The sequence below is a fragment of the Panthera onca genome, chromosome A3 (genome assembly GCF_046562875.1).
Source record: "Panthera onca isolate mPanOnc1 chromosome A3, mPanOnc1 haplotype 2, whole genome shotgun sequence".
Lineage (NCBI taxonomy): Eukaryota > Metazoa > Chordata > Mammalia > Carnivora > Felidae > Panthera > Panthera onca.
The window spans coordinates 92,448,545-92,592,723 of NC_138341.1; the positions used below are offsets into that span (position 1 = coordinate 92,448,545).

General features: G+C 43.9%; 3 protein-coding genes across 5 annotated transcripts; 2 read left to right on the top strand and 1 right to left on the bottom strand.

The window, feature by feature from the left end:
• The first annotated feature begins 13,711 nt into the window (after window positions 1-13,711).
• CD93 (CD93 molecule) lies at window positions 13,712-47,718 on the top strand. Of its 3 annotated transcripts, none has more exons than XM_078444303.2 (2): window positions 13,712-15,987; window positions 17,740-20,899. In XM_078444303.2, the coding sequence occupies exons 1-2, from the start codon at window positions 14,075-14,077 to the stop codon at window positions 17,945-17,947; spliced, it is 2,121 nt and encodes a 706-aa protein (XP_078300429.2). In that variant the 5' UTR covers window positions 13,712-14,074; the 3' UTR covers window positions 17,948-20,899. The 3 variants fall into 3 exon arrangements, with proteins under 3 accessions (XP_078300429.2, XP_060466874.3, XP_060466876.3); XM_060610891.3 differs by lacking the exon at window positions 17,740-20,899 and adding an exon at window positions 43,509-47,718 and having other exon boundaries at window positions 13,713-15,987; XM_060610893.3 differs by having other exon boundaries at window positions 13,715-15,987; window positions 16,237-17,853.
• Window positions 47,719-52,643: 4,925 nt separating this feature from the next.
• Window positions 52,644-56,723, top strand: THBD (thrombomodulin). The gene has a single exon (XM_060610877.3). It carries the CDS (start codon window positions 52,783-52,785, stop codon window positions 54,802-54,804), a length of 2,022 nt encoding a protein of 673 aa, XP_060466860.3. The 5' UTR covers window positions 52,644-52,782; the 3' UTR covers window positions 54,805-56,723.
• A 10,717-nt stretch (window positions 56,724-67,440) lies between these two features.
• SSTR4 (somatostatin receptor 4) lies at window positions 67,441-70,242 on the bottom strand. Its single transcript, XM_060646495.3, has 2 exons — window positions 69,577-70,242; window positions 67,441-69,380 (listed from the first exon to the last, which is right to left on the bottom strand). The coding sequence occupies exon 2, from the start codon at window positions 69,294-69,296 to the stop codon at window positions 68,133-68,135; it is 1,164 nt and encodes a 387-aa protein (XP_060502478.1). The 5' UTR covers window positions 69,297-69,380; window positions 69,577-70,242; the 3' UTR covers window positions 67,441-68,132.
• Window positions 70,243-144,179: the final 73,937 nt, after the last annotated feature.

Sequence of the window (144,179 nt, forward strand, 5' to 3'; positions counted from 1 at the left end):
GTGTATTGTTAGTAGGGATGTGTGTATAGGAGTGTGTGTGTGTGTGTGTGTGTAGATATGTGTGAATATGTGTTTATGTATATATAGGAGTGCGTGTATATGTGTAGGTGTGTGTAGGTATGCATATAGGAATGTGTGTTTGTGTGTATAAGTGTGTATATAGGAGTGCATATTTGTGTGTGTATAGATATATGTATAAGTACATGATATACGTGTGTATAGATACATGTGTCTGTGTTTGTAAGCATGTGTATAAGAGTATATGTATGTGAATATGTGTAAGTGTGTATAGGAGTGTGTGGATATGTGTGTCTAAGTGCACATACATGTGTATATAGGAGTCTATGTGTAGGTGTGCATGCATGTATGTGTGTAGATGTGTGTAGATATATGTACAGGAGTGTGTGTAGGCATGTGTGTAAGTGTGTGTGTGTGTGTACATGCATGTTTGTGGGTATGTATAGGAGTTTGCAAGTGTATATAAGGGTGTATAGGTGTGAGTTGGTGCGCATGCATGTATGTATATAGAAGCATGTGGGGGCATGCGTGTAAGTGTGGATAGGTGTGTGTTGGTGTACATATATGTACAAATGTGTAGGCATGTGTGTGTTATCAGGCCAGTGTACATAGGTTGCAGATGCCCTGTGGGAGGAGCCGGCAGCCCCTGGTGCTACAGCTGGAGAAAACAGAGATGGAAAAAGAAAGGGGAAAAGTACCAGACCTAACCAGGCCATTTAGGATTTTGGTTTTTCTCCTGAAAGCAGTGGGAAGCCTCAGCAGCATCTCATTGAGGAGTATGTGGTGGAGGACGGGGAAGAAGAGACCACATTTACATATTAAAGTGGTTTCACCTTCCAGTGTGAGTGTGAGAGGCTGGAACTGAAGCAGGTGTCCCACCAGGAGTCCTGCACAAAGGTCCCCATGAATGATGGTGGAGATGCAGCACAGGAAGAGACTGGGCAGAGAGAAGAAGGGCAATTCTGGATTGATGACAGATTATCCATAAAAGGTTGGGGGGACAGAAGGTAAGGACGCCCCATACACATCCTGTATAACTAACTGCATGCTTCATGGGGCCAGGCAAAGAGTGAGTGTGACTTTGATTTTGGTGATTTGGAGCAGTCCAAGTGAGAAGTAAGGAGTTGGATCAGTCATGGTGATGTTTGGATACCTGAGGTAATTCAGGGGAGACCAAGACATCAGGAGACAGGGGACCAGGAGATCAGCCACCAGGGGAAGAAACCTGAGGGTATGCGGACTGCCTGATGTCCTTGACATCAAAGGAATGACAGAAGGTTGAGAAACTGAGGACTGACATGAGCCATGTGGTCACCCACGGAAGCCAGAGGGGACTTTTGTGAGAGCAGCTTCAGGACATCAAAGAGGCTGTAAAGAGAGAAGCGGGAGAGACAGGAAAGCAGAGGTGACACGTACAACCATAAGGAGCGTGGCAGTGGCAGGAGGTGAGAAGGACATTGGTCGGGGCAGGGATGCGCTGTCCTGCAGGCACATTCTCGTAATGCGTTCCAGGCAGGTGCAAAGACCTGGTGAAGCCAGCCTCGCTTGTTGACTCAGCCTTTCCAGGCAGAGCAGGGCATCCCCTGGAGCCAAAATGTCTACTGCCCTTCTGTGTCTTTGTGAATCAGTTTGCTGTGTTACAGGGAGAAGAAATCAACAGTAAACTTCATTCAGAACAGGTCACTCATGTCCTTTATGACTCTACATAGATCTATTGAACGATGCAGTGTCCTAGTAAAGCAATCTACTGTCATTCTGCACCTCCACCACCTCTAACTTGAATTAGAGTTGAATGGAAACACATTTCTTTCACTGAATTCTATGGAACCAGCTGTTTTCGCCATGTGACAACCTAACTCTTGTAAGTTGGTCACCATTTAAAATTATAATTTGTTTGAGGGACACAGAGATGAATCACTAACACACCAAAATCACTTATGCCTTTTCAACATAAGAGATAAAAGAAACAACACACACTTGCTGAATCCCTCAGGTGAAGTGCCGCAGACCCTGGGCATTCTGACTTTACTTTTTGTAGGGAATCATGGGGAGCTGCCGCTGCTCTGTGTGATGTGACATCATCATGTTTCATCCCAGTATCCAATCCTGCTTCTGGTGTAGTTCAGAAGCGGCTTCTGAACGTTGGAAACTGTAGCAACCTGGGTTCTTCTTGCCTTCCTTTCTGCCACCCACTTCATTCCCATGTGAAACAGGGAGGTGATGGCAGGTGTAGAAGCCAGGTCTCTGGGAAGCTCAGCCGTGTGTTCCATGGCCCCCTTTGTTCCATCTACCTCTCCCTGATGTCACTAGACCTCAAGATGAGGGGAGGCTATTGAAGCATGGACAAACAGACAAAAGCCTTCTCTCCAAACATTACTTTGCTGGCTGTTCCATGGCATTCCATCTGGAATATCTTCAGGTATAAGCAGCTACATCTCTCACTATCAGCTCCTGGCAAGGGATGCCTACTTTTCCACCAGAAAGAGCCCAAATAGAAGACTTTTTTCTCTTCCAATATGGGTGGGGGGAATAGTTTGACCCCTTGAACTTTTTGGGGGGGATTTGATTTGGCAAACAGACCAAAGCTCTGAAGACTTGGGAAAAACTTGAAAAGCTTCTGGGTCATCTCTTGTCCCACAAGGTAATATATTTAGAACTCAAAAGTCTGGAATTAATGCTTTTGGCTGCAAGTGATAGCCAACATATAAGTTGTTCACACAATGAAGTATGCTAATAATTTCATTTAAGAAGTCTCAGGTAGGGTGATTTCAGGCTTAGCTAATGTAGCAATTCATTGAGGCCTCTGAGGTCCCAGGTTCCTTGTTCTCTCTTGTCCCAAGCATGCCTGCTTTTCCTGATCCCCAGCAGCTTTGTACACCAGCATCAGAGGATAAGAGGACAGGATGACTGTTGCTCACTTCCCTGTTTGAGGACAAGCACCTAGCACTCTCCCTCACACCACGTGGTCAGCCTGGGTCTCATGTCTGGCCAGACTCAGGTGTTGGCCAGAGGGATGGACATGTCATCATTGGTTCAGACTTGTCCAGGTTCATGTGCTGGATAAAGGAATCTCCCAGCATCTCCTGAAGCTTATGGCCAATGGATACACAACTGATTTCCTCTCTGGAAAATTAAGAGGGAGCATCTGTTGAAGAGGCATCAAGGAGTCATAAGCTGTTGTAATTAGAAAGATTCCCTACATCCTACTTCATATAGAGGGAGGGACCCACAGAATTCTGGATAGACCCCCTGTAACTTTCAGCTGAAGAATGATCATAGCTTTAGGTGGAAGACAGGTGGGCTACAGAGATGCTATTTAGTGGATTTGAGGTCCCAGGGCTACTGGATCCATCACAGCAGCACCCATGAGCATGGTGTGGCTGCTGATGGCCACGTTGGACTGAGGCCAGTGTTGTTACACACTCTGATTTGTCATAAGAAGCTAGAAACCCAGATCTTTGTGTAAAACCTTACACTTCTTAAATATTGATAATTAACTCAATTTTTTTTCAATATATGAAATTTATTGTCAAATTGGTTTCCATACAACACCAGTGCTCATCCCGAAATGTGCCCTCCTCAATACCCATCACCCACCCTCCCCTCCCCCCCCCCCCATCAACCCTCAGTTTGTTCTCAGTTTTTAAGAGTCTCTTATGCTTTGGCTCTCTCCCACTCTAACCTCTTTTTTTTTCCTTCCCCTCCCCCATGTGTTTCTGTTAAGTTTCTCAGGATCCACATAAGAGTGAAAACATATGGTATCTGTCTTTCTCTCTAAGGCTTATTTCACTTAGCATCACACTCTCCAGTTCCATCCACATTGCTACAAAGGGCCATATTTCGTTCTTTCTCATTGCCATGTAGTACTCCATTGTGCATATAAACCACAATTTCTTTATCCATTCATCAGTTGATGGACATTTAGGCTTTTTCCACAATTTGGCTATTGTTGAGAGTGCTGCTATAAACATTGGGGTACAAGTGCCCCTATGCATCAGTACTCCTGTATCCCTTGGGTAAATTCCCAGCAGTGCTATTGCTGGGTCAGAGGGTAGGTCTATTTTTAATTTTCTGAGGAACCTCCACACTGTTTTCCAGAGTGGCTGCACCAATTTGCATTCCCACCAACAGTGCAAGAGGGTTCCCGTTTCTCCACATCCTCTCCAGCATCTATAGTCTCCTGATTTGTTCATTTTGTCACTCTGACTGGCGTGAGGTGATATATGAGTGTGGTTTTGATTTGTATTTCCCTGATAAGGAACGATGTTGAGCATCTTTTCACGTGCCTGTTGGCCATCCGGATGTCTTCTTTAGAGAAGTGTCTATTCATGTTTTCTGCCCATTTCTTCACTGGGTTATTCGTTTTTCAGGTGTGGAGTTTGGTGAGCTCTTTATAGATTTTGGATACTAGCCCTTTGTCTGATATTTCATTTGCAAATATCTTTTCCCATTCCGTTGGTTGCCTTTTCGTTTTGTTGGTTGTTTCCTTTGCTGTGCAGAAGCTTTTTATCTTCATAAGGTCCCAGTAATTCATTTTTGCTTTTAATTCCCTTGCCTTTGGGGATGTGTTGAGTAAGAGATTGCTACGGCTGAATTAACTCAAATTTTTAAGAACACTGTGTGATTCTAATAAAAAATGTGCAAGAGTTAGACCTAGTCTAGGACTGGCATTCCTCATACTGATAAAGAGGCTCACATCTAGAAGTTATGAGGCTTTGCCATTACTGATTGTCACTGACCAGGGGTGGCACCCCTGGATTGAGAGACACCAAATATTACAGCAGAAGCCCAAGAGCTCTGTTACATTCTCCCAGGACTGAGGATCAGGCCACTTTCTAACTTTTATCTTCTAGAAAGGACTGGAAAAGGGAGATGACATAAACCAGGATGCTTTTAGGAAATAAGACAGAATGCATCCTGCCAACAGGAATATTTCCCTTGCCGTGTTGGAGAAAGGTAGGGTGCGGACCATGTGATTCATAGTTTCAGATGGAAACTAGACACAATCCAGAATGTTTATGGGAAAAGCAATGGGGTGATAAAACTTAGCCACCATTGAATAAAATTAGACAAATGAGCACAAGCATGGACAGCTAATTCCACTTTATGGGTAGCTGCAGTTGCAGAATCCTCCAGAAACTGGGACACAGGGCCTCTGTGTATTGTGGACCATCTCTACTTTGACTCATGTCAGTTCTAACAAGATTCGGTGCTGGTACTGGGGGGTCAGTCATGCCTTCTGGTCCAGGACAATCCAGTCATGGTTGGATGCCTGACTCATACGGACTTTTCTTTGTCATTGTGCCCTGGGTACCCACCCACACCCACACTCTCACCATGTCACATATCTTGCTGTCAACACCTACCTGTTAGCTGGAGACACTCTGGCCCCTGGGGCTGTGGGACACCTGTATCCCTACCCTGTCCTGACTGCCCAGCTTTCCTCTCCTTACACCCCTCTTCCTAAGCAGATGCTAAGGAAAACACAGCAGCTCATAAAAAGGTCAACTATTTATTTTTTTTTAAAGGATATTGAAAAAGCAACCTGGTTTATTTTCAAAACAACTTAATGGAACTAAATTACTCCACCATTTTTTACGATATGAAAACAGGAGTCTTCTTCATTTGCCCAGTAAATGCTGTGACAGAGGCAATGAATGCGGGCTGATCTCCTCCAGGGTCTGCCCTCTCCTGCCCTCACCTCCTCCTATTGTGTGGAAAAGGGTCAGAGTGACACAGTAGCCTTTTGTAGATGGAAAAATAAGGGCACAGAAGAGCTGAGTCACTCCCCTGAAGTCACAGAGCTTGGACCAGGCAGCAGAGGAGAATTCACAGTGTATCTCTATCTAGACCCCAGGGGCTCTGACTTCTCATCCTATGCTACAGGAAGACAGGAGAGGGGGGTGTCTAGTTTACATTTCCATGGAATAGTCTGGGCCAATCAGGAAGATCAGATTCTAGGGAGCCCTCAGGGCACTCAGGGAGCCCTGTACACTCTGGCTGCAGTTCTTGACTTGTGGATCTGAATGCTTCCCAGCCAGCAGGCGAGCTCCCAGCTCATTTCCAGGAGAGCCTGGCTCTGCTCCAGAAGTCAGGAGTCCACGCACGAGCCTTCTGATGGCGCTGTTTGAGCGGCAGTTACAATCGAATGGCCCTGCTGCCTCCTCTGTCTCCACCTGGCCAGCAGGGCCTGGGCCTTTGAAGCATCAGTGTCCTTGCAGAGAAGCAGCCTCCAAGCACCCATATGGGGTCAGCAGGTCCTAGGTGCCAACAGCAACTTGTAACCCCAGTGGCGAGGGTGATTGATTGGCATAACAGTGCACCACTGAAGGAAAATACAGTGTGGTAACTTCTGGACAATTCAATCCCACGGCAGGCAGGAAAAATTTGCTGGGCACATGTTGAGATCTCAGGTCATTGTGCTGTCTTTGAATACAGACACACTGCCCCATGCACTACACACATCTGCCTGGGGTCCTGGGTTAAAGACACCTATGGCCATGGTCTGTCTGCACTGGCTGGCTCCTCTCCCATTCATCCCCCCAGGCCCCTGCAGCAGGCAGTCGGACCTCCTTGGGTCCCGTTCTGGGCTATTGGGCATTGTGCTACCCCTGGGGTATTCGTGGTGGCTGTTTCCAGAACCAACTAGAGCAGAAATAACCGTAATCATAAAATTGTCACGTAGTGAATGTGAGACTCTATTCACAGGGCTAATGATGGCAATTGTTGGTGAAGCGCTGACTTCCAAAACCTTTACTATGTCATCTCATTTAATCCACATGCTTCCGGCTGTGTGACATCATTTACATATTAGGAAACTGAGGTCCAGAGAGGAAACATATTTGCAAAAGTCACATGACTAGGAAGTGTCATATTTGCCAGCAATCACAACTACAGAAAGGGGGAATTATCATTCCTGTTTGTAGTTGAAGTGAGTTTGAGGATGCCAACTGAGGCCAGGCAGCAGCCCTGACCTAGAAAGATGGGGCCTGTCTTTTCTGTGTGCTCCTGGAGCAGGACACTCATCTCCTCTGCAGCCCAGGCTCCCAGTTGCAAATGGTTTAGCACCCACTCAGCATGTCCTGGACCTACCTGGTATCTGGCCTGTTCTTGATGGATGCTTGAGACATCTGCTTCTCTACGTCTAGTCTATACTTCTCAGGAACCCCCAAGACTGCCCACTCAGCTTCCTGAAAGCAGTAAAATTATATCTATTCAACCTGTGAGACCTCCTTGCAAACAACTGTAGTGTTACTGTTCTCATTTACCGAGAATCAAAACTTGGTGTGTGAGGCCAAAGAGGTCATTTGTATTTCTATGAAATTATATTGTCTAAATAGGGCTAACTTGTTATGACAGCTTATTGGAATCGCTGAGAATATTGTAAATGCCAAAGAGATCCTGAAAATTGCCCAGCTTAGCCATGGAAGCATGATTTACAACCTTGTATTTCAAGCACAGAGTTGCTGCTGGAGATGAAAAGAAAAAAAGATCCTGCCGAAAAGCATTATTCCTCTTTGTGATTTATCTCTTTCCAAATCCTGACAAGCGGCCTTTTCTTATCAAAGCCAGTTGTCAGGAGGTGAACACCAGTTAACCTTAAAAACAACATTCAGCCCAGTCAAGTTTTCTATAAATATTGTGCATGATAAATCACGTTAGGAGACTATTTACAAAATGTGGAAAAATCAATAATGCTCTAAGGAAGAATGTTTAATCAGCCAAGGAGCCAAACAAGACTTGAAGGCAGGGAAGTCTTTGAAAAAGAAAAGCTCCAAGTCTCCACCAAATGTAATGGGGCCTTTTTGTCCCTTTCATTTTTTCTTCAGTGGGGACTGGCCGGAGGTGTGGAGCCTGCCTCTTCTCTGTTTCCTTGCATTCACAGTAACAGTGACTCTTGACTCCTGAAGATCTGCTCTGCCCCAGCCTCCACAGGAAGTGCTAACAGCTATTGTCTCCTTGAATTTAATGCTCACAACATGATGGTATCTTGATTCTTATTTTCCCCTTTTTCAGATGAGGAAATCAAATCTCTGGACGTGAAGAGGTTGGGTCCAATCCCAAAGCCAGCAAATGGCCAGATTGAGGCTCCAGCTCTTGTAAAAGGAGAGTCTGGGCCGTCTCAGCTCCTCAGTCTCCTGGTGTGATGGTAGCTCACCTCCTGCCAGGTGCTGTTCTGAGTGCTTTGAGGTATGAGCTCATTTAATAATCCTCACAAAGACCTAGGAAAATGACACTGCATTGTCTCCAATTGCATTTGAGAAAACAGTCACAGATTGTTTTACTACACAATGAATAACAGAGTGGTTCAGCAGCTTGCCTAAGGTCACACAGTTACTAAGTGACCCAGTGGGATTTGAACCAAGGATGGATGTGTTCTATCCCTTCAATGCAAAAAATCCACAAGCTGCCCCTTGGGACGCCTGAGCATACTTGCACCCTGGGTGGGTGAGTGCAGTGGCTCACTCTTCTGTCTAATGCCGTAACTTTCAGAAATGATCATGTCACGATCACTATTAGTGAGTTTTCTTTATCTGTTTTTTCATTTTAAAATCATGTACTTTAGGGGCGCCTGGGTGTCTCAGTTGGTTAAGCAACCGACTTCAGCTCAAGTGATGATCTCGTGGTTTGTGAGTTCAAGCCCTGCATTGGGCTCTGTGCTGACAGCTTGGAGCCTGGAGTCTGTTTCGGATTCTGTGACTCCCTCTCTCTGTCCCTCCCCCACTCATGCTCTGTTTCTCTTTCTTCAAAAATAAGCAAACATTTAAAAAAAATTTAAACCATTTATTTTAAAAGGTGAAGCTTCAGTTGAAAAGAAAAAAAAAATACTCAGATTCAATTAACTATCTCTGTTCCCCTGGTTTAAGCTTTCAATCACAAATAACCCAAGTGGCCACAGACAGTGATGGAATACAAGTGGCTTGAGCTCTGTGTCTTTCTCTCTACAGACTCTGTGCTGTTACTGTTTGTTGGGAATCTGCTAGAGGAGCTGGAGACTGAGCCGGCTGAACAATTCCCTGCCACTGTGAACTTGCTCCACAGGTCTGTGGAAGGTGTGGTCCATGTGGGGTGGAGTCCTGCTTTGCCACTGAGAATTTCCCAAATAAGCTTCCACAGAAAATACAATGTTTATTAAAAGTTATGTAATTACAAGGTGCTGCACTGAAGCTTGCATATACATTATTAAACAGGGGTGCCTGGGAGGCTCAGTCGGTTAAGTGTCTGACTCTTGGTTTTGGCTCAGGTCATGATCTCGCGGTTTGTGAGTTCAAGCCCCGTGTGGGGCTCCATGATGACAGCATGGAGTCTGCTTGGAATTGTCTCTCTCCCTCTCTATCTCTGCCCCTCCCCAACTCATACTTTACTGCCCTTCTCTCTTTTTCAAAGTAACTAAATAAGCTTTAAAAAATAAAATAACAGTAACCACCACAATTGTTTAGAATGTAGAGCAACAGAGGTGTGTGTGTGTGTGTGTGTGTGTGTGTGTGTGTGTGTGTGTGTGTTTGGGGAGCAGAATTTTATCACTGATCTTGTTTAGAATTGGTGGGAATTGGCAAAAGTAAAAAGACAATAAAAACAAAACCATCATTGAATCAGTTTTAGTACTTTACTATTTGAAATTCCCTGCAGACCCTGTGAAGTGCACTGCTCCCTGGCAGCCACCTCAGGCCCCCCACTTACCTGGGTCACCTCTAGAAGGTGTCCTTCACTCAGCAAGAGAATTGCTGATGAGAGCCTGTGGCCGGCCAGCCTGTCCCTCTCTACCAAGGACTGTCCTCTTGTCCTCTGTCTTACCTGTCTGGTGCAAAATCAAATAGTACCGAAACCCATGTCCCTTCCTCCTCCCTGTGCAGAAAACAGAGCCTGGCACATAGTAGGTGCTGACATACATTTCCTGAGTGAAGATACAAAAGGGGGACAATGAACTGACATACATATTGGGGATACCTGCTGTGTATGTCAGGGAAAATGCAGTGTACCTTTTGGACACACCTTCATTCAATTTTTAGTTTAGAGAATAAAGAAAAAGAGACATCAGATGCCTGAATGACCTACAAACCGATCACTGTGCTCCAGAATAATTGAGATTAAACTATCCCCATATTAGAGACTGGAATGGATCCATTCCGAACACTGTATGAAGTACATTTTAGGACAATTTAAAAAGAAAGCGCAGAGTACTCATTAAGAGTCCAGAATAAAAGTAGACAGTTTGGGGTCATGGCTCAGTGCTTACACCATGCTATTAGGTTTACATTTATTCTAGAACATGTAAAGTGGCTTGTATTCAAAGATCTGCCAAGGAAAGCTCTCTGGTCTTCCAACTGCTGATTCCTGTTTTTTAATTATCAATCTTCAGAGAGACTTAATAAAATCTACATTTTAAATAAAATGTGATAAATTGTCATCCATGGAGGGATTCCATATGTGATGTTCAGAATTTCCTCCAAGTTGGTATCCAAACAATCCTCAATCCTTTGTGAACTTAGCTAAGTTCTATCTAGTAAAAGTAAGCTCTCCTTCTTCTGCTGAGCTCACAGGCACAAGCACTGTGCTCCCAACCCCACCATGCTGATGCTCCTGCCACATCCTTATGGAGTATACAGCAGGGAGAGGACAGTAGGACATCTGGAGCTAGAGACCTCAGGCCATGGGGTGCCAGCAGAGTTAACTCAGCCAAGTTCAGGAGGCAGAGACTGAAGGATCAAGGATCAGAGGGAAATTCAGAAGATGTGAGGTACAGGGGGAGAGGAGATAACAGAGAAACTGTTCTGCATTCAACATTCAGTGGGTCAGTATGAGGCCAAATGCACTCTTGTGGTTTAGACAGATGGTTTGGTTCCTTGTGCCACATAGTGAGGGCTCAGCAGTGGACTCCGTCCCTGCTTTCTTGCTAGTCTGCTTTCTTCCCAGCTCCAGAGGAGGGAATGATACATAACTACATGAGTTCACTGTTGTTGACACTAGAGTAAAAAAGATATCCAAAGGCCCTGTTCCCATGTCATTTGCAGATGAGGGGGGTCAAGAGTGAGGCTTAGATAACCAGGTTACTGGAGATAATAAAGTAGAATCCACAAGCCTAAGAGAAGGCAGCTTTCTGCACTGAACATGGTCTTTCTCACAGTTGGTGCTTTACAATTCTCCCTGGGTTAATGAATAGATAAACTGAGCACATGGCCTTTCTTCACTTTCTTCTTTATGATGTCAACACTTGGCTAAGTGAAGAGTAGTTGATTTGAAAGTTCCCATGTGAAAGATGAAGAACTGCCAGCAAAAGAATACCCTGACAAAGATCTGGGGGTCTGACTGGTTAATAAGTTCTAAGTCACTGATTCAACCCACATCCTTAAGCACCAACCAAGCAATGTGTTGGATGAGTCCTGCAGGATCACAACAGTTAGCTGAGGAATCTAGCTCTGTGCTATACAGACAGTAAGTAGTCTGAACCTGGCTACTTCCCAGTCTTCCCAAGGGGGTGAATGCAGAGTCCTGAGGAGGCAGGGAGACTCTAAGCCCCAAGAGGCAGCCTCCCTCCAATTGTTCTCTGGCCCAGGTCCCATTTTTCTGCCTCCAGTAGACACAGCCTTCTAGGACCCCCAACCCTTGGTAGTATAAGCAGAGAGCCATGAAGTCCTACTGGGTACCTCCCATGTCCTCTATTCCTACTCCATCCATTGCCAAGAACAGAGTGTTCTGGATCCTTATCACTAAATCTGCTATCCCTAATCCAGGGGAACCAGCCCAGGTCAAGTGACTGTCATATGCGCCTGGAAATCGGCAGTTGCCTGCTGAGTGATTCCCCCACATTGCTGGGGTCCATCAACCTGTTCCCCAATCTTCTACATGCAGGTCTTAACAAGTTGGCCCCTGGGTGTTTCCCCATGGATTTCAGAACAAAACTCCAAATTTTCATTGTTTGGACTCACAGAGCTTCTCCTTGACTGGGTCCTCCTTTCCATTTTTCAGGCTTTGGTCTTACAGCCCTTCTTTCACTCCCTTGTAAAGGGTACAACCCTCATATCACAGGGCCTTTGTTCGTGCTGTTACCCCAGATGGAAATCATTCCCCTTCTTTGCTATTCTTCCTTTTGATTCCAGCTTCACTGCCATTCTCCATCAGAGGAGACTGTCACACTTCCCACTTCCCACTTCCCAACCAAGTCAGTATCTCGGCTGACACCCTCATCTTCTCCCTGTGTACGTGTCATAGCTACAACTGTTCAACATGTTCATAGCTATCTAATATAACAGACTTCAAGGGTCATGAAGGTAGGAGTTCCCTCCTGTAATCCCTGTGCCCAGCCCAGTGCATGCTGGAGGCTTAAATAACATTGGCTAGGTGGCTGGATAGGTGAGTGGGTGTATAGATGGATGGATGGATGGATGGATGGTTGGATATATGAGTGGGTGGTTAGATGGACGGGTGAATGGATGGACGGATGGATAGGTGAGTGGGTAGATAGATGGCATCAAAGAACACAGGAGTATCCTATGGGTTCTGGGAGAGAATCTCTGGACTATCTCAAATATCTTATTAAAATAAGAACATAAGGAACACCTCTGATGAGTGTCCAAGAGTCTGAGATGGGCATTGCATGCCTTGGGGAGGCGAAAGCCAGCAAGTTCATTATCTTCACAACACCCTAAACTCAGATCTCTGTGGAGGGCCGATGTAGCAGACACTGGTGCCATGCCCATAGCCCCTTGGCAGCTCCCTGCAATTCTCTTCAGTGTTCCCTCTGGCCAGCTAGGTTATTCCTGTCAGCCCAGAGTGCCAAGAACTTGTTGCCTCCAGTGAGGAAAGGGGCTGGAGGAGAGCTGCCACAGCCCCCTCTCCTTGGCTCAGAAAACTGATGCAGGTGTTCCAGAGACCATGGTGCAGGAGCCCCAGTGTCACCTATGCACTCAGGCACCCTGTGTTGGTGCCCCCCATTCCCTGCCTGACCTGCCCTCTCAAATGAATGACTTGTCCCCAGTCCTTGAGTCAGGGTCTATTTCTAGGGGAAGTGCCCCAACCAAAGACAGCGCCAGTGAGTAACACATCTGCAGGAAGAACTGCAGGAGGAACACCCTTTGTTTTCTTCAAGGGCCTTTGATGAGCTGCTGAGCGGAAGGGGCCTGCCGTGACCAGGATTCTCAGAACTCTGGCCCTTCCTGGTAACCCTGAGCTGGGAGACAGGAGTGCCAGTCCAGGGCCATGAGGCCAGAAGCATTTTCTTTTTTTCTTTCTGATGCCTTTTTGTGACACTGCCACCTCACAACACAATATATGCACCACAAAACCCTGAAAACTGCCAAATTTCACCCTATTTATTTTAATGTTCTTTAGGAGCTTGGCATTGTGTTAGACACTCTGTGATTCCCACGGCCCGGTTCCTATTTAAAAACTGCCCATCTATTTAAAGTTCATGATGGGGGGATAAAAGAAAAAAGACTTCCAAAGCCAAAGGGAACATGAGATAGGCAGAAGAAAAATCCAGTTTGCTTCTAAAAAAGGCTGAAAATTATAACCATCCGTGGCCTCATGTCTCAAGTCTGAGAATTTTTTTTTTCTCTTCTGGCTGTTTGCAAACCAAAGTGGAATTTTATTATGGGTTACTAAGTGAGCTTTTTCAAGTTCTTAGTCCCCAAAAGTCTCCACTCACTCTGTAGCATGCCATTTAAGTTCCTCCTGCAGATGGGGAAGACAAGGGAGCCCAAATAAAACAGAAGGGTGTCTCCCAGCTGCAACGGTCTGCCCCCACGCCTCTGCATTTCCCCAGCGATTAGCCAGGGACCCAACACAGCCGCCTGACCTCTTTTACGAACAACAAAACCGTGATGAAGGCAACAGGAGTCAGAAAACTATTCACTGCAGGAAGCCCCAGTATCCGGTGAGAAATAAGAAGTACAACAGTACAGGATGCGCCTTGGGTCAGGGGGATGTGAAAAGCCCTCGGTCTTTGTGTTCTTCCCTGTGCCAGAACGTCTGCGTCGGAGCCCTCAGTTCTCCTCTCAGCTCAGCTGCTGTCACTGCACGGCTGCCAGCCTCCCGCTGAAGGGGACACGGGGCCATAATGGCCACCTCTGCCGGCCTGCTGCTGCCGCTGCTGCTCCTGGGCCAGCCCTGGGCGGGGGCTGGAGCTCCCGGGGAAGCTGTGGTGTGCGCGGGGAATGCCTGCTACACAGCCCACTGGGGCAAGCTGAGTGCGGCCGAGGCCCAGAGTCACTGCAGCAAGAATGGGGGAAACCTGGCCACCGTGAAGAGTGAAGAGGAGGCTTGGAACATCCAGCGAGCCCTGGCCCAGCTCTTGGAGTTGGAGGAGGCCCTAGAAGCTCGGATGGGCAAGTTCTGGATCGGGCTCCAGCGCGAAAAGGCAAAGTGCTTAGACTCCAGCTTGCCGCTGAAAGGCTTCAGCTGGGTGGGTGGCGGGGAAGACACACTTTACACCAACTGGAACAGGGAGGTCAGGAGCTCCTGCGTCTCTAGGCGCTGTGTATCCCTGCTGCTCTATCTGTCTCTGCCGTCTCATGCCAGCCACCTCTCCAAATGGTCTGAGGGCCCCTGTGGGACCCCAAACTCTCCTGGAAGCAACATCGAGGGCTTTGTGTGCAAGTTCAGTTTCAAAGGCATGTGCCAGCCTCTGGCTCTGGGGGGCCCAGGCCGGGTGGAATACAGGACCCCGTTCCAGGCCACCAGCTCCTCCCTGGACACTGTGCCCTTCGCCTCTGTGGCTAACGTGGCCTGTGGGGATGGGGACGAGGGTCGGGAGCATTACTTCCTGTGTAAGGAGAAGGCCTCAGATGTGTTCGACTGGGGCAGCTCAGGCCCCCTCTGTGTTAGCCCCAAGTATGGCTGCAGCTTCAACAACGGGGGCTGCCAGCAAGACTGTTTCGAGGGTGGTGATGGCTCCTTCCGCTGTGGCTGTCGGCCGGGATTCAGGCTGCTGGATGACCTAGTGACCTGTGCCTCCCGGAACCCTTGCAGCTCCAGTCCCTGCAAAGGGGCAGCCACCTGTGTCCTGGGACCCCACAGGAAGAACTACACGTGTCTCTGCCCCCAAGGCTACCAGCTGGACTCAAGTCAGCAGGACTGTGTGGATGTGGACGAGTGCCAGGACTCCCCCTGCCCACAAGAGTGTGTCAACACCCCTGGGGGCTTCCACTGTGAGTGCTGGGTGGGCTACGAGCCCCGTGGCCCTGGGGAGGAGGCCTGTCAGGATGTGGACGAGTGTGCCTCTGGTCACTCGCCCTGCTCCCAGGACTGCACTAACACGGATGGCTCGTTCCACTGCTTCTGCAAGGAGGGCTATGTCCTGGCTGGGGAGGATGGCACCCAGTGCCTGGATGTGGACGAGTGTGAGGGCCCGGAGCATGGCCTTTGTGAGGGCTTGTGCCTCAATACACAGGGGTCCTTCCACTGCAGCTGCCTGCCGGGCTGGGAGCTGGGCCCGGATGGGGTCTCATGTACCGCAGGGTCCACGTCTCTGGCACCACAGACTGGGCCTCCCCAGGGAGAGGATATGGGAGATAGAGAGGGGAATCTTGTGTATTCTTCCACAATATCCAGGCCCAACGGGGACTCCGAGGGCACCTCCAAGGAGCCACCCACCATGAAGAGACCCTCCCTCCCATCTGAGGCTCCCACCACCCTGACTGCGCCTGACATGCTGGCTCCCAGTGGGCCCCCTGGTGAATGGATGGAGCCCATCACCCATCACCCCAAGGCTACCACAGATCGTGGGGAGAATATGGATGAGGCCAAACAAAGTGACAACGGCACCGATGGGCAAAAGCTGCTTTTGTTCTATATCCTGGGCACAGTGGTAGCCATCTTACTCTTACTAGCTCTGGCTCTTGGACTTCTGGTCTATCGCAAGCGGAAAGCAAAGAGGGAGGAGGAGAAGGAGAAAAAGCCCCAGAACGCTGCTGACAGCTACTCCTGGGCTCCAGAGCGGGCTGAGAACAGGGCCTTGGAGAATCAGTACAGGTAAAGGAGGCCTCAGATCACCTACAGGGGGCAGGAGGGTGGGCCGGTGCAGGGAGGCGGGAGGGCAAGGACCACCATACAAAGCAGGCGGAGCACAAGGGGCAGGCGCTGTCTAAACCCTTTGGCCCAGAGGCACTCACTGAGGCTCTTTCCCTGCCTGGTACGTGGACCACGCGGGTTTCTCCCAGGGTCTAGATGTGCAAGGCGGGTCAAAGCGGCTTCCAATACTGTCATCATTGTTTCTCATAGTCCAACGCCAGGGACGGACTGCTGAAAGGTGAGGCAGCCCCAGGGACACTGACAGTCGGCCATCACCATCCTCAGAGCTTTCCACACCCCATCGGAAGGGGCGACCCACATCCTTCCCAAAGACTGGACTGGAATCTTAGCAAACAGTTGTAAACATTCTTAAAAGCCTAGCACCTTGGAATATACAGGTATTTTCTACTTGTGCGTGGTAATCCTGAAGTAGAAGCAATGGGTTGGCATGTGATTTCTGGAATTTTGTGGATGTTAACAATTCTTACTCACTTTCCCTTTGCAAATTCAAATGTGACCAATTTCACATTTCTCACTGATTCTGGATGAGTGAGTTACAAATCAGGTGCTAATGGGGCTCCTTCTAAACTGCTTCCCTGCTCACTTGAACATCTAAGGAGAAAAGGCTGTCTGCTAATGCTAATTAGGGTTGAAATGATTTGTTCCTCTTGGTATAACAGAGACTAAATCATTGTTTAATGATGTAAAAAGCTTTTCTTTTCTTTTTTTGTCAAAAGGAACATATTGAGGACTGGAAACATTTCTTTACATTTGCATTCATGTATTTTCCCATCACAAGCCCTGATAAGCTTGACCTTGTTGAAATCCTCCAGAATGAGCATAGTACCCTGGACTGCTCAAGTAGCAAGGATGCTGGAAGTTTACAAATTGCATCTCCTAGTTCTTAACATTGCTAATAGTTTTGGGTTTCTTTGCAAGTGAAGTCTGGAAAGTGTGGGAGAAGGATGAAGTGAGTTGAAAGTGTTTTTGAAAGCCAGTAATCCAAAGAGCTGGAGAGAGAGGCCTGGGGTTTGTTTCACAAATACTTGAATCAATCCATCTAAATGCACTTGTGTTAATACACACTATTGATGAGGTGAACACCCACAAGGAGAAAAGTCAGAGTCGTCTCTCCTATGCCACCTGCCTTCCCTGCATTGTGCTCTGGATTTAAATGCTCTGATTGTAGATGGATGAAGCCCCTAGAAGTCTCTCATTCTGACTGTTAACACTGTATGAGGGAGATGAGATGCTGAGCTTTGAAAGCTGGCATCATAAAGCATTTTAACACAGCTCACAGTTGGTATTGCTTCCTGAGGGTGTGATTCCTGATTTGTGGCTATAGCTTGCAACCAGGTCAGGGACCAGACAGGAGGGACGCTGGCCCTGTGCTGCTTAAAGAACATTTGTCATATTTTTCTCTTGTTCTTAAAAAAGCGGGGGAGAAGAGAAGGAGAGAGAAAAAGAATAATTCAAATCTTTTGCAACCATAAAAACTGCCTGAAGCAATTTTAATTTATATCCTCCTTTTTAAATGCTTGCTTGTGAAGATTTCCCCTCCTGAGGTAGTGGTGGAGAGCACTGTCTCCTCATGTGGTTCTGCCTGGGTCACTGGAAAGTAGCCGTGGGATTCACCGATGATCAGAGCTTTTTTTTTTTTTTTTTATTTTGTATTAGAGGAGTTTTAATTTTTTTAATATAATTTATTGTCAGATTGGTTTCCATACAACACCCAGCGCTCATCCCAACAAGCGCCCTCCTCTCTGCCCACAACTGCTTGAGTAGCACCAGGAGGACTCAGGTCACCTGCAGGCTTGTTGCTGTCACCACGCAGAACAGATTAGGAATGTGTTTCCTTCCGGGGATTCCCAAGTCTGCCTCTCAAAACCAGGGTGCCCTATTGTTTCTGGCTTTGCCTTAGAAACACATCTGTTCCAGAGGAGGACACCTGGGGCAGGAAGAGCTGCCAGGTGAACAGCCGGCCCCCAGAGTTAAGTAAATATCCTTTTGCCAATATTGAAATGTAAATTCTATAGTTCAGATTTTTTTCTTTTTTTTTTTTTGGAAAAAGAGTAACTGAAGGAGTGAGTATACAGAAAGATGAAGGTTTTGGAGGACTTAGCAAGGTGTTTGGAACTTTGCTTTTTAAAGACATCTAATATTATTTAGATTTCAGTTGAAATACTGGTGTGTAACACTCAGGAGACAAAGGCTTATATCCACTGGCCCCAGGACCCTTGGCTGTCTGTTGTGTGGGAACCAACCACGCCACTACTCAGAGCTGGCCAGAGACATTGCTGACAATATGTTCACTTACTTGAACTAACTGCAAATTCAACAGCTTTGCCTCCAGGCTTTTACAGTTCTACCCTTATCACTAGGGGAAAGAAGACCTTCCTATTTAGGCTTCCCCTAAGTCCCTCTGAGGGCCTGTGGGACCTTGTACTGGCTGAGGTCCTCAAACATGCTCTCTCATTTTTACAGAGTCTGACTTCTTCTACTGCCCAGCCCCATTTTTGACTTTTGTGTTCAAATCCCTCTGTGCGTGGGAATGTGAAGCCCTATCCCTGATGACAGGCAGACTGTAGATACCCACTGTGAAACACACAAGGGGAGAAATGGACTGATAAATAATTCCCCAAATCCCCTCTAGCAGAATCAGTCCGTTCGTGAGCAGATGAGCCCTACCTTCTCTCCCGGAAGCTCCAACCAGTGGCCAAGATCCCTGAATTGGATGATCTTATCTAATGAAAACCACTGGCCTCAAACAAATACTGTTCTCCCCTTTGATTCTGCTGCCATTTTGTATGAGGGATGTGAACTACTGTTTGGGGAGATGGGGACCCAGCAGTGGATGAACCACTGGCCACATGGCCATTGACAAACTAGTTGTCGGCAAACTGTCCATTTATATATACAGAAGCTCCCCGGGTGGCTCGGCCATGACACGGCCTGAGAAACGGAGGGGTTGGAGCATGGGAGAGGTAGACTCTGCTGTGCACAGACTCCTCCAACTGTGTGCCTGGGCTGGGCTGGGGCAGACTGAGGGCTGTTCTGTCCCTGACCTGCAGAGCAGCAGAATGGCCAGGGTGATGGAGAAAGGGTGACAGGTCCATTTGGCAACAGGCTTAAAGACAATGGATACTTTTGCCCAAATAGAATTTCCCATAGTTCAATAATTCTAGGATGCTCTTGGACAATTTATATTAGGAAGAAACTCACCCTCTCCCCTCTCTCCATCTCCCAAGGCAGATAATTGAAAGGGAGAATGACTCCTAAAACATGCAGCCCACTATGTTCATTCCCGAACTTAGAGATAATCACTGCTCTTTTTTCTTGTTCATTTGAACATGTGATGCTGGACAAGCCTCGCTCCAGAATCTGAGGAGTGTAAAAAGCAAAGGTGGGGCAATTATCTGAAAATGCCTTTGAAAGAGTTGGACCCAGTGAGGTCTTTTGTAGGATGCACCCACCCCTGCTCAACATCATGACCTTGAGGCAAAAGATGGCCTTGCAGGTGTCCCTTTGGTTCACCCACATGCCTGATCATCATAATTGTGGCATCTGGCACCACACATCCACATCGTGTTTTCCCTTCAGCATCAAGTGGGTGACTTAAGTGGGTTCTGCCTTAAGAATGGGAGGGATGCAGGCTAACATCCTGTCCGTGATTAGACAAAAAGGTGGAATAAAAAGTTAAACATGTATGTGAGCGTTGTATGTGCACAGTACAGGAAGAATTAAGTTGGAAATGAATCTTTGTCCCTGAAACACACACATGTGTGTTACTATTCTTATGTTTCAGTCAGGAGCCCCTGTTTGAACTCATTCTGGTGGCACCTGCACTTTTATCACTGAACGTTACCTTTGGAAAATATAGATGTGATCATTAGCTGATTTTATTCCAACCCTCTTTCCCATAAACGTTTCTGTGAAAACTGAGAACAGATGAGTTTTGATTCCCAAAAATGTACTACATTCAAAGTAACACATTTTTAAAAGCAAATATAGGACAGCCTTTTCCTATTATTTTTCTCCTTAGCTTCTCCATTGTCTAAATCAGGAAAACAGGAAAGCATGGCTTTCTAGCAGCTGCAAAATGGTGTAATGTCCCCTCCATGTTTCCATCACCTTAAACAATAGATTAGCATGGGAATCCGAGATATGATCCTTGAAAACATCTGTCCCTGTCTGGCTGCAAAACCTACTGCTTATAGCCATGTGGTTTGTGGCATTTGTCAACCAAAACAAACAAACAAAAAAGCCGATAATCAGAATTCTCCACATATTCTGTAATCAAATACCATATTCTGTTCCAGATTCTCAAAACTAATACATGCTGAAGTGCTTTTTTAAAAAGTGAATTGTGTTTTGACCTGTTCTTGGGGATCATGCGCATCTACTCTAGGAAGAAACTCTAGAATATCTTTCTCACATTGTTCCTCTTTATCTGTAAGGGGGCAAGCATTTCCTTTCCACAAATCTTGCCCAACATTCTTCTGGACTGGGTTCTTGGTGCACATTTGACTGAAGCTTGAATTAGGTTGTTTGCAAGGCCTTGTTCTATGACACTCAATGGGACTGTAAATGTCAGTCATCACTTCACAAATGCTAGATGAGAATTTAGTATTTTTAAATCTGTGTATTTGAAATTTGTTCCACTAATTCTGCCATCGTGGGATTTCTGTGCAGGGCGTCTTTCTGTCCTGGGCCCGACTGTTTCCCAGGCGGGGGGAGGGCAGGCTTGGCTGATGCACAGGGCCTCGGAACTCTGAGAAACCAAGGGCCATATCGAGTCTGCCTCGACAAGCAGCAAGCCTGCCGTCCTTTGTGTTTTATGTCACATGCCTAACCTAATAAACTCTGGACTGCAGTTGTTGTCACCTTGTTTCAATCTATTTCATAACAACTCAAGATACACTGCAGGACTTACATTCATGGCCATTAAGCATATCTGTTTCCCTTCTCAAAGAGCTGCTAAAAAAATGTACTTTGGCTGCTCCACTTTTGCATCTCTACCTACTGGTTGTGATACTGACCCCAAAGCAGCTAGGTTGGGGCAAGGCCCTGTCCACAGGAACAGGGACATTCAGACGGATGGGGCCACAGTGTGTCCTGGGTCCTAGCTGCTGAACCCAGCCAGGCCGGACTCCATGCTTCCAGATATTTTCTTCTGACCTGGAGTCTACTGCCCCATGCCTCTCTGCCTGTTTAATTCCCCACATCATTTTAACTGCACAGGGGACACCTGGTGCAGGATTAAACATGTACAACTGGTGTGATGTGAGCACACCATTCCCTAATTAGCATAGGAGCATTTGTCACCACTTTGTCAGCAAAGCCTTTTCAGTTTGTTTAACTCATTGGACAGGCAAACCTGATCCCCTCCAGCTTGGCTGCACGAATCTCACTGTGGCTGGATGCCAGGGCAGCAGGTGTTCAGATCTGAGCCTGCCTGCCTCTTGGATGGTGCTGGGTAAGAACAAGGCTTGGATAGGATCCTGCTGTCCTGAAGATGGACAGGACACGTGCGATGACCATTCGTTTCTTAGAGTTAAAGAAAGCTGATCCTGTTAGCAGTCCAGTGAGTGACAAAATACATTTGGAAATTATATCTTAACATAAACAACCATCGCTGCTCCCCAATACACACACACACACACACACACACACACACACACACACCACAATTTCAACATTGTTCTCTTTCATACAGAAAAACCCAAGGCTGGTGTTTCCTAATTTAGGAAAAGCCCATGAACAAAAATGCCAAATTTAACGTCTCTTGGTGACTTTTGCTATCTGCTAACTAAAATAACAAATATTAGATAAATATTTCAAATATGAATCATTTACAAGGAAATTCAATTTATACAGAGTTATATTTATTGCACAACAAAGTCCATTTGTAACAGATGACATGTAGATTAAAATACAAGACTCACATATGTATCATGCACACACCAGGGAGTTTAACATGGATGGATGAACATATCAAGTTCTCAACCTACTCTTAAATTTATTCAGTAAGAGGGGACAGAGCACAGGAAATAAACCCGCATACTCTAAGTCTCCATTAGCCCTTCACAGCTTCCTTATACCCCCAGGCCATCCTTTGTGGAGGAAATGATGGACAGGTAAGTGGTGAAAAGTGAGCAAAGGAGAGCAAAGAAATGAAAGAGCCAGGATAACCCATGAGGCCAGCAACCACTCCCAGGGAGCCTGAATTGACAGGATGCTCTTCACGGGGCTGCACATACATGTCCTCACCTGAGCCTCTGGGTCCCCACAACTGCAGCACCTTGAGCTGCTGCCCAACCCCAAATTCTAGTTTGGGGGTTTTTTTTTTTTAATTTTTTTTTTCAACTTTTTTAAATTTATTTTTGGGACAGAGAGAGACAGAGCATGAACCGGGGAGGGGCAGAGAGAGAGAGGGAGACACAGAATCGGAAACAGGCTCCAGGCTCCGAGCCATCAGCCCAGAGCCTGACGCGGGGCTCGAACTCACGGACCGCGAGATCGTGACCTGGCTGAAGTCGGACGCTCAACCGACTGCGCCACCCAGGCGCCCCTAGTTTGGGGGTTTTTATTTGAAATCTGTCACCATTGACTTGGATGTTGATCTTCTCTTCTGGTTGAAACTGGTCCATAGAATTCAACTGCGTGGTTAGAAAGAAAGAAGGAAGGAAGGAAGGAAGGAAAGAGAGAGAGACAGACAGAAAGAAGGAGAGGGAAGAAAGGAGGAAGAAATGGAGGGAAGGAATGAAGGAGAAAGAAAGGAAGGAATGCAAGAAGGGAAGGAAGGAATAGAAGAAACAGAGATTTAAAAAAAGGAGAGAGCAGAGAGATGGGAGGGAGAGAGAGAGAGAGAGGGAAAGAGAGAACAGCAAGGTAAAGGATGACTCAGCAAGGTTATTGGGTCACCATTCACACATCTCCACTTCAATTTGAGATATTTGGGGGCCATTTGTCCTCACTGCCATCTGTAACCTCCTTGACCACACTCACAGAAGGCATAGCTCTGTTTCGCCGAGTTTGGATGAAGACCAATGCCCTTTGTATCATGATCCTGCCAGCTCTTCCTGCGAAGCACTGCTTATCTCTCCCACTTCACGTTTTATGCCTGTCCACATAATTCATATCATAATGTTAAGCTGATTGATGACTTGTGTGCTGTAGAAATCCTTCTATGTTCAAATAACAAATGAAAATAATAAAATTTGTGAGGTAGAGCAAATAATTGTGCCTTTTACCCTGTTTCACCAGGGTCTTCCTTTCCCAAAAACATTATGTCACAAATCAAGTGTTTCACTTTCTTGTCAAAGCTATCATCTGCCCTCCCAAGCAGATGACCTGGGCATCCTGGTCTGCCTTCTCTGGTCACAGTGTGGGCACCCCAAGCTGATGACCCCTGGACGTACCAGCCTGCCTCCTCTGGTCACAGCATGGGCACCCCAAGCAGATGACCTCTGGGCATCCTGGCCTGCCTTCTCTGGTCACAGCGTGGGCACTGAGTGCAGGTTCTGCATGTTGACCACATCAGGCTCTTCCATTGACTTTGTCCCTGTCATCTTCTCTCATGGTGGTGTGACTTTGCTGACCTTTCTACCGGTTTTGCTTTCTACTTAAAACTGTGTGGTTAAGTGATTGATATGTATTTGTCAGATGCTTTACCAATATGAAGTATACCTTTCTTAACAAGTTCATATCAATTATATTTTGTCTATCACAACTGATATACCTGATTAATTGGTTACATTTGTTGAATACTTTTTCATTTTTAAAAAATTAAAAACAAATGTTCAGCTTCTTTGTGTCTCCTTTGTTTGTCTCTTGTAAAAACAAAGCTGGATTTCCCCCTCATTTTATCCAATCAAAAATCTTTGTCTTTTAATGGGAGATTTAACCTATTCACAGTTACTGAGATTACTAGTAAATTTGCAGCAGCTTATTTTGTTTATTCTATTTTTAATGTGTTTTTGGTGCTTCTATTCTCTTTCTCTCTCTCTTTTTCTCTCTTTTTAATCAATTATTGGCTTGATTGACATTTCTTTGTCTATTTTCTACCTTAATAGTATGGAAATTTGTAAGGACTGATTGTATTCTTCAAATGATTCATCTCAATTTTTGCCTCATATACTTAAACCTGTATTTCTCCATTGATATCTAATGTTAATTAATAGCTATATCCTTCTCCCTGAAAAAAGAAATGACAAGAATCGTAGCAATCTGTGATTTCTTCTCTCTTCTTCTCAAACTACACTAACCTCCAACACTATCACCCACCTTCACTGCATCTGAATTTTACTGTTTGATTTCTATACATTTTTATGATCAACACCTATTTAGATGCTACGAATTGTACATGATCTCCTTCTCCACTCCCCCTCCCCTAATTCCAAGTGCTCTTGGATTTCACAGGAGTGGAGCTAAATACCAAGTGTTCTGGTTGGTTGTTTTTTGTCTTTTACTGAGGGGGCCATTGAAGACTAGATTTGCTGCAACCTTGTGCTACTGGAAATACTTCTTTTCCCGACTGAATGATGGCTTACCTGGATAATGATTTCTGTAATTTACAGATTTTCCTTGATTTACAATGGGGTTTCATGCCAGTAAAGCTATTGTAAGTTGAAAATATTGTAAGTTAAAAATGCATTTAATATGCCTGACCTCCTGCCGCCCCCCAACATCATGCCTTAGCCTAGCCTACCTTAAACATGTTTGGAATACTTACATTAGCCTACAGTTGAGCCAAATCAACTAACCCAAGGCTTATGTTATAATAAAGTGCTGACTATCACATATAATTTATGGAGTACTGCACTAAAAATGAAAAGCAGAATGGTTGTCAGTGGACAATTTGTTGACCCTGGTGATGGTGTGGCTGAGTGGGAGCTACCCCTGCCCAGCATCATGAGAGAGGATTGTAACTCATATCACTAGCCTGGGAAAAGATCAAAATATGAAATTCAAAGTGTGGTTTATACCGAATATGTATTGCTTTCACACTGTCATAAAGCCTAAAACCTAGGTGGAGTGATGGTAAGTTGGGGACTGCCTGTAAACTATCATCCTCAGGAACGCTGTAGATACGGAGCCCTTGCATTCTCGCAGGCTGTTCCTGGTGTGAAGGCTGATGTCATACGATTATTTTCCTTCACAAGCAATTTGTTTTCTTTTCTATTCTACTGCTGAATGCTTTTATTATTTTCTCACTTCCTTTTGTGTTCTGAGGTTTCATGTCAGGTGTACAGATGTGGTCCTTCTTCCCATCCTGCCTGTGCTAGAACATTCCCATCTCGGGAGGGTGCTTTATTCTGGCACTTTGTGAACTTGAACATGTGTGTGTTGGGGTGCTGAAGGGGTGCTAAATCCCACAAGGGATGTTGAAGCCCACAGAGCTGGCCTCAGCCCAGAGTTTCTGAGTCAGCACGTTGGGGATGAAGCCCGAGAATTTACATTTCTGACAGGTTTCCAGGTGAAGCTGCTGCTGTTTCCTGGAGAACCTCTGCTTTATTCAGTTTAGGGCAATTTTCTTCTCTTACTATTGTGAGCATGTCTCTTGTCTTTTCTCTTGACTCTCTTATTCTGGAAACAATTTGTAGGTGGTTCTCTTTTCTGTGTCTCCTGACTTTTCTTCCATACTTTCCACCTTTCTGTTCTGTCTCAGTGGGTTATGCTCCTTCTCTCCAGCCTCCCAGGGATGCTTGCTCGGCCTGTTTTTTTTCAATGCACTGGATGCCTTCTAACATAGCTTATAATTTCCTTTCATAATTACGATGCATTATTTATCATCCATATTTATATATATGCAAGCTCCAGAAGGCCAGTGGTCTTTGACACACCCCAGGCATCTAGACCAGGGCCTGGCATACAGTGGTGCTCAATAAGTGTTGAATGGTGAGAGAGCAGGGCATTGGAGCAGTATAACAGGCAGGGTGAGCCAATGCTACCCCTGGGTGGTCCTGTTTGCACCCTTGACATCTGTGACCTCTCTCTCCCCTACCAGCAGGCAGAGACCATCAACTGTCCCTTCACAGTCTGCTCAGCCTGACCGTGTCTGTCTCAGGATTCTGCCTATACTCAAGCCTTCACTACAGTTCCCCTGGACTGTCACCTTAATGTCCATCTGGCCTCCAGGCTCCTTTCACTCCAACTCCCAAAAGCAGAGCTGGATACAAGGATTCCAAAGCAAGTACTTTCCTTAGAAGTATGAGGAACATTGGTAGAGTCATGTAACCATGGAAGTTCTAGGAAATGTATTAAACCCAGAGGGGTCATTCCACCTGCAGGACAAGGGAACCAGGGTATTCATACACCGATTCCTGTCTGTAATGGGGAGGCGGCTGCCCTGAGGGGTGGTGGTGAGTAATTGCTGGCACTTCCAGACTACCAAACATATGGGCAGAAGGGCTGAGGAAGCCATCAGGTACAGGGATGGGGCACAGGCAGATGGGACTTGACCCGCACACAGTGAAAAGCCTAAGGGCTACAGGTTAAGCACTGGAAGCATCTTCACCTGTCCCTTACATCCAGCTGAGACACCCCTTCCTTCTTCCACAAGTCATAGACTGATTTTCTCAGGAGGAATCAGGACTCTAAGAAAGGGGTTCTCTTTCTGGATTGTTCTATCTAATGTCCTCAATCACTTAATTCTCAAGTGCTGGCTCAGTGGCTATGGCCTCCTAAGAGATTATAAGGTGCTAGAGGGAAGGGACTGCATCTTTATTGTGCCTCACACAGTGCTTCACACATAGTTGAATAATAAATATTCTTTAAATTAAAGACCAACTGGATATATTATTTCATGTGACATGTTATTAAAACCACATAGGGGAAACCATTCATTTAACTTTTACTACTTACTGGATGTGAAAATAGTATTTATTGATTGAGAAACAGGCCCTATTACTATTCTCACTTTAGATAGGGAAGTGAGAAACCTGCCCATGGTCACACAGATTCCAGCTGATGAAGTAGGGATGGAAGCTGGTGGTGTCAGTCTTGATCACTAGGTTTCACTGCCTTCAATTAACATGAATGGGAGCTATAATTGAAAAAGTGTCAACCAGCAACAAGCTAGACTTGTTGTCCTCTCAACCTATTCAAGATAAGAAAGGTGGAGCATGAAGCAATTGTGGGTAGTTTTAATAATATTTTATGTCTAAATGAACATACTTAAGCTTGTGCATTCCCCTGACACACACATACAGAGACACACAGACACACACTGACACACACACAAGTACTGGGACTGGAATCTCTACAAAGCTGCCTGCCATCCCCAGAGAGATCGTGCCACCTGCAACTCACCATGATCTGAGGGCAGATCCCACGACCACACCCTCACTGATCCCCAGAGTGGTCATCCATCTTCTATCTGGATCAAAATGATGTGTTTGTGTATGGCAAAGGAGGAGGAGGGAACAAAGCATGTGCAAATCACCCTGTAGTTGTGCCTTGCCTTCAAAGGCTACTTCTCCACTGAGGCTGTCATGTAAGCCCATGGGAATGCAGCAATCTTTTCAAAACTATAGACTAGTTTCTTAAAAACCTGAATATACATGTATGATGTAGCAGTCTCCTCTTAGATATTTACTCAAGGGAAATGGAACCATCATCTATACAAACTCTTGACCACAGATACTCACAGGAGGTTTATTTATGGAGGCTCAACCTGCAAACTACCTAAAAATTCATCATCAGGTGAATGGATAAAGATTGAGCTTTTTACCATACAGTGAAATATTCTGAAGAAGACGAAAAGGAAGAGGAAGAAGGAGGAGGAGAAGGAGGAGGAAGGAAGGGAAGGAGGAAGAGGTGAAGGAGAAGAAGGAGAAGAGGAGGAAGACTTTTGTTATACACAACAATGACATGGGTAAATTTCAAAAGTATTATGTTTTGCAGAGTAAACCAGACACATGAGACTATAACTCACATGATTCCATTTCTATGAAATTCTAGACTGGGTAACACTATTCTATCATGCTAGAAAGTAGATCAATGGTTATATGACAGTGGAATGAGAACTGATCACAAAGGACCTTGAGGGAACTTCACGGGAAAAAAAAAAATTCTGTTTTGATTGGGTGGTGGTTACATGAGTGTTTGTATTTATCAAAACTCATCAAACCATACCTATAAAATGGGTACATTTTATTGTATATAAATTACACCTCATTAAGTTTATTTTATTTTTTATATTTCTTAAGTTTTTTATTTTAACTCCAATATAGTTAACATACAGTGTTATATTAGTTTCAGGTGCACAATATAATGATCCAGCAATTCGAGACATTAGTCAGAGCTCATCATGAAAAGTGTGCTCTTAATCGCCTTCTCCTATTTCATCCATCTCCCCAGCTCCTCCCCTCTGGAAACCATCATTAAGTTGACTTTAAACTCTTGGTTAGTGATGTTATAGATAAAAATAAAAGTTTATAAGTTGTGATCTGTATTTTTTATGGAACAGGGAACCATGATTGAGTTGGGCTTCATTATTGCAGAGGTAATAAAAAATGAATGACTCTGAAGTTAGCCTTGAACTGTATGAATTGTCTCCAATGCTGGTTACTTGTCTATATCTTGCACTCAGCTTTAATGATTGGGGAGGTACCTCTTCTGTGACCAGTCTTCTCTCTACCTCTCTCCAAGGTAGCACAAGAAATATTAATCCCCTTCATTTTGCTGACCTCCATCAAAACATTCAATAATACCATGAAGAAAATATCTTGTCTGCTCCACACCCACTTTCCTCTCCCATATAAGGAATATGGACTTCCCATTATTGGGTTATTTCTTTTATCACCACCCCCCTTCTTCACTTCTGTAAATCATCTAACTACACATTTCCTTCTTTGAGATGGCCAGTCAAACCCTACCCTTTGGCTTTAAGCCGAGTACTTTTAGGGAAGCAGCTTTTTAATACGGAAACAACTTTTATGTTATTAAAATTCATAAGTAAAAACAACTTTAGAAAAGCTCTTGGTTACTGCAGATGCCAAGTTGGAAGTGAAACCAGTGTCAGCCGGAAAGTCATGGCCTTTCATTAAGATACTTTTTTGCATTGCACAGAGGAGACCAGATGCCCAGAATGACTTCTTTAATGCTCACAGAGACTAGATTTGATGCTTAATGGTCTGTGGCTGAAATTAAGTGTTGTTTGTTAACTTTAGATACATGATGAATGGTCTTCACCATGAGGCATTTATCCTTTTTGAGCACAGAAAAAAATAGTTCATTTGGGCCTTGTTATTTCAAAATTTGGAGTCAGAAGGTCTAGAATCAACTCATGAGTTAGTTGAACAAACAAGAAAACAAACCATAAATAAATAAATAAATAAATAAGTAAATAAATAAATATTCATTGGGGAAATGAGTTTGATGAGAGATTTTCAGCTAAGCTGTTTAGCCTAACTAAAAATTCACCTTTTAAGACACTTATCTCAATGCTTATATGCTATTTTGTAAAACAGATATGAATTACAAATAATTCTTACATGAATGGAAATGAATCAGTATCTGTTCTGGGTATTTTATTCTGGTTCCACTTGTATGTGAAGCAAACTCACAATATTTAGCAGTGAATTTGACTGCACGTAATAAAGCCGGGCTGACATTATGCTTATTTCTCTCACTTGATAAAGAGTTCAGAGGCGGGGACTCTAGGGCTCCTGCTCTCAGGGGTCTTCCAATCTTTTTGGTCCTTCATCACCAACCTGTGGCTTTCATCTTCATGTTTATGGCATGGCCCACCAAGGCAGTCCCTTTTTCTTTTCTTGTTTTAAATTTTGAAGTAAGATCTACCTGCTGAGAAAGGTACCAATCCAGACTATACAATCTGATGAGTTTTGATGAATGCATACACCCTATCATCATCTCTCCAATCAAGACACAGAACATGCCATTACCTGGCACACATTCCAAGCTCCCTCCAGTCGTTTCTTACCCCAGAAACAAACACCCTCCTTTCTATCACAATGCATTACTTTTGCTTCAAGAAAATCATATTGATGGAATCAGTTTACTAGGTTTAGGCCTATCATTTTGTTGTTTGTTTTCTGCCTCTCTTGCCTGTTTTTTTTTTTTTTTTCTTTTCTTGTTTTATTTTGGGTTAATCAAGTATTCTTTTTTTTAATTACTAGACATTTTTTTGAGCAGTTTTAGGGTTATGGAAGAATTGAGCTGAAAATACAAAGAGTTCCCGTATAATCTTTCAACACCTAACCCAACACTTTCCCTGTTATTAACATTCTGCATTGATGTGGGACATTTGGTACACTTGATATGCCAATATTGACACATTGTTATTACCCAGAGTCCACAGTTAACATTTCACTTTTTCTGTTGCATATTCTATGGGCTTTGAAAAATGTGTGATGACATGTATTCATCATTACAGTGTCATGCAGAGTATTCACTGCCCTAAAAAAACCCTGTGCTCCACCTGTTCACCTCTCCCTCTTTCCTTCCCTCTGAAGCCCTGGCAAAAATTGATCTTTTACTGTCTCAACAGTTTGGCTTTTCCTAGAAAGTCATATAGATATAATCATATAGTACATAGATTTTTAAGATTGGCTTAGCAATATGGCTATGCTATGGCTTAGTATTTAAAGTTCCTCCATGTCTTTCATGGATTGATAGCTCATTTCTTTTTAATATAGAATAATACTCCATTGTCAGTATGTAGTACAGTTTATCTGTTCACCTTAGGACATACTGGTTGTTTCCAAGTTTTACATTATCAATAAAATATAAACTTTTGTGTGCAGGTGTTTGTGTGGACATAAGTTTTCAAACCATTTGGTGGGTAAAAAACCTAGGAGTGTGCTTACTGGGTCAGATGATAAGAGTATGTTTAGTTTTATAAGAAACAGCCCAACTGCTTTTCAAAGAAACTGTTTCATCTTGCTTTTCCACTAGCAATGGATGAGATCTCCTGTTGCTCCACATCCTTGCCAGCATGTGGTATTGTTAGTGCTCTGGATTTTGGCTAATCTAATAGGTGTGTAGTGGTATCTTATTGTTGTTTTAGTTTGCATTTCCTTGATGACATGATGTGGAACGTCTTTTCAGACACTTACTTGTTATCTGTGTATCTTCTCTGATGAAGTGTCTGTTCAGGTCTTTTGCCCATTTAAAAAAATGGATTATTTATAGTCTTATTGTTGAGTTTTAAAAGTTTTCTGTATATTTTGGGTAACATTTCTTTTTCAGATATTTGTTTTGATGATATTTCCCAGGCTGTGGCTTGTCTTTCCACCCATTAAGAGAAGTTTTAAATTTTCAGTATATTTTACTAGTGCATTTTTATTTTTCTGTTGGGTGTCAGGAGTTCAGCTGAGCTGGAAAAAGAGAGAGAGAGAGAATCTGTCAGGTGTTGGAGTAGCTGATTAAAACAACAATAAGGCAAAATGAAAGAGGGGTGCCTGGATGGTTCAGTTGGTTAAGTGTCAACTCTTGATTTTGGCTCAGGTAATGGTCTCATTGCTTGTGGTTTCAAGCACCACATGGGGCTCTGTGCTGGCAGCATGGAACCTGCTTGGTATTCTCTCTCTTCCTCTCTCTGTGCCCCTCTCCTTCCTGAGCTTTCTCTCTCTCTCTCAAAATAAATAAACATTTAAAAAAATTTAAAAACTAAGTAAGCAATGAAGACTTTAATCACTTACTAAGACAGTATATGCAAGTATCTAAAACGGGAGAAAGTGCTGAACCCCTGTTCCATTTTCTCCCATGGGGTTGCATGGGTAAGGGGTCAGCTAAATCAACACAAGCATGGGAGTGGTCTCACTGTGGAGGAAGCCCTGAACAAAAGGCTCCAGAAGTTTTATGGGTTATGAGGAGGTAGAGTCAGAGAAGGGGAAGGCTAGGAGTGGACTGAGTCAGAGTGGGGAAAAGTCTTCAAGATTCTCCTTGGCTCCCAGCCTTGCCCATAAGGAAACCTCAGCCAAGGTACAGGAAAAAGACCTCTGTCCAGGCCCTCAGATAAACAGACCTAGGAATGAAGGCATCCAGGGCTAGGAATGCAAATATGTAGGGAGCAGCTCCATCCAGGGGGTCCTGAGTCCTGACTGCACCCCCATTCAGAGACTGCAGTGCACTGGCCATGCCTCAAGTCCATTGTGGGAGGGCAGCTTCGCCCATGACACCCATTAGCTAAAGTCTTTGCAATTACCTATAGTCAAGCTTGAAAATTTCAGCCTGTAGACGGACTTCCCGTGGGTATTTACAGATATACCTGAATATTATTATTTTATTGTTGCTTTAGAAATTATACCTAATCACAGTCTATTTAGAATTAATACTGTACCACCTTGTATGAAATAACAAGGACTTAAAACAGTATAATTCTATTATGCCTGTCTTTTGTATTTTTTTGGTCATGTGTTTTATATCTACAGAACTTATAAATCCTACAATACAATGTCATAGTCTTTGCTTTAAATTGTCAGTTGTTTTTGAGGGAGTTGAGTAAATGTTATCTTTTATAATTATTCACATATTTACCATTTTGGATGTCATCCCAATTTTCATGAGGTGTCATTTCCTGTCACCTGAGAGCTTCCTTTAGCACTATTACAGTGCACATCTGCCAGCACTGGATTATCTTAGTTTTCTTTTATTTGAAAATGTATTTACTTCTTCTCCATCCTTGAAGAATATTTTATCTGGGCATAATATTTTGTGTTGACAGTAGCTTTATTGTTTGTTTAACTACTTTAATGATATTGTCTCATTGTCTTCTGGTTTTCATTGTTTCTGATAAGAGATCAGTTTGTTTTTCTCTAGCTACTTTCAAGATATTCCCCCTATTGTTCCTTTTCATCAATTTGGCCATAAGAGACATAATTATGGTTTTCTCTGTACTTACCTGCTTGGGGCTCACTAAAATTCTTGGAACTAAAATTTTAACAAAATTTGGGAAATTTGGGAAATACTTCATCAAATACTTTATTGTTACATTCTTTCTCTGTCTTCTCTGCATCTAAGACTCCAATTTCTTATTATTGAAGCTTTATTTATTCTTTCTGAATCTATGTATCTTTCTATTCTTCATAGTGATTGATTTCTACTGAGTTATATTCAAATTCATAAGTTTACTGACTTATCTCCCTACCATTTCCTATATCATAATGTAAAGTTTTCATTTCAGATATTGTAATTTTCAGTACTAGATTTTCCTTTTTTAGCTTTCATTTATTTGCTGAGATTTATTGTTTACTCAATATGATTATCTTTTCCTTAACTCTTTGAATATGCTTATAATAGTTTCTTTATAGTTTTTATCTGTTAATTACACTTTTTGACTCATTTTAACACCTGTTTCATTGATAGCTTTCTCTCTTTTTTTAATTATGAGTCATTTTTTCCTGTTTCTTTTTACATCTAGTATTTTAAATTTTATGGCAGACTTTGACATACCTTGGAGGCTCTCGTTTGTATAATTTCCCTCTGTTCTGTGAATTTGACTTTTATTCTACCAGGCTGTTAAATTCTTGGTTGATTACACAGAACTTGTGAAGACTTGGTTTTATGCTTTATTAGGGTATGTATATTTTGTGTTTTCTCCCCTTAATCCTAGAGTAAATTCCTTAGTTCTGGGATATAATCTTTACTTCTAAAGTATGGCTTTTTGAGGGATTTCAGTGAAAAGCCCAGGTGTTTACCAAGCCCTCCTAACTTGGTGATACTTAAACTTTAAACTCTGCCTCCCCTGTGGTGGTCAGTGGAAGACATATATGCTCAGCCTTTTCATTCATCTGTCTGTTAATTTCCACTGGGCTTCTTGGATTCTCCTTCCTGCATGTATTTCATGGGGTTAGTCAAAGCTTTAAGTGGAGCTTATATTTAGATGATCTGGGACTCTTCCCTGTGGCTTCCTGTTTTCCAAAATTACCATCTTAATATCCAGCTGTGTAAACCCTGAAATCCATCTTTTGACACTTCCAGCCAATAACACAAGACTGCCTACAAGTGTTTTAGTTACCCCACGTTCTGTGAATTGGGGGTATGTTCAGGGAAAGTATGAATAACATGGATATCATCCAAAGTAATTTCCTTCTTCAAAGGGTTAAATCCCTGCAGCTTCTGCCTGGTTTTGGTCATGTCCCAGTGCCTTCAAATGGCTGTTTTTCATATTTTGTCCAGAAGTATTATTACTAGTGTTTTGTTTTGTTTTCCCAAAACCAGATCCTAAGCTTGTCATTTTTGAAGAACCCTCCAAGTCACTCATCACGTGTTTTTATGCTCAGTTGGCTAGAATTGGACAACATGACCTTCTCTAGCCCAAGCACTGGAAGGGACATTAAAGTGTAGGGCTTGTGGATCGGGAAAGGAGGGTGTCATAAAGTGTCTGCCACACTGCCATTTAAAACATTCTCTAATTCAATTTTTTTCACATTTTCAGACTCACTTTTTCTCTCCCAACAAGACAAACACATCCTCCTATATCCCATCTAAATAAATGAAGTTTGACACAATAATTTTGGATTAAAACTGAAGATTTGCCCAGGAGTTTTGTATGACCTTGATGTATAGATTATTGAAGATGATCACACATCCCCGTAAGCTTTAAGATTTGAGGACCATGGATCTTCATAACAATTCCTTGCCAACAAGGTCTGGATAGGAATTTAATAGCAGTATAATTGCTGACAGTAGCATAAGCAGCAACATCTATTTTCTCTGTAACAAATGCCTGACACTTTCCCATACACCTGCCTGGTTCCACTGCCCATCCTGGATGTCCATGAGGCAGACCCAGGAGTTCAGAGTAACCTTGATTGTGTCACCTGTATTGTGTCATCTAACCCTAGGATGTGGCTTTTATCTTTACTTTGAAAGGGAAGGGAAACCGAGACTCAGAGTTCCTAGCTATCATGAAAACAGAGCGAATAGTAGTAATGATTATTTGGGCCCATCCTATATGCTTGGTATTGTGCTAAATGTCTTCATTATGCACTAGACACTATGAATTATGCTCGATTTATAGGTAGAGAAATTAAAGCTTAATGACATTTAAGCAATTTGTCCATTGTCACAGCTATCAGAACCAAGATTTAAACTGAAGCCTATCTGATTCCCCATAACTTTGCTCTTAAAGCCATGTCACTCCCTAGATGTTGGTGAAAGACTATAACAAGGAAACACAATTCTGGTTATTTTACTAGGCACAGTATAAATTGTATCATTCAAAGAGATGAACTTTGTTTACCCTGGATCAATAAAAAGGAAAGCAGGGAGTTTTATTTTACTCTGATTGAAACCTATTAAGAGCTAGTTTAGGACAGAGTAGATACCAAACTGTGTGGAAGGGGCCTGGTGGAGGTAAGAATGGGGGAGGGTACATGTGGTGTGTGTGTGTGTGTGTGTGTGTGTGTGTGTGTGTGCAGACATGCGCACATCTCAGAACATTGGCTGCAAAACAAGTACAGATTGAAACATACCAATCAATGGATCTTTAAATTCATGCCAGTTGCTAAATGAAATGGAACCTTGCATCAAAGGCAGGTACCGAGAGCTCAGTAAGCTCACTGGTCTCCCTCTGCCAATGTGCTTATCTGTCTCTCTGGTTGAATGGGACTTCCCATGCTGTCTCTTCCTTGCACATCCCCTTCCTCAGCTTTGGCCTTGCCAGCACCATCTCCTTCTGCCACCTGGATCCCTGTGAGAGTCTCCCAGTAACCATTGGTATCCAAGACCTCAGCAGCCCTTCTCATCTCCAGAAGCGTCCTAGGACTTGGACTATTGGTAAGTGGGTGCCAAAGGATGGAAGGGTAAGAAGTTTATAAACACTGTATAATGTAGCTGAGAAAGCCATTAAGAATCTTCTCCTAGGCAGGTTCTGAGACACATTGCTGAAGGTGGTTTTCATCCTCACTGCACAGAGGAGGAAACTGTGGCACAGAGAGGGGCCTTGCTCCAAGAGTCAGCTCTAGAAAGGGACTGGAGAGGGTCTGCACCAGACTTCACTAAGGCCTAGGTCTGGCTCTGTCCCTGTCCCTGCCCACGATGAAGACACCAGGCAGCTCACCTCCAGAATTTGCTTGTTTAATCTGCTCATTTGCTTGCACTGAAATGAAGGAGTGTTGGGGGAGGGCCGTGAGAGGATCCAGTAATATTCTAAGAGTTCGATAAAACAGAAGTCCTCAGAGCTCTAGATTCTGTACTTCTTTAAATCCTCCCTGAATGTTTGTGGCTCCTGTGGGCATTATATTCTGAAGTTTACTAAAACCATCATGTATTTAATTTCTGAAAAAAATCAGAGAAGGTTTTGCAGTGGCATGAGACATTGACTAGTAAAACCAGTTGCAAGCTAACCCTCATGCACTGTTGTTGGGAAGGCAAACTAGTGCAGCCACTGTGGGAAACGGTATGGCAGTTCCTTTAAAAATTAAAAATAGAATCACCATATGATCCAATAATTCTACTACTTGGTATTTGCCCAAAGAGAATGAAAACACGAATTCAAAAAGATATAGGTACCCTCATGTTTATTGCAACATTATTAATAATAATCAAGATAAGGAAGTAACTCAAGTGTCCGCTGATAGATGAATGGATAAAGAAGATGTGATATTTACAGATGGAGTTTTATTCAGCCATAAAAAAATAATGAGATCTTACCATTTCTAACAACACAATGGACCTAGAGGGTATTATGCTAAATGAAATAAGTCAGATAAATTCTATGTGATTTCATTTATATGTGTAATCTAAAGAACAAAACAAAGAAGTAAACAAATAAAAAGCAGAAACAGACCCATAAATACAGAGAACTGTATGATGGTTTCCAGCAGGGAGGGAGTTGGTTGGTTGGATGGGCGAAATGGGTGAAGGAGGTGGGAGATACAAGCTTCCAGTTATAGAATGAAAAAGTCACAGAGATGAAATGTATAGCACAGGGAATGTACTAAGTGGTACACTGAAGGTACTTAATAGCACTATATGGTGACAGGGGGTAGCTACACTGTGGTGAGCATAGCATGACATATAGAATTGTCAAATCACTATTTTATACACCTAAAACTAATGTAATTTAGTGTGTCAGCTAAATAAAAAAACGAAGACAAAAAATCTTCTCTTAGACAGAAAATAATCACTTGAGGGGTGCCTGGGTGGCTTGGTTGGTTAAGCGTCCGACTTCGGCTCAGGTCATGATCTCACGGTCCGTGAGTTCGAGCCCCGCGTCAGGCTCTGTGCTGACAGCTCAGAGCCTGGAGCCTGTTTCAGATTCTGTGTTTCCCTCTCTCTCTGCCCCTCCCCTGTTCATGCTCTGTCTCTCTCTGTCTCAAAAATAAATAAACGTTAAAAAAATTTAAAAAAAAAGAAAATAATCACTTGATAGATGGTTAAGATTTCCTACTATACATAAAATATTGTAATAGGGATATTAGATTTAGTTGTAGCCTGCAGAGAGCTTACAAATCAGTTGAGAAGCAGATGTACCAAAAAGAGCAATAAAAATAATAGACTTATTATTTTTTAAATGTTGGAGCTTGAGCTAGGCTTTTAAGCTCAAGTATTTGAATACATAAGGACCAGAACAGGCTGAGATGAACAGAAGTAATTATTCATTCAAACAAGTGATATCTATTCTAAGCCTAAAATGTGTGATGGCCATCATGCTCTACATCTAAGCATAAGTAAATAACATGGACATGATGCCCACCCTATGGAGCAGATAGAGAGAAGATAAGTAAACAAAATAAATATGTGATTACCACCTATGTGTGTGTGCATGCACATGTGTGTACACAAGTATGTGTATGTATGTATATTTACATGCTTTCAAACATTAACTGAGGAATAAAATAAATATATTTGAAGGATGAGATAAGGGAAATGGCAGGTGGTGGAAATAAAAAGGGTGAAGCAGTGGTGGCTTGGGCATGGTGCTGATAAGGAGTAAGAAAGGCACAGACATACAAAGTGGGAGATCGAAGACAGCTACAATGAGGAGCAGCTGGCACAGCCGCCCAGGGCAATGTGGGTCAGACCGCTCAGGAGCTGAGTGGAGGGAAGTGGCTAGGGTGTAGAGATGGAAGATGGGAGGGGAAAGCTTCCAGGAAGTTCCTTAGGAATACTAAAGAAAGAGTTTACATGGAAGGAAGGCTCATGAAGGGGAAGAGTGAAACAGCCTTGGAAGAGCACATAGGAGCTGATTAGAAGGAACCTCAAAGCTGCTGCAACTTCCCAGAGGGATGACAGTATGGGTGTCATCCTGCTGGGTGGATGAACCGGGGCCTTCACAAGGCTCTTCTTGTGGCTGTTCTTAAACTATTCCCTGACTTAAAGAAGAATGAAATCACAGAACAGCCGCTGTGGTTGCTATTACAGGTGTCACACAGATGGACATCCACCTAGTGCCTAAAGCAAATGCTTACTGCATATTCAAGATTGTTATTTGTCAATGGAGCAAAGTGAGTCTCCCTCAAGTTAGTGAAAAATGTTTAATGGAAAGAGGGTATACTCCCCTAGCAATGCCATTTTTCTGACATTTTGTTATGAAAATGTTCTAACATGTAAGTGAGCATCTATACACCCACCCAGATTCTACCACTAATATTGCACTGTAATTATTTTATCACATGCCTACCCATCTATACACCTATTGGTACATCTTATTTTGGGTGAATTTTAAAGTAAATTGCAGACATCAGTACACTTCATCCTAAACACTTTAGCACATGCCACTAACTAGAGTCCAATAATTGTTTATGGTTATGTTTTTCTTATGAGGTAAAATTTACATACAATTAAATGTATACATTTTAGGCATACCATTCTGTGACTTTTGACAAATATGGACACCTTCATAACTCACATCCTTATCAAAGTAAGGAACATGACCATCACCCCAGAAAGTTTCCTCACCCTGCTTCTCGGTCAATTGTGACCACACACCCAGCCCCAGGCTCTCACTAGAGGCAACTGCTACTCTAAATTTTTTTCCCCACCATTGATTAGTTTTTTAGAAAACTTTGTGAAAAATGGAATCAGAGCTTACTCTTGTATGTAAATCTGTTTTCATTCAGTACAATGCTTTTTAGATTCATCCCTACTGTTGTGTGTTTATTCCTCCTAATTGCTCAATAGAATTCCATTGAATGGACATACCACAATTCATGTATCCATGTATCCTTTTAACTACTGAGGAACACCTGGGCTGTTTCTAATTTGATGCTGCATTTCACAAGACTGTCTTGCCAGAGCCTTGACACGTCAGAGACAAACTCATCCTGTGGATAAGGGTATACTGCACTTCCTTTTAAAGGGTTAGAAAATGTCAGTGGCAAAATATAGAAAAAAACAACATAGTTGTTCTTACAAGAACTATGTTCTTACAACATAGTTGATGGTGACATTTTTATTACCAGGCACCCTGCTGGGTGACATTCCTGTTAACAGAAATTTTCTTTCCGTCTATTAGATTGCTAAAGCAAATAAAATCTCTCCATAAATGAAGGACTGTTATTCTTTGCAGTGCTTTCCTGCTTCTGATCACTTATTTTTGCCATAAACATTGCTCAAGTTCAACAGCACTGCTCTGTACCAACTCTGAAACTGGAGGAAAAACTGACATAGCCTTTTACCATGTTTCAGGTTTTCCAGTGGTTTAAGGTATGTGCCTTTTTAGAAGACAAGATGGTATTTCCATCTTTCAATGGTTTGGCTAGGGGAGGTGACTGTCTTAAAAGTAAAATTAATTGCTGAGAGAAGGGAATTGAAAGTGAGCAATAAAGAATGTGCTGGTCACTGTGGAAGCCACAGACAACTATGTGGGGTCAGACCACCCACACTGATGTCATTGAGTGAGTAGACATCGAAGCTTTAGATCTTGAATCCAGCTCTGGCTTCTGGAGAGGCATAGGGCAAACCAAGTCTGTGAAGAGAACAGCTCACAGAACCTTTTTATTTCCATTTGTCTTTCTTCTCCTACTTCAAATTCTCTTGCTTATCATTAAATTAAGAAAAAAAAAAGGAATATGTGGTATTATAAGTAAATTGAACCTTTTAAACTCAGGTTTGGCGGCCTTGCCAACCAATTTGAGAGACACAGATTTGCTGCTAAATCCAGGTGCATCTAATTCAGATGACAGACAAAAGATGTGTGGATGTGGATTTCTGACACTCTGCTGTGGTAAGTGAGGTGCCACAATTACACCTGGCCAAGAAATCCTCTTTGAGGATTTATGACATTGTACTTCTCATTCATCTGCCCCAGGAATCAGCATACTATTTTGTAATTTTAAGTGTGAAATTTAAAAAATTGAATGAAATTCAGAAATGAATTTTTTTTGGAATGATACTTTTAAGTAATAAAGTTAGGGTCAGAAAGATGAATGGTGTTTTTAATTCATGTCATTTATAAGCCCCTGAAGATTTCATGAAACATGGTCCAGATAATATCTTTGATGTATTTGACCTATGTAAAAATCAGAAATGTTAGGGTTATTATGTCATTTCAACAAAATGATTTTTTCCTTGGTTTTATTATTAACCCTTTATTATCTTTGGATCTACAGCCTCAGTCTGGTGGGCCCAATTGTAATCACAAATTCCTTAAAATATGGAAGAGGGAGATAGAAAAGTCAAAGAAAGAGATACAACAACCAAAGCAAAGGTTGAAGAGAGAGATTGGCAGGTACTAAGCTGTTGGCTTTGAAGACAGAGTGGACCATGGGACAGGAAATGCAGACAACCTCCAAAAGCTGGAATATTCTCCCCTAGATTCTCCAGAAGGAACATGGCCTTACCATACCTTGATTTTGAACTTCTTACATCCAGAAGGAACTGTTAAGATAATAAATGTGTATTGTTTTAAACTACTAATTCATGGTAGTTGGCTACTGTAGCAATAGGAAACTAACATATTCCCTTGCATACTAAGATTATAACTAAATTATAGATATTTCCAAGTTTTTTTTTTAATGTAGCTTTGTTCTGTAAAATAGTATCACCAAAAAGTGATTTCTAAAAGTGCATGAAAAACAGTGTCTGAACTAGTATATGTCTGCAGGACAGTGACCTTGGCTCCCATTTGCCAACCTTGTATGAACTAATTCATGGGACAGAAGCACCTGTGCAGCAGACCAGATTGAGCTAATTAAGTAACCAAAGATGGAAAGGGCTTGTTTCTGCCTTGGATGTGGTGAGTTCAGAACATGGAGGGGGATGTTAAGCCTAGGCTCACAACTTACTGGAAACTACATGACTGAGGGTTCCAAGTACCTGATGGGGATCAGTCAAGGCAAGGCCAACTCTGTATGGGAGCCATGGGGAATCTTTGTGGCCTTGAACTGAAAGAACTGAACAGTATTTCTCTCTCTTTGCAGTTCAAAGCCTCCAGTCATTTTAATTCATCCTTCCCCAACTCCAACTTCTTAAACACCCTGGCTTCTCCTTTCTCCTTTTTTCCTTCTGAGTGTAACCTCTTTTTCACCCACCAGATTTGTGCAGCAGTGATAAATACATCCATAATGGGGCAAAATTTAGAGCTGGGGTCCCCTCTCTGCCACTGCCCCTTACATTTGAATAAGTACTACTTCAGTTGTTGGGTTTTTACCTTTCTGTCTGCATATCTTCTTTGAATTAGAGAAAACTCTTATAAGTAAGGTCTATGTCATCTGGGATTTTTCTTTTTTAATGTGTTTAAGGCAGGGATCAGCAAACTATGAACTGTAGGCCCAATCTGGCCTGCTGCCTGTTTTCATAAGGCCCATGAGCTAAAAATGGTTTTTACATGTTTTAATAGTTAGGCAAAAATCAAAAGAAGAAAAATATTTCATGACATGAGAACGTTGTAAAAAAATTCAAGGTATACAAATAAAGTTTTATTGGGACACAACACTTTCATTCATTTACATATTGCCTATGGCTGCTTTCATCTATGATGGCAGAGACAAGATGACCGGCAACACCTAAAATATTGACTATCTACCCTTCTTTGTTGACCCCTGGTTTAAGGGATATGACCTAATGAACATATAGAAGATACTATTAAATGATGTATTTGACTAAAAATAGGGGTCAGGCCTTGAAATTTAAAGAAATTAGATCAGATAAATGGCAATCCAGGAAGCTATACTTTAATTTATTCAAATTTATACCAACTAGGCATGTGACTGGTTGCATGTAACAGAAATCCAATTATAGTGGTGGTGGAATCAGAAGATTGATTTATCTCCCCTAACAAGAATTCCAGGGGTTGATTGTTCATGAGTGGGGCTATGAGTTCTTAATGCTTTTAGCATCTTGGATTTCTTCAATCTTTCTGCTTTTATCCCAATGCATGACTTTCAGCCTCATGATAGTGATGCCTGCTGTACCTTCTTCTTTGTGGCTAAATTCTACTAATTCCAACTTGATTGGCTTAAAAGTTTATCTCTACTATTTAATTACAATAAGATTTGGGTTAGATGTGGCCTTGGAGCCAAGAACTGTGGTTTCAGGGTCTATGGATGTGTTGGCAGAGCCAGGATCCAGAGTGGAAAGCACAGGAGATGAGGTGGGATGGTGAGGATGTGCTCAGAGCCTTAGAGGCCACTTTCATTCATATCTCATACACCATGAGCCCGTGGTTCTCATGGGTATACATCAGAATCCCCAGAAATACATGCTCAAATCCAGATGGTTGGGCTCAACCCCTGGAGTTTCCGATTCAGGAGGACTGGGCTGGGCCCAGAATCTGCTTTGCTGACAAGTCCCATGGTGATGAATGGTGTTTACAGCGAGAAGACATAATTTTGATGTTAATGGTCTTAGGAGCACCTTTCCGCACACCTAGAGAGGATCATTGAAACTCTAATGGAGGGCAGGGCAAGGAGCTTCTCATCTCAATGAGGCCATTCAGTTGCCTTCCTGGTTCCTCCTCAGGCACAACCATGCTGGGGGACTTGTGTGTACCAACCCCCAGGATCTTGTCAAAGGCAGATTCTGATTCAGAAGCCATGGGGAGGAGTCAGAGACATTTCTCTAACAAACTTCCAGGTGAGAATGCTTGTCTGGGGATCACATGTTGAGGGACAAGCCTGCAGGAGTCTACTGTCTCCCTCCTCTTCCTCAGCCTGCATCACAGCAGGGCCACCCTGTTTCCAACCCAAGCTATCTTCCGCCCTGCTAGAGGCAGCAATGCCCAAATATTCTGGGGGTAGGGTGTCCACATCTTTGTCAGTTCTACTGAGCCCAGGAGAATATCTCATTCGAATGATGTTTTCAACTACTTGGAAAGATTCTGGGCCACTTTCTCAGAATTAGGAAGTCAAATATTTTTTTTTTCAATTATTATTTTCCCCCAGATTCAGAGATTGCTTTATTCCCAACAAAATAAGTACTTTTAGATTACAAGATAAAATATGAAAATGATGTCCAAGCTCAGAACTACAGGCAAAAGAACAGAAAGTGCACACATTGTGAGAAAATAGAGAATTACAGAATGTTTCTGTGGCATATTTCAAGTTCTGCATTTACTTTATTTTCAGCTGTGTGCATTTATCTGCTTGCTGTAGAACCAGTTGGAGTTTTTAATTTGCACCATGAATAATGCTGCCAGAACTTTCCCTTGCATCTGTTGGCTCCAAGGTTCTTCAGTAGCCAGCTGGTCACCAGAAGTGACCATAAAAGCAACAACCAGTTCCAAGGAAAATCATTTCTTCCGTGGAATAAGACAAGGAAGGGTGCCATGGTTCCTCATGTTCTGGAGAGCCCTTTGAGGGACTCTGGAAAGATGGATTTTACTAAATGTCCCAGAAACCCCTTCCGAAGAAGAAGAAACCCTGATGAGGAGTCCTTGCCAGTGCTCCTCTGGAATCTGGCTTCAGAATTATTCTCACTCTGGAAAGTATTCACAAGGACTTGGGTGTGGACTGAATGCTTCCCCATCTCCCCATGGGTGGGCTGGCTCTGGATGCAGGTGAGCAGGACCTGAAGCTCCCTCAGTGGGGATCCACTCCCTTTCCTCTCCCTCAAAAGCTTGAGGAAGCCTCAAATACCTGCAGGCCTGTGGGTAGAAGTGGAATTTCTGAGTAACAGACTCAAATGTTGGCCACCTTGAGCCCAGAGTAAAGCTCCCTCCTTACAGTGGACTGTGGACTGTGACTCCTTTACTCCTCAGAGGGCCTGTGTTCCCAAGTTCAAGATGTTCCGAGTCAAATCACCCAAAGTTGTCAAACCATCCTGCAGGACTGCAGCCACCAAAGGTGTGTAGTAGCTAGTCTGCAACCCTGACTGACCAGATATTGATGGAAATAAGCTAACTAGCATCTAGGAGTTACTAAAAGAATTCAGGTCTACATTATTCAATAACAATCTGACTAGATAATGGGGGGAGGGTCAAATTTTGATTGTTCCCATGACTAAATTTTAGGAAGATTTATTGCATAGCAGTAAATAGCATATTGATTATATTGGACAGTGCTATGCTTATGCTACAATGCCAGTGTTGAGTAGTTACAACAGAGACAAAAGGGCCAGCAAAGCCTGACACATTTACTACCTGGCCTTTTACAGAGGAAGTTTGCCCTGCACAAAATTCTTCCCATACCTGGGTCTTAACTGGTGCTCTGATTGTCTCACCTGCCACAACTGAAAGCAAGAAGCCACAAGATGTAGCAACTAAATAGTAAATTGGTAGTTATGTTGTGGGTGCATTAGGATAGGGCTCTACTACATAGCCTGGTTGAATCTCTGTGATAGAAATCTGTTCACTTGTGAAATCATTGTTTGGGGAAGCATGTGTACTGAGATCTGGGATGCAAAAACCTAAGTTCTTCCTAAGTCCACAAGGGCAACTCTCCTGTGATGCTGCTAAAGACACTTTCATTAAATGCTTCAAAAGCAGTGAGCTAAGAGTGACTCAAAATACATTCTATTTTGCATAAGACTTCAAAACTTAGGTGGCATATTATTAACAAATTACTTTCAAAGCCACTAGCTTTCAATTGCCAAAAAGTAATTTTGCCTTCTTTATAAAGAATTGGAGGGGTGCCTGGGTGGCTCAGTCAGTTAGGCATCCGACTTTGGCTCCAGTCATGATCTCATGGTTCATGAGTTCGAACCCCGCATCAGGCTCTGTGCTGACAGTTCAGAGCCTGAAGCCTGCTTCAGATTCTGTATCTCCCTTTCTCTCTGTCCCTTTCCTGCTTGTATTGTCTCCCTCTCTCAAGAATAAACATTAAGAAAAAAAAAAAAGAATTGGAACCCATTACTTATGAAGAACATGTGTTTGTTGTAAAAAATATAGAGGAAAGTGAAAATCATTTGTTATGCTTCAACACAGATAACTTTATTAATATATACACATGTAAACTATATATTATGTGTAGTTTTTTTTCTAAATCAGATCATCTATTTCCATAGCTTCCCATCCAATGGATATATCTGTTATAATTCATTAACTGTTCTTTGTATGTTAACAAAATATTCAGGTTTCCAATTTTTGAAAAGATTATGTGTAGTTAGTTTTATGACAGATGAATGTTTTTGTTGCTGGATTTCTTACATTTAACACATTTAAAGTACATATTAAAATATAATTTTGTTACATAGCATTAAAATATATAAGTTCTCTTTTCTTAATTTCATAAGTAAGGTATGTTTTCCACACATGCTTCACTTTTAAGCCCTCATCCTGCATGTGGCTGAGCCAAGAACGTATCCCACAGGAAATGTTTGCCAGACGTCAAAGCATATTTGACGTTTTTCAAATAACGCTTTTGGATTTCTTGGCTCCCTTGTGAAGAGTATCTTCAAGGACAGAGCATTCCTTTCAAATATGTATTGTGTTTTCAATAAAAACATAATCTGCTGTGAATAAATATTACATAAAAAAATAAAGGGAGAGTCTAAAATGGCATACATACACCTTGACGAAACATAGTTCTGGAAATTTCTATTTGACTAACCAAGATAGTTTTGCATTTTTTTTTTTACCTCAGTTGTTCTTAATTCAGGGGTTCCATAAATTTAATAAAAAATATTGCATCCTTATTTTCACTAATCTCTACCTGAAACTTAGCGTATACTTCCATTCTTGGGGGAGAAAAAGTTATCAGCACTGAAATCACAGATACTTCACACCACACCATGGTTATTATTATAGATCTCTCAACATCTTGTTTGCACTGATCACGACTTTGAGATTATGATATTTATGTGATACACCATAAAGGTCTTGTGATTTTAAAATCCATAAAGAAGTATGTGTATTTAATTTCATGTATTTGTTTCTTTTTTATATTCTTCTAACTATATTTCAATATGATTGGTACTCTTTGTAATTCTGTGTATCATCTCACATACAAAAATTAACTCAAAGTGGATAAGAGATCTAAATGTAAGAGCTAAACTAGAAAACTCTTAGGAGAAAACACAGGTGTAAATCTGATTCATAAATAAAGGATGACTTTTCATCTATTTAGAACTTAACATTTTTTATTTCAACATTGTGTGGTTTTCGGAGCAGCATTGACCCCTCAACAATTCAGGTTTGAACTATATAGGTCCACCTATATGGGAGTTTAGTGCAGGACTGTGAATGTATTTTCCTTATGATTTTGTTAATAATTGTTTTTCTCCAGCTTACTTTATTGTAAGAACACACTATATAATACGGGTAACATACAAAATATGAGTTAATCAACTGTTATCAGTAAGGCTTATTTTCAACAGTAGTTAATTAGCAGTTAAGGCTTTGGGAAGACAAAAGTTAGATGCAAAGTTTGGGGGCATGGTAGTGGGGGAGTGACAGCCCTAACCCCTGCATTGTTCAAGGATCAACAGTATACAATTTACACTTCTTTTGTTAAATTTATTCCTAAGTATTTTATTCTTTTTGATGCTATTGTAAATGGAATTGATTTCTTGATTTTGTTTTCAGTTTGTGCATTGTTACTATATAGTAATACAATTGATTTTTGTATATTGATACTGTATCCTGTAACTGCTAAACTCATTTATTAGTGCTTATAGTTTTTAAATATTTTCCTTAGGACTTTCTATGTACAAACAAGAGAATGTCATTAATGAATGTATATAATGTTATTCCTTTTTTTTCTGATCTGGATGCCTTTTATTTCATTTCCAGCCTTAACTGCTCTGGTGAGAATCTGCAGGACACTTGATAGCAGTGGCAAGAGCTGACATCTTTTTCTGTTTCTGATCTTCAGAGGAAAGTTTTTAGTATTTGATGATTAAGTATCATGTCTGCTGTAGTTTTTTTGTAGATGAAACACAATTTTACTAACAAAAAAATGAGCCAAGAAAAGATTGTCCATTTTTACCTTGCTTCTTGAAGAAAGCCTGGGTAAGAGTCAAAATTTAGTAAAATATTTGCTCTGCCATACTGACATGATATTGTTTATTGAATAACATTTGCTTATCAGGCATTTATTTTCCAAGCTTAGACCCATATATTGCTGCTTAGGCACAGAGTCTTAATTTTTATGGCTGCATTTTAGTATTGTTATGGCTTATAAATATTATGTTTTTACCTTTGTAATTTCTTTCTTCCCAATATCTAAATTATTATAATTAACATCAAGGTTAAAAATAAGATTGATGTATCTATTAGTCAAGTACTAATGATGGTTATATAATTTTAGCACTCCTCTTTTAACAAAAATTAATGTTTTTATTTATTTTTGAGAGAGAGAGAGTGAGAGAGAGAGAGTGCACTCTCTGGGGAGGGGCAGAGACACAGAATCTGAAGTGGGCTCCAGGCTCTGAACTGTCAGCACAGAGTCCAATGTAGGGCTCGAACCCACGAGCCATGAGATCATGACCTGAGCTGAAGTCAGGTGCGCAACTGACTGAGACACCCAGGTGCCCCATTTTTAATTTTTATTCATTTTTGAGAGAGAGAGGGAGACAGAGAGACAGAGAGACAGACAGAGCTAGTGAGGGAGAGGCAGAGAGAGAAGGAGACAAAGAATCCGCAGCAGGCCCCAGGTTCTGAGCTGTCATCACAGATCCTGACCAGGGCTCCAACCTATGAACTGTGAGATCATGACTTGAGCTGACTGAACCACTCAGGCACCCCTTAATACTTCTATTAATGTTCCCCCTTATAGATTTTGATTGCAGTTTTGACCACCATTACCTTGAAAACAATTGTGAAACAGCATCCTTTGAACCTAAGAAAGGGACACTAATGTTCTTCCAGCAATGGATGGTACATTCAGGTGACATTATCTGACTGTATACAGCAACACCATCTAAAAGAAATTTTGCTAATGATCAAATATTCTCTCTCTGTAATGCCCAATCTGGTAGTCACTAGCCTATGGTGCACTTGACATAGGACTGGTGACACTGAGAAATAAACTTTTAACTTTAATTTTAATGAGTTTAAGTTAACTAACCACAGGTGATTAGTGCCTATCATATTGGATAGTGTATGCGACTTTTATCTGCCTTGTCCCCAAGTTTTTCCAACATCATTTTCCATCCAAAGGTCCTGGAACTTTCATCACCAGCAACAATTAGTAGTCAGTCACGTATCTCCACAGTCTTGATGTTCTTAGCACCTGGAATTGTGCCCTCTAGCAGGTGGTTTTTCAGTAAGTGATCATGTTGGAACTAGAAAGTTCTTTTCAAGTCTTTTAAGAGAAAAGCTGCCTCCCACACTTGAAAAAGATCTTTGGCTAGGATATGTCTGGGGCAACACATTGCCCTTGGACCCCCTCCTGCATCTGGACTCCTCTCCACTTCTGTTCTAACAACATTCACCAGTAGTAACAGCTGTATTTGTTGAATAGCTGCTATGTTACAAGGAAGGTAACACCCCCTGTTAATAAATTTTCTAATTTCCATGACAACCTTGTAAATTAGATATTATACCTCCAGTTTGGGAAGAGAAAACCAGAGATTTAAATAACTTAAATTCCAACAATGGGTAAGTGACAAAATCAGGGCTCTGATGTACTGCACATTCTAATTCTTTCATCCTAAACCGAGCTAGAGAATCTTACTTTCACCACTGACTAGCTGTGTGGCCTTGGGAAGTCACCTATTCTCCCTGACCTTCAGTTTCCACATCTGGAAAATGAGTTATTGATAATGGATGCCTCCAGCCAGATGGGGAGTAAGCCTGAGGCTTACTAACAGCCCTCTTGGTACACTGGGGCACGGGTCATGCTTCTTGGGCTATCTTCAATTCCTTCCTTATTCCTCCTGGTCTGTGAACTTATTTTTGTCCTTGATTTTATTTTCACAATTGCTTATTGTTATTATTGGTAAAAATGCTCAGCTGAATTGCATTTTACCCAGTAGACATTTAGTGAGTCTCTGCTATGGTCAGGAACCATGCAGGGTGTCGAACACAATCAGTGCTGAATTCAAATTATTGAAACCCGAGTATATCCTTTTTCTAGCTAAAATTTGTTGAGAATTTGCCATGGTTCAGCCATTCTGACTGCTTTACATGTGTAACTCATTCAATCCTCAGAATAACACTTTGAAGGGGTGACTATTAGGATTCCTCATCACACAGTTGAAGAAACTGAGGCACAGAGAGGCTGGGCTACTTGCTAAATATGACACAACTTATAAATGATGGAGCTGGGACTCAAATCCAGCCATGGTGGCTGCATAGCCCACACTCCTTACCCTGAGGCTCTGAGGTCCCCCACCTTTGCGTTTGCAGGTTAACATGAGAAAGTCACACTGGAGGCAGGGCACAGAGAAATATCTATAACAGGTGCTCAAAAAACTCCTGAACACTGTCTGCAAACAAAACATGCTGTAGGTGGATGAGGATACAAAGATGTGTAAAAGCTATGCTCCACTCTCAAGAAAGTAGATTATAAATCTAGCAAACAGCATGATTAAAAACACATGATTACTTGTAAAACAGGGAAGGTGTGATAAGTGGTAAATTGCCAATAGAAAGTCCTATGAACTTCAAAGAGAGATCAGTTCTGGTTTGGTTACTCAGAAACACTTGTGATGGGGGCAGCATGCCACCTGTGCCTTAACAGAAGGGTCAGATCTCAGTAGATAGAAAAGAAACATAGGTGAGAACATTCCTGGTAGACAAAAAGACAGGAGCCATAGATTGGAGATGATACAGGATGAGGCATTTCTCTGACAGTCAGCAGGAACTCCTCTTCCTGAGACCTTCAGCATCCACAAGAACCATTGAATTTGACAAAAGGGTGGGTTGTAAAGAGATAGGTGAAGGCCATGGGCAGAACTGTGAGGACTGGCCAACCTCCTGGGGCAGGAAAGGCAAAGGATCCACTCTTCTGGCAAGCAGAGGAGAGAAGAAGCAGAAGCGCAGGTTTCTTAGAAGTCGTGGGAGGGGAGACTTGAAAACAGCCAGGGCTCAAGAGTGAAAACAACAGAGACATCAAGAAAAAATGAAGAGGGAAAATAAGTTTTTGGCTTCAGTATTTAGAAGATAATGGGTATTCTTAAAGAGAGCTGTTCCAATGAAACAGTGAAATGGGCCTGGGCTAGTAAGTCCTCAGTGAGGGTGGCAGGGCCAGGGGTCAGCCAAGGAGAGGGAACTGAGTGTGTCATCCCCATGGAGACATAGGCAGTGGTCCATCCCTTTGCACAGGAGGTACAGAAAGGAAGGACAGAAGTTTAAAACATGCATAAAAGCCTCAAAGTGATGGCTCAAGGAGACCTGAATAGGACTCCCCACTAGAGATGGCCATGGTGAATGAATCAGTTAGAACTCATCCAAGAAGTGAGCCAGCATGCTGAGCGGCAGGGCCCTATCCTTGCATGCCCCTCAACTCTGGCGAGAGCTGGCAGGCTTGAAAATCTTAGTAAAGTTTGAGCAAAGGGTGTAACTGGTCCTGTCTCTTCTCTAGCCTCATGCATCCGGACGGTTGCTCCCACTTCCTGAGATCTTTCAGCTGGGACCTGGTGGTTGGGAAAGGCCAAAGGGATCTGCCCAGATGTGAAGGCCCCACTCCCAGAGCAGGCTGTCCCTGAGGCAGCCCTACTCCAGCTCAGGCAGGGGGCAGGCCATGGGGGTAAGTCCAGACACCTGGCTCAGCCCAGGCAGCTGGTGGGATATCAGGCCAGCACCTGTCTGCTCTCACTGGGAGACAACCCAGCTCTTCAAATCTGCTGGTCTTTTCTTCTTCTTCCCAGAGGAGTAGAGGCGCCCATTCCGGGAAGCTTCAGACCTCAGTCTCCAAGCTGTGCTCCTCCCCCACCCAGCTCTCAGGAGGCACTGCTTGTCCGAGCTCTCTTGAATGCCGGGCAGTGTAGGGAAGGACCCTCATCCCTTTCATGCTGGGAGTGTCATGTACCTCATCCCTTTCATGCTGGGAGTGTCCACGCCCCACCCCCTGGGTAACTATCTGTCAGTACAGTCTGGAGGTAGGAGTGGGCAGGTGCTTGTCTTAGCTAGTGAAGACGCTACACTGCACTTCTCTCTTACAAGGTCTGGGCTCTGCCCAACCAAAGAGGCAAGATACCCAGCTAAGCGACAGAATTTGCTTGGGACTCCCTGGGAGCCAAGTTTCCTGCCCTAGGCTTAAGGCAGTTAAGGCCCCCACACCCTTAACTTTTTTCCGCCCAAGTTTAGAGAGCTCCAACTTTGGGGCCTTTGTTTAGAGTTCAACAGCGCCGCCCCCTGGTGCTTTGTTGTGAGTGACCATAGCGGAGACGGCACAGGGTTAAAAAAAAAAAAAGTTTGTCACTCCGTTAAGTTTTGGAACCACCCCCGGCATTCTTGGTACGTGAATAAGCGGAAAAGGTCGTGAAAGTGACAGATTCTCATCTCCTCCTCGCTGCTCTCCCCACCCTGCCCGTCCGCACGACCGCTCTTCTGCAACGCAAGTGGCATTTATATGCACCTTTATGTCACTCTGACATCTCAGCCAAATGCAAAAGTCCTTAACAGTCCCAAGTAGGATCCTCTTGGAGCCAGCAGCGTCTTCCCGCGAGGGCTCCCGTGTGCCCCTTTTGGGGTGCGAGATAGGCTATCCCTTTGTGAAGCTGGACAAAAACAGACCAAACAGGCTAGCGCGCTTCCCAACTCGCCTGCCCCTATAGGGTGCGGCAGGAATTCGCCTGCCGCTGCTTCTGAAGGGTGACAAGACCTTGGAACCCTGACAGTATCCTCGCGACTTTCCCACGCGACGAGATGAGATCCAGCCAGGCAGCTCGCGCTCAGGGACCCGTGGGTCCTGGCATGTGCGCGGGGGTGCTTGTGTTACCCCAGTCTTCCCCCTCTGCCTATCCTCGCACCAGCCACACCCTCTGTCCTCTGGGGCCGAGCGCACCCGTCTCCTGCTCTAGGCGCCCGGGGCGGAGTCCAGTTCTCTTCTACCGATCGTGTCTTCAGGGATGTCCACGCTCTTGGCAGTTCCTCCCGAAATCCTCTTCTTGGCGGGCACCTCCCTCTAGAGCCTTACAGGTCCAGGGCATTACTTCCCCCCACCCCTCATTCAAAACCCTCCTCCCCCGTCTCCATTTCCCAAGGTTCTGCAATCCAGGCTTCCTTTGAAATCGGTAGTAACAATACATTTATAAGAAAAAGAAACAGGAGCAAGAGATTAGGAGGGGCTGCGGATTAAGACCCCCCCCTCCCCCCAGAACTGCGAGCTTGAGGGCCCTAGTGGCGGCGGCTGACACGGAGTGTAGCTGACAGAGGTGCTGTCTTCCCGTGGCGCCTGCGCCTGGCGGTCCAGTCCGGGGACCTCCCAGCTCCCCCGCCGGGTTTACTCATCTCCGCGAGGTGATCCCAGGAGCGAGGGCGGGCACAAGTCTCCCGAAGAACCCAGTAATCCGAGAATGCCGCATCAGCCCTTCCCACTAGGCACTTCCTTCCTTTTCCCGAACGTTCAGGAGGGAGGGCCGCGCACTTATAAACCCGGGCCCCGGTCCGCCGGCATGTCAGAGGCTGCCTCTGCAGGGCTGCGCGCCGCGGCTGGACGCGTCTGGGCTGGGACCAACGCAAGCGGCTGTCGCCAGCAGCGCCCTGCGCCTCTCAGCCCGAATCGGACTTGGGCCCCGTCGCGGCGCTTGCGCTCTCCCCGGCGCCTGCACAAGGCGTGCCGGGACAGCATGCTTCGGGTCCTGCTCCTCGGTGTTCTGGCCCCCGCTGGCCTGGGGCTCTCCGCACCTCCAGGGCCGCAGCCACGCGGCAGCCAGTGCGTGGAGCACGACTGCTTCGCGCTCTTCCCCGGCCCCGCGACCTTCCCCGCCGCCAGCCAGGCCTGCGAGCAGCTGGGGGGCCACCTGATGACCGTGCGTTCCTCAGTGGCGGCTGATGTCATTTCCCTGCTACTGAGCGGCGACAGCGGCGACAGCCCGCGCCTCTGGATCGGCTTGCAGCTCCAGCACGGCTGCCACGACCCCGAGCAACTCGGGCCCTTGCGCGGCTTCCAGTGGGTTACAGGAGACAACCGCACCAGCTACAGCAGGTGGGCGCGGCTCCACGTCGACAGGGCGCCTCTCTGCGGTCCCCTGTGCGTCGCAGTCTCGGAGGCCGGGGCCCTAGCATCCGGCGAGCCGGCCTGGGAGGAGCAGCAGTGCGACGCGGAGGCCGACGGTTTCTTCTGCGAGTTCCACTTCGCAGCCTCCTGCAGGCCCCTGCTCGTGGACTCTGGCGCGGTGGCGGCCGCCGGTGTAGCGATCACCTATAGCACCCCGTTCCGGGCCCTTGGCGCTGACTTCCAGGCGCTGCCGGTGGGTAGCTCCGCCGCTGTAGAGCCCTTCGGAGTGGAGCTGGAGTGCATGGCGCCGCGGGGAGAGGCCGAGGCGCGCTGGGGCCGGGAAGCGCCTGGCGCCTGGGAATGCAGCGTGGAGAACGGCGGCTGCGAGCACACTTGCAACCGGAGCGCCGGGACGTCGCACTGCCTCTGCCCAGCTGACGCCGCCCTGCAGGCGGACGGGCGCTCCTGCGCCGCCACGCCTGAGGAGCAGTCCTGCTACGAACTTTGCGAGCATTTCTGCATTCCCAGCCCGGACGTGCCTGGTTCCTACTCGTGCATGTGTGAGACCGGCTACCAGCTGGCTGCAGACCAGCACCGGTGCGAGGACGTGGACGACTGTATCCAGGTGCCCAGTCCCTGCCCGCAACTCTGTGTTAATACGCAGGGCGCCTTCACTTGCCACTGCTACCCGGGCTACGACATGGTGGACGGCGAATGCTTGGAGCCCGTGGACCCGTGCTTCGGGAGTAACTGCGAGTACCAGTGCCAGTCCGTGGGCCAAAATGACTATCGCTGCATCTGCGCCGAGGGCTTCGTACCTAGCCCTCAGGCCCCGCACAGGTGCCAGATGTTCTGCAACCAGACTACATGCCCAGCTGACTGCGACCCCAACAACCCGGATTCCTGCCAGTGCCCTGATGGCTACATCCTGGACGATGGCTACATTTGCACGGACATCGATGAGTGTGAGAATGGAGACTGCCCCTATGCGTGCCGCAACCTCCCTGGCACGTACGAGTGCATCTGCGGGCCTGACTCGTCCTTTGCCGGCCAGGTTGCCACTGACTGTGACCCCACCAAGATGAACGGTGACAATGACAGTGACAGTGACAGTGACAGTGGCTCTGGGGAGCCCCCCGTCAGCCAGACTCCTAGCACCACCTCCATCCCCTCGCAGGTAGGGCCCCTGCATTCTGGAGTGCTCATCGGCATCTCCATCGCCAGCCTATCTCTGGTTGTAGCTCTTTTGGCGCTCTTGTGCCAGCTGCGCAAGAAGCAAGGCACCACGCGGGCAGAGCTGGAGTACAAGTGTGGGTCCCCAGCCAAGGAGGTGGTGCTGCAGCAAGTGCGAACCGAGCGGACGCCTCAGAAGCTCTGAGGGGCTGCCTCCCTGGACCCCGGTGTTGGCTAGGCCTTCCCTCCCTCCTGTGCCTCTCCCCTGCCCCAGCCTTACTCCTTGGCCACCTAACCCAAAGCACTTTAACTGGCATCGGAACTGGAGAATACCCTCCCCGCCCCTTTTGCCGATTCTGCACACTGCTGGGGAGGGGTAGGGGTTGGAAGGAGTATGTGCTCCAGCCACTTCCACACGTCATTGGACAACTGGGCAGAGATGGCAATGAAGACACAGACTATAGAGTGTCCCATGCCCTCGCCAAGGGGCACAGGAGGGGTGAGCATTGTTGGTTGGCAGTCTTTGGGGCAGACTGTGATCCTGTGGACTAGTGAGTGTAATCGAGGTGTCAGGAATGACGAAGATATTTATTTTTTAAGTATTTAGGATGGTTTTGTTATTTTGTTATTTTTTGCTTTTGCATTTTTCCCTACCTGTATGTGTCCAATACCCACTTTATATCCCTTCTGCTCTTTCTCCCTTCCTTGCTTCCCCCTCCCCTTTTTGTATATTTACGTACTTCCACTCTTCAGGTGGCGGTGAAACTATCTTGGTAGGTTTTTTTGGTGGGCTCACCTTGATAAAGCCAACCCCCAGTTCCCTATTCATTTTCTCCCAAATTTCCCCTACCTGGAACTCAGCCAACCCACCTGGAGTCTCCCACCCTACCCTAGACCCTGCTTCTACCCTTCCATGTCTGCCTAGGCAAAACTCCTCCGTGACACAGAAACAGAAACACTACAAACAAGGATGGTTGGGAATCCATTTGGTCTTGAAGCAGATTTGCTAATTTATCCTGAAACTTCAGACTTCCAGAACAATATCATTTTAACAAAAGTTAAGATGTGAGAGACACTCATTTAACTAATGTTTGCTGGACTGTCATAGAAATTCAAGCTAAGGGATGTTTGTTTGTTTGTTTGTTTGTTTGTTTTTAACTTTTTAAACAGTGAGCCTGGGTTTTATTGTTGTCACTTTTCATTTGAACCAAAAGGTCTTTATTGCTCCTTATGCCGTTTCTTTTTCCCATTATTACAATTGCTGTTGTTGTTGTTGTTACTGGTTATTTTTGACAATGTTGAAAATGCTCTCGTGATAGCTCTAGATTCAGAAGGGAATGAAAGATCTCCCACGAGACAGTTTAAGAAAGTTATGAGCTGCACAGTTCATGCCAGTTACCATTTTGAGTTTTACTCTTCTAGTAATTTGTGCTCCAAAATAAAACCAGTTCTGCTGGCCTTGTAGGGAGTGGGGGTGGGGAATTTGGGAGCTTGGGAATGGAGCCTGGAGGATGCTCAATTAGGACCTCACCTTGATCAAGCCCTTAAGAATTTCTCCGACTTCCAAGAAGCCTTCTCACCCTGGCCACTTAGAACATGGTTGCTCGACAAGAGTTAGGAGCTGCCTGCCTCTGGCAGTTGGTTAGAAATGCAGAAACTTGGGCTGCATGAGAATCTATATTTTAACAAGATCTGCAGGGGTCTGCCCAGTATAGTTTGAGAACTGTTTCAGACAGCTTCCAACTTTCTGGAATACATTAAATGTGGATCAGTAATAAGTAGCAGGCCAAGTCAGGGCCTATATTCTCAAGAAACTGAGGAATTTTCCATTTATAGCTTTGCTTTCTGATAGAAAAGACTAGGTACACACCTTTAGACATTGCTACACAGGGTTGTTGGTTCAACTAAGCTAGGAACGAAATCGAAATCTGAAATCGAAATCATGTTTCACTGTTTGGGGAAAATGTATCATACGAGTGTATCTTTTGTAATACAAAGATTTTCCTCTATTTTGTAAACTCGGCACATTTGTACATAGTTATTTATTTATTGGAGACAAACTAGAACACAGGCAAAACTCTTGCTTATGACATCACATGTAGAAAATAAACAAATAACAGTGTGCTCTTGGGTTTTGTTTCTGTTCACCTAGGCTTCCCCAACCGCCTCATTTTGTCATTAAACAGGGCTCACAAACAATGCAAACTCCATGCCATGCATTTAAAGGCTGTTCCACACCCCATCTCTAGTTCCATCTGCTCAAGGCACCATCTCTGACTTCAAAGATCTCTCCAGAGGAGATTGTTTTCACTGTAGGAGGACTTCATGTTATGTCTGTGTGCACAAATATTTATGTTTCTCTCTGTAACCATAACAACTTCATACACAGGACTTGTGTCTATGTGTTTTGAAACACATTATAGGATTATTTGTTGGGATGAGTTAAAGAAATAGTTCTTCTTGGGGCATCTCTAGAATCCCAGCTTGTGTCCTTCCTGTGAATGGTTTGGCATTATCTGCCCTCTGAGATATGTAAACACAACAGTCATGAGGGGTCTCAGTCTGTGACTCAAATTCAAACCATCATTTCCACATACCAAGGTCTCATGCAGTATTAAGCCATTCTTATTTCTGTTGGAGATTAGAAACATTGTCTTTTCCTGGGCCTCTTTTCCTCACATGGTGGCACTGGCTAAATTTTATATGCAGTGCTCTGAAAATTTTCATAAAACAGAAGTTGGAAGGGAATGGAGTTTGATCAAATATTCACGTATTTTTATACATCTGGATAATGCTGAATTTCCTAGCTCTCATCTGAATAGTTACAGTTGTGAAGATGAAGCTGGAGATTTCAACATCCATCCTGGATAAAGCTGACAGCTTTGGGGTGTGGCTACTATGCACAGTGCCCTCCCGAGATAACAAATTTGAGCAATGTTGCCCTTAGGAGTTTGGTAGGCTAGCGGAAAACCAAATTCAGTAGGAGGCACATATGAAGGAAAAACTTGATGTGTGCAGGCAAAGCTGGTACACATGAATTGTGCTGGGGGTCAAGAGGAGAGAGTGATACCTTACAAATTTGTCCTTACTACTGGACTTCCATTTTTCGAAAGGGCTTGCTTCCAAGTAGCCAGCAAATTGACTTAAGGTTTATTGCTTTAGTGTTTCCTCCTCCAAAGGAGGGGGCTTTTCTTAAGGAATATAAGAAGACCAAAACACACTTCTAAGACTCAGAGCCAAAAACCCTTACTGGGGCATCTTGGAGCCCAGGGCACTAAAAGGGTCCTAGTTCCTCCCTATCCTCCTCATTCCCTGTCCAGTGGGAATCAGCATCCCTGCTTATAGGACTTGTCTGAACTTGAGATTCTCAAAACAACTGGGAAACCACAGCCTCACTCTGAGAAAGATGCCAGGGTCATAAACAAATCAGTCAGCTATAAGAACAATTCCCCAGCATTTAGAATCAGAGTAAGCCTTATGAAACAGGGGCTGTGGGTCATCTTATATGGTCTTACTCTGTGTTCACATTATTGGATATTCAGGTCTGAGGAAGAACTCCAAATCTCAGCAACTGGTTCATGGTTGCTGATGATGTCCCACAACTTGTAGGGCTTGGGGAAGAAGGCCAAGGTCATACTTCTAGATAAATCAGAATTTGATTTTATGAGTTAAATGGCATTTCTTCCCTCCTCAGCTCTAGCCCCTTTGTTAGACTATTTTGGCAAATATTTATTGAGCACATACTCTGTGCCTGGTTTGGTGATTGTCATGTTAACAAGCCCTGCCTTAAGAAGCTTACATTCTCATGGGGGAGGTACATATAAAACAAATTGCTCCCAAACTGTATTTAACTTAGAGACAGTAGTAGGAGCTAAGGAGGAGAACTTCAGCACAATAGGAGAGTGGGACTTAGGTTGCAGGAGTAAATAAGGTGTCTTTGACCCTTAACACTAGATGTGAAGGAGGAGCAGGGGTTGGACAAATGGAGAGTGGAGAAGAATACAGTCTGGGTGAAGGAACAGCATGTGCAAAGGCCCTGTGTAGGAAAGAGTCTTAGCAGAGGGCAGGGCATGAAGCATGATGAACAAGGTGGAAGATCACTAAGATGGAACTGAAGAGGTAGAATGGAGAGGTAAGGGGGGGGAAGGATGGGGTGAGGGGACTCCAGGTCAGCTTACAGACAGGAAATTCTATACCAGAAGCAAGTATGTCACTCAAGTTTTTTTTAAGTTTATTTATTTATTTTGAGAGAAGAAGAAGAAGAAGAAGAAGAAGAAGAAGAAGAAGAGAAAAGCATGAGTGGAGCAGGGGCAGAGACAGAGGGAGAGCTCCACATACTGTCAGTGCAGAGCCCAGTGCAGGGCTGGACCCCATGAATCATGAGATCATGACCTGAGCTGAAACCAAAAGTCAGACGCTTACCCGACTGAGCCTCCCAGGCATCTCATGTCACTCGAGTTTTATTAAGAGGATATTGGTATTCAATTTCTGTACTAAAATTGGTTGGGATGATAACAGCTACTTGTAGACTTATTTACATGCCCTCATAGGCAGACACCTGCACAGTTTCCCTTGTAAGCATCCGCCAGAGCAAACATGAGTTGTGGGTGTCATATACACCTGGGTTTGAATCCCAACCTGATACGTGGTTGTCACATGACCATGGATACCATGCAACCCCTATAAGGTGGTAAAATGGGGTACTAGCACAGCCACTCCACAGGGTTTCCATGAACATTAAATGAAGTGAGTTAGCACAGGTTCTGGCACACAGCAGGTGCCCAATAAATGTTTGTATATTTGCCAATAAATTAGCAGATGCATAAGTGGATTAAAAATGATTATGTTGAGATCTCAAATGTCTTGAGAGCAAATTCAGGGTGGTGCAGAGAGTGGAAAGTACTCTTTCCAGGCAAGGTGCAGTCACTTGGAAGGGTTGCTGCCCCCTCTAGAGGAAGCATCATGGTGGGATGTGGGGATTCCTCAAGGAAGGATATGTTTGCAGAGTGAGAAGCAGCCCCTTGGGAGCTGTAAAATCCTGCTTCCAAGTTCTATTTTCCCTGCTCACTAAGCCTGTCAAAGCATAGGGGTTCAGAGATCCCCTCCATTGTGCTCCCGGGGAGGCCACAGAGAAGGAGAAAACACACCCCTAAGCTTGCTTTCTCCGGGCCCAAAAGTGGCTCAGCCCAGGCAGACCCTGGAGCTGTGGGAAAGGCAGCACTACCCACACCTTCACCCTCACCTGCTACACAGGGCCTTCAAATGTAGCAACACCAAAGAGGAGGAACTTGCAAAAGAGAGAGGAATCATGAGTTGAAAGTGATAGCCCCAGATGTCCACAGATTCTTGAAGGGTGACTCTGGGCAAATCTTTTAACTCTATCAACCATCTGCCCCACTGAGGACTGCAAAGGGGCTGGTGGGTGTGGACACCTAAACAGATTCTTCTGTGATTCGTCTTCCTGATTGAGTTCCCAGGGGCCTGCCGCATATGGGAGACTGCTGACTCAGAAACACTGACAGCTGCCACCTGCATCTGAGGGAAGGAGGTCTCATCCACCAAACTGAGGGAACTTCGGAAAAATACAGGCATGTTTGCTCATCTTTGTCCTTCTCTGTGGGGACAAAGAAGAACCTAAGCTCCTAAGGACCTAAGTGGTATTTGATCACTGATTAGGGTGCCACAAGAATTAAAATCTGGAGACCTGGAAAGTTTTCGCCATTAAGACCACAGGTCGCAGGAAGAGCAGGCTAGGGCCAAATGGTGGCCAGTGCATTTTATTTTATCTCTTTTTTTTTAAGAAAAAGAAAACCACAACATAATTGGCATACATTAAAATTCACCCTTTTTGGTGACCCAATCTGTAAGTCCTGAAGAATACGTGCATTCTGGGAACTACCACCATTATCAATACATACATCATCCTGGTCACACCAGAGAGGTCACTCAGGCCACTCCCCTTCATGCCACTGGAGTTGTCTACACACACCAGATGACACTCGATAACCCTCCCTCGACCTCTTCAGGGTCTCCCCGCACCAAGAATCCTGTGTTTTCATGATTGAATCACAAGGATGAACTTTTCTGAGCTTTGACCAGACAGCCCGACTCTCTTAACCTTCTGCAAACAAGTTTCAGTGAGATCTGGCTCCTAGGTCTCCCAGTGCCCTGCTCATTTGCCTTGTGTTCTGGACTTGTGCTGCCCAAATTTCTGGCAGCCCACCAGGAATGTGCAAAGACACAAAAAAGCTAGATGGTGAATCCCCTGCTCCACAATTTCGGGGGTGGGGCTTGAGGGTGCAATAAGGAAGTAAGGAAGGTGTGTGCAAAGGGAAATCAGGGCACTGCTGCCTCCTACCCCTTGTGCCAACCACCTGCTGTGCCACTCTCATTCCTGGGCCCCTGGGTCTGCCATTCTGGATGTGGAGGGCCAGGTGACAGAAGAAGGGCCAAGCTCTCTGCGGGCTTCTGTTGGTCTCATGTTAAATAGGGGTTAATTATTATTTCACATCTTCAGGGAAAACTAATGTTACAAAGAACATATGAAAGCACATTTTCATCATGGTCAAGACTCAGTGGGGGGGGTACCCAAGCTCATTTGAAAACACATCCTCTGACCTTTGCAGGCGCTTCTTCATAAAATAATACAAGCAATGCCTGACTCTTCCTTTCGTTTTCAGAATGTGTGCCCAGATTCAGCACTATCTCTTTTCGTTTTGAGAAAGTCCTTCTCCACCGCCCCCACCCCCTTTTTGTCTCGGTCAGTAGGTTCAGATGTAGGCAAACAACCAATTTCCTCTCACAAGAGAAAAGAAATATTTTTTTAACATCAGATTCTAACAGAATCAAAATCCTTCTCAGCTTGTTTGGAAAGTGTGATTATGAAAGACAAAAGAACCCTGGGGGATGCGTTAATTCAAAGTCACACCCACTGGAAACAGGGGAGCTAGCCACAGAAGGGTTTTAGGATCCAGTGATAAACACTGAGATTCCAAACGGGTCCATGATGATAATGCCCCCCACACCCAGGCCGTAGGCCAGATACTTTTCTGACTTTCTGTCTGAAATAAATCTTTTATTATTTTTTTTAATGGGACATTATCACGACTGATTTTATCCCATGACTGATTATCCTTCTTCCCCTCCGCATATTGGACATGTGGCAACTTCTCTCTCTTGTCCTTCTGGAATCTTTCTTCTGGCTTCACACTGAGGCTGACCTCAATTGCATATTCATGGGCTGTAGGACCCCAGCAGACCTTCCTTCAGCCACCCAGTGAGGAAGAAGGGCTTTGCAACAGTATCCTGAATCCTCCCCCTCTTCCTTCTGCCTCCCACCTCAATTCCATTTAATTCCTTGAAAACAGGGGCCCACGACTCCCACGGACTCTGGGGAACTAGAGCTTTGCACACCATCTTGCCTGTAATAGGGGCACATATTGTTAAAGTTGTCTTGAAATAATGACTGAATCCAAAAGTGACACTTTTGGTGATTCTTTGCCAGAATGTGATTCCTGTCTTTCTTCAAACATTGTTGCCCTTCTCCTAAAGGTGGGGCTTCATAAGTCTAATAGTAACAGGACAAGAAAGGGAAGTCTGAGAAGGGCCCAGAGTAAATCCTGGCTTCTCTGTTTCATTTGTCTGAATGTCCAGAGCTCAGGACAAGGCTTCAGTAAACACAGAGCTACCCAGCAGCAAGCCCATGGGCCTGAGATCAATGGAAATGAAGCTTCTGTGGGGTCTTGAGGGGTATCCACTCTGCAAGGCTTTGGAGGGAGTCCGAACCCCTGGCTTGGAGGGGAAGCCATGCTCTTTCTCCAGAGCTCAGAGTAAAAGCCTATGAGGTCATCAAGAAGCTGGCACCTTGCCCAGAGACATACTCAAGCCCATGGTTGTGGGTGAGGGATTTCTGGAGCCCAGGGTGGTTCTTTTCAGATATGGGAGGTCGAAAGGGCAACGTTTCCTGAGTAATGTTTCCTGAGGGATCCCTGCCTGTGTAAAGGAGCTTAGGAAATGGTATTGGGTGGAGGGCCTCCCTCAATTTAGGGATCACATTGCCCCAGATCTGATCCCCTCATGTCCTCCATGCTATTGGCAACCTGCCCTCTCAATGCATGTGTCACGGCCATGAGGAAAATGCTTGGTGACAACAACAGTCCCCATCTTAACTTGGGGTGGCAGTAGCAGTTAAATAATGTAACTGTGTAGGTTTGTCAAAATTCATAGCACTGAGCACCTAGAAGGAGTGAGCTTTGCCTTATGTAAATTATACTTCAATAAAAATAGATTGAAAATAAATCACAGGCTAAAGAAATCCTGATTTAAAAAAACACCAGGGTGCCTGGCTGGTTCAGTCGGTTGATCATCTGACTCTTGATTTCAGCTCAGGTCATGATCCCAGGGTTGTGGGATCGAGCCCCGAGTCGGGCTCCATGCTGAGCAGGGAGCCTGCTTGAGATTCTCTCTCTCCCTCTGCCCTTTTGCCCCGTTTGCACTCTTTTGCTTTCTCTCTCTCTCTCTAGAATAACAACAACAACAACAACAACAATAATAATAAAATAAAAATTTAAAAACATCAAAAAATACAACAAAACATGCCAATTCTCTGCATTGACCTTGTTGTTTTCCTTCTCTGTCATTTGGTCACTCTCTGAATGTTTAGTCTTCTTCTGGGCCAGTCCCCTGCACAATCAGGGGGTAGATACTGTCATTCTGGCCTTTCTCCAGGGGCCACAGAGCTTTTCCTGCGGTCCCACTAGGCTGGTATGTGGATTCTCTCTCCCTGGTCTGTGTGTCCCCAAGTCTATTCTTTCCAGGCCACTGCACATCTGCACTGTGCCAGCGTTGACCTCAGGCAGCCCATCTAGACCCAGGCACCACACTTCTATGTGGCATCAGTGGGTACCCACAGTGTCTTTCGCTAATAGAAAGCCAAAGGTTTTATTTTAACCAAGTCAGTACTTCCATTCTGAGTGATTCAGTTAATGATCTTGGATTTTTTTAATATTAGTTCTCCTCCACTTTCAAAGGTGCCCCTCCTGGTTAGGCCAATCCATTCATAGGATTGGGAACTCTGCCTTTCTGTTGAAAAAAGTTGATGACTGTTGAAATGGAAAGAACACATTCTACCTGCCAGCCTCGCACTGAAAAATGGAGGGTACAAGTGTCCAAACTTTACAAGGACTCAAGACTCCTTAATGGGTTTCTTTGCCAGGTTGACCTGACCCTCTCATTAAAGTCTGCCACTGCTGTGATGTGGCATGGTCCTAAATCCTCAAGGGGACTTATGAGGCACTGCTGGTCTGTCTCCTAGTGCCTGTTGCTGACTGGGCATCATCCGTCCTCTGTTCCAGTCATCTTTGTCATCTTCAGTGCTTACCATCACAGGTCCTTTGCACATGCTGTGCCTTGAGCCCTTTGCACTTTCCACTCCACCCCTTCTTCTCCTGGCTGATTCCCACTCATCTTTATGAGGATGTCATCTCCAGCAACCTTCCGGGGGAAATCTACCCTATGACGATGTCAGGTTCTCTTAGTATATCATCTCATAGAAACCAGAGTCCATTCCTGTGTGTTCTTATTTAAGCTTAAAATTGTACTGTCATTTCTGTGGTTCTCTGATGAGGGCTCATCTTTTGCCTCTAAGCTCCAAGCTTCATGAGGACACGGGTGCTGTCTGTGGAGACTCCCCATCTTACCTCGAAGCTGCCAGAAGCAGCACTCAGAGTGCTGTCTGATGCACACTCCCAGCACACACCTCCACAAAGCAGAGCTTCAAGGACAGTGCCTTAGCACTCTGATATTTGTGCTTAAGGAATCTGAGGCTTTTCTGTTGCATGCTTTGGGTAAGGGGTAGTGAGAGACAGGGATGTCAGAGAAGAGCTTTGAAACTCAAATTTATAGGAATTTGCCTAGCCACTGGTCAGTCTTCCATGTCTGGTTTCTGAATAGCACAGCAGAAACATACTTTTTTTTTTTTTGTTTTTTTCCTTTGATATCAGCCTTTGGCACCTAAGGAGTGCTAGGTATGCTGTTTTTAATGAAAGTGAAGCCAAGAATTTAAAGAAAAAATGAAAATAGTATGTATCTTTGTTCAATGACATAGAGCTGACAGGTTGGGCAAGAATTCCAATGAGTGATCACCTGTCATGTTCAAATATCATTTTACAATCATCTGGAGAAAATAAACACCTGGCTTGTCACTGAACAGTAAGTTAAAGACAGCTTTAAAATGCAAAGCAAGTTCACTGATTGAGGGGTGTCTGAAGGCTGTTTCTACCCAGGTAAAAAACATTTTCATTCACTTTGAAGCCAAAAGCTGTTATGGTCAGTAGAAGCAAGACTCAGGCCAGAGCCTGCCTGCATGTCTTCATGGCTGACCTCTGAGGCAGGTGAAATGTGTAATGTGAAAAGCTCTCAGGACCCCAGCTACTTCTATCTCTGACTTTAATTCACAAATTCTGCAAATTTTCTGCTCAGGAACCTGAGGGGTTCATGTAATCAGCTGTTAACAAAGGCCTCAGGGTTGATGCTAACTACCACTGTTGGTGGGCTCTAAATGTGTCCCCCAACAAATGCCCGGGATACTTTGTGGGTGCTGAGTTGCTAATCACCAAGAAGTGAGAAGGCTCTGCAGCTGAGGAAGACACTGGCCAGCAGCACACTCTCCACCCCTAGCCTGTCCCTCCACTGCGTGATTTATGACTCCCAGGTCAGGGGCAGCATTAATGCTAATTTTTAACAAGGGATAGAGAAAGCACTAAGCATAGAAGAATGCTGTCTTTCACCCTCCCACTGCCTCAGCATGCCTCTTCAGTGCTTTTGAAAAGGCAGTTTACAGCTGAGAAGAACTCAAAACCCACACCCTGCTTTGTGCATATTTCATGTGAGAAACTGTGGCTCAGAGAAATTATAGCATTCACTGCTGGCTGGCTTGGCCAATGGAGGGCCCCTGCCTCTCAGGGATTTTTCCTTTCATCACCTAAGGCTACCTCTACTTCAGCCATCACCAACTAAGTTAAAAACATTGCATTTTCAAATACTCAGCCCAGCCCAGTGTTGCCAAGACTCCTGGTCAGTGCTCCGTCTTGCTCATCAGAGAGTTGGCCTGGTGTGAATCATTGTTGGACACTGAAGACAAGGACCGTAGCCCCCCACCCAAGAGGGGGCAAAAGCCCAGCAGCCCACGCCCATGTCAGATCTTTTCCAGTGGCCCCTCCACCACATTTACTGAGTGACCACACTGCTGCATGCTGCCAGGCACTGGGGAACAAAGAAATAATTAAGTTTTAAAGACTTCTAGGAAATTATGGTTACACAAGGCCAGCCAACACCAGCACTGGCTTACTCCAGATGCCCAAGGCAACTCTAGTGGGTATGATAGGTTTGGGACAATTGATGTCTGTGTGTTTACATGCATGCATGTGTGTGCATGTGTGCACACATGTTTGTGAGTTCAAGGAGTTCTTGCACCTTAGTTTGGAGCTCCCAAACCACAGCCATGTCTCTGGGATGCAATACAGATTGGCTACACATTTTCTCTCTCAGACAGATGTAGACCACCCCAATGTGCAGACCCTAATGGCCTTCATCTCTACCTCACCCACCCAGCCCTATGAGACACACTTGGATCAACACTAATTACCGCCTACAGATCATACTGCTGGCTGGCCATGTAGAGGAGTAAGGATCCAATGGTTATATGCCCCAACACAATGTAGGTAAGGCTTTCTGTTTTTCATTCAGTAGGGAAGAAGCTAGATTCTATAGCCACATGGAAAAGAGCATACGGTGAGTTCTCTGTCACAGTGTGCCGACACTGGAAGACCTCGTGATATTACAGACAGAACTCTGAGGACCCTAGCATTCAGTCACTTGCCTGGATCACACAATGTTTATATCTAGGACCAGAAATCAGCTCTCTTGCCTGGTTCTCATACACAAGGCACCTGCTCATATCAAGTAAGACTCTGGTTTTGGCCCTAACACTTCAGGGAAGAGCCCTGTTCTGTTTCCTCCTCAGAGAGGAGCCCCTGCCCATGGTGGAAGCAGAGCATCTCCCTGGGCCTTGCTCTGCCCTCCTCAATCTTCTTTAGCCTCCTAGAAGCCCTCTGTGCCCACCTGGGGATGCCTGCTGACTGCCCCAAAGGGCTCAAGTCAGGCAAGTTCTGCTAGGCTGGCAGGTCCCTTGTATTTTCTCTTGAAGCCCTCCTGCTAGGAAGCTGCAAGGCTGACCCCATTTGAAGAGCAGAGGGGCTCTCTCTCCAGCTGTCCTCACCTCCCTCCCTGAGTATCTTCCTTTCTGCACCGGGATGGGCCGGCCAAACCCAGAAGGGTGTTTTGCTTTGCTCAGCCAAGCGGAGTCTCCCACACAGCTGTTCACATATGTTTAATTGCATGTTTTCACTCCAGGCCCCTACAGAAGCATTGCAAGGATTTATTCACAGAAAACAGGATTAAAGCTCTCATAAGCTGACTTTTTCCTTTGGGAAAAGCTAATTTATCCTTGGGTTAACATTAGGCAAGAAGTTACAGCTGTTTACCATGTTCAGCCTAGATATGTTTATTATGTACATCTGGCTGGTGTTTTACTGAATTGCGATTTTTTTTTTTTTTTTAACAGTGGGTGACAGAGCTGCCTCCTCTATCCAAAATCTGGGCTGATTTCCATCTGCATTCTCTGGTCTCTTCCCTCCCACCTCCAGTTCCCTCCCACTCACCACTGCGGTATAAACTGGTCAACTTAATGAGGTCTCATGTTCTCATGACAAAGGGTCAAGGCAAAAAATCACACCATAGGAGCTAGATGAGATTCATCCTTTCTGCTTTATTATTATTATTATTATTATTACTGACCTGGTTTTGTGCCTCATAACAAATCCCAGATCATGACTTTCCAAACCTTTCCTACTCACAGGAAGCCTGATGCTAGCCCCAGAAAACTGGAGTGACATTTCTGACTGCAAGCAGGCACTGGGCCTGGAGGTGCCCCAGGCTGTCATGCATCAATTTCAGTTAGAAAAGATCCCAGGAATGGAAGCCAATGGTGTGCTTGGAGGCATCTTCCTTCCTCCCTTCCCTTTTCGAACATGCTATGTCTCCACCACAGGCAGAGTCTGCAGAGACCAAGGGCACAGGCTGCCTCCACCCTCTGGACAGCCCTCTCCAAGGCAGAGATTCTGTAACACGTCATATGCAGATGGCCATTCCTGCCTGGCATCCCCCTGCTTCCCACCCCTCGGAAACTAGTCAAAGATCCAGGAATAATTAACATCATGGACTGGTGGTCAGAGGAGTCCTACCCCCATGGAGGTACCCCCCCTAGAAACCAGAGTCCTGAGGACAGAACAAAGGAAAGGAGCTTTGATGCTCTTGGGGCTGACCCATAGACTGCTGGGAAAAGGTGGCTGTGGCTGTGGTGGGAACAGGTGGTGGCTCTTAGATGAGCATCTAGGACAGGCAGTCTGCTGGGGTGTCAGGGTAGCACAGACTCCCTTACAGGTGGCCAGGCTGGGGAGGAGGTGAAAGGGCTCTTCAGAAGGTGGTGGTCTTGGTAAGAGGGACCAGCTTGCGGCTGGGTTCTGGTCGTAAGGGCTCCTGCTGACAGGGGAGTGGGGGGCATATCCACCCTGCCCCACCTCTACTCTTGACAGCAGTGGCATAGTAGTCCAGGGGCTCTTCCTCAGCACCACCTGCGACATCCAAGAGGCAGCAGCGCAGGCAGAGAACCCGCTGGAAGGAACGGCGGAAGTTGTCTGAGAGGAAGCCATAGAGGATAGGGTTGGCACAGCTGTTGGCGTAGCTGAGGATGAGGGACACATGGTTGACTGTGGCATCAAGGCTGGTCACGAACAGGTTTAGCAGCTGCACCACGTAGAAAGGCATCCAGCAGAGCACAAAGACGGCTACCACCGTGAGCACCAGCCACGTGATCTTCTTTTCTGAGCGCCTGCGCTGCTGCCAGCCGGCCCTCAGTGCCACCGCCCGCATCTTGCCCACGATGAGGAGGTAGCACAGGCCAATGGCCAGAACGGGCAGCAGGAAGCCCAGCAGGAAAGTATAGATCACAAAGACCGCCGACCAGGCGGGGTGCGGCCAATGCAGGTTGCAGGCCACGGCTTGGCCGCCCCGAGCCGGCTTGGTGTCAGCGAAGATGGCGATGGGCAGGGTGACCAGCAAGGATGCCAGCCACACGCCCAAGTTGATGAGCTTGGCCACGCTGGGCCTCCGGTAGGTGGCGGCGCGCAGAGGGTGCACCACGGCGATGTAGCGGTCCACGCTGAGCACCGTCAGACAGAAGACGCTGGTGAACATGTTGAGGCCGTCCACACTGAGCACCGCGCGGCACAGCACAGACCCGAAGGGCCAGTGACGCAGGGCGGCTGACGAGGCCACGAAGGGCACGCTCAACATGAAGAGCTCGTCCGCGATGGCCAGGTTGAGCAGGTAGATGTTGGTGGCCGTCTTCATCTTGGCGTAGCGGAGGATCACGAAGATGACCAGGGCGTTGCCCACCAGGCCCACCAAGCACACCAGCGCGTAGATGCACTGGATGGCGACCATGCCCGGTGCCCCTGCGTCCCCGGTCCCCGCCGCTGCCTCCTCCTCAGCAGGGGCGCAGCTGGCGTTGACCGCAGGGGACCAGGCTGTCTCGAGCTCTTCCTCGCCCTCTGGGGGCAGCGTCGGGGGGGCGCTCATGCCCAGGGGTGCCCGTCCGGGGCGGCGGGAGCGCGGTGGAGAGTACTTGCCCTGGGACTCCGGTGCAGGTGCGTGCGCCTCTGCCTGCTCCGCCTGAAAAGCCTGCGGTGGGCCCCGCGGGGAGCGCCCGCCAATCCCGCGCCGCGCGCCCTCCGCACCCCAGTCCCAGCGCCCGCGCGCCCCGCCCGGCCTGCCCACCTCCGCGCCCCCGCCTGGGATCCAACCCCGCCACAGGTCGTCCAGAGCCCCAGCTGGACCTCCCGCCCCCTCAGCTGCTCACCTCAGATCCTGTCTTGTCTGACCTTTGGCCTCCCACTCCCCTGCTCTGCCCTCTGCAGCCGCGGGGCTAGGGGTCCCAGAGTCCTCCGTTTGGGTAACGCGGCCCTGGGGTGGTAGCGACTATGCTGACCGTGCAGAGCCCTTAGCTGGGCGCTTGGCATCCTCCCCCTCTCCACCGCGCCCCCCTGCCCCTATGATCTTCTCGAAGACCTGAAGGGTCTTCATTATTAAACTCCCATCATTAAACTCATTTCCTAGAAGCGGAACCTGAAGCTCCCAAAGGCGTCGCTGTGAATTCCCGGTCTGCCCGGGTCCCAGTCGCCCCCTCCCTTCACTCCGCGCAATCGCAAATCCCAGGACCTTTTCAGTGAGATTTCTGTAGGATGGAGGTGGGTGGGCGCCGGGAACGGAGATGCCAGAGGAGGAGGCACTGAGGAGGATCCACAGAGGAGGAGAGATGCCACAAAAGAAGGCCAGCCTCTGCGTCCGATGCTCATCGCGCGGGGCAGCACCGACAGCGGCAGCTAGCCCCAGAGCCAGACGCCGCAAAGCCTATGCCAAGCTGGCTGACTTCTGAGGCGTCTCCACTGAGGTCTCTGAAAGGTGCCTGGGAAAGGGTGCTCTGGAAAGGTCGGTGTCCGGGGCTGGATTCCCTCCTTCTCCCAAACTCCAGAGAGTGCAAGTTGACACCCTTGAGCTGGATGATTCTGGGCTACAGTCCGGGTCTGGGGATCCAGCAGGCAGTGTCACAACCCTGGCCCTACTGGTCAGGCACAGGGCACAGCACAATTAGTGAAGTGGGGATTTGTCTTGGAAGATAATCGGCAGGGAAATGCTGGCCCTTTGGAACACCACCTCTGCAGGCCAGTGGCCTCCTTGAGCCTCCCTTCAGCACACTCCTGAAATGTCTTTGATGCATCTGGAAGTGGCTACCCAGTGCCAGAGGTGGGGTCCCATCTCCTATGCTGGATGGCTGGAGCAGCTGCAGAGGGGAGGTGTCGGGATGATTAAGGCCAGCTAGAGGTGACCTGTCAGAGGTCTGACTGCCATTTATCCAGGATTTGGTGGGGGGTGGGGGGGAGAGGGGAGGGACCGGTGATCAGCCCCTGTGCAACATAGTGGCTGAGTCTAATCTCTGTCCCTAGTTTCTGCCACCCAAATGGTTCCTTTAAAAGATTTGTCTTAAAAAAATTAAAAAATAATAAAAGATTTGTCTTAGCAACCCTCCTCCCCTTTATGGACACTCTTTACAGTAGTCTGTTCTTTCCTCTGCTCTCATTTTCCTCATTGTCTCTAAGGGAGAGATTCTTATGGGGAAAGAGATGGTGGCTTTGCCATTCTAGGGTGCAGGTGTTTGGGGGGGGTGACAGAAACCCAAGATTTGGGTGGGGGGAGAAGTACAGGGGCTTTTCTTTTTAGTCCTGGACACTGGGGGAAATCTTTAAATGATTCCCCTCAAGGCCCAATAGGGGAGGTGTCCCACAGCTGTTCTGCACGCCTGGATACCCCTCTACCATCATTCTCTCTGTCCATTTAATGCCCAGCCCCCTCTCATCTCTGAATATTTCCTGGTGTCTTGCCTAGCACGTGAGCCCTTGGGATCTTTCCCACCTCTACTTTGGAGAGTTTTTCTCCTAACCTTTCCTGGCTCTGCCCTCTCTCCCCTCATGCAGACATACAATTCACAGCAAACCAAGCTAGCATTTAATAAGGTAAATATGTATTGCTGTTTTCTGCGGTTTTAGAAAACAGCCCACATTATGAGTGTGCTGCATGTAGCACTGGGGACACCCAAACCCAGCATTTCTGGAGTCCAGAAGTCAGGGAGACTGATCATTCATTCATTCATTCATTCCTTCAACAAATGCTAGTGGAGAGTATGAGTCCCCTGCGAAGCATGGTTGCATATGTTGTCTTAGTATGGGATGATGGCCTACTGTGTGCAGGGCCTTGGAAAGCTTATATTTTCACCACCGCCCCACATTGGAAACATACTGGAAAGTGCCTGGGATCACAGGGAAAGGGTGGTGGCAAAGAAGGAGACAAAGAGCATGATAGTGAGGATGAAGGTGTACTTCAGAGAGAGAAGCTGGCAGAGCAGATGCTGCTGGGGGCCTGGGGAATGGACTGCGAAGTGGCAGCAGCACTGGATGCCTGGCAGGGGAGCAGAATGTAGTGGGTGATGATAAGGTATGCCTTGTGTGCCTGGAGGAGGCCTAGGGCCGTCATCTGAGGAGGTGGAGAAGCTGGGAGTGTGTATAAGCAACTGTCAGGGTCAGAGTTGGGGTCTGCATGGCTTCCTTACCATGACAGAGGGTGGCCTGGGGGTCCAGGTCTGTGAGGTTTACACAAAGAGCCTTTGGAGCATTTGGAACAGCACAAGCAAGAGCTGCATGTTTGTGCCAGGACTGCTGCAGCGGCAAGCAGAGAGGGCACACTGGTGCATTCTAGGTACACACAGGGCAGGTAGGCTCGGCACTGTGGCATCTTGACCTTGAAACTAGGCTGCCTGGTTCAAATACAGCTTCACCTCCTCCCAGATATGCAGCCTTAGGCAAGTCCCTCCATCTCTTTGTGCCTGTTTCCACATCTGGAAAGTGGGTGTAATGGTAGTAATTATTTGGTAAGGCGCCATGAGGACCCATTACCTTTGGCATACCTATGGTAACTAGGGGAGTACCTGGCCGTCATCAGCACTCAGTGAGTGTCAGCTGTCAAGGTTATTTATTTTTCTAACCCTCTCTGTGTGATGAGACTAAAGAGAAGGTCTGCCTGCTCCCACTTGGCCCCACGTTGTTGTCTGATGTTCCACTGGTTAGTTCCCTTCAGAGGGTAAAGGGTCAAGGGGGTGGTGGAGGCCACTGACACACTCCCCCATTAATTATTATTATAGGTTTTATTGTCAGATGTATCGGTTTCTACTAACAGTGTTTTTATATCTAACCTGTATTGAAAACAATCCTAAGACACATGGGGAGAGCATTACTTCTATCCCAACTTTGTGCAAATGACCCAAAAGAGCAAGCTTTGCAGACACAGCCTGACCTTTATTCTGCTTTGACTCACACCTTAATGATGGGTTATGCTCAAACCAGATTCCCCTGGGAGTGAAAGGAAGCTCTATTAGCAGTTGTGCTGACCAACAGCATGACACCTGACTCTTCCAGGCAAACCAGGACAAGGATCCCCTGATTATGAGGGACTCTCCAATTTAACTTTTGAATTGCCACTTTAAGTGGCAGAAAATAAAGTTTGTGAAGCACCAGATTAACTTCTAAGGGGCTGTCACACATCTCCCCAGAGCATCATAGGGAAAGGGTTTGCAGTGGTAAAGGTGAGGTGTGCATTTCACTGACAACACCAGGAGATATTGAAGATTAAATTGAAATGTCTATGCATCCAAGACCAAGAGCAGGGAATCATACCATTTCCAAAAATACTCTCTCCAGACTTCTATATTTAGGGAAGGATCAGAGAAGCATTTGAAGTGTGGACCACTCACGCAACAGTGAATTCTTGAGAGAATGAGCACTCACAGTGCTGAACCCCCTCCTGAGATGGCTCTGGAGAGACATGTGCACCTAGGTCATATTCAGCTCATCCTGAGATGAACACTTTCATGCCCATCCCATTTCTCTACTTTGCTCTCAAGTTCCATCTGGCCTCAAACCCCAGGCCTAGGTTGGGAGTGGGGTTCAGGGATTGAAGAGAGTATCTTAGCTTTTGAAAAATTGCCATAATGATGACAACAAGATTGAGTTTATACCAAGAATCACTGCCTTCACTGCAGCATCATCATAATGGTAAAATATGATGGACTAGAACAGGTTTAGAAATTGAGGTCTGATATGGAGGTTCTTCTTCCAAGTCAAGAAGGTCATGAGGCTGAGCTACTAGGATTTGTGTTTGAGCTGACAGTGTGGGGTGGAGGGGTTAATTCTTGAATGGCAGACGTTTTGGGAGGCAGCATAACATAATGTGACTGCTTTGATCTGAGTCCCAGCTCATTGCTTGCCAGTTATGTGACCTTGGGCAAGTTACTCAACCTCTCTGTTTCTCTACTTCCTCCCCTGTAAAGTGGCCTTAATTCTAGTCCTACCACAGATGGGCTGTTGTGGGGACTGAACAGGTTGACATATGTGAAGCAGTTACAACAGGGTCTGGCTCCAATAAACACTATATGTTTATTATTAATAATATGTTTATTATTATTAATATTCCATCTGAAGTCTCTGGTGCTTGGTAGCTCAAAGCTCCTGGGCACATCTGGTTTTTCTGACATTAAGCAGAGGACCCCCTCTGTTAGCATCGGTGAGCCGGAAGGCGCAGGCATCACTCATGGAACATGTGTGCTGCTGGGGTGTCAAAAACCAGGCACAAACATGCTCAGACTGGCAGAAAAGAGAAGGTCCCATCCCACTGGAGCCCAGGACACAGGATCTGGCACAGGATCCTCAGCTTCTGGGAGCTCACTTCCCTGATAGCCAGGCACCCTCTGCTGCAGGTTGGCACCCCTGGGAAAATTTACAACCACGGATGCCTGGGCCCCATTCCCACACACTCTGAGTCATCTGGTTTGGAGGGGGACTCAAGCATCTGAATATTTTAAAGGCTCTCCAGATTGATGCATCGCTCAATTAAATGGAACCATAAGAGACAGGCAGCCTGGGGGCCACAGTGTGTGGAAATCACTGGGCCTCCAGGGAGTCTGAAGGGACAGGTCAAAAGAAGCATCCAGGAAACCAGAGACCCCTCTGCACAGAGAAACAGACAGCTCAAGAGGGGCAAGGGGTAACCTGCTGGATACCAGATGGGATTAGGCTGGGGCGGTTGGGACCCCATAGCTGTCCTCTCCCAAGGCACTAAATATGCCACTGAAGGGGACCAGCGACATATCTACAGAGGGAGAGAAAACAGAGTGCAACATTCATGCTGAGTAAAAGCGGGGGAAACAAAGTGCATTTATAAGCTGTTTTTTTTTTTAGCTCACCTGTCCCTTTGCTGTAGGATGTATATATGAGGGGCCTATTTTGGGTCTGTTGATTCAATGTCTGGCATCAGACCCAAATTGCTCACCTGTACATAGTTATAAGCAGCAAAGGGCTGGGTTTGGGCTGGATCTGAGGGTCCTTCTCTCTCCTCCAGGTCGCGATAGGGCCACCCATGGGTATGGCTGGCCCCAGTAGCTGGTAGGCACCTGGAGTTTCTCAGTGTGAGTGACAGCTGAGAGGGTGAAGTGGGGGCCTCACAGCCCCTCCTCGAGCCAGGGGGAACAGCTCCTTTGTGGGCAATGTGACTACCTCCTCTATTTCCACACTTCAGGTGTGCCCCGCTGGTCAGGAGTCATCTGGCCTCCAAGCATCTGGGCAGCAGGTCTGCAAGAACAGCTTCTTCTGCAAATAGCAGTGCACCTTGAAGAGACTTGACCTTCAGCAGTATGAGGACTATCGTCCCGAGAGCCACTTCTGTCACCTGCTGATTAGAAAATCATCTGAAGAGCTCTCAGGATCTCAGCTGGGCTTTGATAGCTTCTGCTGAGTATACTAAAGCATAATTTACCAGGGGCTGAGTGAATGGCATTGTCAGAAGTGATTTACATAATTGCCTCTTCTTCAGATTCCCATCTGAACTCTAGTGATATGTGGACAATGTGATGATAATACATCCCCACTCCACCCCAAAGACATTAAATATGAGGGCAAGGAATTCCTTTAAGAATTTATTACTTATTCAATGATTTTCTCGAAAGAAAGTAAGCCTGAAATCATATGAGCTAAGCAGAAAGTCGGCACGAGAAGGGCACAAGTCTGGGATAGGAACAATGTTTATGTAATATCCATATGATGTGTCCAGACTCTGCTGTCAATTGTTTGGATCAAGGAAATTGAGCGCCTTGAGCGCTGTTCTGTTGTCTGGGAGTTGTTTCCAGCTGTCCCAGCATCCTGGTCTCATCACTCTGCATGTAGAAGAGAATGAACTGGAAGACAAAACATGGGTTTCGTTCTGAATGCTTTGTTCATCACAGGTGTGAGTGTGGGAGGTTTGTTTAGAGCACTGTTGCTTCAAGAGGACCCGGGACAAGCAGCACCCGCACTACCTATGAGAAGTGCACATCCTGGACCTGCAGAATCACAAACACGGAAGGTGGGACCAGCCACAGTGCTCACCAGAGCTCTAGGGGTCTATGACAACCTTCAAGTCTGAGAGCCACTGGCATAGCCTTTCTGAGCCTCACTTTCTTGTCCTCCTAGAGTGGTGAACCAGTATCAGGAAAGATCATTTGGCATGAATGCTCTGAAATCTCTAGACTACCTTGGCCACACGGCTCCTGAACACCTGAAATGTAGAGATGTGCTAAGTGTAAAAGACACATCAGATCCCAAAGACTGAGGGTGAACAAAAGAATGTAAAACATCACGTTAATATGTTTTATTGATTACATGTTGAAATAATATTTTAGATATGAAAGTAAAGTCAAACATATTATAAAATGAATTTTACCTGTTCCTTTTTACCTTTTTTAATGCAACTATTGGAAAATGTAAGTTACATTTGTGTCACATTATATTTCTCCAGCGTTAGAACCCTATTGGATGCCCCAGCAATGCTGTTAATGTGCTGTTCCCGCATGGTCACTAGACCCATGTGTCTCTTTGAATTAAACTTGTAAAAAAATTCAATTCAATCCCTTAGTCACATTAACTATGTTTCAAGTGCTAAATAGTCACATGTGGCCACCATACAGAACAGTGGAAATCTAGAACATTCCATTGTCATGAAAAATATAGCATTAGAATTTAAATGTAGGGCCTTTAGTCCCCACAATTCCAGTCTGGTTCTGACAAAGTTTCAGCCATGGTTATATGCCTCCCAAATACCACTACTTCCTCTTCCTTATGTATAGATCTCTGATTTTGCTTAGGACTCCACTTTAAATGTACTCAGGTTCTCCTCAGAATCTGTGATTTGTTTGGGCATGGGCATATGCTTTTCCTCTGGCCAAAGAGATATGAGGGTACATTATTGAAGTTGCAGGGGCAACTTCTGGGAAAGTTTTGGCTATTGTCTGGCAGGGATATAGTGTTTGGAGGGGCTGCAGCCACTTAGTGATGATGAGGTAAAAAGCTTATCTGATATGAGAGCCAGTATGTTGAAGATGGTAAGGCAGGAAGCAAGAAAGAACTAGGGTACTTGACAGTAGTGAGAGCTAATGAGTCAACCAACTCTGGACCTGCTCCCACTGAACTTCTTTTTATGCAAAGTAATGCACATTGTTGTTGTTTTAGTGTTTTCAGATGCATATTCTGTTACTTTCAACCAGAAGCATTCTAGCCCATTATCCTTGGGCCAGTCACTGACCTTTCTAAGCCTGAGTTTCTCATCTCTAGGATATGAACACAAGAGTTGCTTACCTCATCATATGAGATAATGGGATAATAACGTTATCAGGCATTTATGTCAGTTACAAGTGGTTTTTTTATTTATAAAATGCTAATATATCCTCAGCACTTATCATTAAGTGTCACTGTCACAGGAACCAGGTGATTAATTCAGACATTCTGTTCCTAGACATCTTCTTTACTGTGGCAAGAAGTAGCCTTTCCTGTTCTTCTCCCACCTTTCCAGGAAGACTAGACAAGCATTTGAAAAATGATTTGCCCCTAGGACATTTTTAGAAATTCAAATTCTCTCCCAATTGATTGACATAGGAATCAATACATGGAAAAGTGCCTTCCCAGTGTTCAGGCTATAATGTGTGTATTTAAAAATAGACTCATAATAAAAATATCCACAAATCTATTTAGAAGCTGAAAGAGCTCCTTGATCATAGATAGAAATGGGGTTTTGCTTTTTTGGTACACCACACATTGTTTTGTGCAGAATTAGCATCTCAATCAGTTGCCTGGTTCTTTTTTTTTTTTTTTAATTTTGTTTTTTTATTTTTTTAAATATACATCCAAATTAGTTAGCATGTAGTGAAACAATGATATCAGGAGTAGATTCCTTAGTGCCCTTTACACATTTAGCCCATCCCCCCTCCCACAACCCCTCCAACAACCCTCAATTTGTTCTCCATATTTATGAGTCTCTTCTGTTTTGTCCCCTCCCTGTTTTTATATTATTTTTGTTTCCCTTCCCTTATGTTTGTCTGTTTTGTCTCTTAAAGTCCTCAAATAAGTGAAGTCAAATGATTTTTGTCTTTCTATGGCTGGCTAATTTCCTTAGCATAATACCCTCCAGTTCCATCCATGTAGTTGCAAATGGCAAGATTTCATTCTTTTTGATTGCCAAGTAATACTCCATTGTGTATATATATATATATATATATATATATATATATATATATATATACCATATCTTTTTTATGCATTCATCCATCAGTGGAAATTTGGGCTCTTTCCATACTTTGGCTATTGTTAATAGTGCTGCTATAAACATGGCGGTGCATGTGTCCCTTCAAAACAGCACAGCTGTACCCCTTAGATAAATGCCTAGTAGTGCAATTTCTGGGTCGTAGGGTAGTTCTATTTTTAGTTTTTTGAAGAACCTCTATACTGTTTTCCAGAGTGGCTGCACCAGCTTGAATTCCCACCAACAATACAAAAGAGATACTCTTTCTCCGCCTCCTCACCAACATCTGTTGTTGCCTGAGCTGTTAATGTTAGCCATTCTGGCTAAGGTGGTATCTCATTGTGGTTTTGATTTGTATTTCCCTGATGATGAGTGATGTTGAGCATTTTTTCATGTGTCAGTTGGCCATCTGGATGTCTTCTTTGGACAGGTGTCTATTCATGTCTTTTGCCCATTTCGTCACTGGATTATTTGTTTTTTGGGTGTTGAGTTTGGTATGTTCTTTATAGATTTTGGATACTAACCCTTTATCTGATATGTCATTTGTGAATATCTTCTCCCATTCTGTCGGTTGCCTTTTAGTTTTGCTGATTGTTTCCTTAGCTGTGCAGAAGCTTTTTATTTTGATGAGGTCTCAGTAGTTCATTTTTGCTTTTGTTTCCCTTGCCTCCAGAGATGTGTTGAGTAAGAAGTTGCTGCGGGCAAGATCAAAGAGCTCTTTGCTTGCTTTCTTCTCGAGGATTTTGATAGCTTCTTGTCTTACATTTAGGTCTTTTCATCCATTTTGAGTTTATTTTTGTGTATGGTGTAAAAAGTGGTCTGCGTTCATTCTTCTGCGTGTCGCTGTCCACTTTTCCCAGCACCACTTGCTGAAGAGACTGTCTTTATTCCATTGGATATTCTTTCCTGCTTTGTCAAAGATTAGTTGCCCATACGTCTGTGGGTCCATTTCTGGGTTCTCTATTCTGTTCCATTGATCTGAGTGTCTGTTCTTGTGCCAGTACCATACTGTCTTGATGATTACAGCTTTGTAGTATAGCTTGACAGCTGGGATTGTGATGCCTCCTGCTTTGGTTTCCTTTTTCAAGATCGCTTTGCCTATTCAGGGTCTTTTCTGGTTCCATACAAATTTTAGGATTATTTGTTTTAGCTCTGTGAAGAACGCTGGTGTTATTTTGATAGGGATTGCATTGAATATGTATATTGCTTTGGGCAGTATAGACATTTTAACAATATTTGTTCTTCCTATCCAGGAGCATGGAATATTTTTCCACCTTTTTTGTGTCTTCTTCAATTTCTTTCACAAGCTTTCTATACTTTTCAGTGTATAGATTTTTCACCTCTTTGGTTAGATTTATTCCTAGGTATTTTATGGGCTTTGGTGCAACTGTAAATAGCATCAATTCCTTGATTTCCCTTTCTGTCACTTCATTGTTGGTGTATAGGAATGCAACCGATTTCTGTGCATTGATTTTATATCCTGCAACTTTGCTGATTTCATGAATCATTTCTAACAGTTTTTTGGGGTGGAATATTTTGCGTTTTTCCATATAGACTATCATGTCATCTGCTAAGAGTGAAAGTTTTACCTCCTCCTGGATGATTTGGATGCCTTTTATTTCTTTGTGTTGTCTGATTGCAGAGGCTAATGCTTCCAATACTATGTTGAATAACAGTGGCGAGAGTAGACATCCCTGTCTTGTTCCTGACCTTAGGGGGAAAGCTCTCAGTTTTTCCCAATTGAGGATGATAATAGTGTTGGGTCTTTTGTATATGGCTTTTATGATCTTGAGGTACGATCCTTCTATCCTGACTTTCTTGAGGGTTTTTATCAAGAAAGGATGCTGTATTTTGTCAAATGCTTTCTCTGCGTCTATTGAGAGGTTCATATGGTTCTTGTCCTTTCTTTTATTGATGTGATGAATCACGTTAATTATTCTGGGATATTGAACCAGCCCTGCATCCCAGGTATAAATCTCACTTGGTCATGGTGAATAATTGTTTTTACTGTATTGTTGGATCCTGTTGGCTAATATCTTGTTGAGGATTTTTGCATCCATGTTCATCAGGGAAATTGGTCTATAGTTCTCCTTTTTAGTGGGGTCTCTGCCTGGTTTTGGAATCAAGGTAATGCTGGCTTCATAGAAAGAGTTTGGTAGTTTTCCTTCCATTTCTATTTTTTATAACAGTTTCAAGAGAATAGGTGTTATCTCTTCCTTCAATGTTTGGTAAAGTTCCCCTGGAAAGCCATCTGGCCCTGGACTCTTGTTTTTTTGGCAGAGTTTTGATTACTAATTCAATTTCCTTACTGGTTATGGGTCTGTTCAAATTTTCTATTTCTTCCTGTTTCAGTTTTGGTAGTATATATGTTTCTAGGAATTTGTCCATTTCTTCCAGATTACCCATTTTATTGGCATATAATTGCTCATAATATTCTCTTATTATTGTTTTTATTTCTGTGTGGGGTTGTGATCTCTCCTCTTTCATTCTTTATTTTATTTATTTGGGTCCTTTCCTTTTTCTTCTTGATCAAACTGGATAGTGGTTTATCAATTTTGTTAATTCTTTCAAAGAACCAGCTTCTGGTTTCATTGATCTGTTCTACTGTTTTTTGGTTTCAATAGCATTAATTTCTGCTCTAATCTTTATTATTTCCTGTCTTCTGCTGGTTTTGGGTTTTATTTGCTGTTCTTTTTCCAGCTCCTTAAGGTGTAAGGTTAGGTTGTGTATCTGAGATCTTTCTTCCTTCTTTAGGAAGGCCTGGATTGCTATAGACTTTCCTCTTATGACCACCTTTGCTGCATCCCAGAGGTTTGCGGTTGTGGTGTTATCATTTTCATTGGCTTCCATATACTTTTTAATTTCCTCTTTAACTTCTTGGTTAGCCCCTTCATTCTTTAGTAAGATGCTCTTCAGTCTCCAAGTATCTGTTACCTTTCCAAGTTTTTTCTTGTGGTTGATTTCCAGTTTCATAGCATTGTGGTCTGAAAATATGCACAGTATGATCTCAATCTTTTTGTACTTACTTAGTGCTGATTTGTGTCCCAGTATATGGTCTATTCTGGAGAATGTTCCCTGTGCACTCAAGAAGAATATATATTCAGCTGCTTTAGGATAAAATGTTCTGAATATATCTGTTAAGTCCATCTGGTCCAGTGTGTCACTCAAAGCCATTGTTTCCTGGTTGATTTTTTTGATTAGATGATCTGTCCATTGCTGTGAGTGGGGTGTTGAAGTCTCCTACTATCATGGTATTACTGTCGATGAATTTATTTATGTTTGTGATTAATTGATTTACATATTTGTGTTCCACCACATTTGGTGCATAAATGTTTACAATTTTTAGGTCTTTGTGGTATTATGACCCCTTGATTATGATATAATGCCCTTCTGCATCTCTTGATCCAGTCTTTATTTTAAACTCTAGATTGTCTGATATAAGTATGGCTACTCAGGCTTTCTTTTGTTGACCATTAGAATGATAGATGGCTCCCCATCCCCTTATTTTCAATCTGAAGGTGTCTTTAGGTCTAAAGTGGGTCTCTTGTAAACAGCATATAGATGGATCTTGTTTTCTTATCCATTCTGTTACCCTCTGTTTTTTATTAGAGCATTGAGCCCATTGATGTTTAGAGTGAGTACTGAAAGATATGAATTTATTGACATTATGATGCTTGTAGAGTTGGAGTTTCTGGTGGTGTTCTCTGGTCCTTTCTAGTCTTTGTTGCTTTTGGTAGTCACCTGGTTCTTAATGCTTTGTCAAGAATTATGAAGGGTTGAATATTTACCCTACTTGAAAGCTAACCAATTAGCCTATCACAGTCTCATGGAAGCTGGATCAAGTCCTGGGTCAGAGACAAGGACTTTATCTCTGAGGGCTCAATAGGGGCATGAGTTTCCTGTTTATATCACTCTGTTTTGTCTACCCTCCAGCCCCCATCTCATGAAGATGACAGGGAGGTGGGCCCAGGGGGATGCTGCACACACAGTGGGTTTACATCAGAGCTGAAGAGTTCTGAGTTTAAGCAATCTTAATCTTGTAGAGTAGTAGCAAACCTACCTCACCGTTGCACCAGAAGGAAATAGGATCTTTCTTATCCTGATCAGGAAACAAATCTGCTCTCTGCCCCAAGGAGACATTATCCCTGTCTTCTAAGGCTTTTGCTATACAAACCGCCTTGGGAAAATAGTTCAAGGCAAAGGCCTGGGTGCACAGGATGTGCAGAGATGAGAGAGACTGTGATGAATTATCTCCCGACACTTTGCTCATCTCATGGGGCAGAGTAGAGATGCCACAGTGTCTCACCTCTACCACCCTCTTCATGTACACCATGTTGGCATCTAGCAGAGATGTTTGCTGTTTGCGTGTGGCTCCAAGCTTCCCCCCACCCCCAAATTTTACTTTTTGGTGACCCATCACTTTCTAAATAAATCACATTCTCAGCGGCCCCCACTCAGATTACCAGGGAAAAGAATTTTATTGGCCTAGCTTGGGTCCAGTACTCTGGGGAGGCGGGTGTCGCTGAGCTGTGGCTGGCAGGCAAGGTCAGTTGACACCAACACTTTGCCCCCTTTTGCAAATGGGCAGAAGGGCCAGATCCACTTAAGGCTGAGGGCAGGGAGACAGCTTTCGTAAAGACTCATCCAACAAAGATTTATTGCATAACTGGTGTTATCATCATTAGCAGCAGCCTCTTTAGAAGTCTTATAAATCACTTAAAAAGAGCCATCAAACATGTCTCAAATAACTTCAGCAGAAAACAGTCACAATAATAAAGTCATTTAATTACACAGTCTACATATTCTGAATATTCAAAAAATTGTATTGTATCGCCCTGCTGTGTGTGTTCAGAGCAATGCTTGACAGTTCTTTTTATTGCTGATGGCTTGCTGGGTTTATGCTCTTTAAAAGGTGCCAGAATCATTTGTATTGTCACTCAAATGTGCTGTTTATGTAAATCCTACTCCAAAAAACAGAAAAGCAATTGCAAAACCACTCCAACAGCCAGAAGAAAGGTAACCTATTGAAAAGGCATTACCTGGGAAAAACAGTGGAGTTCTGGAAAGCAGAAGTCAGTCTCAACAGGATGAGAATTTGTGAGAAGCTGTCCTACCAGGCTTCTCTCTGTCCTGTTTTGCTGAATGTGGATGGAGGGTCAGAAAGGACAATTGGGTTCTCCTCCTCACAACCTTTCTTCTTTGTATCTTCAGTGAAACTCCTCCAGTTTCCTCCTCACTGGCCTCTCAAAAAACAAAGCTCTGAGCTAGTGAATGTGTACTTTAGTGTTGAATGAATTTTTATCCTGCATCATCCTCCATGGGCTTGTCTACATTTTCATTATTCTCTCATAATGAAATGAAAGAGCCATCCAAAGAGAGAAGCCCAACTGAAGGCTGTTCAAGACAAGTCAGAGGGTAAGAAAGAGTCAGTTGTGTGGTGCCTAGGTGGCTCAGTTGGTTAAGCGTCTGACTTCAGCTCAGGTCATGATCTCAGTGTTCGTAGGTTTGAGCCCTGCATCGGGCTCTCTGCTGACAGCTCAGAGCCTGGAGCCTGCTCCAGATTCTGTGTCTCCCTTGCTCTCTGCCCCTCCCCCGTTCTCACTCTGTCTCTCTCTCTCTCAAAATAATAAACATTAGAAAATATAAAAAAAAGAAAGAGTAAATTGTGCATATTCAGTCAGCACTAGTCTCTAGTTTAGAAAATGTAAATGACTAACATTTAACAGACAAGTTTAAGGTGAGGGGAGTAGGCTGATTTCCTCTGCCCTTGGAAGTACTTGAACCCAACTGCTTCCTTGCCTTGTGGCCCGTAATCAGAAAGGCCTCACCTCTACCCACTCATTAACCACCTCCCAAGCTTTGGAAATACTTGTCCCCATACAGTCCTGCAACAGACTCTGAGCATTGAGTCTGACTTCCTCTAAACACATGTAGGAGGAATTTCTTTGCCTTGTCCTTGTCCTTGCACTGCAAAGCCTTATCATACCCCTGCCTGTGGCTTCTCTCTCTTCCTTGACATGTTGCTCTGGGCCCTACAGCTTGACTGTCAGACAGCGGCTTTCCCCCTCCAATGCCCATTGTCTTTCTAGGGCTTGGGTACTCATCCATCCATCCATCCATCCATGTTTGTTTTTGCATGCTCCAGGCATTAGGCTAAGCATTTTGAGAGTTACAGGGATGAAGACAAAAGCCTGGTGTCTTCTCTTGTGAGCTCACCATCCACTGTGGGACAGAGACAGGCAAGTAAACAAGGTGCTCTTCAAAAGCATGCAGGCCAGACTGGGGACTGCATTAGGGTTTAAGGAGCATGGGCCTCCCCTTCAGCTTGGTGACCCTGGGGCAGATTTCATAATGAGAGAGAATTTGAAGACTTGCTCAGACTTCTGTAGATCAGAAGAGAAGTAGCCAAGATGGAGCCAGGAGGGTAGGGGTGTGGAGGCAATCCAGAGACCCAAGGCTAAAGAAGAGGGCTTCCCTCTCCTGTCTGTTCCAGGCCCTGATGATACATTTGTTGGTTTTACCTTACAGGAGAACATTTCTCCTTATCAACTTTGGCAGCTAAGTTACATTCTGGGCAGCACCTGCCCTGGAGGACCTTTGAATGTTGACACTGTCTGAACAGTTTAATATGACTAGAAAAGTGTGCAGGGACCATGTTCAAAGTAAGTAAACATGTATTTAAAGTTGATGTGTGCACTCTCTTCTCTTCTCTGTCAGCCCTCTAGAAGCTGGGTGGAGGTGGTCTTCAAAGGCAGCATCTGGAACAGCCCCAGGATATGTGTTTTTATACCATTAGCAACAATTACACCAGCAAGTTCCTCTGTTTTGCCAACATAATTCATACTGCAAATCAACATTTGCTGAGTGATGGGTTGACTCTCATTGTGCAGAGCCCCAAGACAGGAGCTATCACTTTAGGGGGAACAGTGCTTCTTAGAATCAGATGGGCACGTGGTCAAGTGCAGGTGCAGGGCCCACAAGTGACTTGAGAATGCTGGGACAAGGTGAGGAGCTGCGGTTCAGGATCTGCATTTTTAACACACTCCCCAGATGATTCTAATGAATGCCTAAATTTGAGAACCTTGTTCTAGAAACTGGGTAAAAGGATCTAGTAAAGAAGACTGGGAATTGCTGTAGCTGATCTGTGTGGGGACCATGGGTAGGGTTTATATAATGTGCCTCTGAGATTTTCTGGTTAAAGCCTGGATCCTTGGACCCCTGGCTGGATGAAGCAGAATCTGTGGAACTGGAGCTCAGAGTCTACATATTTTATATGTATATAAAAAATACATATAAAAATTTATATGTATTATATATATATATGTATATTTTATATGTATATGTATTTTATATGTATATAAGCACTTTGTTTGCTTATAACTAAGGAAGGAATGACTTTCAAGCAGAGCAGCTGGAATGGGTTTTCAATTTTCCTAATGTCATAAATCTTTTTGTGTGTTTGTGTGTGTGTCAGACCTCATGATTCAAGTGAGGTAATTTTCATAGCCAGTAGCAAACTGAAGGGACATGAAATGCTGAAGGTCAGTAGACCTTGAGATGGTAGCCAAGGACTTCTCAGAGAGTTGGGTTCCCTGTTTGGGCAGAATGCTACTAGTTGTCATTCTAAAGAAGTCTAGACTAGTGGTTCTTTTTAAAAAAAAAAAAAATTTAAGTTTATTTATTTTTGGGACAGAGAGAGACAGAGCATGAATGGGGGAGGGTCAGAGAGAGAAGGAGACACAGAGTCTGAAACAGGCTCCAGGCTCCGAGCTGTCAGCACAGAGCCCGACGCGGGGCTCGAACTCACAGACCGCGAGATCATGACCTGAGCTGAAGTTGGCCGCTCAACCGACTGAGCCACCCAGGCGCCCCTAGACTAGTGGTTCTTAAAGTGGGATGGTTGCCTGGAACAGCAGTGCCAGCATCACCATAAGCATTGCTAAAAATGCAAACTCTGCACCCCAGAATCTGAATCATAAACTCTGGCTCCCAGGAAGCTGTGTTTTAATGACCCCTCCAGAGGATTTCAATCATGTTCAAGTTTGAGAACCATACTTTTGACTTTGGTGGACATCTGGAGATTGTCTCATGAGCATCTCCATGACCTCAAATGTGTACTCTCTCTCACTGCCTCCTGATAGGATGGGAGATGGAAAACTGAGATCTCCTCACCTTCTGCTGCACTACAGAGACACTGGGACACATTCCCAGTTGTGATGCCCCCATATCCTTTACAGCTACCTTTTACCATTTTTGTCAGATTCAGGTGAACTTCTTTGTCTTTTATGAAATAAAAGTGTTGTTTAACATCCTAGTAACATTGTTGGTTAATGCAAGATAAAAACAGACTAAGATTTTTGCTTTTAAAAATTGGGTGAAAGGAGTACCTGGTTCAGTAGGTAGAGCATGAGACTCTTGATCTCAAGAGTTGTGAGTTCAAGCCCCACACTGGGCAAAGAGCTTACTTAAAAAAATTGGCATGTGAAAGGAGAAACTAGGAACTGTTGAGGGAAGAGAGCTGATGAACACCACCTTAAACCAAGGATAGAAGCTCAAATCAGCAAGATGGGGACAAACCAATGTCACATAACACCCAAGATGATACCTTGACAGAAACACCAAGCATGTCTATGGCATTACTGCCCAGAACGCATAACCTGAATCAGTCCATTAGGAAACATCAGGCAAACCCACACTGAAGGACATTCTTCAAAATAACTGACCTATACTTTTTAAAACATCAAGGTCAAGAACACCATGTAGGGCTGAGGGACTATTTCAAATCAAGGAGGCTCAAGAGAACTGACAAATGTGGCTCTGAATTGGATGTTGGGTGAGGGGGAAAGAACTAGCACGGGCATCACAGGGCAGCTGACGACATTCAATGTGGTCTGTAGATTTGATAATGTGGTAATGTAAGAGAGTGTCCTTGTTCTTAAGAAAACACAAGTAGAATATTTAGGGAGTAGGTATGCAGGATGTCTATAACTTACCCTTGAATGGCTTAGACAGAGAGAAGAAGAGAGTCTGATAGAATGATAATGGGGAAAAGTGTAAGCAATTGATGAATCTCCATAAAGAGTATATGGGAGTTTTCTGAACAATTCTTACAATTTTTCTGTGGACACTTAATTTTTTTTAAGTGTGTATAAATAGAGGGAGTATTCAAGTTGCTATTGTTGTTTTTCAGTAGTGGGATTATAGGTAGCATTCCTTTTTATTTTTAAAAATCTGTTTTCTCCCAAATATACTGTCATACGTATTAACTTTTCTTGAAATCAGAGGAGAACAAATGAAATGATAAAGATGATTCTTTCTTTTCATACGTACTCCACCTGTGGCTTTCTTTCCTTTCCACTGGCTAAAGGTATCCATGTCTACTTCTCTAAAGGATTTGCAGTAGCATCGAGCCAGATACACATGTGAACCTTCACCAAATAGGACCCAAACTGCACACAAAAGTGGGTGGGGAAGAGAACTTAACTCATGCAACTGTAGATGAAAGCATTTGTTCCTTTTGCCTCCCCCCTTATTCTTGGAAGCCCGAATTTTCTCCAGTGTCTATTCCATATGTACTGAGAGACTAAGAGAAAAATTACCAGGTGTACTCACAACTGCAAAGAAAAGATCTCCGCCCCCCCCTTCCCGAAACCAGCCAGGTTGTGCCCAGTTGTAGTCTGACATAAAGGTGGGAACCAATCAAGTTCTGCTGAATGGTTTAAAATAAAGGCGGGAACCAATCGAGTTCTGCTGAGCGTTCAAATTTAAATGTTAACCAACAACAGCTCTGTAACCTCTAAAAAAGGTCCCTAACTTGTTTGTGTCTGTCTATAAAAGAAGCTGTAAGATCCTTACTCGGGGCCTCTTAGCATCACCGGCAACGAGTGCGCAGAGGACCGGGTTCGAACCTGCAATAAACGACCCTTGCCTCTTGGCTTTGATTCTGGACTCTGGTGGTTTGTTTTCGGGGGGTCTCTCAAATCGGGGCATATCAGTACAATTTGCATGTTTCCAGGAGAGTTTCACTATCACAAGGACACACTTTCTACTTCCCTCTGTATGCTCCTCGGTCCTGTCATGTGAGGCTTCCGGTCTTTGAGGAGGCACAAAAGTACCTTCTTTTTGCTCTTCCTGCCTTGCTAAGCATCTCCATGATATTAAGGAGATAATTATCTTTTCTGATATTTTTAACTTTGTTACCATGTGAAGATCTAGACAATACTTGGCAGATGCCAAATCCCTGAGATAATGACTGTTATTTTAAGGATCTTCCTTCTCTTCAAACATGGTTACCAAGATAACACATACAGATCACAGAGTCCTCACTACAATGAGCTTAGTTTCTGAATGTATAAACAGTGTAATGTGCAAGTCTCTGGATTAGCTTGAAGCACTGTGGGGTGAAGTCAGAAAGGCAAAAGTCTGCCAGGGGTGGTGAATGTGCTCGGGTTTTCCTTCCAAACAATGGGTATCAAGCCTGGAGGAAATGCCTCCAGCAAAGCCCACTGCTGAGCTGGGACGCCCAGTCCTCCTCTTAAAGGGCCACCTCCAGGCTAATGCCAGCCCACACCTGACTTCTTTTATGTATGCTTCTTTGTTTTTTGATGTATTTTTATTCCTATTTTACCAGTTGTTAGAAATAACACAATTTATTTTTGTGTGTTTGTGGTAACTTTCTAGATCTCTGTGCCCATGCCCAAAGGAAGGCTCCAAATAGTGACAGCTGCAAAACACACTCTACTTAATAGGTTGATCATAAAACAAGACCCTTGTATCATAAAAGAGCTGTTATGGCTATGCTTGGCCTATAGCACATCTGTTCAATAAATACCTGTTGAATAGATAAATAGTTGAGTGTCTGACCAGCTACTAAGAAATCTTCCTAGTCACATTTCTTTTGCAGAGTGGGGGTTCCTGGATTATCCAGAGTAGCAGGGACCCCTGCAACCTTCTAGGTCAAACAGAAGGGGTCGAGGGAGTCACAGCTTTGCCTTCAGCTGAGAGCTTGTCAGGAATGCAGAACCTGAGGCCCCAGCCTGGACCTTCTGAATCAGAATTGGATCCCCAGGGCATTTGGGTTCCATCCAGGGAAGGATGAGGGTGCTCCTGCCAACTCCCACCTGCAGTGGTGAGGGGAGGAGATGGCAGGGCTTACAGAAAGGCTGGGTGAGGAGCAGGCTGGACACAGGGTAGGCAGGTACTCCTCCAAAACATTTTTATTTTTTTTTTTAACGTTTATTTATTTTTGAGACAGAGAGAGACAGAGCATGAACGGGGGAGGGTCAGAGAGAGGGAGACACAGAATCTGAAACAGGCTCCAGGCTCTGAGCTGTCAGCACAGAGCCCGACGCGGGGCTCGAACTCACGGACCATGAGATCATGACCCGAGCCGAAGTCGGACGCTTAACCGACCAAGCCACCCAGGCGCCCCATCCAAAAGGTATTTTAAAAGTGCTGTCCGGGGCGCCTGGGTGGCGCAGTCGGTTAAGCGTCCGACTTCAGCCAGGTCACGATCTCGCGGTCTGTGAGTTTGAGCCCCGCGTCAGGCTCTGGGCTGATGGCTCGGAGCCTGGAGCCTGTTTCCGATTCTGTGTCTCCCTCTCTCTCTGCCCCTCCCCCATTCATGCTCTGTCTCTGTCTCAAAAATAAATAAAAAACGTTGAAAAAAAAAAAATTAAAAAGTGCTGTCCATCTTAAATATATTTGAGAAGGATGTTATTTAAAGGGGGTTGTGGTAAATCTTGTTTTCTGGTGGAAGGAGGAGAAATGTGCACTGACTGCAGCCTGAATCTGTTCTGAACACCCCACTGGGTGTACATGTGTGCACATGATGTACATGTGTATATGTGTGTGTATATGTGTGTACGTGTACACAAACCTATGCATGTGCAGTTGACCCTTGAACATCATGGGTCTGAACCACATGGGTCTACTTACACGTGGATATTTTCCAATAAATACAGTCCAGTTCTATAAATGGATCTTCTCTTCCTTATGGCTTTCTTGATAATATTTTATTTTTTCTTAATTTACTCTATTTAAGAATATAGTATATAATGCATATAACATACAAAATATGTGCTAATCAAATGTATTGTTATCAGTGAGACTTCTGACCAATAGTAGTTAAGTTTTTAGGGGAATCAAAAGTTACATCTGGGTTTTTTACTAAGCTGGGGGTCAGCACCCCTAACCACCATGTCACTCAAGAGTCAGCCATATATACATGTGAATCTGTGTGCATACATATACATATGTATGTGTATACATGTGTGTGTACATATGGATCTCTTTTCTTCTCAGAATCCGAGCATTTGGCTACTAATCCCACCTTATAGATTAAGCAGGTGATGCTTGGGTTGTGGGGAGTCAGCAAGCGCACATGAGGAGTGAGGGAAGGACTTGTAGGAACATCTGATTTCTTTCACATCCATGCCCCTCTGGCTCTACCTTACTTCCTCCTTTTTGCATACAATAAAGAATCCTTTCTGATCCCAAGATCCTCCTAATTTGTTATGATCATTGGATTATGTGTATGGGTGTGTGTGTATGGGGGGGGGGGGTTCCAGTTACCACTGCTGTATAACAAAACACCAGGCTTGACAAATGTCACATTTAATAGAAAAATCAGGGGCGCTTGGGTGGCTCAGTCGGTTGGGCGTCCGACTTTGTCTCAGGTCATGATCTCGCGGTTCGTGAGTTCGAGCCCCGCTTCGGGCTCTGTGCTGACAGCTCAGAGCCTGGAGCCTGTTTCAGATTCTGTGTCTCCCTCTCTCTCTGACCTTCCCCCATTCATGCTCTGTCTCTCTCTCTCAAAAATGAATAAACATTAAAAAAAATTAAAAAAAAAAAAAAAAAAAGAAAAATCAAAGCATACCAAGTTCACTGTGGGTTCCTGGCAAAGGATCCAAGCAGGAGCCAAGCCAAGGTATGGCAAGGCATGAAGAGACCTGGTTGGTGGTCCTTCCTCCCCATCTTCCCTGTGCTCTGCAAACTCACCATTCACTCTCTCTGCCTCAGTTTCTGCATTTGTAAAGTGAGCTAATAGTAGAAATGGCTCTATTGTTACTATCAAATAGTATCAAAGGAGATAACACATATACTCCTTCTAATACAATGTCTGAAACAGAATAAATGCTCCAGGACTAAGTGCTGTTACTGCGAGCAGTAATAATGTTGCTTACGTGAAGAAGTTCCAGTTATGGGAACACCAAGGTTGACCAACTCCATGTGAGGAAGAGGTGCTGGAGGATATGTGCCTGGGGCTGGGCATGAGCCAGAGTCTGGGTTATTTGACTGACAACGTAGGGGTGGGGGAGAAGCTTTAAAGTTGTGTGTGTGTTTACCACAAACTTTTAAATATGACAGTTTTCTTTTTAAAAATAAGGTATTCAATGGAAACAAGCCTTCTTTAAAAAGTACCAGGCACCTTTTCATCAGTCATAAAGAAGTTTCTAGTTGTTGCAATATTCAGGCCTTGAAAAATGGAGATTTGTACATATTTAAATAAACTCTGGTTTTGTGTTTCTTCATTTGAAACCTGACAACCAAGATGTCCAGACATTTTTTTTTTCAAAATAAACAACCCATGCTTATGACTTGCTGGATTAAAAATATATAAATAAAAAAGATGCAGGTGATTTTTTTCAGAGTTCTTGAACCAAACCAATTCTTTCACCCGTAAGTCTGTATTGCATTCCTCAAACCTCTATGTGGGAAGAAGGTTTCAGCCCTCTCAGCGGAGCTCACTGGAGTTAGCTGGCACTCAGGCAGTGCCCTGCACAGCACGGCCCTCTGACTGCTTCTCTGCCCAAGTGAGGAAGCAGGCATGGAGAAAACAGCTACGTTGTCCACGATGAGACCTGGGCGAGCTGCTGTGAGTATCTGCACTGGCAGCCATTGAGTGGCACTCTCAGCAAGGCATCTGATCCTTGTGAGGCAGTTCAGTTTAAGTATGACTATGGTAGTTGGATGCAAGCCTGCAGATGCCGGGACACTTCAGACCAGAGGTGACTTACCTTCTTTCATAGTCCATGGCCAGTGACTTATGGGGGAGGGTACAAAAGGCAGGTTTCCTCTGCCTGCAGGAAAGATCTGCCTCGGGTACCAGACATGCTCCACAGCTCTCCATGGGATCAGGCTGAAGCCGGTTTCCTGCTGCTACCATATGCTCACTTAGCTTTCATCTTCTCTACCCTTCTTCCATCACTGACTTTCTCCTTGTCCTAAACAAACCAGAATCTCCTTTACAGTCTCTGCTTCTAGAAATCCAGCCATCAGCGCTACCCCTTACAAAAACTGGACACAAGAACAGTGCCCCTACCATGCTGTGTGTGAGCCCAGAGCACCAAACCCAAGGAGCAAACCTCCAACCATCTCCTGGATACAGCCGCCAGACAAAATACAGGGCATCCTGTTCAATTTGGATTCCCAGTAAACAATGAACAATGTTTCAGTATAAGTAAGCCCCAAGCATTGCATGGGATGTACTTACACTTAAAAGGGATTTGTTATTTATCTGAACTGATAATTTAACTGGGCATCTTGTATTTTTATTTGTTAAATCTGACAAGTCCTTTTTGGGTCTGTTTTGAATTGATGGAGAACTTGAGAATGAACACATTTGTCACAAGCCAGTTTCATCCCACGATGAATAATTGCAATAGTAGTTCTGATAATACTGGTAAGGAAATTGAGGTGCTCAGAGGAGAAGCAACTTATCCAAGGCCACACAGCTGGTAAGTACAGTGGGGTGGGCTCCAAACTCACACCATCCAGGGTTGATGCTTTTAACCACTGCACCAGTTAAGCTAATCAACAGACTCTTAGAAAACTATTGGATAGCACAAGTTTTCCCAAAAAGTGGAATAATTTCCTGACCAAAGCCTAAGAAGCTTTTTGGAACGAGTGGGAACAGACGGGGAAGAAATAAATGGATGATTCATGCTTTCCCTAACATGGCCTGTTTCCCCTCCTGGTCCTGCCCACACTCAAAAGCCAAAAACCTGGAGCTCCTAAGTGACTCAGTCGGTTAAGCGTCCTAATATTGATTTGGGTACAGATCATGTCTCACAGTCATGAGATCAAACCCCGCATCAGGCTCTGCACTGAGCGAGGAGTTTACTTGGAGATTCTCTCTCTCTCTCTCTCTCTCTCCCTGCCCCTCCCCTACTCATGTGCATACTCCCTCTCTCTCTCTCTCTCTCTCTCTCACACACACACACACACACACACAAAATAAATAAACAAACATTAAAAAAATGTTAATGTTTATTTATTTTTTTTGAGACAGAGAGAGACCAAGTATGAGCTGGGGAGGGGCAGAGAGAGAGGGAGACACAGAATCTGAAGCAGGCTCCAGGCTCTGAGCTGTCAGCACAGAGCCTGATGAAGGGTTCAAACTCATGAACCGTGACATTATGACTTGAGCTGAAGTCAGATGCTTAACTGAGTGAGCCACCCAGGCACCCCAATTAACGAACATTTTTAAAAAGCCAGAAAGCTGACTAGATGGGAAGCTGGTAAGGATACTGGCTAAAATGGAATATACTGGTATTCATAACAAGCTTAAGTTACAAAATTAACCAAGAGGTATCAGAAAGGAGCACAAGGCTACATGATAAATACCTAGGGCTGTACTGTCCAATACTCGAGCCATTGACTGGTGTGGCATTGAGCCCTTGAAGTGTGGCTAGTTGGATGTGAGATGTGCTTTATGTGTAAAATGCAACCTGGATTTCAAAACCTTAGTAAACATATACCAAATGTAAATTGTGTCCTTAAAATTTTTCATAGCCACTATATGCTGTAACAATATTTGGGATATACTGGTAAATTTACATATATATATATATACATATATATATATATATATATATATATATATATTCAAAACAGACCCAAAAATGACTTGTCAGACTTAACAAATAAAAATACAAGATGCCCAATTAAATTAAAAGTTCAGATAAGTAAGAAATCCCTTTTATATTATATATATATATATATACACACACACACACATATGTATATATTATATAAATCAAGTGCACCTGTTTCTTTTTACCTTTTAAAATACAGCTACTGAAATATTTAAAGTCATGCTTGCATCTGTTGAAGGGAGATGAATAAAATAGAAAGGAAATGGTCCTCCGGCTTTGGGGAAAATGACCCTACCAATGGGATCTACCTGCCAGTGGGGACTTCCGTGTTTTAAGTCTAGATTTTGCTGTCTGCCTTTCATTTCTCCCAACAAGAAACAAGAAGCATGGAGTCAGGAGGAAAATGATGTCTGTGGACTGGCCTGGCCACGTGAAGGTTTCCCATGAGGCCAGCCCGAGGCAAGAAAGGACATGGGTCCCTTAGGGCATGATGTTGCACCATCAGGGCATTGGGGGAGAGGAGCCTCATCCACCGAGCAGAAGGCACAGGAAGATGCCATCCTTCATGGAAGGTGCCAGGTTGCAGGACCTTTGGGATGAGGATTATCCCTCAGTGGACATCATTCCTGAATGTCAGGACCAGGATGTCAAAAGCCCTCCTACCTCCTTGGTCTGTTTCATCTCTCCTGCCTCACACTCTACTGGCATTTGTGACTCTGCTCCTCTCTGCCAACTTTCACTTCAGCTCATGCTCTTCCTGTAAACACAGCTCTGACTTGTTTTTTCTCTCCCGTCTAAATAAGACTCCCATTATTATATTCAGTGAAGGTGTTCATCTTCACCCCCTGCAGTGAGTCATGGATGGTGATCTTCCAGGACAGCGAGAAATGGACAGCAGTTGGACTGAATTCTGTCTTTTTGCATGGGATCCAGGGGTTCATGTCCTGGTCTCTGTCTGTTTCTTACTTTTTGTCACCTCTCAAACCCTACACCGGTTGCAAACGATTAGTATTGCCCTCACTCCCCAGTGTTTCATACCATCTATTAGGACACCGTTCCCACCAGCAGGAATGACCTTCCCCTCTGATAAATGCTGCTCATCATCCCTCAAGACCCAAATCAAGAACCAGGTGCTTCTGCTTCTGTGACTGTCCCAAACACTGTCTCCTCCAGCAAACAATTTCCTTTTAGTGTTAATGCCCCTGCACCTGACACACACCTGTATGAAGCTGTTTGATTGCAGTTAGATTCCTAAGTGGGCACTTCTTTAACATGCATATGAACTCTTGGGGGACCTGGGTGGCTCAGTCAGTTAAGCATCCAACTTCGGCTCAAGTCATGATATCACGGCTCATGGGTTTGAGCCCCGCATTGGGCTCTGTGCTGACAGCTCAGAGCCTGGAGCCTGATTCAGATTCTGTGTCTCCTTCTCTCTGCCCTTCCCCCACCCATTCTCTCTCTCTCTCTCTCTCTCTCTTTCTCTCTTTCTCTCTCTCTCTCACTCAAATAAATAAACAGAAAAAAGTGTGGTTCATGGTTCAGCAACTCTGGGGTGGAGCCTGAGACTCTCCATTACTCATGAGCTCTGGGGGAGCTGATGCTGCTGGTCCACGGGCTGTATCTGGATTAGCAGGAGTTTCTGTGGCTTCCTTGTCTCCTATACTAGATATCTAGAAGGAGACATGTCTGTCTGATTTAACTTTGTAGCCTCTCCCCTGCCTGAACCAGTACAGGACACACCTCACAGGCTCACATATTGGTGGGTTTTATTAGACTAGTGCAGCCCCGTGTTCCTTTAAGCCTCTCTACTAGGATATTATTGGCATGCAGATGGAGGGAGGGTTTGTATCCATGTTTTTGGATCTGGTAGTATGGAGCTCCATGCAAGGTGCTTCACGTACCCTGTCTCCTTTCTCCTAGGAGCTACCGATAAGGACACACTGCCTCTCAGACAATGAAACGTGGAGGCTTTAAGCAACACAGGAATAAGCTGGTCAGTAAGCAGCAGAGTTCCAGTGTGGTCTTGCAGATCAGATGCCAGTTACCACTTCGGTGTCGTAAGGAAGAGCCTCGCTCTTGCCCAGGGACCTGTAGGAGTCCATAGCACTGGGTTTTATCAACGACTGTCCAGTTAAGGAGGTTTTACACCTTTCCTCTAAATACTCTGTAGAATATTCTCTGCACATCTTGTAAAGTCATAGGTTGACTTTCTCTGTCAACTTAGCTTATTTCAGCCCCTGGATGACTCTCTGTTGTGCTTCCACTTGGAACTAAAGGGAGGAACCACAGCCCCATGTCCTTGAGTTCTGTTCCCAGGAGACTTGCTGACACTCCTTGCCCCATCCTTATCCCTAAGCACCTCCCTTCACTTTGTGGCCCTCTGCCACATACAACTCAGCTTATACCGATGGTTGTCTTGCAACCACTGCTGAGCCAAGGCAACCGTGCTAACCAGAGAGCATGTCACAGCCTGAGGACTAAGCATTGGGGCTTCAGAGCCCATCTGAATGAGGTTCAATTCCTGGCTGTGACATTTACTAGTTGTGTGACCTTGATCTTGAAGCCATGATTTACCCTCTTTGAGCTTGGGTTTTTTATTCCGTAAGATGGGGATGATTACTAAGCCACCACCCTCCTCAGGGGTGGCTCTAAGGCTGATATGAGGGGTGTATATATTCTTAGCAGAGTCCCACAGAAACTTCTGGGAGGGAATCAATACTTGAAAGAAGGGAATGGCACAGTATTGTTCAGGCTTCTAGCTGAGGGCAGGCCCCAGTCTGCACCATTCTGGGAGTCTAACTCTCCAATGAACAATTTGCCTCTTTACTGGCTTAAAGAGCTGGGGTCAGAGCTTAAGGTCACTGAAGCTGCTGGAGCATGAGAGTCTTAAGAAGGAGAGTCGGGGTTGGGGGAGGGGACCCACATTCTGTGTATGGTTCTGCCTGCCTCTCACCTGATGTCTGAACTGCAGCTCAAGCAGCCCAGCTAAGGGTCAAGATGCTGAGCTGAGATCTGTTCTCCTGTCAGAGAAAGGGGGTTTTCCCTTTCAGTTAGAGCTCAACTGAGTTATCTTCTTGCAAAAACAAATGAACATTCACAATCTTGACTCCAAAGCATATGGTCCCAATACCAGAAAAGACTCTAGAATCACTCAATATATTGAGAAACAGGAAAATAACAACAATAGAAACCCAATCTGGAGATGACCCAGATGTTAGAATCAGTAGGATTTTATTTTATTTTTTATTTATTTATTTTTTTTGGGACAGAGAGAGACAGAGCATGAACGGGGGAGGGGCAGAGAGAGAGGGAGACACAGAATCGGAAACAGGCTCCGAGCCATCAGCCCAGAGCCTGACGCGGGGCTCGAACTCACGGACGGCAAGATCGTGACCTGGCTGAAGTCGGACGCTTAACCCACTGCGCCACCCAGGCGCCCCAGTAGGATTTTAAAGCAACTGTTGAAACTATTCTCTGTGAGGTAAAATAAAACATGCTCATAATAAATGAAAAGAGACTTTTTTTGGTAAACAAATGGAAACTATAAAAAGTGGAAATTAGGGAAACAAAAAATACAATATACAGAATAAAGTGCTTATTATAAAGGCAGGTACTCAATAAATAGGTAGATATTAAAGCAACACAGAATGAAAGAGATCCTCAGTTTATTTTTGTTTTTATTTTTTTAAAGATATTTATTTTTGAGAGAGAAAGAGAGAGAGAGAGAGAGAGCATGAGCAGGGCAGGAGCAGAGGGACAGGGAGACAGAATCCGAAGCAGGCTCCAGGCTCTGAGCTGTCAGCACAGAGCCCGACGTGGGGCTCGAACTCACAAACAGTGAGATCATGACCAGAGCCTAAGTCAGAAGCTTAACTGACTGAGCAGCCAGGTGCCCCAAGAGATCCTCAGTTTATTCAGAACTGAACTATGGAAGAATATAGCATACTTTTAGACAAAAAATGTTGTTCAGACATCATTGATTTCTTCTTTGTGATTGTCTTCTTTGTGAAAGTAAATTCTTCCTGAATTATTATTATTATTATTTTAAGATTTTATTTTTATATTTTATGCCGTATTAACCTCTACTTGGGGCTTGAACTTACCGCCCTGAGACCAAGACAGTCCCATGTTCCACCAAGTGAGCCAGCCAGGCACCCCATGAATTATTTTTTTGAAGGGTGGTCTTTTAGCACCTGCACCACATTAAGCTGCCCTTGGGGCCTGCTGCCTCTTGCAAAGTGTCGGCGCAGGTGAGTGGCTGGGAGGTTGTGATTTAGCCCACAGTTACTGGGTTTTTGTGGCAGCATGGTGGAGGGAGGTGCTGGTTCAAATCCCAATGGCATCTTTTACTTGTTCTGTGACTCTGACATCTTGTATTTTCGTGCCTATGTTATTGTTGTTGTCTGTTTTTCATCTATAAAGTAGGTATTTGTGCAGCTGTGCTTATAAACTTGGTATAAGGACTTAATACGAATGCCCATTCTAGATATGAGCCTGGAGCCTAACATCACTTCCTCCGTTTCTGTAGAGGTGAAAACAATAGACTTAGCTGGGTCCCACAGGGGCTCAGGAATACCGCTGAGGGACTGATAGGGTGGGTGACCATCAGGCCTCTTTGCGAAATCAGCTTTGCTTGAGCACCAGGACCAGCCTGGGCCCTGGAGCAGAAGGCCTCCTGTGAGCAGTCTCAGATTGATGGCCACATTATCAGAGGCCTGGGGAAAGAGCCAAAAGGAAGATTCTGGAGGGGTCATCTTGGGGATGGACTCCGTCAGATACAGGTATGAGGGCAAGGACACATCCTGTAGGCCTGGGTAATAAAGTGTGCCACAGAGTGTCTGTGGCCTTCTAGAAGATGGTGTCTCCCTGGCACCTCCAGGATCCACAGCTTTAGCAAGCATCTGCTGTGCTCAGGACGCCCCTGCCAGTGATGGCCATAGTGAAGTGCTGCCCCCATGTGGCAGGTGCAGGCAAGGACCACAGAAGTGACCACCACCTCTCTCCTGTTCCCCAGAGTCCCGGAAACAGGTTAATAATGTATGCAAACCAAGCATTATTATTTTTTCTGTTTTATTTATTTTTGAGAGACAGAGTGTGAGGGGGAGAGGGTCAGAGAGAGAGAGAGAGGGAGAGAGAATCCGAAGCAGGTTCTGCACTGACAGCAGCGAACCCATGTGGGGCTCGAATTCACAAAACACAGATCATGACCTGAGCCGAAGTTGGACACTCAACTGACTGAGCCACCCAGGTGCCCCAGCATTATTTTTAAAATATTTTTTACTATAACTTCAGAAGAATCATAATTAAAGATTTAAAACAAAATATCACGTTGGTAATATTTATACTCTAGCTCCATCCTCTTTTAAAATAGATTGGAAGATGCCACGCCTGAGCTCAGGATCCTCAGGGTTCTCCATGGTTCTGAGAATATTGTCCTAACTCCTCACCTTGACATGTAAGATCTTGCCTATCTCCTAAACCTTTTCTTTTACCTGATTCCTTGCTAGCTCTGTCTCAGACTCACTGATAAGTGTCAGCTTTGTCCAACCAAGCCAGCACTTTCCTGCCAACAGGGCACATGCCGCTTCCTACACCTGACACTTTCTTGACTTCATATCCAAGACTCTCAATCCACTACTATCTGCCAATTCCTACTGATTTGACAAGCATCTGTGTATTTCTTAGTCTGAGAAGCTTTTTCCCACCCCCCCAGGCTAGGCTGGACCCACATTTTATCCTATTTCATTAGAATAACTCAGCACTAGATAATAATGTAATTTTGTGTTTACTGTCTCCCTGGCTCTGTGACAGCAGAAACTTTGTCTACTTGTCCATTCCTCTGTCCCTGGGGATGGGCATAGAGTGGATAAATGTGTGCCAAACAAGGGAACAGCTATTAGTTCCTTCAGTGTTCTAGCTATTTTTTTAATTTCTACATCCTTCTCCAAAATCATTTCTAAGAAGAAGTTGGTGAAACTATATATGTTAATTGAGGACCAAACAAATCCTTTTCAACTAAATCATTTTGCAAATTGAACAAAATCGTATACGTTTGCTAAATTCAGATTTTGTTTACACATGGTTTGCTTATATGGGGCCCATCTGTGCCCCTTGATCTGGAGTTCTCAATTAATTACATGGTGGTCACTTCAAGAGCAGCACTGTTAAGTCCAAGAGTGATGGGTGATGAGAAGAGGGGTCAGCGTGCCATGTGGCCTTGGGCATTTCAGCTTCTCTTGCCTTGGTTCAGCTCTTGGAAGAAAAGGGACTACAACACCTGCTCGGTGATGCTCAAATGGGTATGTGGAAGAAGCAGTGTGAACTTATAGTGCAATGCAAAATGTTCAAGCTCTGAAGTTTTAAATAATTTCTAGAATATGTATTTCTATAAACACAGTGTTTATTATTCTCACTACACATTAAAATCTCATTATGGATGGATTGTTAGGGTGTTTCACACTCTCTTTATGTCACCCAGGTTTTTCTTCCACAAACAAGACTTCTGTTTACTTCCTTCCTCAATACTCCCAATTTTTCCTGGAAACCTACTCAGTCAGTATATCTGTCCTGGCCCTTCTCCCCTTTCATAAGTCAGGGAAAGGCACTTTCACACCTGCTCACTTGTTCTCTGTCTCTGTTTTGTATGTTTATTGCAGGAAAATAGACAATACTGATGGGGAAAGAGAAGAAAATAAGCACCATAAGCCCACCACCCAGAGAAAGAATTCGGTGTATATTCTTTACCTCGACATTCATATCTACATATCTACATTTATTTATTTGTTTAAAATTAGTAGAGCTTATTATTTTATTCTTTTTAAAAAATAGTTTCTGGTTTACAGATAAAGGGACAGAAGGTTCTGAGAATTTCCACATATTCTCTCCTTCTTCACACCCTGGCTTCCCCTGTTATGAATATCTTACATTAGTGTGATACACTTGTTACAACTGATGAGCCAATATTAATAAATTATTATTAAATAAAGTCCATAGTTTCCATTAGGGTTAACTCTTGATATTCCCATTCTAGGATTTTGACAAATATATAATGACATGTATCCATCATTACAGTATCACACGGAATAGTTTCACTGCCCTGAAATACCCCTGGTGCTCCACGTGTTCATCACCCCTTCCTTCCCCAACTCTGCCCCCATAAATCCCTGGCAACCACTGATAATTTTTTACTGTCTCCATAGTTTTATCTTTTCCGGAATGTCACGTTACAATTATACAGTATGTAAACATTTTCACATTGGCTTCTTTGACCTAGCAATATGCATTTAAGTTTCCTCCATGTCTTTTCATTGCTCGATAGCTCATTTTTAAAATCACTGAGTGGGGTGCCTGGGTGGCTCAGTAGGTAAAGCATCTGACCTCTGCTCAGGTCGTGATCTCACGGTTTGTGAGTTCAACCCCCACATCAGGCTCTCTGCTGTCAGCACAGAGCCTGCTTCAGATCCTCTGTCCTCCTCTCTCTCTCTCTGCCCCTACCTGGCTTGTGCTCTCCTTCTTTCTCAAAAATAAATAAACATTAAAAAATAAAATAAGTAAAATCACCAACTAATATTACATTGTCTGCATCTACCACATTTTGTTCATCCATTAACTTATTGAAGGACAGCTTGGTTCCTTCCAATTTTGACAATTACAAATGAAGCTGCTGTAAACATTCATGTACAGGTTTTTATGTGGACAAACATTTTAAACTCCTTTGCATAAATACCAAGAAGTGGGATTGCTGAATTGTAAAAGTATGTTTGACTTCATAAGAAACCACCAAACTGTCTTCCAAAGTGACTGGATCATTTGCGTTCCTGCCAGCCATGAACGAGCACTCCTGTGGCTCCACATCTTTGTCAGTATGTGGTGTTGTCAGTGTTTGGACTTATGGCCACTCTAGTAGGTGTGCGGTGGTGTCTTCTTGTGCAATTCCGTAAGGACGCATGGAGCATCTTCTTCCTATCTGTATTTGTCACTTATATTTCAGCTCTGGTGATGTGTCTGCTCAGCTATTCTGCTCATTCTTAATCAGGTTGTTTTCTTTTCTTATTGTTGAGTAGTAAGAGATTTGTGTGTGTGTATTTTGGACACCAGTCCTTTATCAGGTAATTGTTTTATAAATATTTTCTCCTAGTCCTTGACCTATCTTTTCGTTCCTTTTTTTTTTTTTTTTTAATTTTTTTTTTCAACGTTTATTTATTTTTGGGACAGAGAGAGACAGAGCATGAACGGGGGAGGGGCAGAGAGAGAGGGAGACACAGAATCGGAAACAGGCTCCAGGCTCCGAGCCATCAGCCCAGAGCCTGACGCGGGGCTCGAACTCACGGACCGTGAGATCGTGACCTGGATGAAGTCGGACGCCTACCCGACTGCGCCACCCAGGCGCCCCACTTTTCGTTCCTTTAACCGTGTCTTTCTCAAAGCAGAAGTTTTTAATACAAATGAAGTTCACCTTATCAGTTTTTTTTTTTTTTTTCTTTCATGGGTCATCCTTTGGGTGTATCTAAAAAGGTCTGGCCAAATGCAAGGTCATCTGGATTTTCTCCTGTGTTATCTTCTAAGAGTTTTATACATTTGTGTTTTAGATTTAGGCCTATAATCCATTTTGAGTTAATTTTTGTGAAGAGTATTAAGGTCTGTGTCTAGGTTCTCCCCGCCCCCACCCCCCACATGTAGACATCTAGTTTTTCTAGTACCATTTGTTTGTTGAAAAAGACTGTCTTTTCTCAACATTTACTCCTTTGTTAAAGGTCAGTTGACTACCTTTAAGTGGGTCTATTTTTGGTCTCTCCATTCTGTTCCATTGGTCTACTTGTCTACATGTTTGTTTGTTTTTTTCCATACCACCTGTTTTTGTTACTAAGACATGAAGTCTGGCAGTGTCATTTCTCCAACCTCGTTCTTCTTGAGCCCCCTAATTTTGCCTCACATGAGTTTTATCTTTCCTGCTAGGCTGTTGGTACCTTGAGGACAGGGCTTTGCCTCCTCCTTCTTCCCTCTACCCCTCACCTCTACTAGTGCCCAGAGAGCTGTTGCCTGGGCAGCTCATTGACTGTGACTCTGTCTTGGAAAGCATGGTCACAGCTGTCCTGAGCCACAAGTGAGGCTGGTCCTCGGGCTTTTTGGCCTTCCTTCAGTTACCCTGTGTATTAATGATGGGGCCTGGAGCAACTGGGCTTAAGGTTTCTCCTCTTGAGCCTGATAAATCACTTTCAAATGGAGACAGAGCAAGGCAAATCCACCATCAAAGGCACACTAATGAACCATCCTGGACTCAGAGCAGGGGCAGGCCTTGGGCCTGCGAACTCTGCTGTGTTCTCATTTGTAAGGTCATTGCACATGATTGCCACCTGTTCCATAGCTACAGTGCCCTTAGAAATGGCTTCAAAATTGCATGATGCCTGAGAGAAACTTAAGATTTTCCTGTCAAATCTTTTCTATTTAATTGTTTTTTTATCTTAAAAAATGATTCTGCTTATCTAAGTTATACACAAGTAGATAGTGACTATGGGAAAAATAGCATTATTCAGTTAATAAACCATGCCAGAATGTTGTGGCTTAAAACAGTAATGGTTTGTTACTTTTCATGATGCTGTGTGCTGACTTGACTCAGCTGGGTGGCTCTGCTCCTCATAACACTTGTAGAAGGCATTCATTTTGTATGTGTCTCTGGCCTCTGGACTGGTCTGGAGGGTCAGGGAAGTCCTCACTCACATCACTGGTGTCTTGGTGCTGCTCCATTTCCCCATGAGGCTAAATCGAGCTTCCTCACAGCATGGTGGTCTCAGTGTGGCCCACCGTCTTCATGGTGGCTGACTTTAAGAGAGAAAATAAAAGCTGTGAAGCACATAAGGCCTAGTCTCAGGACTGTTATGGTGTTAACCCTGCCACATTGTTTTGGTCAAAGCAGTCACAGGCCAGTATAAATTCAGGGTCGTGGTGGACACAGACCACATGTCGTAATGAATGAAACAGCATATGCTTACGGGGAGGGAATTTGTGGTGGCCGTTCTTGAGGACCGTGTCCTAGAGCATCAGATGTAAGAGTCAATCCCTGATCCTGTTGATGACCAGCTGCATAACCAGGGCATAGTGCTTAAACTCCCAATGCTCCAGGCATCTTGTTCTCAAATAGGGAGAACACTAACTACGTAGATTTGCTGGAGGAAGCAAATGAAGTGGTATATACAATGTACATGTCATGGGCGCTCTGCTAGTTACACTGGAAAAAGTCACCTTAGTTCTCAGTAGCAGATGGAGACAGTGTCCAGCCAATATCCCCTGGTCCTCTGATAAGGTCACCTTCCATTTCTGACCATCCTGTGTGGGGTTGATATCTTCTGTTTTTGCCCTTCCACAGATAGATCTGAGCATGTCTCCCCACAGACTCTCAGGTCACCAGGGACTGACCTCCAGGGGCTTCCAGAGGTCACCCTCCTAAGCCTACATTTTGACAACCTTCACTTATTTCCATCTTGCTTCTGCAAGCCATCAGTGTGCTTCTCAGGATCACTTCCCTAATAAACCACTTGGATCCAAGCCCTTGTCTTAGGGCCTGTGTGGGGGGACCAAAACTAAGACATAGACCATCAAAATTCTCAAAATATGAGAATACTTTCTTTAATAGAACAAGCTGCCCAATGTTTGTGAAAAATTTACATAGTCTACCTCCTGGTTTCAGGTTTCAGGCAGAAACCTGGCAGTGCCCATAGGTAGAAGAGAAAAACTTAATTTTCATGGGCAAAATAGTCATTTCAGGTCTTTCTCTGTACTGAAAGCCAAAATTTATAACGACCAGCAGCAGCTCCCAAAGAGTAGGATTAAGAAGTGGAAAGGGGAGCCTTCATTGGGGGAGAGTGAGTGCTCTGGTTATTCTAAGAGCCTGAACCATAATTTCTGATGGGGAGGGAATTACTTTTGTTAGGAGAGAATGTCTTGGTGGGCTCCTGGGGACCAAAAGGGAGGAAATGGGCTAGCCAGGACTACAGCACCAGTGGTTTGCTTAACCCACTTTACATTAGAAACAGAAAGGACCCTGGAGACATGGAGGTGGCAAGGGGAAAGAGAATGGACACAGAAAGCACAAAGGAAGCTTCAGCAGTATGGCCAGCAAGTTGTGCAGGTGAAGGGGGGGATCTAAAGAGCAGAATCATCTGATATTGAATTGTAAGTTGTTCATAATTTGCAAGTCCTTCATGCAAGTCCTTTTATCCCCAAAACATTTATTAAAGTGTTCCCTCCACCGACATAAATGTGTGCGTGTGTGTATGTGTCTGTTGATGAAATTAAAGTATAGTGTTGAGTTCCCCTGAGGAACAATGAAATGGAGACCAAACCAAAAAAAAAAAAAAAAATGAGAATTGGAAAATAATGCCCCAAAATAGAAGTGCTTGAGAGAACCCTGATTCATAGAAATTTGCAAAAAGCCTTGATGAAGACTTTCCACAAATCAGGGAAGGGAAGGTTGAATAAAATCTTTCTGGATGCCAAGGGGCAGCAAGAGCTCACATCTGGCCTGGGAATGTATATGAATGCCTGACTCAACATTTGCATGGGTATTAGGTACATATGCTAACACATCTGTTGCTAGAGATCATGCTAGCTACATAGAGATTGCTAGACAGAGATCCCTGGGGTAGGTTTCAAAGTGAGTAGTTGATCTTCCCATCCTCAGGGAGCACCAAGCACTCGAGACCAAGCCTGTCTCCACTTAAGACATCCACACCAACTGCTGGAACCTACTACCTTCTCTACTAGTGTCAGCTAAAGGAACATGATCGGCTGTCATCTCCCTCCTACTTCTTTTGACCTTTCCCCTAGCCCTGGGTGGGAGTCGGGGGAAGGGCTGTTACACATTCATTTCTCACAGTGTTTATTTTGTGGTGATCAAATGCCGGGGTTGGACAAACTATGTTTATGTGACATGAGGCTGAAAGGCTGACAGCTGGCATGGGTGCAGATGCTTGCCAGCTCCAGTCACTATCGGCCTGTCATTGTCCCAGCTTGAGAAATTCAGAATCTCCTCCATGGGAGCTTCAGCATTTTCCTTTGAGAAAACAAATTTGCTAAGATTCTTCAGAATCCTGGGGGGTGCCAGGCTAGCTTTCAAGGAGCCTGACATAAGAAGGTCATAGTCTATAAACCCAAACAGCAAAGGAAATTATAGATTCGACACTAAGCTTCTTCAAATGATCACATTTCATTCTCTAACTGTGGTAATTGGCATAAAGGTGGGGAGGGGATGGAGGAAGAGTTGTAGCAAGGATACCAAGCAAGGTGTTTCCTTGTTTTGTTTTTGTTTTTTTTTTTCCAGCATCTCCCAAAGACTTGAGCTTTGGTTACCCATCTGGGTATGTTCCAAGCCACTGTGTGTACAGACACAGACAAACAAGATGGCATTTTATTGGGAAAAAAGACTCCGGCCCAACTCACCCATAGAAACACCTAATAGGAGGTAATGGAAGATTGTTGGCCCCCTACTCCAGATTTATCTTCTATTTGTAAACCTAAAAAAAAAAGTGTTTCAAGTACCATCTCAGTTAGTCTCACCCCTGCTCTGTGAGGTACCAGTAGAAGATATCATGACTTGTTTTGGAGACCAGAAGCCCGCAGTTCAGAGTGGTTACATGCATGCTGGAGGAAACATCCAGCCAGGTCATAGTGAAGTCTGGGCTTTACAGGTCTTTTGATTCTATTCTCCCAGAGATCACAGTTCCCCAAACCCACATGGGCCAGGCAATAATACAAGTGAGTGAAGTGGACCAAACTAGCAGTGAAATAGGGAGTGGCAGGGGACTATGGCCAACTAGGGAGCTAGTCCACATCTAGAAAGGGAAGTGCACTTTAGCCCCAGAGGATTGTGGGCTTGAGATATTGGGCCTCATTTTGCTAGATTCTCCAATTTTACACAGTTCATGTTTTACAAGAAATGATTTGGCAATTACTTAAAAACACCCAACTATGTGCAGACTAAACAAGACAAGTGTTTAGGTGGCATCTGGCCCACAGGATGTGATTTGTCCACCCGATGCCTTGGTAAAAAGAGGCTGCATGGTGGGTGCGGGTGGTCAGGGCAGCAGGGGGTAGGTGCTGTCTGCTCTGCATCCTCAGCTGCCTGTCGCCCAGGTTCTGCATGTTAGGTCTGCACAGGAGGGGTTATGGGACCAGGGAGTGCTCCCAGCCACAGGTCTTTAGGAGGGAAAGTGAAAAGTGGTGGTCATTAACCCCTTTAGCCTGGAAGGTAGATACAGAGGTACTTGTTCCCCACCCCCGCTTGCAGTACAATCCTGCATGGGGCAGCATTCACTTCTGTACAGTCATTCTTAGGGTTGGCAGCAAAGTTTCTATTTTCCTTGGTAAGGGCTGCAGTTCATATCTAAGCTCTGCCTTTGTCAGCCAGTCTGCTTTTTGTCATGTTACTTCTGCAAAGATGGGATGACAATGACACCACTTGATCTTATCTGCGACTATCATCTCTAGGCAGTTTATGGTTTCTCTTGAGAACAGTCCCTCTCTGGTCCTTGAACACAATTTTCTGTGACCTTATCCAGCTCCTTCCTCATGAGCAGTGAGAGCCACCTGCTTCAGTTGCTCCCACTGGGAAACACAGGTTTACCTCTTCATATACGCATACTTTGCAAGTCTCCTGGTATGTCCTCAGCTTCCTCCTGCAGCTGGATTTATCTGGAAGACTCACGGTTTCTTCCATGGGCATTGATGTAGTCCCTGAAGATAAAACATGTTGTTGGAATGGCAGAAAGCACACAGCCCTCCATTCCCCAAACCTGGGTCATGTCAAGCAGGGGGCATGTGGCAGGAGACAGACCTTTTTATGGAGTTTTGTCCAACCCTGCCTTGGAGCCTCTCTTATTTTCAAAAACAAAACAAAATAAAACAAAACAAAATATAAAGCAATGGAGAGTGGAGGCAGCCCCCTAAGGAAAGCAGGAATGAGGGCTTCAGGAGGAATGTGAACTTGCCCCATTACCACCTTTTTCATAGTGAAAACATACCATGAAGCAAAAGAGGACTCACTTTCAAAATTTTTCTCTCTCTCATTCCCTTTGATTCTACTTAGAGTCAGTGTACAAGAAGTTATCAGGTTTGATTTGGAGCAGTTCTTGAAAGTTACGAATAACTGGTAGGATTTCAGCCCACATACTCAGGTATGCAAGAAGTAAAATTATCTCTAGTCCCTCAAATCACTTCATTCTGACTCAAAACTGCTGCCCTCAACTAAATGTCTAAAAGACACCACCCTGGCATTATTGGGGACCCCTCCTCTCAGAGGCTTTCAGGGAACTTGAAAGGGACAGGGGTAGCTGGGGCATGGGGCCCTGACCTCTCATTCTGGAGCTCAGTGTTTGGGTGTCTGGACTGCTCTGATCCTACCACCTCCTGGGTGTCCCACCACCAAGCATTGTCAGCCTTCCACCCGAGGCTACACTTACCATCATCCTCCTGGCCCACCTGGACACAGTCTCTGCTGCTCCTCTCCTGTGTCTCTGGCAATGGGTGCAACCTCCAACCAGGATAAGCCTTGGGAAACAAAATCAGGCAACTGAAGTCTCTTGCAGACAAATTCGTCTTTCTCCTGACACAAACCTCTTGCAATGTACGAAAGTATGGGGGCTTGTCCATCAGCTTAATTGAGGGAAGTAAAGGGGTGAGGCATCAGGAAAATACAGAAATCAACATTCCCCAAATGAACATGACATTCATAGTTTCACAGAACAGACCCAAGGGGGAGATGAAAGACTTTGCTTATATGGTATGATTCAAGGAGTTGCTGCTGGAAGTTTCTATAGCTTAGAATCTTTCAAAGTGTTATTCTGTCTAAAATTTCCAGCACTGAAAATGCAAACAGTATTTTGTCTCCAGGAAAGGGCTTATACATCAAGTCAGCATTATCTGTAGTCAGCATAGCAGCATGTGACCACCACAGAAGATGAGATAGTCTCTTCATCATGCAGCAAAGCTTAGAAGGAGGTAGGACATCTGGATGGGGAGATGGGACATCTGGATGGGACTGTGTGGTGGCCTTTCCCTAAGAGAGTATGTCTGGGTGGATCTGGCTGGGCCCAGAGGTGGGCTCCATAAAGACTTGGGTTCTTGGTTTGAAGGAGAGTGTCCCAAGTAGGAGGTCACACTGGGAGCATGAGTTCTGGCTGATCTGGCCAGAATGGTTGCTGCCCACACAACCTGACAATGTCCATTCTTGCCTGAGCAACCCAGACCTAGGCTGGGAAAGTCATTACTTAATGTTCACATGGATTTTTGTAAGTTCATCTCTTTTCTTCTCCTTTTCTTCACAGGTCAGGAGACAGATTTAAAATACTGTATTCAGGACTTCACAGTTCTAAATAACTTGGGTTTTTCCTTTCCTTAGTCTTAAAGTTCTATTTCTCTAAAAATTATATACTTCTTTTAAATGATAGTGTTAGTAGTGTTCTGTTAGTTTTTTATTTGGGAAAATGGAAAGCGTATAGTACAAAAGATTCCAGTAGATCAAAAAGGTCTATTATGAATGTCAACTCCCTCCTGTTCCACCCATCCTGAAACCCTCCCCAGAGGCAGAGGCAGAGGCAGCCCCTGCTTCTGGCATCGCCTCTTCTGGAGGGGGTATCATGTTCTGTGCTCTGGACTGAACTTCCAGTTTTTTCAGCTTGTCTTGGAAATTCTTCCATACCATAACATAGAGAGTCACCTCATTTTTTATCTTATTGACCTTTCATAATTTAATTGAATCCCTTTAATAAGTATTTAGGTATTCTATTTCTTCAGTCTCAGGAATCCACAGGTAATGCCTCATTATTCACTCAGTGTCTCTGCATGTGCATTTTTTGTCCTTAAAAATGTTTTCCTGTTCTTGATTCAATATCTCTATTTCCATTTCATCACATTGTCTTTCCTAATGTATTGTGTGTAAATGTGTGTGTGTATCCTGGTTGTAAGCCATCCTGATTTTTTTTTTTTTTTGTAGATGGAGAAGAGGCAAAACAAAACAAAACAAAACTGTGCCATCCTCAGTAGAGTGGGATAGAGTTGAGTTTCTTTCACATGACTCATGCGCTGTCCCTGGTTTTGTTGCTGAATATTTAGATCTTGTATAAATTTATGTTTTAATCTCCTAAGTCAGTCAGTCTCCTAAGAAGTTGGAGAGCAAGAAGATGAATTTCATTGGTGTTCTATATTTTTTAATGGTGATTTATTTTTGAAAGAGAGAGCAAGAGAGGAGGGACAGAGAGAGAGGGCAACAGAGGATCCAAAGCAGGTCCCACGCTGACAGCAGATAGTCTGATGAGAGGCGGGAATTTGCAAACCACAAGATCATGACCTGAGCTGATGGATGTTTAACGAATTGAGCCACACAGGTGGCCCCATTGGTGTTCTTTATTAATCACTTAGAGCAGAGCTATGGAATTCTCTAGAGTAGTGAAAATGCTGACCTGGTTAATTCATCATGAGTTCCTTTCTAGATGACTGTGGACCATTTACCCACATTTTGTTGGGATCCCTGAGTCCTCCTAGCTTCTCCTGTAGTCAGGAAAGTTTGGAGTACCTCTGTGTTCTCAACCCTGCATCAATATTAGAATCACATGGAGAACTTTATAAACAGCATGATGCCTGGTTCTGGCATTTGCCTCTGCTATGCCTCCAGGGCTGACAAACTTGGATGGCATGATCATTGAAACTCTTCTTACCTCTGACCTGATGACAATTGTTATAACTTGCCATAGAACTAGAGGTCTTGCAAACTTGGCCAATTTATTAGAGTTTTCATGTTCACAGTTTTGAGGGTAGTGACGTATTTCCTCATGCGAGTTTTCCCTCTATATTTCCCATTGCTTGAAGTAGAAAAGTCAAAGTTGGGGCTTCAAACCCTTCTTAAGGGAATAATAAGAACACAATTTTCTCAAGGTGCAAAATTGGGGATCCATACAGCTGAGAAGCCAGCAGCTTGGAGTGGAAGAGGGAATGGACAGGTTAGAGCATCTGCCCAAGTCTGACTCATCATCCTTCCATGTCAATCTTTCAATTTCTTCTCTCCCAATTTCACCAAATGTCCAAACAGCACATATTATTGGACATTCATTCAAAACCTTACACTACCGTGGAGGAACAGAAGCAAAGAAGTAATAATGGATACATGGATGAGAGCATGAATGGAAGAAATGGAAGGAGGGGAGAAAGATGGAAGGTTGAGTGCACTGGTTGAGAGTTCCACAGAGGTTGAGGGTTGTGTTCGGCTCCTAACCTTGCCATTTGCTACCTGGGTGAGATTAGGGGGCTTACTTAACCTAAAACAGCCCTCTCCCCTATCTTGTGAAACATGGATTTAGTGGCACCTACCATCTGGGGTTTTCATGGGGATTAAATTAGATCATGGTGGGTAAAGTCTTTAGGCCAGCCCCAAAGAATGCATGCTCAATAAATGGTATTTATTCTTTATTTTACTTCATTTTACTGCGAAGGTGTTTTGAACTGACTTTGAAAATACACATATTACATGCATTGTAAACCTCTTTCCAAATCTGTGTATTGATACATTTTGATGAGACATTATTAACATTAAGATTGTTTATTTTATTAATGTTTTGTTTTGAAGTTCTTGCTTTTTATATACTGGTTCTGAAAACTGCCCACCTCAAGGTCATGAAAATATTCCCATTTGCTTCTAAAACCTTTATCATGTTACCTTTCATATTTCAGTGTAAGATCTATGTATCTGATGTTGATTTCTGTGTATGATATGAAGTAGGGGTCAAAGTTAACTTTTTTTTTTCCCATGGCAGACCAACCGACCCAGCGGTTTATTGAAAAAAAAAAAAAACAAACAAACCCTTCTTCACTATATTTCAGAGGCCCCTTTGTTGTAAATCAGGTGGGTCTGGCTCTGGTTTCTCTAATCTTGTTCACTTTCTTGTCTATCCTAGTACTGCCTGCTCACTGTTGTAAGGATGTATATCCAGAAAATACAGAGAACTCTCACAGAAAAAGGCATAGTGAAATAAAAAAGTGCTAATGAATTGAACAGGCATTCAGGTCCATTCTAATTCTTTGATTGTAATCAAAGATTTAATATGCATTTTGAGTGCCTGCATTATTCTGAGACAGCAAAACGTATTGTATCTGTGTATCTATGTACTTACTTATTGATCTTTACCTTTGTTTACCTATTTTTTTTTACTTTATTTGTTAATGGTATGTGACCAGAAAGACAACTGTCCAAGGATTTTGAAAGTTTCAGAGCTGAATGACAGAAATGCAAATAGAAGCTATGGTTTAGGTGATGGGGCCAAGTGTGGCTCACATGGGTGAGCTGGTGCTGCCCAGGTGACAGGTCTTATTCCTGTTATAAGTCAGAAAAGTCCAACTAGAATGCATACTGCTTCTCATGTACGGAAACCAAATATTACAGGCATTCCAGAAAGCTGGAGTTGTCTTTTCCTGGAAAGAATAGGTGGTAACAAAAAAAACTGGTAAAATGGATGAAGAATCAAGGGTGTAAGTGACTAATAGTTGGTTCTCAATCTTCATAAAAGTTTTAAGGCTTATGACTCAAGTGTAGCATTCATTGTAAACATCCTGGATATACAAGAAAAGTTATATTTACCATCTCAGTATAGTCATGGTAGCCATTTACTAAGCCGTTTACTTGTCATCTTTTGTTGGAAGACTTAAATATCAGGGATACCACGTGATTGCATTTAAGCTTGGTCTGCAATTGCTTGTTTACACGTGTAGCATGCAACAGCCAGAAAATGCAAGTCGGAGATGGGGAGCTGAGAGAAAGGAAAGAAGTGGCAATGACTGGGTTTATTGCTCAGCTGGTGGGAATCCAAACTTTGAAAAGAGCTATTAGAATTATTTCTCAAACATCCCAGTTCAGAGCTAAAATGTGCCTGTTATTGTGATGTGACATATTTAGCAACTTTAACAGGAAAACTTGACTTTGATCACAAGCCTCTTGGTTTATATAAACCAAGCTCTTGGCAAGATCTTGAAACAGAATCTATGACCCTGAGAAATGGGTTCTTTCTCACTGTAAGTAGAGAGAAGCCTCCCTCTTCCTTTTCAGTTTTGAATATGAGTCCTCAGGGGCTTGGGCAACACTGAATTTTCTGAGAGGTGACAGAGGGAACCAACTTCACCATTCAAGTGTCTGTTGAGTTACAATGGATGTGGTGGGCGTGGCTTCTGGGGGTATTGGATTCTGCCCCATCTCCTCAGTGTGCTCAGCCAAAGTAGGGCCAAATTGCAACACAGCACAAGCTACTCTTTACTTGTTCTTTAACAAAGGAGAATATTGCCAAAGTTACCATGGGGACTGGAATCGAGTGTTGAATCCATCCCACTCAGTGTGTTGGGAAGAATCCCTCCTCCCTTTAGAGCCTGGCCCCATCAACTGGTGGACAAAGGATGTGAAAATGCCTTACAGACTGTAAAATGTAATAGCATGTAGAATTTCCATTTTGTGGTGAAAATAGTTGACTTTCAGCAATTAAAGGTGCTTGTAGTCAATAGGATGATGTTGTTAGAATATGATAAATCCACTGGCTGTCCTTGTCTATCATTAATTCATTTGAATATGTCTACTTGTTCATTCACCAAAAACATTTATTAAATGCCAGCTGAGCAGCAAGCACCACATTAAGTACCATGGATGGAAAAGATAAAATAAAAGTAAAGGTCAAGAGAGAAGGGCATAGTATGCTGAATAACCAATGAGTCTATACTTTGCAAGAGACTTAGAAATAGCTCCCCAATCAATAGAAGTAGCTCCCTAACATATACTAAGATGCAAATGTGTTTACATGTTATAGAAACAACTTGGGTTGAATTAAGCATCTCCACACACAGAGGAAGTAACTTATCCCATGTTTTCCAGGGGGATTCAGAGGAGTGACTCTCAAAGGTGGGAATATGCTACACATGGGAAGAGGTTGGAAGCTAGATGAAAAGTTGTTGGTGTCCACACAATAGTACTTCCATCTCCTGGGCCTCCCTTCTCTGTTTCTGTTTCCTTTTTTTATGCTCCAGAGATTCACTTCTCAGCTAATCACATGGCGGGAGTAAGACAGCTCTCCCATCTGCAACCAAATTTACATATGGTGGTGTCCTGCTACCCAAGGACACCCAGTCCCAGAATACCAGGAGAGTGACTCTGCTTGGGTCAGCTGTCCTCCTTGACAGTCTTACAGCTAATTGCTATCAGCCCTTTGGTGACTTTACCCTTATATATGCATATAGCTGCACCCACATGCACTGCTCAGTGGTCTGTGTGTGGATCTATTGGATCAAATGATTGTCCTGAAAGACTATCATATAAAATGTATCATTCTACTCTTCCTTTTTTCACTTAATTAATCTGAATTCCTTCCATTGTGGTGTATGGAATTACATCTTTTTTTTTACTAGCTGCATAGTATTCTATAAAAGCTGTTCTGTGGCCTATTTATTCCTTTATTGATGATTATTTCCAAATTTTTATGTCATTTACAGAGTCACATTCACCACTCACTTGTATATCTTTAAGTATTTCTGGACTCTATAAATCCCACAGTGGAATGTCTGGATCAAAGTGTATGTGCATTTCAAATTTTAATAGGTGTTACCAAAGTGCTCTCCAAAATACCGTTAACAGCGAACACTTCTGCCAATATGGTATGAGAGTGAATGCTCCTTAGTCCCTTGTTAACCTTGAATATTAGCAGTCTTGTTAATGGACTAGTCAAAAATCCTGTCAGGGCATTACATTGTAGCTTTGCTTTGGAAAGGCTGGCTCTCAGCTTGCCAGCTGCCTCCCCCAGCACCAGAGGCCTCACAGCTTCAAGACCTGCCCTGCTTCCCAGAGGAGCTGAGCCTATGAGCTACCGGCTCTTGTGGGGGTTTCAGCAAGTATGGTCCCCTGAAAGACAGTGACATCTTCTCTATTATGACTTTAGAAAGCAGAACTAGGAAACAGCTGAGTTTAAAAGTTTTAAAATCATAGCCTACAAACAATCAATTCATTGGAGTAAACACTTGAAACATTAAAGAGGAAGTTATGGGTAAATTCATTTTCATTTGTAACTAATATGAGACTCACTCCATTGTTTATATTACTTTCAGAAGAACCAAACATAGAGCCATCACCCATCTCCTTGCCTCTTCCTGAAGCAGAAGGAGGACCTGTACTGGCTGTGTCCCCTGTGGGCCCTGGAGAAGGGCTAAGTGTGGGATTCCTTCCTTTTTCCGTTTATATGAAATTGTGGATGAGAGATGTTAGATATAGCTTGGAGGCCAGGAAGGAAAGCTATTTATTATTATTTGTGTTTCTTTCCTATTCTCATTTAGTTCAATTGTTTGTTTTTTTTTTTTTTTCAACATTTATTTATTTTTGGGACAGAGAGAGACAGAGCATGAACGGGGGAGGGGCAGAGAGAGAGGGAGACACAGAATTGGAAACAGGCTCCAGGCTCCAAGCCATCAGCCCAGAGCCCGACGCGGGGCTGGAACTCACGGACCGTGAGATCGTGACCTGGCTGAAGTCAGACGCCCAACCGACTGCGCCACCCAGGCGCCCCTAGTTCAATTGTTAAATTTAGGTTTTCAGAGAACCCAGGCAGTCAGATCTAGAGGTTTAAAGGTCACCAAGCTGCTGTTTCCATTACAAATTTGGAAATAGTGCATAGTATTTGGTGATCAGAAGTGGCTCTGATTGACACTGACACTTTTTGTACAAGGGGTCCCACCGAAAGGCCTTCTGACTCAGGATAGAACCCAGTGACTTTGCTCAAGGACATATTGGTGTTCTTTTTTCATAAAACAATGGGTAATATTCCTGACCACTCTTTAAAATTATGTATGATATGAAAGTATGTCAGAGGAACCCAGGTGGCTCAGTTGGTTAAGCATCTGACTCTTGATTTCAGCTCAGTTCATGATCTCACAGTTCATGGGTTCAAGCCCCATGTCAGGCTCTGTGCTGACAGTGCAGGGCCTACTTGGGATTCTCAATCTCTGCTCCTCCCTTGCTCTCAAAATAAATAAATAAACATTTTTTTAAAGAAAGTATTTCATTAAACTTTTTTGAAAGTGGAAGTTGGAAAGTGTTGTGATGAACCCAGAAATCTGGTTCTCTGACAATCCCTGGCTTACACACCAGCAGCCCAACCATGGACTTATCCCGTAACCACTTGAATCTATTGCCTTACCTGCAAAAGGGTTACAATGTTGGTAAAGATTCAGTTAAATAATACAATATGTCTCTAAAGTGTTGCTACAACATCTGTCTCAATATCTGTGCTCAAATATCAGTGGAGAAGAATGAAAGTTAAAGTGCTCTGAGTTATGATCGTAAATGATCTGTTTATAAGTACACTGAGCTGTGGTGATTCTTCACATCCACAAAGGCAACCATGCAGGTACCCACAATGGCCACACAGACAAAGGCATGAACGTGGTAGATCTGAGTCTTGGCAGACACTTTATGGTCCTCCCAGAATATGAGGCCATACCCCACCGGCCTCCCCATGCCCCCCAAGGCTGTTAGGAGACAATTTCTCATGGACTCAATTTCTCATGGTCCTGATGAGACTGAAGCTTCCAGCTTCTGCCCTCAGGTGCAGTGTGGTGCCAGCCCCCCAATGATACCCAGCCACTTTCACTCTATTATCCTGTTTGGCGTGTCAGATGAGGACCTGGGAGCTGGCATCTATGTCTGCTCTCTTTGCTCCATCTGTGTGAGTTCCTCAAAACTGTCTGTATTTAAAAGTGGCCTCTGCATCTTGGCTGGCCAAATAAGTCTAACTGTGGCTATGGCCTTGCCTTTTCTTAGGAATGGACACAGACATGCTTGGGGCACCTTCTCTGCACATGGCACCAGGGACCCTGTGATAACAAGGTGTTCTCAAGGTGGTCTCGTCTCTGTCTTGTGCTGGCAGCAATGATGGCCCCATGGGGGTGGCCCACAGGGATGTGCCTCTGTCAAGGAAGGGGCACTCCTGGCCCTTCTAGGGCACTCAATGTGACTTTGATCTCTCCTGACTATGGAGATCCTCAGGCCAACTCTCCAGGCTATCACCCTGCCCCCATGTGTCTGGAGGCTGTGCTTGGGATTATCAGTCAGCTGGTGACTGCTTCTGGGCTCAGATGGAGCTTGGGGTGATCATCACAGGGAAATCCCTCTCCTCCAGACTCTGATCACATGCTTTTCCACCTCAGGCTTAGGGTCAGGGTCACCAATAGTGATTTAAGGGCTATGAGGCACTAACTGGCTTTGTGTCAGTAAGTCCAAGGAAGAAAATAGCTCTAGCAGCTGCTTCAATTCTTTCTCCAAAACTTTGTTTTTGCCTTGTTGACGGGATCTTCCCAAGCAAGAGCCTGCAGCATATGGTTCAATCTTAAAGTGGGATCCTCAGAGGCAGGCCTGGGAGGAGGGGGATTTAAGGGAAAGGGGTGTGTTGGCTTGGAAGGTGAACCCCAGGTGCATCTTCAGGGGGAGTGAGCAGGGAAGGGAAGAACAAACACAGGGAGTGATGATCAGATTTGCATCATGAACACTTCATCTGTGTCACCTCCAGGAGGTTATGTTGAGCATGCAGCACAGCAGCCTGCTGCCTGCTGCCAGGCCTGAAGGAGATGGGGGATCCACTAGGACTAGGGTTTCCAGGACTTGCCATTAAGTCCTGCCCCTTGTTGCCCAAGGTAGCTCTTGGGGACATGGTTTCCCTGGGGGTCAGAAAGCAAGAATACAAGTCCTTGCAGAGGGACACCACAGGCGTTCACTGGACCAGCGAGGAGTTAGGGGATATGGGCAGGTAGCCAACGGCACCGGTGTCCACCCCCTAACTCATACAGGGGTTCATCCCACTTGGAGCCAGCTCAAAGCAAACCCAGGTAGACACAATTGGCTTGGAAAACTCCAAGTGCCAAAACACCAGTCAAGAGCACATACTGCACTCAGGAACTCTGCATGGCTTCTCAGGATGGTGACTGGTCAAGAGCAGCTCTAAATACAGTGTCTCATTTCAAAGAAGGTCCGGTTTCCTATGAAACCGGTTTATTCCTATGAGCGGTTTATTGAGAACACGTGCAGGGAGAAAAGGTGTGAGTGTGACACAGAGACTTCCCATGTATGCACAGAGAGAAGCAGGTCTCCATCTCACAGAGCTATCTTTATGGAGTGTCCTGCCTGCCATCTTCAGAGTGTTTGTAAATCTGCCTTTAATTTTTAAGTATCACCAAGCAGCATGAAAAGTAAAACTGCCTGAGTTTGATTTGTGGAAGGGATGGAGAGAGGGATTGGCTCAACTGATCACTTAACAGACGCTGTTAGATCCCTCATTGGAACCAGCTCTGTGGTGAGCTTGGATCCAGGGAAGAGGAAGGAGATTCAGAATACTCACAACGCCCTGCACAGTCTGTGGCTGAATTTGCCTTTACGGAAAAGACCAGTAATTCCTTCCATGTGTATGCCATTTTCATTGTATGGTCTGCCGAGTACCTCATCCGTACTCTCAATAGGCAAGGGGTTTGAATTACTTTATTCCCATTTCGCGGAAGAGGCAAACAGGTCAGAGCAGGACAGGACCTGCCCACTTGGCCCAGAAGAAGAAACTGGGCCCAAACCATATCTTGATTGTCGGCAACCAGACATTGCCTGACGTGTAATCCATGCCAAGTTAATGTCTGAGTGGCTGTTGGGCTTGGATGTTGTTTAATCTGGGTCTTTCCACCACAGGAAGACCATGGGCTGGCATTAGCAGAGGCAGCCTGACAGGCAGCAGGAGGTTCCCTTTGAAAACTTAGCATGTGCACTTTGAGGGTTTGTTTGGGTGTTTTTGCACATGAATTTATTCAGGTGGCAAAGCAGTTCCTGACAGCTGCTTCCCTCTCTGGTGGACTTGTCTCCCCTGGTCCACTGGACACGTCCCATTAATGAATTTGCTGCATGCAGGTCAGTGACACCTTGCCCACAGGTGTGCATGCGGCAGTGAGGCACTGAAGAGAAAACATCTTCCAGATCCAGCTGAATGAACTTTTAGTACTGGGGTGTCTGGCTCTGTGGCAAGTATATTAGGATAGCCATATTCTTTGTGGAGAGGGAGATAGACTTCCTGGCACGATTATATGCCTGTAGACACCTACACTACTCATTCTGTGTCCAGCCTTACTAGACCCAATTGCTTCCAGAGTAGTAATGGAATGGAGAAGGAATATAAAACCCTGTGGGTGGACACTAGTGTTGTTGCTTGATTAAGAAATTCAGATAAGGCACCAGGACTTCTAAAATGCCTTTGGTGATGTCAATGTTCACAGTGACTTCTCAGCATGTGGAGACACACTGTTTCAGGACTACTGAGCACACGAGAAGCCACTTCCATTTTGGGTTTCTGCTTCTCGGTATTTAGGATTTTCTTTCTTAATTATTAAGGAATCTTGGGAAAAACTTTCAGTGGAAGCCAGGGAAAAACAGATCTGATTTTTCTGTGCTTTCCTATAAATGTCCACAAACCCTTTCTTACCCAAGAATCTCACTTGCTTAGCGAAGTAGCTGGTGCATGTTGAAATAACCATTCTTATGTGAACCAATGGGTAACTCACCCCAGGACTGCACGACAGGTTTGAGCTACCAAGCTAGAGTTTAAGTACAGTCCCCTATAACTTCAGGACATTTTATTTTATTTTTATTTTTATTTTACTATTTACTCCAGGGCCATTTAGTTGCTTAACACTTTGCCCAATGCCTTTCTGCCCTGGGTGAGCATTAGGGGCTTTGAGGCAATGAGATTTTGTGAAGGAAAACTCTTGGCACCGATTTTTGTGTAAATTCCCATCAGTTTCCACAGTTGCAGAGCTGCCTCTTGGAGACTGTGGGCTCAAAGTCCTCCATCCTCCTTCCTCTGGTGTTGGGCCTCCAACGAGGTAGAGTTCTACTGATCCTCTGCCAAGGAACCCAGGGGATGGTGCAGGGTACAGGTACTGTCTATGGTGGGAAAAGCAAGAGAGCTTCTCCTGCATCTCCATCCACACCAGACTCCATTCTCCATATTCTGTGATGCTTTTAATGGCAGGATGAATGTAGAGTCAGGATATCTGGGTCTCAGGTAAACTTTGTCCTCCCTTCTGTGATTCTTTGGAGGATCCCTCTGCTCCAGCTGGGCCATGGCACACCATCTGGTGGTCCCCACACCACATGGCACCTGCCCTTGGTCGCAGGTGTTCCTAATATCAGTGCCTCAACACCCTAGTGTGGCGTATCTCATAGAACAGGAGCACATTGATTACCACTGAAATGAACAAAACTCCTTCATCAGGAACCACAGCACACATGGCTGATTACTTCAGGGTAAGGGACACTCAGTGATGACCTGGGCTGAGCCCTCAGCCCAGTGGGCTCCTGCAGTGATTTATTCACGGATGGCAGAAACTGTGCCCATCCCATGGTACAGGGTTCTGGCCCTGGGTTAGGCTCAAAGAGACCAAGAATCTGAAATACTGCCTGGGCTGCACCCAGGATGTTGTGGTTACAACAGGGAAATCCATAGTTCTCCCTCCAAACCTTAAATAACACTCATACATGCCCATCCCCCATCATTAAAACAAACTAATTTTTACAGTTAAGTGACCAGTAGATCTTTGAGAGAAAAAAGAATTGAGAATGGCTAACCCAGCGGTTCTCAAACTTGAATGGACATCAGAATTCCCTCGAGGTCTGTCTGCACACAGGTTGTTGGGTACCCCCTTCAGGTATCTCTGGAGCCACCAAGGACTTGCACTTGTTAAGTTCCCAGATGCTAATGGTGCAGTTCCAGGTACCACATCTGTGGACCACTAGAGCAAACCCACAGCAGCATGATACCTTAAAGCTTCAATCAATCCTTCCCCACAACACCAAAGGCCTTGTTGGAGAGAAGCCAGCTCCTTACGATACCTCAAATAGGAAAAATTTTACTATCAGCATGGGTTCGAGACAAGAGTTAATAAACAATTTTTATGTTTCCACAGGCATAGCAGTGAAGCAGGTACTCAGAACACTGCAGGGTCAGCAACGAAAATAGGCACAAGTCTCCTGTTGTAGTCCCGTCCCCCACAAAACAGATAAAAAGAGTAAAGGAAACCTAGAACACTGGGAGGAGTGAAGGTGAAGTTGGGATTTTTCTTTAATTCTAAGTTTTGTGTTTCTAGAAACATCTGATCAAATAACATCTTTCATAACCAAGTGGAATTTTGACTTATCTTCACTATCATGGTCATCAAGCCAACCCACAGTAAGATGAGTCTTGGCTTTCCCATTTTGGAAACTGCCAGAAATGCTATTTGGATTAATTTCTGTTTGGGAGTTGGCTAAAACTGGCCACATTCTCTCATACCTCAGGATAAACATCATAGCATTGTCATATAAATTTATATTCCCCAAATTAAGTTAAAATAGGCCTTTTTAGGGAGGTGGAAGTTGGTTGTTATTGTTTTTTTTGAAAATTACTCCTCAAATATGTTCAGACACAAAGTTCAAGGTTTTTTTTTTTTCTTCCATATTTGGTGTCAATCAAACTAAATATCTACATTTCTGCAATCATATTAAATGATATTGTATTCTTCAGTTACATATAAAATTCAATTAGCATTTCTTTATGGAAATTTTAGCATCATATATAAGTTAAACAAAAGAAGATTTAAAATAACATTTTGTGTAAGAAGCAACACAAATCAACTTTTCAAAGCACAGCCCAATCATGCCATTGGAGTGCATCTATTATATTTTCCCTTAACAAAGTATGCTCCAAAGTAAACGTAAGTAAACCTTATTCTCTACAATAAATTGACCCTCAAAAACTGTGTATACAATGTCTATAAACTAAATTATCATACATTTAAAATAGAAAATTACAATGGAAGCAAAATCTGGAAAAAGAAATCACCCCAATTGCTGACTCTAAAACTATTTTGTGAATTAAAAAGTATTTTCAATTCCTGTCCTCTTGACTCAAACAATTGAACTTTTGTGCTTTTCAGAAACAACTAGACTAGAACTCGATCACTGAAATAACTTCCTGATCAGACTCTTAATTTTGTTCAGGTATTTGTTCCTTAACTATTGACCCAGAGGCGATGATGACTCTGCCTTCCTCAGGGGGAACAGATGAGTGGACCCGGCTGTGGATGGTGGGTTGATGCCTTGGCCATGACTGAATTAGGAGTGGACACTGGCCCAGTCTGACCAACGAGTCATTGAGATGATTGCTGGAGCTCTTGGAAAAGTTTTCCTCATTCCTCAGAAGGACTCATATGAAGGGATGGTACTTTTGTGTTTCTGGACAGTGGATATTAAAGGTCTGGTTTTAATATCCAGAATTCCTGGAGCCATCTTGCAACCACAAGGCAAACAATTGGGGGCAATTCCAGCCCACAGAAGATGGCAGAGTAGAGACAGAAAAGAGCATGGGTCCTTGATGCCATTGCAAGCTGTTGAATTGACCAACCTGGGAGCCCGCCAGACCTTCAAATATCTTTTACTTGATGTAAGAAATTGTCTCATCATCTGTGTCTGTGAGGTGAGTCTTCTTTTTGTATAGCAAAGGTATCCCAGATAATACAAATAAAATCTGAAAATTAGAGATTTCATGGAAACAGTATTCTGTCTGTTCCTGTTTGTTTTCATTGCACACCTTTTAAATAAGGTCCTTGTTGAACCATTTTTAAGGTCTCCTCTATTGTTACAGTTTTCTCTAAACTATGAGTTTTTCTAAGTTGAAAGATATTTGTGTAACAGTTTTTCCAAAAATGGCTCACATTTGTATTTGCTCAATTGGCTATTCAACATGGGCCACATTTCTTTGCAATTTAACTTGTTTTTCCCTTAGTGTTCTTTAAAGTGTGAAGTAAAAGGGGCAATAAAAAATGTAAGTGAATTTATTATTTATTCTTACATATAACTGGATTATTTGTGGTAACTGAGGTCTAGTGTGCCACAAGCTTTGTTACAATTTGTGACATTTTATCACCCTGCTGGAAACATTTCTTGGATTTGAACCCAGGGACTTGATTTTTTCTTAAAGTGAAAACATGTCTTCCTCTTGCTCATGAGTCTACTTTGTCCATTTTCACACAGTGCATGAAGAATGGATTTCCTCTTTCTCAGATGTTTTCTCTGATTGCTCACATCTTATCCACCCTACTGCAAGTGAGCACAGGGTAATCAACCTGAGATGTGGAAAAGAAATCCTAGGGTCTTAACTCTCTGTGACTGTTACAAATTTTAAGTCTTCTGACTGTTTTTTAAACCAAACCCTCCCAGTTTTGTTTAGCTTTGTGTTTAGAAACTATAGTCATGGCAGCATTGGCAAAGGGTACTCATCTTGTCTCATATTTACACTTGGTCATGTTCATAGTGTGTAATATAATTTGGCAGTGTTGGCAACTTCTTGGGGGAGGTAAGAAGTGGGAAGGCTCTGATCACTCTCTGTCTTCACTTATGTTCCCTCCTTTCAAGGAATAAAGCAAGACCCCTCCCCTATTCCACTTGAGCAAGACTCCAGTCCTTACTATCAAAGAAATCATATCAATTAGGGAGGGCACAGATTTGATATTGATACTCACTTGAACATTAATCAATAATGTTTAATAACAACATCAGGCAGGAGTAGAAAGAAACAGGCTGCTTTGGGTAAGCATGTAACAAAAATAATAATCTCAAACTCTAATGTGCTTCGTGCTTAGTGCATGCCTGGCCCTCTATTCAATGCTGGCCTGGGCCAACTGGGGTAACAGACTCACCCACCCCAATGGTTGTGTCAGTGTGTACCTGTCAATTGGCCTTTCCTCTCCCATAAGGATGGCTCATGGATGGACACTGGCCTCATTGGGAACCAGTGGGACCTAAAGGGAAGTTTGCTGGGGCCTCCTCTGAAAATTGCCCCAAGTCATTCAGACAGTAAGTGGAGAAGCCAAGATCTGTACAGGGCAATCTGACTAATGTGGCCACGTTACTGATCACTGAGGTGGAGATACAGGAAGGGAGAGAAATGGGGGCAGGCAAGAGGATGGGCTGTATTGGTGAGAGAGCCCAAATACATAATCTTTTCTGGGACCATCTTTGGTCCATCTTTGGTCTTACCCCTAAATCATTTCATTTCACACCTTTTTGAAAGTTATGATTTTAATTGAGCCTCTAAGTTATGTCATTTGGGGAAAATAATTGTATTTGTGGCTTATCTATGAAAACTGTTGATTCTGAATTTTCCATGAAGATCCCAATTCTTTCTCAATATAAATTCAAGTTAGTTAACATACAGTGTAGTATTGGTTACAGGAGTAGAACCCAGTGATTCATTACTTACATGTAACACCCAGGGCTCATCCCAATAATTGCTCTCCTTAATGCCCATCCCCCACCATCTCCCCTCCAGAAACGCTCAGTTTGTTTCTGTATTTAAGAGTCTCTTATGATTTTCCTTCCTTTCTGTTTTTATCTTATTTTTCATTCCCTTCCCCTCTGTTCATCTGTCTTGTTTCTTAAATTCCACACATGAGTGAAATCATATGATACCTGTCTTTCTCTGACTGACATTTATTTTAGCATAATACTCTCTAGTTCCATCCATGTTGTTGCAAATGGCAAGATTTCATTATTTTTGACTGCTAGGTAATATTCCATTGTATATCAGTCAGTGGATACTTGGGCTCTTTCCATAATTTGGCTATGGTTGATAGTATTGCTATAAACAGTGGGGTGCATGTTATTTCCCCAATACATTATTACCCATATTGTGACTTATAAAAATATAACCTCTAAAGGAATCAGTTTAGAAACCAGTTTATTTTCTGTGTAAATGACAGAAAATCCAATGCAACCAAGTTTGAACGATAAAAGGTATTTATTGGATCCCACACTTAGAAAGCTCAGAGACTAGAGGCCCTTCCATGATGCTTAGATTTAATAGCTGGCTCATCAACAGCACCTGTCCTGCATTCTCCCTACCTAATGTGCTGCCAGGTCCATCCCAGGGACCTCATCTTCCTTTATGGTGTGGCTGCTACAGTTCTCAGCCTCACACTCACACACCACCCTTTAAAGGGACTTTGCCAAGGAATCCGCTCTTGCATTTCATTGGCCCAGACTGGGTTGCAGGTACTGAGCCATGTCTTGAATCAGGACTTACAGGGGGTCACCAAAGCCAGGGACGGTAGATGACTGTTCCCATTGACTGAGACCAGTCAGGCTCCCCTCTTCCACAGCTGCTCCCCAATAGAGGAGTGTGGAATACATGCCAAGGGCAAGAACAAAAGTGACTTTTCCGATGACTGTATCTAGATCCATGTCACATGGTGTCATGGTGTCATGCCCTGTAACAGAGCTTAATACAATGCAATATTCCCTTTTTGATTTTTAAGACACCATTTTTTTTACATTTGTTTATTTTTGAGAGACAGAGAGACAGAGCTCAAGTGGGGAGGGGCAGAGAGAGGAGACAGGATCCAAAGCAGGCTCTAGGCTCCAAGCTGTCAGCACAGAGCCCAGTGTGGGTCTTGAACTCACAAACTGTGGGATCATGACCTGAGCCAAAGTCAGACGCTTAACCGACTAAGCCGCTCAGGCACCCCAACATGTCACTTTTGAACTCTCCCATTCTGACTGGTTAGCCATTAACTGGGTCTGCATAAACCTCCCCTTGGTCCTCTGCACTCACAGAGACTAGGCCTCTGCTCCATGCTTTGACCATTCCCAGACTCAGAGATGTCATGGGATGCCTCAGAGCAAGTACACAAATCTACAAGTGCACTTCACAGGCATCAATCCATGCAAACAATCAAGAAATGTGAGATGCAAGAGAAGGCAACAGCTAGAATCACATTCAACCACAAAGGAGAGAAGGGAAACTTGAACACACAAGGGCACAAAGCCAACAAGTGGGAGATACACACTCTGCTTAAATAATTCTGGAGTGCTGGCCTGGCCTTTACGTACTTCTCCCAGGCATACATATGTACTGTAGCTCCATAACCCAATGTCAGCCCACATGCCAGAGCACCAGCCACCATTTAGCTGTCCTTGCACAAAGGCCTGAAACTTTCCTCTCCCTGAAACCTTCTTTCTACCTAAACATGACTACCCCCAATGGTTGACAATGTCCATGGTTAGCTGGTAGGTCCCAGGGAACCTGAATCACATTCTTCACAGGGTCAGTTGTGCATCCAGTGTTGACAAGGTCCCTGGGCGAGAACTTCCAAGGCTTCCCACACAGCTCACACGTGGTCACAGGGATGCTGTGTGCCTTGTCCGCATCACAATCATCCACAGCACATTTCTGTGTGTACTTATTTTCCTTCCAAAATAAATTTTATTTCCAATTTTTCAAAGTAACACACATTCATTGCAGAAAGCATTGAAAATCTAAAAAATAAATAAATAACCCAGCACACACAAAAGAAAAAGCTCTATCGACATTTTGGTCCATTTGCTTCCATTTCTATTTTTTCCAATTTGATAATAATTCATTCAGGTTTTTTCTTTTCCTACCAGGTTTTTTCATGCACTATATATTTTATACCTTTTACGCATAGAGAAATAATTTCATAAGTGTGTTTCTGTCTCCTGTTTGTCAAATTCCTTTAGTCTGAATGATGGAAAACTTTCATAAGTATTGCTGCACTGATTGCATATTATTTTATTGTGTAAATGGACCATAACCAACTCAGGCATCCTGTAGGATGATGTTTAGGTATTCACAGTTGCTTTCATTTTATAAACATTGCAGTCCATTTTATAAACCATGAATTTACATAATGCAGCTAACACATTTTAGATTTTTTTTACGATGATATCCCCAGAGGTGGCATTAATGAAGTGAGGTTTATCATTTGAAAGTTTATAATTTAAAACTGTTCTTCATATATGCAATAAGAGAGGAAATGATGTGTCAGAGATCCTGGGTCTCGGGGAAAAGCCCATCAGAGTCAGTCCCTAAGTTGGAAGTTCACTGGACCCAATGTTGCCTGACATGGATGTTTTTGATCAAAGTCACAAAAAGTCTCAAAAAATGTACACTTTCAATTTGTATGAAGCCTGTTGGAAATGATTGTGATCTGCAATTTATGATTTGTGATGGGTACTGTAGACTTTTAGAGGGTGGATGGAATGAAAACTGGCAGTAGGTGACTTCTTTCAGACTGGTGTGGCACTGTCACCCATGTTCCTCACATATACTTTCTTCCCCCACCTGGCCGTAGCATGCTCATGTGCATGTGCATACACTCACACTCACACACTTACAACACACATACTGACATAACTCTGCACACTCACATTCACTAGGATTTCAAGATAAATACAGAAAAGAGAAGGATCCTCAGTTTAAAATGAATTTCAGGGGTGCTTGGGTGGCTCATTTGGTTAAGTGTCCAACTCTGGATTTTGGCTTTGGTCATGATCTCAACAGTTAGTGAGTTTGAGCCCCATATCAGGCTCTGTGCTGGCAGTGCGGAGCTTGCTTGGGATTCTCTCTCTCTCTCCCCCCTTCTCTTTTTGCCTCTCTCCAGCTTGTTCTCTCTCTCTCTCTTTCCTTTCTCAAAATAAATACATAAAAACTTAAAAATAATAGTAAAAAATAAAATGAAGTTCAGATAAACAATGAGCAAGTTTTTAGTGTAGATATTTTCCATGCAGTATTTGCACATGTAGTATTTACAATATTGCCATGCAGTCTTTGGTACATACTTAGACCAAAACATTATTGAAATTCAAATTTAAACATCTTATATTCTGATTTGCTAAACTTGGCAAATCTACCATTTGTACGCCATACATACCCACTCACATATGCCCATGTACACTCACACACACTGGTACACACTTACACACATGCACACACTCCTCTTTTCCTTTGCATTGCACATTCAATTTAATTGCTTATTATAATATAAATGCATGCCAGAAACCCTCAAATAAAAAGAAAATTATGTGGCAGTAGCTTAATAGACACCTTTTAAATAAAAGGTTTAATGAAATCACAAAAGAATTTCATCTCATGCAGGAGACAATCCTAGAGTGTCAGAAATCAATTCCATTGTGGGTAGGATTCTAGCATCCATGCTTTCACCTTCTAGCAGCCAGGCGATTTCCACAAAGGCGGCTGCCTTCAGATGGCCCAGGTCTGCGGGCCCTGGCTGGGCAGCTCTCAGATCTCCTGTAAACATTTCCCCTTGCACTTCCTAAGTTCGGGGTGTGTTTATTTTACAGAAAGGGGTCTCAGCCCATCTGGGATTTGTTTGGAAGGGATTGCCTCTTTTCTTTCTTTATAAAAATAACCCAGTGTCTTTTTGTAACTGGGCCGGACTGTCAATTTAACGGGTGGACCTCACCTTTTCCTGGGTGTGTTCCTGGAAACAGTGTGCAAGGCTGGCCGGGTTAACCATTCCTGTGCACTGCCTCCAGCTTGGCCTCCTTTAAAATATATTTGGTTCGGTTCCACGGTGCCAGCCACCCGCACTCCTTTCTGTTGTCCAGTCTTCAGGGGTGCTGGGCTAGTGCGCAGGCATGGTTTACCTTTGATGATTGCATGAGTGATTGAAAGAACTGGAGACTGGATTCCAGCTGCTTTTGACCTATTTGTAGCTTATAATTCTCCCCTGTGGAGCAGCAATGATCCTATAGTCAGTGATCATTTCATCCCCAACATGGGGGTAGCTTAGAGATATTACAGTTTTGGTGGCAGACCACCACAAAAAAGGGACCAGCACAGGGGCACCTGGGTGCTCAGTTGGTTAAGCATGAGACTTTGGCTCAGATCATGATCTCAGGGTCTGTGGTTCAAGTTCTGAGAGTACCTCTGTGCTGACAGCTCAGAGCCTGGAGCCTGCTTCGGATTCTGTGTCTCCCTCTCTCCCTTCCCCCCTCCTGCTCTCATTAAGAAAAAAAAAAAAAAAGGAATAGCACAGTTAAGTGAACCACATGACATTTTTGCTTTCCCAATGCATATAAAAGTTATGTTTACACTACACTGTAGTCTATTAAGTGTGTAATAGCATTATGTCGAAAATAACAATGTGCATACCTTAGTTAAAAAATACTTTACTGCTAAAAAATGCTAACCATCCTCTGAGCTTTCAGTGGATCGTCACTGGTCACAGATCACCAGAACAAATATAGTATTAATAGAATATTTGGAATTTTGTAAGAAGTACCAGAATGTGACAAAGAGACATGAGGGAGCAAATGCCGTGGGAAAAATGGCGCCTATAGACTCCGTCCACACAGGGATGCCACAGACCCTCAATTCCTAAAAGGGCAATGTCTACAAAGCACACTAAAGGAAGCACAATAAAATGAGATGTACCTGTAACAGGGTCCACTGTGTCCAGGACATTTTAAAAGTCTTAATTTTGTCTGTAATTCCAAAAATAACTTGAGAAAGATGCCAGTTGCACTTCCTTGGTAAAACTAAAGTTATGTGCTTTAGGCCAAAAAGCTAAAGGATCCTGACCCCAAATACTTACATGCAACCACTGGCTCCAGTGACACTTAGGAAGTGGAAAGAAAAGAGACACCACCGGTGAAAGCTGAGGGTGCTTAGAGAACAAGGACTCTAGGAGATGCCAGTGAAAGGCGAGGGCACTTTTGGGAGCTACTGTAGGTAAAGCATAGTGTTAGGGTTTGTTTTTAGTACTTTTTACATTCAGGCAGGTAACTAATTCCTTCCCGTGAATCTGGAGAAATTGAAAATCTGTGCATGTGGCTCACAGCAGAGCAGTTGGCCTCACACAGACAATATACATTTGGCACAGGGCTTTTCCTTTCCTCCAGGGAGCACAAAGAATTCTTTAAACACTTATTTCATTACCCTCCAGAAGTGCCTGGTGAGATGGGGAAGTGCCAAGAAATGCGATCTGTGTCCTGCACAATGGAAGACACAGAACTTCCCTAGGACAAAGGAAATTGTGGAATGAGAGAAAAACCTAGAAACTTTGTTCCCCCACACACTGCTCCGGGTTTCCAATCACTCTTTTTAAGCTCCTCATTGCCAGAATACACAACTTTGTTCAAACAAACACACCCAAGAACCTAATAACTTTCTGAAATCCACATCCAAGTATAAATTTGGCCCTTTGCACCCCCAGGAGACCTCCTGACGTGTGTCTGCTTGTTTGTAGAAAAACTCGTTGTCGTGATGTCATGGACTTTGTTTCTGAGAAACGACGATTGTTTTATTTCAGGAGGAAGGATGTTGGGGGCAGTGGAAGACAATTTCGCTTTTGTCTGTAACTGATGATGTTTAGAGCAACTTCTACTCATCCAGAGAGAGTCATCGGCAAACTCAAGCCATCTAAAATCATCTGTGGTTTTGTAAAATCAAAAATTTGTGGGAGAGAGGCTCAAGAAGGTGTCACCTAATTTGCCACTCTCAAATGTGGACTGCACATGGTGACTTCCTTCCAAAAAGTAGAACATGGAAAAGAGAGAGAGAGTAGCTTTAGAGTGGCCAGTGGATAAAGATTACTACCACCAGACATGTTGACAGCATGTTCCCTTGATATGACATGTTGAGAATGGCACTCTGCTTCTGTGGTCTTCCTACCAACATGCCCATAACCCCCATCTAACCATGAGAAAAGCACCAGGTAAACTCACACTAAGGAATCTTCTACAAAATGCCTGACCAGCACTCTTCAAGGTCATCAATAAAGGAAAATCTGGGAAACAGTTGTCAACCAAAGAAGGCTTATGGAGACATGACAACTAAATGTAATTTCATCTTCTGAGCTAAATCCTAAAACAGAAAAAGGGAATTAGAAAAAAAAAAACTAGTGAATGAAACATGAATGAGACATTCATTAATAGTAACTCGGTTCCTTATATGTGATCAATATACCTGCTAATATAAACTGATAGTCTGAGAAACTGGATGAGGAGGAGCACCTAGGTGCCTTCCATACTGTCTTTACCACTTTTTTAGAAATTAAAAAAAAGATTATTTAAATACAACTAATCATAAAAAAGGGTTGGTCTTAACACAGGCATTGTGTAAGTCCAGTGCTTCTGAAGTATTTTTTAGAATTTGATATAAAATTAAAGCTCTTGAATTATTTCTAGGTTAGAGTAGGCAAGAGGGTTTTGAGAAAAGCTGGTAATAAAATGGTGAAATTCTTCAGGCAAAAAGACCAGTCATATTATGCTAAGGAATACACATAGAAATACCTAATACTGAAAAAAAAAATCTGAAATCCAGCCCCTTTGTTATACTCTTTTGCATAGGCTTGGATACTAGTGGTCAAGGACACTCCTAATACTTGGCCAAAGTGACTGCAGGACTCTCAGGGCCTAACTCCAAAGGGTCAATGTGGATCTTTTGTTAAATGTGGTGGATCAGTCTCTGTCTTTACTACCTCCCGAAAATTACCACAATGATGAAAGGCAGGAAAAAAGTATAATAAATTATTTGGACAAAGAAAACAAAGAGGGTATCCCTGGAATGTTTCAGACAAGAGAATAGCTAACACTGACTGAACATGCATCAGTGTAGATCCTTCTACATGACGATTCACAGAACTGGTGGTAACATATCCATAAAAGCAGAAAAAAAAAGTAAACCAAGTGCCTGTGGAAAGGAGGAGCAGCAAGGAGTTAACTTATTCTGCAGTAACCGGGAACAGCCAATGCATCAGAGGTGCCCAATACCCCTAAGGGCAGGGCTGAAGAACAGGGTGGAAAGGGGAGGATGGTGCTGTCTCCCTGGATCCAGGTTGCTGAGAGACACCTTCTCTTATCCCAAGGTAGGTGATCAGTTCATTCTCTGGACACACCAGACCAGGCTGGTTTACAATTCTGGACACACACTGAGGAGACTCAGTCCCAGGACTAACTCTTGGAAGAGTTGAAAATTCCCACTGTGAACAGTAAGGTCATTTTCCAGGACCTGTTTCAAAAGGCTAATAGCCTGGTGTGTGCTCTCCAAACAATGAATTAGAGGATTCTTCTAAGGAAACAGACCCCAGAGAGGTCTTATCCAGAGAGACACCTCCAGATATAGATTTTTATGGGCTGAATTGTGTCTCCCCAAAATTCCTATGTTGGAGTCCTTACCCCCAGTTCCTCAGAATGTGGTAGGTGATATTTGGAAACAGGGCCTTCAAAGACATGATTAAGGGTTGCCTGTGTTCCTCAGCGGGTTAAGCGCCAACTCTTGATTTAGGCTCAAGTCAATGATTCACAGTCATGGGTTTGAGCCCTACATGGGGTTCCATGCTAACAATATGGAGCCTGCTTGAAATTCCCTGTCTCCCTCTCTCTCTGGCTCTCCCCTGCTCTCTATCTGTCTCTAAAAGTAAATAAATAAATATTTTTTAAAAAGAGATGATTAAGTTAAAATGAGGCCATCAGGGTTGGCCTTAATCCAGTCTGACAGGTGTTCTTATAAGAGGAAATTTGGTTGTATAAAGAGACACCAGGGATTTGCATACATAGAGGAAAGGCCATGTGAGGACATAACAAGAAATTGGCCACCTATAAGCCAAGGAGAGAAGCCTATGGAAGAAACCAGCCCTGCTGGCACCTTGGTCTTGGATTTCTGATCTCCAGAAGTCTGAGAAAATAAATACATTTCTGTGGTTCAAATCATCCCATGTGTGGTACTTTGTTATGGCAGCCTGAGCAAACTGATGCATTGGATGTCCTCCAGTGAAAAGGCCAGTCATAGTACCATGAAATCCACCAGTTCACAGGTCTTACCTAAGTGCATGGAGCTTCTGTATTGATCAGGGCCTTGGCAAGAAATTCTGATGGCACTCTCTAAAGGGGAGGTAGAGCCGAGTTTAATAAAAGGGCTACTTACAGAGCTGAGGGTGTGGTTAAGGGAAACCAAGGCAGGGTGGTGCAAGCCCTGGGAGGAACAACAGAGGCAGCTGTTATCACTTCTGTGTCTGCGAGTCAGGATGGGAGTGTTTCCTAGAACCCAACTAGGGCTGAGGTTGTCAGAGAAGGTCAACTGACAAGAGAGGTCTGTAACCTTCAGCAGAGGAATGCAGCCATTGCCAAGACACAGCTCAGCAGAAAACCTGGGACATCAGTTCCCCAAACATTATCTCATCCTGATGTCTGATCCCTTGCCAGTGCTCCGGTGGCTAAAGCCCATCAGAATCCATAGTGTAAAGGAAGCTAGATGATGCAAGTAGGTCAGCCTCTGGGGCACAGAACAGGGTGGAAGGGATGCAGTCTGGAGCCACCAGTAAAAAATATAGAGCTCACTTTCTAATCAGCTCTCAGTTTCTCTTTTTTAAGTCTGAAATGGCTTCCAGGAACATCAGATAAGTGAACCCCTTCAACATGGAAGAGAGATGCAAACGAAAAAGCACACAAACATACAAATAAGCAAACAAAGGGAAACTGAGAGAAATGGACATGCAGTGAAGAGGATAAACTTTTTGGGTTTTTGTTGTTGTTGTTGTTTTTTAAGAAACCCAGAGGAAGTAATGTAGTGGACATTGGAACATATATACACCAAGAATCCAAAGTCAAGTCATTCCATTCTCAGAAATGCCATGTTATGAAAAACGGAAAAAATCAGATAATGTGAAGAAAGTCTAAATTAAAAAATACAATCGCCAAAAATAGTAAATAAGATTAGAAGAATTTGTTCAGAAAATAAAACAAACTAAAAGAAGATATAAGATGGATGAGAAAAGATAAGAAACTTAGAGAAGCAAGCCAGACACAACACCTGACTCTTTAGAAACTCAGAAACAGTGAGAAGAAAGGGTAAAGAAGCCATCACTATCACATAAGTGGTAGGGGACACTTCTCCATCCCTGAGGCCATGAAACTCCACACTGAGCGAGCCCTAGGAGTACCTAACCAAAGAGATGAAAACACACACACCAAAGCACACATTCCTGACGTTTTAGAATTCTAGACAGAAAGCAGTATCCAGAGAGAGAGAGAAAGAGAGAGAGAGAAGCGGGGAGAGGGGGCGGTAGGGAAGGAGAGGAGGAAGAATAGGAAGAAGGAGAGAGGGAGAGGGAGATAGAGGATGGGAGAGACAAAGAGAGAAAGGGAGAGAAAGAGAAAGAGGAACCCATTCAAAGGAAATGAAATCAGAAGGCAACACTGTAAAAGTAAAAGTTGGTGCAGCTAAACTGTTAAGCTCTAGTAACAACCCAGAATTCTATATTCAGACAAATAAAGTGTAAGTGAGAACAAAAATATTTCAAAAATATTGGGACTTCTGCCGGATATTCTAGGAAGATGGAATAGATGTAGTTTCCCTCTTCCTCTTGCTAAGAACAACAAAATCCAGGACATCCTATGTAAAGCAAGCATAAGAAGACTCTGGAAGGTGGAGAAAAAGCTAACTGGCTAGGAACCTCAGGACCCAAGGAAAACTATAGTGGGTGAGTTGCAGGCTTTAATCTCACCTCATGTATCCTGGAATTGGACCTGAAGAAGCCAAGAACCCAGAAATGCTAACAGGCACAGATAAGAAAGGCCCTAACAAAAAGCTGCTATCTCTAGCTGAAGCATTAGGCAGGTGGCTGCCTAAAAAGACAAAACATTTTTGACAAGAACCACTCTACTCCAGCCAAACTCCACAAAAAAATGGGGTTCCATCCTTATCCACCCCAGCCAAGGCTGCATGAGGAACCTGGAATTTCATCCCCACAGGGCAGTAACAGGGAGCCTCACCCCTACAATGGGATGGTATCAGAGAAGCCCCCTAGGGAGCCAAGACTTCCATACCTTTCAGCCAGTAAGAACTCCCACTCTCCTGCAGTCAAGAGAGACCTTGTAGGGAAACCAGACTTGTTATAGATGCTCCTCATCAAGTTGATAAGTTCTAACCTCTTCTATTTTTCCTATAGTTTTTATCATGAATGGGTGTTGAATTTTGTCAAACGTTTTTCTCTTTCATCAACTGATATGATCATGTGACTTTTTTTCTTAGCCTGTTAATATGGTGGATTACATTAATTTGTTTTGAGATACTGAACCAGCCTTGCCTTGCACTCCTGGAGACACCCACTTGTTCATAATTATCTTTGTTAAGAATCACTGCATCTGTGGAGCACCTGGATGGCTCAGTCAGTTGGGTGTCTGACTTTGGCTCAGGTCATGATCTCGTTGTTCATGAGTTCAAGCCCTGTGTTGGGCTTTGTGTTAACAGCTCGGAGCCTGGAGCCTGCTTCAGATTCTGTGTCTCCTTTTCTTTCTGCCGCTCCCGCACTTGTACTCAGTCTCTCTCTCTCTCTCTCTCTCTCTCTCTCTCTCTCCAAAGTAAATAAAAACATTTTCAAAAACTGAAAAAAAAAAAAGAATCATTGCATCTGTATTTAGTAGGGATACAGGTCTCTCTCTCTTTTGTACTATCCTTGTGTGTTTATCTTGTCAGGATAATATTATCTTCATAAAATAAAACTGGCACAGTATCCTTTCTGCCATACTCTTTTGGTCAAGTAGTAGCAGAGCCCAGATTCCAGAGGAGGGGACATAGACTCACCTCAATGGGAAAAGTACAAAAATATTTGAGGCCATGCTTTAAAATCACTATGGTCCTAGAAAGGCATTAGACATCTAAGTTTCAAGTCAGAATGCATTATTTTGGAAAACAATTTGCTCGTGAGACAGTAGTGTACTTTCAAAATATCATAGGCCAAATCCTTTCTTGCTGAGCAGAGGGAGAGAGCCATCCCGTGTTGATGCCTTATCTCCTTTATTTTTAGGGGAATGTGTTCTGAGTTACTGGAGCAGTGTGCAAACAAACTTTTGTAATCCAACCGTTTCTTTGCTGTATTGTATTTCTTAATTCTACAATTTAAAAAGTCAGTGGGGACAAGCTGTACAAGATGATTGGCAGGATCCACTGGAGGCTGACAAGGAGCTGGATAAGAAAATAGTGGTGACCATGGCACAGGATATTAACAGTGCCTGAAATGTGCTGTGAAAGCCAAGGGTGATCTATGCCTGCTCTGTGTCTCATTCTTAGATAAGGGACAGCCAGCAAAGAGTGTGTGCTTCCTCCCAGGTCCTGGGGTCAGTACCTTGGGGGAAGGATGTGGTTTCCTGGTGAGCCTTGGTTCTTTTATTACTTTGTTTTGTTTCAAATGTAATTAATATATGATGTCATGTTAGTTTCTGTTATACAATGTTGTGATTCACTGATGCTATGCAGTTCCCAGTGCTGATTCAGATAAGTGTACTCTTAACTCTTAATCCCCTTTATTTGTTTCACCCCTCTCCCCCACCCAGCTCTCCCTCTGGCAACCGTCAGTTTGTTCTCTGTATTTAAGTGTCTTGTTGTTTGTTTGTTTGTTTGTCTCTTTTTTTCTTTGTTTTTTTAAATTCCACGTATGAGTGAAATCATATAGTATTTGCCTTCTTCTGACTTATTTCACTTAGCACTGTACCTGCTAGGTCCATTCATGTTGTTGCAAATAGCAAGATTTTATCTCTTTTTATATTCCAATGAGTATATATACCACATCTTCTTTTTTTTTTAATATGAAATGTATTGTCAAATTGGTTTCCATACAACACCCAGTGCTCATCTCAACAGGTGCCCTCCTCAATGCCCATCACCCACTTTCCCCTCCCTCCAACTCCCCATAAACCCTCAGTTTATTATCACTTTTTGAGTCTCTTATGGTTTGCCTCCTTCCCTCTCTGTAACTTTTTCCCCCTTCCCCTCCCCCATGGTCTACATAGGAGTGAAAACATGGTATCTGTCTTTCTCTGTATGACTTATTTCATTTAGCATAACACTCTCCAGTTCCATACATGTGCTACAAAAGGCTATATTTCATTCTTTCTCATTGCCAAGTAGTATTCCATTGTATATATAAACCACAACTTCTTTATCCATTCATCAGTTGATGGACATTTAGGCTCTTTCCATAATTTGGCTATTGTTGAAAGTGCTGCTATAAACATTGGGGTACAAGTGCCCCTATGCATCAGTAGTCCTGTATCCCTTGGGTAAATTCCTAGCAGTGCTATTGCCGCGCCATAGGGTAGATCTATTTCTAATTTTTTGAGGAACCTCCACACTGTTTTCCAGAGTGGCTTCACCAGTTTGCATTTCCACCAACAGTGCAAGAGGGTTCCCGTTTTTCCATATCCTCTCGAGCATCTATATAGTGTCTTGATTTGTTCATTTTAGCCACTCTGACTGGAGTGAGGTGATACCTCATTGTGGTTTTGATTTGTATTTCCCTGATAAGGAGTGACATTGAGCATCTTTTCATGTGCCTGTTGGCCATCTGGATGTCTTCTTTAGAGAAATGTCTATTCATGTCTTTTGCCCATTTCCTCACTGGATTATTTGTTTTTTGGGTGTAGAGTTTGGTGAGTTCTTTATAGATTTTGGATACTAGCCCTTTGTCTGATATGTCATTTGCAAATATATTTTCCCATTCCGTTGGTTGCCTTTTAGTTTTGTTGATTGTTTCCTTTGCAGTGCAGAAGCTTTTTATCTTCATGAGGTCCCAATAGTTCATTTTTGCTTTTAATTCCCTTGCCTTTGGAGATGTGTCAAGTAAGAGGTTGCTGTGGCTGAGGTCAGAGAGGTTTTTTCCTGCTTTCTTCTCTAGAGTTTTGAGGGTTTCCTGTCTCACATTCAGGTCCTTCATCCATTTTGAGTTTATTTTTGTGAATGGTGTAAGAAAGTGGTCTAGTTTCATTCTTCTTCATGTGGCTGTCCAGTTCTCCCAGCGCTATTTGTTAAAGAGACTGTCTTTTTTCCATTGGATATTCTTTCCTGCTTTGTCAAAGATTAGTTGGCCATATTTTTGTGGGTCCAATTCTTGAGTGTGTATTCTATCCCATTGGTCTGTGTGTCTGGTTTTTGTGCCAAGACCATTCTGTCTTGATGATTACAGCTTTGTAGTACAGGTTAAAGTCTGGGATTGTGATGCCTCCCACTTTGTTCTTCTTCTTCAATATTATTTTGGTTATTCTGGGTCTTTTGTGGTTTCATACAAATTTTAGGATTTCTTTTTCTAGCTTCAAGAAGTCGTGTTTATCTGTTGTTCTATGGATGGATCCTTGGGCTGTTTCCAAAGTTTGGCTATTGTAAATAACACTGCAATAAACATAGAGGTGCATGTTATCTTTTCAAATTAGTGATTTCATGTTCTTTGGGTAATACCCAATAGTGGAATTACTGCATCATGCGATAGTTCTATTTTTAATGTTTTGAGGAACCTCCATACTGTTTTCCACAGTGGCTGTACCAGCTTGCATTTCCACCAATAGTGCACGAGGGTTCCTTTTTCCCCACAGCCTCACCTTCCTTCTTTACATAGCTTTGGTCAACAGAAAAGCAGCCGCATGTTTTCCCACAAGCTAGGTGAGGATTGGAGAACTCCCCATTCCTGTACAACTTTTTTGGTGGTGTCTCATTTAGAATTGCCAAGTTTCAGTTTCAGGGTAATGGAAATAAAGATGTTATTTTCTTCCATCGAAAGTCCTGTCCTGAGTCTACCTAGGGACCCCAAGGTAAACACTTCTGCTTCTAACAGCAGAATTCTTTCCAGGGTTAGAACTGTACGTTGATTTGGTGAATGGATCTTTGGTTTGCAGAAGAGGCCCCTGGGCTGTGCAGGGGAGCAGAGCAGCGCTGGTGCTCAGCATAATAGACACAAACAGTTTCTTCTTCTGCAGGAAGCCTGGATTCCAGCATTTCTGGTGACTCAAGGTAGGAAAAAAGTGGCAACCAACAGAGAGCCTAGTGAAAGTGATTTGGACCAGGGCAGGCCCTTAGACTCCTCCAAGGCTTGCAGATGGGTGACCAGGGAAACAATATATCTGTTCAGTTAATGCTTTCTCCATTTTTCTCTGAAGTCCTCCTGTCTGCCTACTCTCTGCATGTAAGTCCCTTGTTGGGTGTCCAGGGGTGACAGAGAGGGAGCTATGCCAGTACACAGAAGAAATGAGAACTGGAGAAGCCAATGGGAAAAAAAAAAGAAAATACACCTACCTTTCCACTCACATTTCTCTTTTAAAATCTCATGTGGAAGTTCAAAGCACCATATGGAGTTTAATCACGAGGCCTCTGTGAATTCCAGGCCCCACTGCCTTTGGAAGCATTTGGGTTGGTGGGCTTCTCTCAGTTTTATGGTGTGAGAAAAACAGATGAAGCCAGAAGGACAGAGGATTTGTTTTCTAAAGGGTCCAATTTCAATCCCCAAGTCAGCTTTTTATTTGGAGTCCCGGACAAAGCAGGCAACAGAGTGGCTCTGACTCAGCTGAGCAGAGCTGGTGTGATGGCTTCTGGTCGCCATCACCCTCACAGCAACCTGGGCTCCTGGGACACAGCATGGGAACTTTCCCATTCCATGCACCACTTCCTGAAACCCCAAAGAATGGATCCATAATAACTGAGCTGTGTGTCAACTTCTAGCACATTCTATGATCCAGGACTAGCCCTGATGCCCATGTCCAGACTTCCCTTTCTCCTTTCCTATGAGTCTCATTCTCCAGGACTCAGAAGATGCATTCCTGGGTGTGTTCCTTCTGTGTTACTCACCTGGGCTCCCAGGGCCACCTGGCTGCCTTGGCCCCACATTGAAGAGTGAATTCTTGGTACGTAGAAACTTCGTTAGAAAAATCTTGGACTATTTGTCACATATTCTCTAGGTCCTTCCACTGGAGTCTTTTTGGTGGCCTTTTTTCAAAAGTGTCCAAAACAGACACTCTTTGGGGAGCTGTGGGATAATTCACAACATAGGGGTGAGGCAGTAAGTCAACCGCTTCAAACTACACAATGGATATTTTTGTTTCAGTTGTATAATTTGGACTAGGTACTATTTCTGTAATATTTGTTTTTTCTATACCTCTCACTTAAAAAATGTTTATTTATTTATTTTGGGAGAGAGAGAGAGAGACAGTACATTCATCATGTGAATAAGGGAGGGGCAGAATGAGAGGGAGAGAGAGAATTCCAAGCAGGCTCCACACTCAGCACAGACCCCAACATGGGACTCAATCCCATGACCATGAGATCATGACCTGAGCCTAAATCAAGGGTTAGATACCTAACTAACTTAGCCACTCAGGCACCCCCATACCTTTCACTTTATTTCAATGAAGATTTGGGATGGTATATATATATATATATATATATATATATATATACACGTGTGTGTGTATATATATATATATACACACACACACACATATATATATATATATATATACATATACATACATATATATATATATATACATATATATACACACACACACACACACATATATATATATATATATATATATATATATATATATATATACATACATATATTTCAATGCTATACTAAGTAGATAGAATAAATTGGGGAAGGTAACAAATCAATAGGAAAGATTTTCAGGAGTAAGGATGGTCAAAATACATCATATGTTGTAAGTATTTAAAAGTTAAATTTGTGGGGCACCTAGGTGGCTCAGTTGGTTAAGCATCCGACTTCGGCTCAGGTCATTATCTCACAGCTCATAGGTTCAAGTGCTGCATTGGGCTCTCTGCTGACAGCTCAGAGCCTGGAGCCTGCTTCAGATTCTGTATCTCCTTCTCTCTCTCTACCCTCCCCCATTGTCACTTTGTCTCTTTCTGTCTCTCTGTCTGTCTCTCTCTGGCTCTCAAAAATAAATAAACATTAAAAAATAATAAAAAATAAATTCATAATTAAAAAGTTTTCAAAAAGAAATCTCCAAGCCCATAATAGTTTTACTGGAAAATTTTGCCAAACACTCACAGTAAAGTAATACCAATTTTACATATTCTAAAAGGTAAAAAATGGGAAAACACTTTCCAACTCGTTTTAGGAGGCCAATATTGCCTGGATGCTAAAACCAGACAAGGGGTGGGGGACAGGAAGAAAGCAATGAAAGAGAAAGAAAACTGCATACCAATATCTCTCATGACCTTGGATGTAAAACAAAACAAAACAAAACAAACAAAACATCCTCAACAAAACATTAGCAATTCCACCCTAACAGGGAATGAAAGGAATAATGAATCATGACCAAGGGGTATTTTTTCCAGTTATGTAAGCTTTCAGCATTTGAAAATCAGTCGATGGAATCTGCCATATCAAAAGGCTAAAGAAAAATGATCATATCAATTGATAAAGGAAGAATATTTGACGAAACTCAATGTTAATTCATAACAGAATCTCTCAGTACACCAGGAATAGGGAGGACCTTTCTCAGACCCCTAAAAAATAGCTACAAAGGCCCAGAGCTAACATGGAGCTCTGCTGTGCTCTCCTCAAGGCCCTCCTGGTGTTCATGTGGCATGGACACCACCCAGGTGCAGGGTCGTGCTCCCCTGAGCCACGAGTACTGTGGCATCTTGCAGGGGTGTTTGCAATGGCATCTCCTTTGCATATAGATAGCTTGGTACAGGGAAAACATTCTAATGATGGACCTGATAATTGTTCTAATAACTTGGAAAATTCCATGAAGTTTTAAATATTTGTTTTTCTTAATTGACTGTGGAAAAGAAAGGGCTAAAGCTACAAAGTTCCCTTTTTCTGCTTTCTTTTATTGAAAACTACCTGTAGGTTTCTGCTTTGGGCTGTTTTTTATTTAGGGAGCTTATAAGAAAGAAATATGTATGGTGGATGCAGTGGGGCAGGTGCTCACCTTGGTGCAGAGACCCACCCAACTGAGGGATTCCTGGATGTGACAACAAATCAATGACAGAGAACGCTCTATGTCTCCTGCTATCTTTGCAATTACCATGGAGTCAACAGAGAACAGTAATGAGAGTCTGAAGATACAGACCTCCCCACTCAACTAGTGGATTTAGCAGGATCTGAAAACAAAAAGATAGCCATGCAGAAGGGATGAAAGTAAAAGCAATAGGTAAGAGAAATTGATCGCTCATGATCAGGGAACTGCCTGGGCCCAGTCACCACTATTCTTATCATGGTAATAGCAAACAAAGGCAGTGCTTCGGAGACCCCAAACTCACCTTCTTTCTTCAGGATTCTCTTGGAGGTAATACTGTATACTGAAAAACAACCTGTTCCCTCCTTTGTAAGGAAAAATTCAGTTTTTTTCTCTTGTGTGTTTCCTTTACTACTCATACAGAACACTTTGCTTCTGGTCACCAGATGAGTGTGTGTGTGTGTGTGTGTGTGTGTGTGTGTGTGTCCCACCAGCAAGCAATTAACTGAGACCATCTGGGTATCCTACATTTTAACTCACTATCTACCTAGAGACAGTGTCAGATCCCACAGGTTAAGGGTTCAACCCCACAAAACTGCCTTCCCATTTACAATTATAATGAGTAGGTCCCCAGGTTACCCACAATTTTGGTCTGATTTGGCTATAAATCAGAGGGTCCATGACTCTCCTCCTTGGGTTCCATTAATTTGCTGGAAGAGCTCACAGAACTCAGGGAAACACTTTTGTTTACCAGTTTATTAAAGAGTATAATAAAGGATGCCAGATAAAGAGATACATAAGGGCGAGGTCTGGGGAAGTCCTGAGCACAGGAGCTTCTGTCCTCCCTGAAGTTTGGGTGTGTCCACTAACCTGGAAGCTCTCTGAACCCTGTACTATTGGGACACACCATATGGAAGCTTCCTCATGTAGATGCCATGGATCATTAACTCCATTTCCAGCCCTTCTTCCTTCTCAAGAGAATGGCTGGTGGGGCTAAAAATTCCAAGCTTCTAACCATGGTGTGTTCTTTCTAGTGGCTGGTAAAGCCTGAGTAAAGAAGCCCAAAAAACAGGTACCTGGATCATTGTAAAACTACAAGCATTTTCTGAAATACCTGGTACAGAGAAAAAAAATGTCAGCAAGAATTCTCTCTTAAAGCTCCACAACAACCAGGTTTACTGGAAAACACTGAGAAGTTACAAGCACAAATGGTACAAAGTCAAAGGCTTGTTTGGCTTGTCATCCAAAGTAAGCATGTGAAAATTCAAGGGACACACTAGGAATTGGGAATTAGAGCTTAAATCTTTGCAAAAAAGCAAACATTAATTATGACAACCTTTTGATGCAACCAAAGCCTTCAAGCAGCAGGACGTTTCTCAGCTGGATAAAATTCATGCAGAAACACCAACACAGGTTCATTGACTTTGGTCTTGACCATGCCCAAGCCCTAAGGTGGAATGGCTGCCAGTACCCTGAGAAATCCCATCATGCTACATCACGAGCCGAATGGTCAGCTCCTTCTGGGTTGAGTGAACAGGATATTGAGGGACTCAGTATGGTGCAGCAACACTGTGTGCTTTTCAGGTAAAGTGGGATGAAGAGGAGCATGAGCACCAAGGTCAAGGGCAGATTGGCAAACTGCCTCATGGTTCTACATGGATGCAGGCATTTTCCTTAGCAGGAGGAACTGATTGTGCCAGACTGCCGCAAGGGCGTCCCCTCACAGCTGAGTACCCTTGGGATGTAACTTTATGTTGGGAATTCACCATCTCAGAACACCTTTGTGCAAAGGGGGGGTGCATGAGAATGGCCCTTTGCTCTGCAGACAAGAAGTTATCTTCCCTGAAGTGGGAGCATAGGTCATCCAAAGACAGTCAGGAGAATGAACTCAACTCACTTTCTGAAAGTCACCTGAGCCTACAGTTTCAACCAGATAACATCAGATCAGAGAATAAAAGCCCCTCAAGCAAAAAGCTCCCTCCAGGGTTCCTGTGACTATTTTCAAGAAATGATTTAGGGTGAAATGGGCCAACTTTCTAAAAACCAATATAGCTGCAGAGGAGAATGATACTCTGAAATCTGATCTTGGAATCGAACCAACCTGAGTTCACTCCTTGGAAAGTCACAGAAACTGCACCAGGTTGTCACACAAAGAAAACCTTATCTGCAGAAAAGAAGGAGCTCACAGGGAATGGCTTTCAAAGCCATGATTCCTCAAGGAAGGGTGGATGGCTTCCTTTTGATTAGGGTTAGGATGAATATTTGAATAGGGAAGCCTTGTCATTGTATGCAGAGGGGGGCATAAGGTTGTGCATGTGACTCAAAGAAACATGCCTGTACGTACATTGTATGTTATGTAAAAATTTTGTAAATGAGCCTCAGCTCCTCCTTGGGCAGATATTTTAGTATTATAACAAGTATCTCTGTTTACCCCTCTCATTTTTGTTTGTTGTTTGCCAAGTTCTTACTCTCATTCTTAATGTAACTTAAAAAAATGCAGTTCATTTATTTAGAAAATGAGTTTCTAAAACAAATTTCAGGACCAAAATTGCAGGCAACCACCAATTGATGAAAGGTTAGTCTTCCAAATTGTAATTTTAAATATTTTTGTATGTTTAAATTTAATTTTAAAATATTTCAAATATTTACTGAGTGTTGTATCTGTTTTCTGAGACTCTCCTTACCTTTTCCTTGAAGCTACTCTCATTCCCATCACACATGAGGAGTGTA

Bases quoted from the DNA above. Each gene is read 5' to 3' on its own strand.
- THBD (XM_060610877.3), top strand. From the start codon at position 52,783: ATGCCGCATCAGCCCTTCCCACTAGGCACTTCCTTCCTTTTCCCGAAC.
- CD93 (XM_078444303.2), top strand. From the start codon at position 14,075: ATGGCCACCTCTGCCGGCCTGCTGCTGCCGCTGCTGCTCCTGGGCCAG. The intron at 15,988-17,739 runs GTAAAGGAGGCC...ATTTATTGTCAG, and splicing joins GCCTTGGAGAATCAGTACAG to ATTGGTTTCCATACAACACC.
- SSTR4 (XM_060646495.3), bottom strand. From the start codon at position 69,296: ATGAGCGCCCCCCCGACGCTGCCCCCAGAGGGCGAGGAAGAGCTCGAG.